Source organism: Dicentrarchus labrax, unplaced genomic scaffold, assembly GCF_905237075.1.
Source record: "Dicentrarchus labrax unplaced genomic scaffold, dlabrax2021, whole genome shotgun sequence".
Taxonomy (NCBI): Eukaryota; Metazoa; Chordata; class Actinopteri; family Moronidae; genus Dicentrarchus; species Dicentrarchus labrax.
The window spans coordinates 22,754,713-22,890,442 of NW_026136723.1; the positions used below are offsets into that span (position 1 = coordinate 22,754,713).

A 135,730-nucleotide genomic window follows, 5' to 3' on the forward strand; every position below is an offset into this window, starting at 1 on the left:
ATCAGTTTTATGAACAGAGAAGTGTTGAAGATGTAGGTTGTGGTGCTGTAAGCTGTATTGTGTTTACTTCAGTCTAAAATTAAGGACTCGCTAAAAAATGAATATGGATTTTTGTGTTAAATCTGCAACAGTTGTACTGCACATGTGCTGTGGCAGAATACAAAGCTTACAAACAACTACTGACAGTATATTTAATGGAGTCTGTGAAGTGAAGCCAAGCAGAAGTGTCCTACACATGCATTTTATGTAATGGCCAGCAGCGGGCAGATCCACTGGCTGCAAAAAATAAGACTGATTGTATTGAGTCTTATGGAGAAATGACCCAACTTCTAACTTGATTTATGAGCTCAGTAAACAGCTGTGATGAGTTTACAATCTCTTATGGTTCATTTTGTAATTTATGATCCAATTTAGAGTAAAACAGTGTGTGCTTTAGGGCGGGGCTACCTTGTGATTGACAGCTCATTCTCAGTGAGTCCATCCAGCTCAACGCACCAAACTCAGATCAAACAGTCAAACTACGCAGTGCTGATCAGATACGAACCAAGATTCTGTTATTGCGCTGACTATATCTTACTTTAAATTATTTCAGAAACATATTTTACTGTTTATCTGTAAAACGAGATCATGTGTGACTCGGCGAGCCGCCATTGTTTCCTGCTACGGACGAGTTGAAACTACGAATGAGAGCAGCTCACGCAGTGCGTTGCGACTGTTGGCTCCGATAAAACCAACATGGCAACGACCACAGTGCGAACTCAATACAATGGGTGACATCATGATAGGTTCACACTTGTTATACCAACAGCAACAAAGAGGGTGGGGCTTAGTGTACTGCCAATTAAGGGAGGTTTAAAAAAAAAAAAAAAGTGGGAACTGCAGCGCATTAAATGTGGACAATGTAAAATCAACTATTACAATTACAACGTGTTGAGAGTCTGCGTTGTTCTCATTGGACACATTTCCAGGACATTCATATTCAACATACTTGTATTGTGGTTTTTATGACATTAGTCAAGTCTTGCATAAGACACCTTTAAATCATTACCAAATTAATTGAGACTTGTTGCTGACAGCTGTCAACACAGCAGGGAAGTCCGTGGTTTTATTTCAAAGAATTGTAAAAAAGGTAGAGGTGTTTCCCATTCCAGTAAGAGTAAAGAATACAGAGACAATGCTGACATTTTTAGAGGAATCCTTGCTGTAAATAAACAGGGAAGGGAAGGGGATGAGAGGGGAGGAGGTGAGCTGTGCAGGGAGGGGGACTCTTTTATTGCAACAGTTGATTGTTCTCAGAGTCAAAACAACGCACGCTCAAACCACTGTAGACTGGCATTGTAATAACAAACAATCCTTATTTTCTGTCATTGAGGTTTATACAATCCGAATTGTCGAGCAGTGGAAAAGGCGAGATCTCGGCTTCAGCCAAAGTGGGTGCAAGTATCTGCCTGCACGACGCGGGATCGCAATAACAGGAACCACAGAGTGGCTCCTGCAGCGCTGCAGATAAGAGCCACGCTGAATGAGGACCTGAGGCTGTTCAAGCTGCCTCATAAAGAGTTCCAGTAATGAATAATGCCGATAATATTCAGCCGCACGACACAATATACGGCCAGGAATCTGGAGAACAAAGCCAAAAATTTTCAGAACATGACACATCAAATAAAAAAGGCCAACCTCTACCTCAGTCCTGAGTGCATCATGGAATTACTTCTTATTCTCTAGCAGACAATGTCAGGGCCTGATGATAATGACATGTTCATGGGACGCATTACTGGCTGACAGCGATTCTCTCTTTATGTCAAACAGCTCTGATGCAATGGAAAAAAAAGAAAAATGACAACAACTTCTGGAATGTTTTAAATCCTCTTCTTGCCTCAACTCCCTCGCAAACCATACATACATTCAACAGCGAGGCGTTGTGGACGTAAAGGTGAAAGAATCAAATGCACCGTGTTCATTTGGCCCCGTCTGCTGTGAGAGAATCCAGCCCGACTTCCAGAAAATGTCAAATGTCCTGGACGTTGGTCTGTCAGAGTAAAATATTATGAAAATACTAACCAGTATTTAAAAAACAAACACGCTTATCGACTTTTATCATCAGTGAGCAGAGGAAAGGGCCTTCCACTGGGTTATGTAATTCTAATAAAGACCCCTCTTTGCGGTAAAAGGAGGTCAGGGGTTGCATTTGTTTAACATCTTGTTTACCGTATAATACAAGCCGGTATGTGATGGGCGTCCTCCTGCGGACACACTGCAGGGGCCGAATCTAGACGCCCCACACTGTGATTACGAGAGGCAGAATGAAACTGTTCCTTCGGAGGATATACTTGTCATAAACAAACCTGTGGTTTGCACCGACTTGCGTTTCAAGGCCTCGTAATCATCACAAACTCAGATTAATCATTTTAAATATAGATATCGGCTCTTACATAAAAGCCCTCTCATGCTGCGCAAAAATAACACGACAGAAAAAAGAGGAGGATGCAGCATCTGTAAATGACTGAAATTGGAATGTAAACATCAATTAAAGTATCATTTCAGCTGAATTTGAGATTTATGGCCTAAAAGCTAAAATTGTGGCGTTATGGACTAAACAACCCAGTCTCCTAGAAATTACAGTATTATGCTACTAAACGGTTTTGCTAAATACATTTTGAATGTGATGTAATTGCTCCCTGGATTATGTTTCCTCCCAGCCAACATTTTTTCCAGTCTTCGCTCATCGTTGTGTTTTTGTACCACACAAACATCAGTCGTCCTGTTTTAGGTGCAAACAACTCCTGAGTTAACATTTATTACTCCATCAATTGATCCATTGTCCCCGTCTGTGCTGTTCACTGCAGCCTTTTTACAGTTATTGTATTCATTACACCAGAAAACAATGTATGAAAAGTCTATGAAATTGCCTCATAATCCACAAACTGAACGAGGATATAAAGAAAACACTGTTTTTGGTTACATATTGACAAAGGAGACATGTCTTGTGCTAAAGTTCAGTTTCAACCGGTTTAATCTTTAATGAACAATTTCCCTAACCTTACCCAACTCCCTCCAGTTGTCTAAAATGGAAAGGGTTTAATTTTTGGTTTTTATGTGGGTTTCTTTCTCATTGACATTTATTTTCATCTTTATATTTATTTTTTTAAGTCATTTTATTGTTTTATTGTATTCATGTTTAGCTTTGCATAATTGATCCTTGTTCATTTTGTTTTTATGTGTTTGTTTTTAGCTGCGTGTTTGTATGAAAGATGCTATATAAATACATTTGAGTTGAGTTTGGCATTTTTGTGTAACATGCAGTAGTTAATCCTGATTTATACTGAGAAATGTAACTACACGTCGCAGTGATGGTGTGCATCGTCTGAGAATGGGAAGCAACTCATGTAAAAACCCAGACCACTTAATAACGCCTTTTATGAACGCCTCTTCAGACAGTCACACACGTGTCCTCACATACACGCAGACAAACACGCTCCTGTCTGTCACCTCGTGTTCCCTCGTCCTTAAGTTTTACGGGCGGCTGGGTAAAAAAAAAAAAAAAAAATCTAAACGAGGTAAAGCCAACGTATAACTTTAAATCAGCCTTTAAATGAGCGAATTTTATACCACTCTCATGTCTGTAATTAAAACATAAATCTACAGCCAGACGGTAATGAGCTTAGCTTAGTATAAAGAGGGGGAAACAGCTAGCCATCCCTGTCTAAACTACTGTGGTTGTATCTCACTGATTTAATCCACCGCAGCCGGCTGCTGTTTACAGCGTGTGACTGCAGCCTGTCAGTTTTAAATTTCAATTTGTGTACAGATTAAACAAACAAGAGATAACATGTAGTGAGCTTCGGAGGTGTTGATGGGCAGGTTTCTGAACTTCGGGGAGAGTCACGCTACAGTAGCTGCTAACCGCCTCCTGGATTCGGCTACATACTGCTTCTTTATCTAGCTCAACAAAATGAGAGGGAATTCTTTTAATGTTACCATAAAATGTAAATCACGCTTTAGTTACAAACAGTTATTGGGGAAACAAATGAAATATGTGCAGATTTGTTCATACAAAAACGCTTCGATAAAAAAGATCTGAACGACGTTACGTTTCTCTAAAAAAACATATCTGCTGATGCAAATACAATACAAGTGGTTTCTAAGAAACAGGGACTACAATTACACAAAACTGTTAGAGCTCAATTACGTTTCTCACTCATTCTCATTCATGAGAAACGAGCAATGCCAGTCAACTATTGTGTTAATTCAATAAAATTCCAGATTGTTGTGGCCTAGATATTAAAATTGTGGAGATACACAAACACGTTACAGCTGTAATTTCAACTGTCCTTCAACAAGTTCCTCAGAAACATCTTTTTTAATCCCGAACAAAGCCAGTGAAGTATTCAGGTGGTTAGAATTCAATCTCTGAACTATGGATGCCCCGAGGACTTTGGCAAATGAGCCGGAGCCACATTCTCACCGCTCCTCGTGAGGAGTTCCCGGCCAATCGCAACAGCGACCATGCTTAGAGGAAGTAAGAGGAAGGAGGGCCGCAAATCGAGGGGCCTTCAAAGAATTTAGGTAAGAAATAAAAAAGGGAGTGAGGGTCCCAACAGCCCCGGTGACTCAGAGAAACACCAAGTTCTTTCTAACACTTTCAAACAATGAGCATTTCCAGCACCTTCCTGCTACCTCGCTCTCTGGCTCTGCTGCTGTTTTGCTGTTTGCTTGTTATTCAGGTTCAACTGGAACACGTGTTCCTCCTCATCGTGAACTGTGCAGCCAGGACAAGGAAGTGTGCCAGATTATTATGATTGGCGGACAGGTTCTGTTATGTTTGAGGTTGGTGGTTATAACGACTCTGATCTGCTACTGTATTTCTCACTTGGATTCAAAAAAAATGTTGCTATGGGCAAAAAGGCTTTCACAACAAAACACTCCCTTTAAATGTCGAAGCTGAGTCACTTAAGTTTCAACAACAAGTTCAGTCCGAGTCCTCCAACGTTTAAATCGAATGCAGCACAACTCAAATACAGCAAGTTGAGTCTTAAATCTGCAGCGCTTCAAGTTCAGGTGAGACGAAACGGCTGGTTCATCAGGTAAAAATCAACCTCAAGAGCAAGAACGTAGACTCGGCGGTGCACCCGACACAGATATCAGTGGTAATGTACGTTTAACCTTAATGACATTTTCCCAGGAAGATGATCACTACATTATCACCACATTTCACTGCAACCCTGCATGTGCTGCATGCCACAGCAGGCGCCCTGTCTATGCTTGTGAGTTTGTTTTACAGTAAATATTCAGACACTGTTGACAGAAACAAAAATATGTCATGTAGAGTGAAGAGGGTACAAGACGAGAAGACAATTACAAAATGTGGCTTATAATCACAGTTGGCTTTTTGGATTAGGTTTCCATTTTGGTCAAATACAGAATAATGAAACTCTTTCTGCCTATTTCTTTTTTATTAACAAATGTTAAATAGTTAAATTTAGTTAAATAGCAAATAAGTCGTCTATCTGCTACAACTTGTGTTTTAGTTCTCTAAAATGTTAAACTTGTGCTGTTTCATGTTATTGAAAAATAAAATTGATTTAATGAGAGAATACATTTTAATACAGCAGTTTAGATTTGATAAAGTGTATAAGGTTTAGTGGCATTTAGTGGTGTAGTTCCAGATTGCAACTCTCTCGCTTCACCCTCTCTTTCAAAGGCAGAAACAACTCGAGCCAGTGTTCAGTTTGTCCATTCTGGGCTTCTGTAGAAACACGGTGGCTTTTATGGAAGGTGACCTGCGATGTCTGTAGATAAAAATGTCTCATTGTAAGGCAATGATTCCTATATTCAGGTGATTATATTGAAATGAAAACATACCAATGAACATTTAATTTCTGCCTATAGAGCCTCCTGAATGTTTCACACTGCACCTTTAAACCCCAATCTTACTCAGAACAGTGAATATAACTGTTAAAATTAATGTTTATTAGTGTTAAGCTCTTAATGTCTGGTAATCACTGCAGTGGAAAACTACATTGTACTAAATATAGTTCATAATATTTAAGATGCCAACTTGTCTGGATGAGGAGTCCCTGTCTCCCTGCGATTTCAACCTCGATCAGTCCTTTGGTCTCGATCCAGCCTGTTTTCGACTTTCCCGTCCTCTTAGATTTGACCTTTTGCGTATTTTGGCACAAGTTTGACCTTCAGCACGTGCAGCTAATGTAAAATCCATCAAAACAAAGCTCACAATATGTGGTGGAGCCATCTTCATCAAGGTTATCACCTCATGAGTAGCTCTTATCAGATATCATCTCATACCCCTTGCACGTCCACATGTTGGCCTGTATTTGTTTACTCACCAGATGACCACATTTAAAAACACTGATAGCAGATGTTGTCACGTGTGAACTGCAGTGTGTGAGAATCTACATTTATACCTGTATAACTTTATTTAACTGCAATAAAACTCTCAAAAGAATATCTCAAATACAACAGCAAAGCTTCATCCAGCATAAACCTCCATGTTCCTTGAGTGAATATTGGATCTACATTCATCAGGTTAACAGAAACAAAGTGCTAACGTTTGCTCTGCTGGATACTGTATGTAAAAACAACCTTATATGCTAATATGTCAGTATTTCAGTATTCTGTTGCTTTATACTCTGCCCCCAAGTGGCCAAAAAAGTAAATTAATGCAGGTTTAATATCAGGTTTTTTCATCTGTTGTGTCTTAGATAAAAAGTAGGAGAAGGATGTTAAAGTATTGAGTTCATTCTGCACAAAAGTGTCATGCAAATCGTGATTATTTAACCCAAAAGCGAATGGTGCATCCAATCCAATATTAATCACAGTCACAATTTTGGCTCCCCACACTCTGTTCTGCAGCCACTAGAGATTTATTGATTGAGATGCATTGGTTTTACTTTTGTTGCTCTGTCATGTCGCTGCATGCACACCCTGCAGTCCAGATTAAGAGGAGCATTATTCAACAGACAGCAGACGGGCAAAGCAAAACATTTTAGGGCAAGTGATGTTAAGCAAGAATAAAATAAGTAAAGAGTGCATTACACTGTCTGCTCTGCAGTGCTGTTTAATTAAATGTGAAAGTGCCATAAAAAAGTGCTGAAAATCAATGAATAATCTTAATATTGATCAAAATAATTTTCATTTTGTCCATAATCATGCAGCCTTTACTCGTAGACATGATTGGCATGAATGAGGCTGCTGAAGAAGAGTAATATCTCACCAGAAGGTCCATTTAGTAGCTGTTATGGAGCTTTTAATTATATTACATGACCTTCATGAGCAGATGGACTTTTTACTCAGTTGAAAACTTGAAATTCAAAATCAATTCTTGACTTTGGAAACAGCAGCTGACAAAATAATCTCAAATAATAATACAAATGTGCTGATTGTGTAGTTGAAAGATCAGGTAACTAAACTAAACTAAACAGACCTCACAGTAAGACTATTTTGTTAACTTCTGTTTCCAGACTCAGGAATGAACTTTAAATCCCAACTTTACTTCAGTTTAAGACCACTTTAAAAGCAAAACAGCTGATTTATGGACACAAACACAAGCAACAAAACCATAAAAAACAACCTCAACACCCGACTGAGTGCAAGGAGTGAAGATTCCTTCCTGAGTTCTTACATACGTGTCTTAATCTGCACTAATCTCTACACACATCTGCACCGCTAATAAAATACCTGTGGGAGCTCAGATTAGACAAATCTGTTCCATGTCTGCTCCTCAAGCTGCAGACACACACACACACAGATACAGATACAGCGCTCACACATTGCTCTATTAATAACATCGCGTGCCGGCAGTTTGTCTTTCCCCGACTCTCACGCCATGACATCACAGGGTTTAACATATTCGTAGTGTTACAGAGCGGCTCGCGTTAAGTCGGACTGACAGCCGGTGACATTAAGCAGCATTCCTTACATGCTGCCCTGTTGGGGAAAGCAGTTAGAAGATCAAAACATATTTCAGTGAAGTTTGATGAGCGTGCAGAGCTGAGGGGAAGAGGCTTAAAGAGGATTTCGCCGATCGTGTTAGAGCCAATAAACGGTGTCGTTCAGTTCAGTTGAGAGTGGAGAACATTAAAAAAAAAAACACTGCAACATCGAAAACATTCAGAAATTTCATCTGTTTCAACATGTCAGAGGTGTTTTTGTTCTTTGTGTTCCTCTTGACATAATCCCGTCTAATTTTACAGCAGCTTGTGTCACGTCTAATTGCTGAAACTAAAAGAGGTATTTAAAGGCAATAATAAGACTTTTACTACAATGGATGCCTGCCAGAAATGTCTGTAAGAAACTGTTGTAAGACTGGTCCTGCACTTTGACTCATGAGTCAAAACACATTAAGTCGGACTTAGAAACTTTGCATAGTGAAGATAAAATGAACCTTCAGCAAAGTGACTCTTGAGTGTTGTGTAACAGGGATTACAATTATGTCCTCCCTCAAACACTGAATCAGCTCATAGTTGGCCTGCAGAGGTGATGTGTCACAGCTGCATCACGTCAATCACTGCAGAAACCCGCGCCATGTCATGACTGTATCGACATAATATTCATTATACGGAAGCATGCATGAGGAAAGCCAATGAGTTAAAGGAGGATGGAGGAACCATTTTAATATAATAAGTACTGCACATTTTATTTAATATAAATATGTTTAATGTAAATATTCCTGCTGAATCCACTATGTCATGAGCTTTTTTATGCTGTATACTTATAGTGTAGGTATTGGGACTCTTTGGTAGCTACCAACCGTTGATTTTCCCACTGATTAACAACTGTTTGGAAGATTAAACAGCTGTAGCTAGGCAGCTAACATTACCTCTATGTGCTGGTTGAAAATGCCATCTCCAGTTGACTTGTTTTAAATCAAGAATGTCGTTAAAGTTTTCTTAAATATGCAGACAGTGTAGTTCAGACTGATATTTAATTCTTACATAAACCTGCTCAGTTACTTACTTTCACTTTTTACAAGAGAAAAAGGCCTCTGATAGCATCCAGGATCCGCTTCCAAACAGTGGATGTGTTAGTCCTCAAAATAGTTAGTTCATGACGTGCTTTGTGGCATTGGAAGTGATGCTCAGTTACTTCCACAGGCAGTAAGCTCGTTGGCTGTGAATGCTAATTACTGCAGCTTATGTTGCAGCAGACAAAGACAATGTTTAATTAATTCCTTACACTTCTGCTCTTGTGCTTTTGGTCTTAAAAGGGTTTAAAAATGCGTCCAACAAAGCAGAGACCTAAACAATTTAGGCATGTTTATGCATGGCTGAAATAACGTCAGTCTTAGGATTTTTACTTTATTATGTGTAAGACAGGAATTGTACTTTGAGCGTCTTTATACACACCAACCCTGGACAGTCACAGTCAATATCAGAAGCAATGTCAAAAAGATTTAATCGCCGTCTGAGATAAGAGATCACCTCCAGTGATTGTCTACCTCCATAACTTCATTTGCAATGAGAAGAGAATTTGACACTGAGACATCACGGTGACGCACACTGAGAGAGGATAAAGTATTTGGTACGAGAAACCCTAAAAACATCATATCGGGCAAAAAAAACAGGCGTCCATACATTCCTCTTGCTGCAATAAAATGTTGTTTGTGTGTGTTTGGCAGCGGTTGTGTAGGGGCATTTCAGATAACAACCCGATCTCCAGAATATCCGAGCACAACTACGCCCTCGTCAAGACGCACGCATCCGGAATGCCATCTGATACGGCTAATCCAAAAAGGCGTGAAAACTCCTCAGCATGACCATATACGGGATGAATCATGAGGAAAAGTGTACAGTCACGAATACCCTCATTGTCGCCTTAATTTTACAGCTCTCACTCAAATTAATGCACAAAAAATACAACAGTGATATCCAAAGTCGGATACTGATTACAAACTGGACAGCTGACAGATTTTATTTTTATAGGATATGATATGCAGATGTCTTAACTTGTACACCATTGGCTCTTTCTGGATACAGGTTGTTCTTGTCAAATCTGTTTGGCTCAAATGTTGTGACATAATCAGTTAATTGGCTGATTTAGAGAAAGAAAAATAGTCCAAGTAATAAACATGGACTGTAAAAAGGAAAGGTTCAATCCCAGACGTAAACAGATTCTTAACATTCCTGCACTAATGCACTGCGAGCTGGTGTTAGCCGCCATGTTTACAGGCAGCAGGCGGAGGCGTTGGTGTTTAGACTGCTGGCGCACGGGTCGACCCCTGCCGGAGACGAGGCGAGGCGAGGCGGTATCACCCTTTTCGTGACGCATGATGTCATGGACCGCTAACCTATGTCTGCTATCCCTGTCCATTCCGCGTGACCGCTCATCCTCATCCCATCGGGGCATGAGGGCTCGTAACATCCCTTCTCTGCTTTCAAAGCCGGTGTTAAGTGACGGCATATTTGCAGGTGGGGTTCATGCGGAGTGACGGTTGAAAGATACGCCCCCCCAAAAAAATCATCTATATACAATAAATAACAAATTCTGAGGCACCCTGGTAGTAGTTAATGCAGCAACAATGGGTTTGACTGTGACTTGTGGCCCTTTGCTTTGACTCTACAGCTGTCACTATCAATAAAAAGGCAATACAAGTCCCCCAAAACAAACATTTTGTAAATATATATATACAGAATCTGGACAAATCCTTTGACCTGCTAAACATCTCTTTAAACGGGCCTGTTGCCAGTCTGATTTCCTCTGGCTTGCAAAGACGCAGCCTCGCAGGAAGCAGAATTGAATGCATCTCTCCAGGGTTAGTATATACCCAGGGGAGCCTGCTCGCCTTCCTTCTTTCTCTCCCTCTCTGACAAAGTGGGATTAAAAGTTTGGCCGAGAACCGCCGTGCTGGAAGCTGACAAACGAACGCCGGGCTGGCAGCTTAACAGCACTGATTAAAGCTGTTTATGTCTTCTGAGTTCAGTGTTTCCAGATATACAACACAACAAATATTTTGTTGGATGATGCAAACCGATTAGATTGTTCATTTCACAACCAAACACTGTGCAGACATACACAAGCACACTATATACATTATATATATATATACATACATACACACACACACACACAAAGGCACAACACACATATGCACTAAATAGGCCCACACACAATAACTACTTTTGATGGGTGATATATGGTTAGAAATAAATGCTATATTATCCATTTAAGACCACATTATGCCACTGATATAATACTGCAAGTACTCCCTTTCAAAGAGCAACAAAGTACTCTTTCCCAAAATGGGTTGACAAGTTTACACTCCCTTATTGCATGCAAAAACATGTCTGTTTCTGTCTGTCTGTCTCAACAAAGATTATTGATCAGCAGGCCCATCCTGTGGAGATTAGAATAGAGTAAAATAAAACCTATGTATTAACTTGTACTGAGTAAATATCCCTCTAGCCTCCTGGTATTTGATAGTGTTTTTAATCATTCCTCCTCACACACACCTTCTGCCAAATGATCCTGAGATATCTCCTAACTTGCCCTGTGTGCAATACGAGGTCATTCTAAAAACCCCATCACTGGATTATTACAAACTATTAATTCAGAAAATTCACACATTGGAACTGGAAAGTGAGAAAATGCTTCAAATGTATAGTTTTTTCTGTTCATTCTGCATAGAGAAAACACTCAGGCACTGAAACAAAGTCTTATAAAGGGAAAACGCTGCTGGTTATACAGCATAGGGTTATGTAAACACAAAGGGAAATATCGAGTTCAGCAAAATTGATTGAGATCATGTTGATATATCGTACGAGAAGTCGATAACTTATACAAAGTTTTGAATATCAGGCTCATTTCTAAACAGATGGAGACACCAGAGAGACAAATACAACAAAGTATGGACATATGTCACTTATATACTGTATTTCCCTACATCTACACAAACAACCTCGTTTATATACAAGTCATTTTAACTGAAATTATCATTTACATATGCACTGTACTTATACTGTAGATCAGTGCCTCCCAATCTGGGGGTCAGGGGTCCCCACTAGGGGTCGCCAAATCCTCATAGGGGGTCACAAGGCCTTCTTGATTTTAAGATGTGCTAGGAAACTTAAAAAATATCCACAGAAAGCCGATATCTCAGCATTTAGTTCACTTCTGTGAAGAAAAGTAAAATGTCTAATGGAACAATAATCAAGCGTCAGGGACAAGAAAACACTGAATGTGTCAGAAAAGAATCCTATTAAGTCTGTATGATTGTTAGAAATGATAAAACATTTAAAATACAGAGATTGTATAAAATCTTCCTTAAACAGGAAATATTCTACTCAAAATTCATCCAAATCACTTGTTTTACACATATTTCCTGCAGTTACTGAGCTCATTATTTGGGATAATTGTGCATTTTTTAATATAGAATATGAAATAGCCATTAAATATGTCACTTATGTTTACTAAAAGAATAGAAAAGGGGTTCCTTAGATGAGATCACACACCTCACGAGCCGGCTGCAAACTGATGCCAACATCTTTCCCTTTTATCCTTCCTAACGATCATCCGAGCGTTACCTGAGTACAGTGTTTTCCAGTTTCCATGGCAACGAGGAAGACTGATTGAGCCGCATGAGCAGGAAGTGCTGCGAGGACAACAGGATGTGCCCTGGCTCCGCCGTCGAGGGTCGAAGAATTCAAGGAAGTTATTGTACTTTGTGGAATGGGCTCAGGAATGCAAGATGTCTGCCATTTTATTTTTTACATTATCTTTTTTTTTTTTTTTTTTAGGTCTGAGTCGTATCACATGTTGGAGGCGACAGGCTTTGAAGATAACGTGACCCTGTGTGATACATGTGTGACACTGTACTGGCACACGGATGTTTGTGGTCACTCACCTCGACATTCTCCTCCGACAGCCTGAAGGTTTCACAGACGGGAATTAAACCCTTGGCAGTTATCGAGGCGATGGACAAACATTTTGGTCACGTCAGCGAAGGTAGATGGGAAACCTGTCACCTGGAGACACACATGACAAACGTGGACCTCATAACCTCAGTGGAAGGTTGTTATCAGCAAAGCAGTGATAAATTCAGTGAGCCATCAAAATCTGATGGATGCAGAGTTCCAGATAAAGTTTAAAAAGCAGGAACCTCGACCACTTGAACCTCCAACGTACCCCTGAGGTTTCCCCTTTACGTAGAGCTTAAACATTCTTTCCAAACTGGGAGACTTTGTTCTAGATATGTTGTTAAGTTTCCACCAAAAAAAAAAATACAGGAAAAAGTATCACCTTGTGTCGTGAGCTTGAATTAAACCTACTGCACTAAATGTACATTGCATTGTCCAGGATTTTGTACATTATTTTCCTTTTTTGGATTTGATCTTGATGCATAGTTGATCAATTGATTACACAATTACATGTTCATGCATCTCAAATGTGAACGTTTTCTGTGTTTCTCTGTTTTGTATGACTGTAAACTGAATGTTTGGGAATTTATAGATCAAACAATGAATCGATTAATTGTAAATCATCATCGGTTGGAGGTCTAAATTAATATGAGCTTTTCATCGCTCTACAATTGCATCAAATAATAACTTTAAATATTTTGTGAATGCTTTTATAAACTATATCCCCTGTTATTTGGATTACTTGGTCCCTTCAATAAGCTTGAGATGTTAGAATTTAGAACAGGATTTGAACAAGTCACTAATCAGGCAGAAATGTCAAATATTTGCTTGTTTCAGCTTCTCAAATGTCAGTGTTTGCTGCTTTTCTTGCTTTTATATCATCGCACTGAACTCAATATCTTTAGGTTTGCAAAATGATTAATCATAAAAAATAATCAACCAATTAAGTGACAGTGAAATGACCAAGCAAGATGTTGGTATGGACTCTGGAATTTCATCATTTTATTGATTGTAAGACTAACGATTATTTTCCAGATTGATTGCTTGGTTAAAAAAACATCAGTGAAAAATGCAACCCAGTTTTAACGAGACATCAACAAATGTCTTGTTCTGTCTGACAAACAGACCAAAACAAAAACATATTTAGTTCACAAATATATGAAAAGCAGCAAATCTTCACATTTGAGAGGCTAAAAACTGGAATTTGTTATTAAGTGAGATAAATCCAAAATCTATGTTTGTCATCAGTGCATACTTACAACTGCTGCCTATTACGTTGTTTTTAAGATTTTAACCTGTTTTAAAGTGAATTCAAGTCAGATTTTACTGTAAAAACAAGGAACTGCATCAATAGAAAAAAAGTCTAAATCTACAAATGAGCTTTTACAAATGTATATGTAGGCATTTTTGCTTTCGATAACACAGCAAGCTTCATCTCTTGCTCCAAGAAACCTTTAACAAAGCTCTTAATCCTGACTCCCCTCTCCATCCTGTGCCATCTATCCACACTTTTCCTGCAGACAGATTATGTTTCCGGTAGCCTGACACTCTCAACTTGCGCTGCGTTTTTTTTTATTTTTTTTTTTTATCCTTGGTTTAGCCACACCAACCCCAGTCGTCCCTTCCTCCCTGTGCTCTGGATGTTTCCGCTGTGACAGCCGTTCTCCCTGACGCGTGGATGGAGCTGTCGTCCCGTGGGTCAGAGGGCAGCGGGGTCATGGGTTAACACCACAGGCTGCTCTCCAACAACAAACAAGTTGTCCCCAAAATCCCAAAACAAGGGGGGCTGTCAGGCTTCACTTTCTGGTCCCATAAATCCCATCACACCTTAAATACACGTCTCAGTTTCACCACTATGAAAGTCTCTTTTGAAGCTGCTGTGTTGGGAATATGTCATCTTTCAGGAGATAAATCTTTTCTCCATGTTACCAGCAGCTCTGTACACCTTCAAATACGAGTAATGGAGTGAAACATGCCGGGGCTAATGGGGGGGGGGTTGAGGGTTAGTGGGCTGATCCGCCGACAGATCAAATGTTTGCTCGGTGTTGAAAGCTACGTTCTGCCTGTGGGAGCAGGGTGTCTGATTGTGCGCCTAAAGGTGTAGCGAGCTGCACATCGTCCCCCCCTCCTGATGATGTGTTCTTCAATGGAGAGGTTAACAGGTTTGACCTCGCAACCCCCCCCAAAAGGCATGATGGTCACAGACAGACAGGTTGGCCAACGCACAAACATACAGGAAGGGAGGAGGGAGGACGTGTCAAAACTTTAGATCCAGTTAAATCATTTACTGGTACAAGTTGGAGGACAACGTAAGCTCAGGGGTGTTTTTTGACTTAAGGACCTCCTATTAGTTCCATATTAGACTGAAGAACCCCATTTTATCTCCTTTTTGCATATAGTGTGTACACAGTTTTATTAAGTCAAAGATCACCCTAAAAACAACAAGCAATAACTTTCATAATTGGTTATTCTGTCAGTTAATCTTGGTTCATTTACCCAGAACACAAGGTGACATATTCACATTGTCACATTGTCTTTGTCTGATCATCAGGGATGGGAGATCTAGAACCGGTTCCAGTACTAAATTGTCCATCAGAACTGTTTAACTCTGAGCTTATCAATTCCCTTTAGGGAATTTAGATACCGCCGTGTTTTTGCAAAACTATAACATCAAACTCATGTGCACAGAAACTTGTATCAGGAATCAATAAGGAAATTGACAAAGAACCAGACAGATAAGTAGAACTAATATTGGTATTAATGAACTCTTATCAGTTCTGATCCGTACTCACCAACAGCCTCAAAACCCCAAAATATTACATTTACAATGACTTGAAATAGAATATCAACAAATTTTCTGACATTTTGGGAATTACGTATCCCAAATATATCTTTTTTTTCTGAGAGTTAGATGAGAAATACTCTCTTGTCTGTACGGTAAATATGAAACTACAACCAGTAGCTGATTAGCTTAGCTTAGCTTAGCTTATCTTAGCTTAGCATAAAGACTGGAAGCAGGGGGAAACCACTAGCCTGCCTACCATCACCTCTAAAGCTCAGTGATTGATATTATTTGTGTAATCCATAGCAATGTAAAAACAACGAGAGAAGCCACTTCCTTTTCCTAATAATCAATTAAGCAACTAATTGTTTCAGCTCTAATAGGATCTGATTATTTCCTCCATTAACTGAACTGATTCATTAACTGAATACTTTTGGCTTTAATACATCAGATTATGGTGATGATGTTCTTCTTTTCTGTTCCTCAGGACCCCAATGTGACATATTCATTCATATTTGTTCAGTATTTAGTTCAATAGTAAAGAGAAAGCTGCCAAATATTCTCATTTAATGGTTGAAATCATAGAAGTTTTGACATTTTTGTCTAAAAATAACAGAATTATTATCTGATTATGAAAATAGTTACAGATTATTTCCTGTCAGTCGACTAACGATCTGATAAATCTGACTTATTGTTCACATTACAGATGATGATAATGCAGACAAACATACGATTAGGGATCAATCCTTGTTAATCATTATGAGAATAAACTACTTATCATGTTCCTGATTAACCTTGAAAGCCCCCCAGAGGGTCCCTGGACTCTGGTTTAGTTCCCCTGCATTAGCATACCAATCACACTGGTCAATTATTCTCCAGGATTTGTGAGAGTGTGTATTTACTGTACATGGCCTCCTCTCTGGCTCATTCTGTAACGAACAACCAGCTCATCAGTGCGGCTGATAATAACCGGCCTACGATCAATAATGGGACAGTCAGTTGAGTTCTACCGCTGTTGCCGAGCCCCTGCGTGCTTCTATAAAGAGCATTTAGCACATTGTCAATATATAGGTTAGGTCCAAACTGGCACCGAAGCAATTAACATCAATCAATGTGCAAAGAAGCAAAGGCATGAAGCCAGAATACAACATCTGTGTGTATCTACTGCCCTCTACTGGAAACTACTGTCAACTACAACTATAAAGCTACCACCATCTACTGAATCTGCCAGATATAAAGCCAGGATTTCATTTTATTGAGTCAGTTAACTGCTCAATAAAACTACCTCCTTTGTTCGTTATAGTCTAAACATATTGGAATCAACCCGTAAAATATCCACTAAAGTGTTAGTTTTCAATTGTGGAATTAAATTAGCAACAGGTTGTTAAAACCCACAAATTCCAGGAAAAATACTGGGACATTTCCTCAGTGTAGGGCTGCAACTCACTGTTACTTTTATAATTGATTAATCTGGTGATCCTTTTGTCTATGAAACATCAGAAAACTGTGAGAAACATTACGAATATTCACTTATTCACTCGTCTACAAGGAAAAGCAGCAAATTCTGACATTTGAGAAGCTTGAACGATCAAATGTTTGAAAAATAATGCTGTGATTATTAGATTAATGCAATTGTTGCAGAGTTTATTAATCAATGAATGAACTAATCTTTGCAGCTCTACCTCAGGTAAGTAGTCTTCAATGGTAGCTTTGGCCCTGTCTCAGATATTCTATCATTTATCACTCATTGTACTGTGTAATGCAATGTTTGCACATCTGAAATTGGATCAATATCATCTCTAAACTCACATCTATGAATGCTGTGCACATTATATTTACTGTATTCTATTATATCCACCTAACGGCACAGAACTATTTATCTCAGCATCCTTTGCACTTTGAACGATTACATTATTATTGTCTATGTTGTTGAGCTTGTTGTCCTGTTAGTTATGTTTATTCTGTACAATAACAGCTAAAACTCTGGTCATAACAATACAGCATCCAAGCACCTTATATGTTTTTACATAATCTGTTCACTGCACCTTATATTTTTTACTTTGCACTACAATTATACCGCTTATTTATACATTTTTATAAATTTTTTATATTGCTTTTTTGATATGTCTAGGTTCTCTTTACTTCATTGTGTTGTTACTGTGTGTAATGCTGCTGCTACACTGCAATTTCCCATCTAGGGATCAATAAAGTATATCTATCTATCTATCTATCTATCTATCTATCTATCTGTGTATGTACATCGAGAGCAACTGGAGTCAAATTCCTTGTATGTGTTCACAAACTTAGACAATAAAAGTGATTCTGAATCCTCCAGCATCCAAACAATAGTTAGTTATATATATATATATATATATATATATATACACAACGCAAAGAGTGACATTTAATGCTGTAAAGGTACATTAAACATATAAAGATAGAAATAAATAAATAAATAACATATAACACTTTATGCTCAGCAGTAAATTGTTTCTCAGGAGTCATAACTGATAATAAAGTGGCAGGAAACAGCATCAAACTAGTGTCTGAACTATTGAGTGTAAACAAATGAATCCAGCAGCTGTTATCAATAAAGTTATCGAGTATTATTACCTGGATATCGATCCTCCGGCTGCAGGTGGACACTATCGATCACTTCGTTCAGTCTTACAGCTCTTTAAACTCTTCTGTCATTTGAGTTTCTTTAAGTAATCTCACCACAAAGGTTGTCAGTTCTCAATCCGTGCTGTTGGTGTTTGTTCACGGGCACGTTATTTAAAACAAAAAGGACGACACAGGCCACGCCCACTCCCACCTGGCTAAACAACCCGGGCGCCATCTGTAATTTTATAACAACGTTTTTCTCATTAAGGTCTCATCAAAATATCCGATATAGAATATAACAATAGTACATTTGTTACATGAAACATGAAAAACGTCTCAGAGATACATTTAGAGGAAACTGGTTTACTGATAACTTTAGTAACGTAAAAGTAAAGTTTTAAAATAAATAATAGAAAGAGTAAATTGTAGGTCTCTAACCTGATTTTTGCCTCTGAAATTTGTAGAAATAAGTAACAAAAAATACTATACTCATATACTCATAATAATGACTTTTATTAATACCTTTTATTTTAACTAGAAAAGATTATCAATGCTCGTCTTTGGCTTAAAGTGGATTATTTATTATATTAAGGTGTAAAAACACAAGATGTCTGAACATTTATTCAACAGAAACACAAATAAATGTTCCACAACTCAAATAAAACTTCTGTCCTGAATACAAACTCTGCATCTGAAGCAGAACCTCCCATTATAAACAACATGGACTTCAACGGTCCACTAGAGTGCAGTATCACCATGTGTAAGCAGGACAACGTTAGACCTTGTAGACTGTAAGCACTTTCATTCATTCAAACAGACTCAGCCAGACTCATGTCATTCATAAATTTGTGCTTGAAAATGAGTTTGGCACTTTTGTAAATGTGTATAATTATTTAAGTTAAATTAAACCTTTGAACTCTGTGTCAAAAAATCCATCAAATAGTGATCTCTGGACAAATCTACACGTTTTTAAATGAGTCGTCATCACTGCATTTGAGCTAAAAGACAAAACTGTGACAGCAGAAATTACAAATGTAAGTTTTCTGTGTTTAAATCAGAATTTTGTCCCCATCAAGTCTCAGGATTTGTACCATCGTCAGACACTGAAACACTGAGGCGAAGGTACTCAGATTCTTTATTTAAAGGACCTAGCGGTGAAGTTTCAGATTCCAACTAACTGAACACAGCTCGCGTCTGTATTTGACGTCCTGAGAATGAAGACAGGCTGTAAAATGTAAAGGAGAAACTAGAAACTCCTATCTGCAGCCAGTGTTTGGTTACTGTATAACTACTGGTGGTAAATAGAAGGAGACCAACAGCGTCTTAGATAAGCTCTTAGATATCTTAGATCTTAGATAGCTCATTTTAAAGGGAATGAAAACACAATGATTCCTATATTCAGGTTATTAAACACTAATGAAAACATACCTATGAATATTATATTCCATCTCTGCCTATAGAGCCTCCTTAATGTTTGACACTGGACCTTTAAGTAAAAACAAATTCTACAACATTGTGAAAATCCTCCATTACAGGTAAAAATCCTTCTTTTTAAAATGTTTAAGTATCAAAAAGTAAAAGAATTAAGTGTCTTTAGCGTGTTATGTTGTTATATATTGAATTTACCGTTTTAACTAATTTGGGTGAATCAAGTAGTGAAGGTTACATCTCTTAATTTGAAAGGGAACTGCAGCTGTTGAGGAGTAAACTGGGCCCTAACAGCACCTTGAGTAAGACCCTTCATATGGAGTTCGATGTTATAAGGGAGGCAATTAAAACACAGTTGGTTTTAAAGGGACCTCCGTCAGTTCAGCAGTGGACGATATAAAACAAATGATTAGATATTCAATAAAAGCCTGAAACTGGCCCGAAGCCTCATGTGATCCCACTGCATGTGTTGTCTTTGCCCCTCTGCGTCGTCTGCAGGTCTTTAAGAGGGAGATTAAAAGAGTCTGGGTGAGTCAGACCGACAGATGTGTCATCAGGTGAACTTGTCTGACTACGGCAGGAACCACAGCTGAGCTCCCCGTCCCTCTCTGCCCGTCTGTGCCCTCGTTCTGCAGCCCCCGCCATTGTCTCTTACCACTCTCGCTCTCCTTTTTTTCCTCGCCACTTCTCTCCTCCTCCTTGCTCTGTCTGTGTCCTCCTTTCCACGCCTTTCACTCCTTTTTTTCTGTGCTGTCTCTGCCCTGGTTTCCTCTCACTGCTGATGTCTCAAATCCTGTTTTCTTGTTCTCATTTAGATGCTTTTCTTTCTTTCTTTCTTTTTCTTTTTTTTGTTGTTGTTCATCATTTTTGTTTTGATGTTTCCTGAATAGAGCTGAATGGAATCCTTTGCAACCTGAAGTGCCCCCCCTGTTGTTGCTGCGCATGAACTGACTGAACCCAAATCGCCTGAGAGTCGACATTAAAAGATGCCAGATGAGGCTGCAGCAGTTGGGGCGAGCAGTCAGGATGTAAAGTTTTCAATTTAAGGCAGAAAAAGAACGACATATTAGAACAGCTACAGTGATCAGAAACAGAAGCATTGAGCCACAATTACACCAAGAGAAGAGTAAAAGAAAGATGGAGCAGAGGAAACAGTCGCTGCTACTGCTGCTGCTGCTGCAGAAAACTCATTTTAGGTTTCATTTCAGTGAATTCATGCTGCTCTGTCTTAAAGGAATAAAATAAGATCAGTGGGTGTGTGACAGAAAGGAAAGACAGATCCACTGTGCGTTTGGATCTGGATGAAAGTGTCTGTGATGAGAGCGGGGAAAAAAAAAAAAAAAAAAAAGAAAAATACAGCTGCTGGGCCTCATTTGTAACAGAAGCTCTGGTTTAAAAAAAAAAAACATTTGTTTTATCGACTGCAGCAGTCTCTTCTTCTCTAGCTGCAAAATGTGGGACATGACAGTATAAATCGTAATTACATAATGCAACTAGGTCAAACAACAGCAAATGATACCAAAAAAAGATTTCTGAACCAAAATTAGGATTTTAAAAGAGCTACAAACCAGGGAAACACTCTTTCTGAAATCTCACACACACCTTTAAGAGTCTTGGACACTTCTGAGTGTCTTTAATATGAGTTTATTCAGTGTAACAAACGCTGAAATATAGTTTTAATGGCATTTATTCACATTTAATCTCAGGATTTAAAAAATATATAAATGTCAAAATGGGGATTACGATGACACCGGCAGCATCACACACTGCTGTCTGTGCTCGTGTTTCCTGCCTCATGTCTGCTGCCGTAAAGTGGTGATGTGCATGTGTGTGTGTGTGTGTGTGTGTGTGTGTGTGTGTGTGTGTGTTTGCAGGGATGCGAGGGGGGGGGTGGGTCATCAGTGGACAACAACAGCTCTTTTCATAGCTGTCAGTGTATCCGGGTCAGCTGTGCAGGAGATGCTCAGAGTCCTGCAGCTGTTGGAGGGAAGAACAGCAGAGAAAATGAGGACGGAGAAGGAATAGTAGTGTGTGTGTGTGTGTGTGTGTGTGTGTGTGTGTGTGTGTGTGTGTGTGTGTGTGTGTTAAATGAGGAGATCTCCCCTATACAACTCGACCAGCCAATCAGCCAGCTCACACTGACATGAAAACCTAAACAAGAAAACAAAGATGGGTTTATGCCAGGAGAGGATCTCGTTGACTCAGGATGAAACTCGTCACTCTGTGTTTTATTTGGGTTTAAATGTATGGAAGCCCTTTCATGCCAGGAGAAGAAAAACTTGATGATAAGTTAGGGTGAATAATGTTTATATGGAGGCTCATTTCCGCCAAGAGGAAAAAAAATACAAAATTAAGAATGATAAAAATAAAAATACTGAGATATCAAGTCAACGCTGACTGTCTGAATTATACATTTTGACTCTATAAGTCGAACATATGCGGCATTAAGTTGTAAGTTTTAGATAGTAAATCAATATGTCAAAGGTCAGGGGGGGTCCTGGTGGTCTATGCAACCTTTTTTTATATCATTGAGTAAACTGACGACTGACCAACATGTTTATATGTGTATACGTGTTTAGCAGATTATTTCCTTTAAATGTTGAATTAGAGATGAGTTTATCTGAAGCAACTTCTGATATAATTCTCTGTATTCTGGAATATGTTTATATTTTTAACAAATATTTGACAAATTCTGTTTTTTCTTCTCCCTGACACTTGACCATTGTTCCATCAGCTTTTTGGTTGTTTTAACTTTTCTAATACAGGATACAGTTGTTTATCAGAGAGTGAAGACTCTATGAAGAAAGTTTATCTTCAGGTCTTCAGAGTTTATATCTTAAATAATAATCTACATTTTAAAAGTAACAATGTCATTTAGTTCTCGCCACAGAAAATGTTGAGTTTTCTTTCACCTCTTAAAATTAAGATGACCTTGCGACCCCCAGTGGGGGTCCTGACCCCCAGGTTGGGAACCAGTGAGCTCAGTGGGGTTAAATGAGAGCAAACATGTGATCACAACCAACACATATAACACCTGATGGGTCAATAATTTGCATCTCACAAGATTTAGAAGAACTTTCTGTCAGAGGAGCTCGACTGCAACACAATCCTCCTTTTCTCAAAGTTACATATGTAGGTTTAATGTTTATTTAATTGTTGACACATGTAATTTATTGTTTATTCTAATATTTCGTCTGTATGTTGCACTAGTTTTTGCTTTTTTCTTCATTAATACATTTTGATTTGATATGATTTTGTTATATTAAATGCTCTGTTTTGTCACCAGGCAGTTCACTCTTGTGTCTTGTTATTTGTGCAAATGAAGCAACTGAGACAGAAACAGAGCTGAAGCCTACAGTCTGTGAATTTTGCTATTTTTGGTGTGTCTGAGGAATCGATTAGTATCACGATACTGTGGCTTTAGCATCACTTACAGCTTGGAGGCATTTTTCTTCTCCACTAGAGAGATCTGAACAACCAGCTGCCTCCTCTTCACGACAATATCCGATTGTCTTAATTTAAGAAAATATAAACACTCCTTATCCTAAACGAACTAGAGAAGATGTCTCTCGAGTATTATTATTGTTAATATTTGTCTACATCAACTTGAGAACAGTGTAAAAACCACATTTTCAAGCTGTTACTTTTATTATTTTACTATATTTGTTAGATCTTTCATTTATTTGGTGGCCTTTCTTAAAGGAAGAGCTTGACATTTTGGGCAAAGCTGTTTTGTTTATAAAGATTCAAGGTGCCGTACAGTGCAATTAAAACAAGACAGCTCAAAGATAATTGTGGGAAACAAACGTATTTGTTTTCCTGCGTTAGATCAGATTTGCTTAAACTTGAGGAATTTCTGAGGAAAAGGCCGACGTCTGGTTCTTCAGAGAGATCAAGAACCTGTCTGATAATGAGATGATGAGCTGGTCTTCCCCTCTTCCGTCTGTCTCTGGGAGTTAGAAAGTGTCCTTGTGCACAGAGAAACAGTTCAGTAGGGGATGTTTACACCTTTACATGGATGATACAATTACATTTAAATTTACTGGAGTTGTTTATTTCGGGAGCACAGCGTGAAGAAAAGCCTCCTCTGATTAACTTGTTTCTTGGAAGACCAGAAGGAACCAGCTCCAGGGTCAGTTGACCTGCAGTTAGCATTGATTGGACTGCTTGCAGCTTCGCATTAAACTGGAATTTAATTAATTGAATTACTCTAATATGGTCAAGCACTGACTATTATTAGGGGGATTTTAAAATTCCTTCCTGTATCTTGCTGTTTATGCCTGCTTCTCGCCAACTCCTGCACACTACCACCCCTCTTATCTCATCTGCCCATAATCATTTGTTTAGTTTGTTTATTCTCTTTATCTGTCTCTACAGTTCCTCCTCGTTTCCCAGAAAGGTCTTTAGCTATCCGCTGATGTCAAAGAGGCTTTCGCATGGAAAATTCCACAATTAAATCTTTTTATTAATCAAACAATGATTAAGTATCACTCTCACTGACTCTTATAGTGTCTGTATTAAGTATTTATTTACAGCTTTTAATTCAGTGAAGGTTCTGAAATCTGACGCTGCTCATAACTGATCTATGAAGCACTTGTAAATTATTAATTAAACATTAATAAAGACAATAGTTACAACTTCTAAACCAACATCGGTTTCACAACACACTGACTCAATGACCAAAATAGCCCACGGTAATGATGTTTATTAAGTTCTCAGAAGGAGACAGACAGATCCAATGGATGGAAGGGGAGATTGCTTCATTGACACTTATCGTCCGTCCTTCCTAACAATGCGTCTGATCCTCTTACACTCCACAGCTCAGGCATCTCCCTGACCCATAATACAGCAAGGACTCATAAAGACAGTTGCATAATAAGAGCTGACCTGTCAACACGTGAGGGAGGCTTACACACCACAGTAAACCCTCACAGGAGTGAGTTACTCATTTCATCCTGATCTGATACTTACTTTTTAATTTCATTGGATTCCTGAAGCTTTATGTACTTTAATGTTCCTATAAATCAACATGAATATGAAATTAACGGGGATTATTTTACCTCCCTGCTGGACGCGTGTATTTCCAGGCTTCTGAAGGACTTTTGTACAACTTCTTTTAAGTCATTACACATTTATTGGCCTGCATACTTTCTGCTCCATCTGCAGTTTGTGTTGCTGAGAGTGTTTATTAGACAACCAGGTGAAGTGTTTGTGCAGAGCTGGCAAAAAGATTGGTGCACAATGAGTACTACGAGTACTACTGCTGCAGCTACACTACTAATACAACTAATACTATTACTAATACTACTACTACCGCTAATACTACTAATACTACTGCTGCAGCTGTACTACTACTACTTATATTACTTATACTAATACTACTACCGCTGCAGCTATACATCTACTACTACTACTAGTACTACTACTACTACTTAAACTACGACAACGACGACTACTACTACTAATAATAAAACTGTATTACTTATAAAACGGTAAAGTAACACTAACACTATTCATTTACAGTTTTATCTATTTATTACAATTTTCTCTTGTTTTCTTAAACTTGGAAACATCTGTTGAGAAAAACAATGACTGAATGGTCCATTTAGGTGTTCTGGAGCTTTCGCTCATATCACATGATGTTCATCAGCAGATGAGAGTTTGACAAGACATCAAAAGAACTGACAACTGGGCTGATGAAGATCATGTGATATGATCAAGAGCTCTGGAAGAGCTAGTAAATGATCAACTTTACTGTAGTCATTTTTTAGTTTCATATTAATTAGAGATATTAATTAGGGATGTCTTGTGTTTTATTATTTATTTAATAAAATAAATGTTGTTTAATAAGTTTGTTTTTTATAGGATTTTACACTTTTTTAAAATGTACTTTGCCTTTGTTCTAAATTTTATTTTATTTTCCGTAAAATTTAATATTATTTAACTTTTTTTTTTGCACCATCTTTTTGTAATAAATGTGCTATAAATAAAGTTTATCATGTGCTACTGTTGCTGTACCAATAATAATGTGTAAAATAATAATGAATTGTTGAAGATGATGAATGTAGATAATGTGTAATCTGTTGATTTTACTGCACTCATTGTTTATGTGTGTGTGTGTGTGTGTGTGTGTGTGTGTGTGTGTGTGTGTGTGTGTGTGTGTGTCAGACAGCAGCTGAGCCCAGTTAGGAGGAGTCTGTGTCTCTTGGAGGCGGTGTAACGAGCCGCTCTGTGCGCTCACTGGCTGCTGCGCTGCCTCACTGTGAGAGAAGCCCGTTCAGAGGTCGGACTGTCGGGACCGACCACCGGCCAGTAGACGACCGGAGCTCAAGAGTGCACAGCTGCACCGGCAACCAGGAACCGTGAACCGGGGAGAAGTCAGGGGACACTTTACGCTCGGATCTGAGAGATGGAATGCATTGAAAGGACTCAGACACTGTGAAAGTTTGACATGGAGACACAAGTGAAGAGACAGTTGATCGCAATAAAGTCGACCATCCTTCTCGACCGGGTCTGAGGTGCAGCGGAGGATGACACCTGCACCCCGCCTGGCGAGGACCGACGCGCTGTTCCACACTTTGGCATCTTTTTGAAGAGTAGGTCAGAAAGCTTCTGCGAGAGTGACTTTATTCTGCCTCTGACTGTGCAGACAGATCAGCATCCAGCCCGCTGCCATCCTGACTTATCGGCTGTGGCTGCAGAAACAGCGCATTTGTTGCGCCTTCCTTTATATGTTTGCATCGCGGACTGCGGCAACAACAACAACAACAACAACAACAACAACTGTACACACAGGTGAGCCTCAGAGAACCCAGGGATTGAGATGAAATGTTAAGATTAATGTGTGTTTGTGGTTGTTCAGTACAGTTTGAGATGGAAACTATATTATCTATTTAAGAGCTCGTTACAGAGGGAATAATGTGTTATGTGCGCCTTGTTCACCTATATTTAGTGCTTAAGAGAAAGATAAAGAGTCCTTTTAATAGTTTTAAATCCTGGAATCTTCACACGAACAGGGCTAATAGATTAAATCAGGCTAATAATTAACCCCTTAAAATCCAGTTTTACCCGAATATTCCTCCCTAAAGGTCGGAACAAATTGTGCTTGCTCCTCTCTGTCTGACAGCATCGCCCGTAGATCTGCTGGGTCCACCTCTTCAGTAATGTTTACACAGTGAAATATTCAAACTGCATGTTTTCATGGCTGCAAATATAGATTCTTTTTGCATCAGTATTCAGCTGTTTGGTATTTTGGGGAACTTTTATCTCTCTACAATTTAATGTAATTTTTTATATGATGCAGTTTAATGTAAACAAGGTGCATTTTGCAATATGTTGCTGATATGTATTTAAATTGTTCTTATTATGTGTATTACTGTGCATTCGTTTACATTTTCTTCCTGTGTGTTTTAATGTTGCAGGTCTCTGCAGCCACAGTCATTTAAACTGTGCCCTCACCTCGATACGTCTGCACCTTCTCGTCTCTTCTTGCTGTTTCACATCTGCTGGATATTAAGAATTAAAAGAGAGCTTTGCCTCAAACGCGTCCTCTCTCTACAACAACAGTACGGCAGTATAATCTCTGGAGCACTGACTCACCATGGGCACTGTACTGTCGCTGTCTCCCGGCTCTCGGAAATCAGGCTACTATGACAACCGGCCAGGCTCGCTCAGCCACTACCCGAGCCTCAGCAGCCGCTCTCTTAACAGCCAGAAAGACCGCGGGCTGAAGCGGGGCCAGTCCATCTTCCTCCCGGCGCTCACGTGGAAGCGACTTGTGGCCTCAACGAAGAAGAAGGGCACCTCTAAGAAAGGCCCTTGCGGTCCTGTGGCCCCCGGGGACCCTCTTAACAACAACAACAACATCAACATCTACCAGAAGGACCCCGTGTTGCACCTCAACCGCGAGAATGTGAAGAAGTCGCTGTCATGTGCCAACCTGTCCAGCTACGAGGGCCCAGCAGGACTGGGTCTGGGGCTTGGGTATGGCCTCGGGTTGGGACAGGGGTACGGGTGTAGCTACAGCAAGTCCCAACAGCTTTCCTCTGTGAAAAAAGTCCCCCAGGGGACAGTGACTTCGTCCCCAAAGCGTGTCATCGTACAGGCCTCCACCAGTGAGCTCTTGCGCTGCCTGGGGGAGTTCCTGTGCTGTCGCTGCTACCGTCTGAAGCATCTGTCTCCGGCCGACCCAGTGCTCTGGCTGCGGGCTGTGGACCGCTCGCTGCTGCTGCAGGGCTGGCAGGACCAGGCCTTCGTCACGCCGGCCAACGTGGTCTTTGTCTACATGCTGTGCCGAGACGTCGTGGACGGCGACCTGGTGGCGTCGGAGCACGAGCTGCAGGCCATCCTGCTCACCTGCCTCTACCTGTCCTACTCCTACATGGGCAACGAGATCTCGTACCCGCTCAAGCCCTTCCTGGTTGAGGCGGGTAAGGAGGCCTTCTGGGACCGCTGCCTCGCCATCATCGATGCCACCAGCTCCAAGATGCTGCGCATCAACGCAGACCCGCACTTTTTCACACAAGTATTCGCTGAACTCAAGAGTGAAGGCGGCTGTGGGACCCAGGACTATAGTCGGGTGCTGGATCGGTGAGAGCGCCCATCCTTGCTGACCGCATGCCTTTTTTGTACACTCATGCACACGTACGCTTGCACACAGACACACACACATTTGTCTCATACAGATTCCTTGCCCCTTTTTCCTCTTCTGCTGCCGTGCAGGAGCTATGAAGGCCTATGTTGACAGAGCTTTGTAGACATATTTAATCATTCCATCTGTGTTTGTTGCCATTGTCCCGTTCCATCCACAGATAGAAATAGGGAAGATTCTTCTCTGATAATTGGTTAACAGAGGCTAATAGATCATGTTTCTTCTCCTGGAATATCCACCTGAGTTTACTTGAATTGAGGAACCATTTGGTCCACCTGTCCTATCCGACCCCATGTGTTGCCCCGGCTGCCCCTCTGGATCCGCACAGCCAGGCGCCCCAGCATCCCCACCCTCCTCTCTGAATGTGATCAATCAGTCTGCACGGGCCGAGAAGATGCCATCATCACTCACAAAACACCATCAAGGAATTTTCACTGGTTATATTCTAAATGTCTGAGTGGATTCACAGACAATAAAATCCATCTAGGCCAAGTTACATATTTCCTGGACAATACAAGAAGACATCTTGACATCCGCTGCAGGCTAAGCCCCGTGTGCCAGCAGTGAAAAGTGACTCAGACTGATGGGAACAGCTGAGAGGTCCATGTAAGGTCCCGCTGGTCCTGCTGTGCGCTGTGTAATCACTAAAGCAAAACGAACAGGCAGTGTTTTGTGGAGCCTTTTGAGGGTCGTCTGGCCTGAGGGGACAGTTGCTATTTCTTTTTTTTTATCTCAAACCTGCCAATGAACTCCTCTGTGTTTCTATTTTATCTCATCTCAGGAGAGTTTTCTGGTGGAAGCAGCACAGAACATGCATTTAGATTTTAAGATTGTGTGAGTGCATGCCTGGTTATGTGTGTGTAGGCATTGTGCGGTGGACGGCAGCCAGGGTCATCAGCTGTTTACTCCATCCTTTGTTCCCTGCGTCTTGTTGACAGGGCACCCACAGCCGTGGTATTAATGAGATTAGCAGATTACTGCAGCCCCTCCTCTCTCTCAACCTCTGCCCCCTTCTTGTCCACTCGGCTGCCCTGCAGAGCTTCAGTGGCTAATCCAGGCCAGGCCGGACCAGTGCTGGACTGTAAACACACACATATGTACATAAACACACACACACACACACACACACACACACACACACACACACACACACACACAAACACTTTTAAATACCTTGTCGTGTGTGCTTCATTCTCCTCGGTGCATGAATAAAACGCACGTGTGCAGCTCAGGGTCCAGCGTAGTGGCAGTAAAGCTCTCTGAAAGATATACATGCAGCAGTGGGAGATGAAGCCTGTTGTGGTTGAAGGGGTTTGTTGTTGTTACTTCTGAATTTGTCCCAGTTTCTCATCAGTCACCTGCGCATCCTCATCTGCCATCGAGAGACTTCTCCCTCGTCCCTCCCTCAGCTCCTGTCTCTTGCTAAATTATTCCCTTGATTGAACCAAAATAGCTTTAATTTCTTTTTCCCATGTGTTTGTGCATGTCAGAGGTGGACACAGATGAGGCCAAGGTTCGTTGTTAGAACAAAAATATATGCGTTTTTCTCTTAAAAGCAGATTAAATATAGTTTCAGATGGATATTATGTCCTTATCCATCTGCATCTTCTTTAGATTCCTGCTGCAAGAATTCACTGATTACAAATTGAAGTTTACAGTCTTTAACTGCTGATAGCCTGGAAAAAGCTTCCAGTAGTAGAAAAAAGGTAGAAAAATAGGTGGAAACCACAAATTAACTGCTAATTATGCATCAAATTGGCTTTAAAAGACATTAAACAGTCAAACTACAAAGTGTATGCACTCCACTGGACCCTTTTTAACCCATTTTCTTTCATCAAAACTGATATATGACTTATAGAAATATCTAAAAATAGCGAGGCCTGTTATAGGACAGTGGTTGTCAACCTTTTTGGTTCCTGACCCCTTAAAATTAAACAAGGTCTTCTTGCGGTCTACAAGGTTAACACACCCCCTACTGTTGGTTGGATGTTTGCTAGTTACGAGTTTAACCTTGTTTCATGTGAACAATTTTTAGAGTCCCAAAAGAGTTAAGAATATCCTGTAATTTGCCAGAAAAGATTAGATTGCTTTCCTACTTTATTAATCAAATCACAACCACTGGTGTCCAGTAGGATGCTGCTGCTGCTTCAAACCTAAATACATGGATGCTTCACTTCCACCAAGATGTCTTCCTCACAGTAGCATGTGGCAAAAGCCTTAATCTTATTGTGTTCGGTCATCTGGAGGTTTAGGTGCTCCACGTCCCCCCCCCATGTGGCAGTCGCTCTTGCACACTTTGCTTTGACGCTGCAGTATATACCCCACCCACAAGGTCGTATGATAAGCGAGCATCCCTATAAGATCCGACCTTCACACACATGTGCAAACAAACTGGTTCACATCCTCTCCTTGGGTAATCCAGCCCTAATCCTCCCACCCAATCAAACAGAGAGAGGGAGCGAGGGATGAAATCATGAGGAAATAAGTAAACGGTTCAGAATCCGATGAGATTTGGTGTCACACTTCCCGTAGAGTCCTGGCCCTCGGCTCAGCCTTCAAATCTTGCTCCAACAAACTGGGGGCCTCAGAGACCCCGAAGCTCAGCCCCTGCTGCCTACTCCTGCTCAAACCGGGCTTATTGGCGTCAAGCCTGCCTCCCTGCCCGTCTGAGGGATCTCGCATGAGCTCACACCAGTCAACCAGAGAGGAGTGACGGCAGCGATTCACGCCCAGCGAGAGCAGAGCTCCGAGACAGCGCCGTCTCTCTTTCTGGGAGCTTTGACTGGCAGCCATTTTGGGCTTGTTGTTGCAGTCAGTGCAGCTCTCTCTCTCTCACTCTCTCTCTCTATGGCTTGGCCCCAGCTTTGACAAGGACACTTGTGTCTTGACTCAACCTCCCCCCCACTCCCTCCCTCCCTCTTCCTCCCCCCCCTTCTCCCTCCAACCCCATTTCCACACACACTCAGCTGTTGTTCCCAGCCTGTTTCATTAGATTTGACACCCCACACCCGCCAGCCATTGTCAGGACGAGGAAGGGCAGAATGGGACTGTTTGTTGGCATCGGGTCGGTTGTGTTTGTGTGTGAATGTGGGTCAGAGTTAAGGGCAACATCTGCTTCCACCATTCGTCTCCTGTAGACCTGGAACGTTAATTAAATCAGAAGATACAGTACAAGTTGTTCAAGTGGTGCTGATATTAACTCTTGCTCTGACATCAGTGACAAATGAGGAACAATCTGCTGCAGGTTTTCCTTCAGCAGCACGTTGTAACCTTTCCTTTAATGAAAAACAACTCAACGCTCATATTTGGCTCATTGATTGTGCTCATTAATAGCACAGACACAGAGGAACCGTAGCATTTAAGCCTGATTGGGCTTTAACGCAATTTGGCAAATGTGATGTAATTTTGTCTCGACCAAGAAGGCGACTGTCCCCTTTTTTAGGAACTCTGTCCGATCAGTCGGCGAGCTGGATCACGTAGCTGTTCCTCCAATAGCTTCACAGAGTGAGAGCGGCTTCCAAGCCAATTAACTCGCATCTCAGCCGGAGCTCTAGTTCTGTTTATCCAATCAAACTCCCTGGGCACGAGTCCCCACGCTCTTTGACTGACGGCGAAAGAGACACACGATGCCTGCGACGTCTCTGTGGATGATTTATGACACAACTGACTGACACTAGATATTTAAATAAGGTTAAACAGGACATTTAGTGCAAACTGGACCTTTGTGGATGGGACCTTCATTTGGGACTTCGACAACTCTGCTTTACAGAATAATTCAGATGGGCCTTAGACCGGCTCAGTTTTGAAAACATGGGTTTGTGTGAACAATGTGATAAAAGATTTAACGGATAAGTCTTTTGTTATTCTATATTTTTTCTTACAGTCAACGAGTATCATGCATTAGAGCGTTTCTTTTTGTACTTTAAAGTTTAGTTTGGTTCTTACAAAACACATAAATCTTCAAAACCAGACCATGAATGTTTTTTTTTTAAGCAAATTACTTTGCTTAAAGAAGTTGGCCACTGTAGATTTTGACAAATGTCACTCAAATCGGAGTAAAAACTGCATTTATTGGGGACTATTTTCAACTGCGGATGAATACACATTTGGTGCCCTGAGTATTTACAGCAGCAGGACGGTGTTTGTGCAACTAAAGTGCCCAAGTTCATCGTAGTGAAGAAGAATATGATACGTCAGGCACACTGACAATTTTCTTTTGTTGACAGTAAGAAAAATATAGTATTTGATGAGACTTTACCTTTAAGTCCTCACAGCTCTATGAGTTGTGTTAAGTTATTTCAGTATGCTGCTGCTGCTGTAGGTCGGTGTGAGACACCTTAAGACTGACGATGTAAATATGTGGGTGTGTAAAAAAATTAAATAAAAGAGCTGTGAAGAATGAAAAAAATGAACAAAAAGAAATAGTCTTGCTGTGTAGTAGCATGCATGCCAGCCAGGTAGTTTAGAAATATTTCTTTTTTTTTTTTACCTCTGCTTTTGTTTGATTTTTTATATGTGATGTTTTAAAATGAAAGATTACTTCTTTGGTAACTTAAAACTGGATCTCATTGGAGTGTTCCTGTATAGGAAACATGATGTCAGCAGTATTAAAGTCTGTTACGACTGCAGATGTATCATCATTACGGTGGTCTGTTCGTATTTAGAAAACAATAGACACAAAAGTAAATAATCGACTCTCATTATTTTCTCAAGCCTGAAATAGCAAAGCATGTGAATTCATATGAGCTACGACAGAATTATAACTTACTTTATTTCAAACTCAGCTGTTTTATAACGGCCTCATACCAGACTTCATTTGTCAATTTGCTAATTTAGATGTGGTCACGATGTATCATCTACTGCAACAAGAATCTCCCTGCTCCCTCGGAGTCACACAGGCTACAGTACACATAAAGAAACGATCAAGATAGTGGCTATCAATAGCTTTTTTCTTATCAATGCACCAGCTGGTGACACAAAGGCAGCCATTGTACGTGTAGCGTTTGTCGCAGGCAGCTCCAGCTCAGCCTGAGTCCTCACTGATTGTAGCTTTGCCTCTGATGCTTCGGCTTTTTTTCCACAAAAGCTTTCAAATTTCAAGAACTTCACATTCGTCTGTGTTGTGTCAACACTAGACAGATGTTAATACAGAGATAAATATATAACTGTCTAGCATCCATCTCCTCTTCCTCCTCCTCCTCCTCCTCCTCCTCCTCCTCTTCCTCTGCCCGGGTCCCCCTGGGTTACCTTCCTCAGCCATCATTGTAACTGTCACACCAAAATGAAGCAGCACCTCGAGTGACTTTTGTAAAGCCACTAAAGTGTGTGTGTGTGTGTGTGTGTGTGTGTGTGTGTGTGTGTGTGTGTGTGCGCAGCTAAAAGTGAAATACTGTTGACGAGGAAAACTTGAAGAAAAACAAATGTGACTGTTTCATTTTTCATGTTTTATTTTTGTTTTTTCCTTTTTCATGATGATGTTTACTATGTTGATTATTTAATAAAGTATTGAGCTGAAATCCAGATCCCGTATTTCTCTCTTTTTCATTCATCCATTCACACTTTTTACATCTGCGAGGCTCACACACTTAACTAAAAACTGCCTTTGTTCTCCCCTCACAGTACACATGATATACTCCTCCGCCTGCAATCCTGCTAACTTAAGACTGGCAGTTAATTCATGTGGGACATAAAATAGCTTAATGCACAACCTCACAATAGCTCGGTGCTGCAGATGGCCTTTTGGCTTCCTGTCTTAGGTGTGTGTGTGTGTGTGTGTGTGTGTGTGTGTGTGTGTGTGTGTGTGTGGAGAGGGTGCGGCTGTGCTCCATCTGAGCATGTCTCTGCCGTCAATCACCTCCCTCTCTGCTCCGACCACAGGTGGAAACGCTGTGATGCTGTGAACAGCCTCCCCTCGGTCTGCACGGCGTAGAAAACATAAAAAAGAAAGTTACATCTGCAGCATTCTGGGTGCTTTGTTCTGTGAGTTTAAAATTAAAAGCGTTAAAGGAGAAGAGAAGGTTTAGTAGTGGCGGTCAGCAGAGCGTCTGCCTCAGGCTGCCTTCCCCCTGTCACTGTGTGTTATCACTGATCTGCACTGTTCATACGGTTCATACACACAAACAACGTCCTCTATTTTATCCTGCATTCTTACATGTTTCCTCACTTTGATGGAGATCATTTTCTCACAGTTGAAGTATTTCCAGTGGTGGTTCATAACTATATAGTTGTTCTTTATTTGATTATTTCCATGTTATTCTAGTTTATTCTACTTCTTCAATAACTTAATAAAGGATTATAGTATTATCAGAGGTAAAGTACACACATTCTTTACTCGAGTACAAGTACAGATACTTGAACTTATTCAACTTCTTTACTCAAGTAAAAAGAAAAAATTCAGGATCTGAAATATATAAAGTATAAAAGTACTCTCTTGGTTTCTCTAAAGGACATTTCTACCGGCTGTTTCTGTGCAAAGCTGAAACAGAGTTGAGTCCTGTCTCTCACGTCTTTTATGTCGTTTATGCTCCAGTGTTAATGTTGGGAAGGTGAGCAATGATGCAAAATAGAAATAAAAATGGATAACACCCCTCAAATGCATCAAAATCTAAACAACAAGCCTGTTTTGAAACTGTAAGGAGCAGAAAAACAAATAAAGGGTAAAAGTAAAGAACAGATAACTGAGAAACTACTTAAGTGCAGGAGCAAAGTATTTGTACTTAGTTACTTCCCACCTCTGTGTATTAAAGGTTAAGCTATCCAGCAATATGTAATTAAAATTAGCTGCAACATTAATGACACTTACACATGAATGCGTCACTAATTATAACCCTCTTATATAAAGTGCTGGATATTAATTAGAAATGCCCCATTATGTATAATGAGTGCTTTACTTTTGAAGTATATTTTAAAGCTGATACTGAGTATTACATGCTGCGTTTACTTCCGAGTACAACAAGTTCTGTACGTCTTAAATCAAATGATCCAGCGTCCATTCATAACTGATTAAAAATGTTTTTTTCTAATTATCTTCTCTCAGACCGATGATTAGTTTACTGCATGTCGTCTCTAAAAGTAAACTCATCTCAATACAACTCTGACCTGGTGATAAACAGGCAGTTGGAGATCATTTGGTGTACATTAATACAAAATATTAAGGATTAAACAACATCAGACTGATTCCTGTCAACAAGCTCATTGTGTTAATTAAAGTCATAAAAATAAATAATAACAAATTAGTTTAATTCAGTTTCTAACATGTTTCATGTTTTGATATCGATACCAGGACAGTTCCTGTTTGTACAGGAACTATTCCTGCAAGCGATAATGTTTCATTTTAGAGGCATCGATTTATTTATTTATTTATTTAATTTTCATACAAACTAAACGTTCTGAGTGAATAATCGTCTTTTGCTGCACAAAATTAAGCCTCATGCTGCTTCGTATAAAATGTGGTGATTATGTTCTTTCTGTAAATGTGCTTAAGCAAATAAGAAACAAACCGGGCTCACACAGCTGCTAATATTCTTCACATGGATAGTCTGATAAAGCCGTAAAATACCACAATCAACCGAGAATAAAATCGCAGGGTATTTTCATTTATAGCAGATTCATTTAGCTTTTATCATATAACAGATGTCCGCCATAAAACTAAGACTCAAAAACGACTTTTCGGTCAAAGCAGCTTACTTGGCGAGGCGCGATGCGTCTGTCTGGCCTCTCTGTCTGATGGTATTGGAAAATGATTATTTAAATGCCATTTATAATCTGTTCACAATGCCGGAGCGAGAGGGCAGCCGGGTGAAAACCATATGGCGCTGGTCGGAGCTGGGGTCAGTGGCAGAGGCTGGGGACACCTCAGAGGGCAGAGAGGTGACGGAGGTGAGGGATGTGTTGGTAGAAAAGGGGACAGATGAGGTGAAATGAAGAGGCACGTCGCTGCAGATGGCTGAGTCCATTTCCAGCTTTCTCCTTCCCTCTGAGGACACAAATCACCCAGCTCTCTGCCTCCCAGTGTCACACTTCTATAGTGCGTTCCCAGTGGCTTTCTGAAAGCCTCGGCTGCTGTTCGCTGCCTTTTATCGGCCCTCTGGGATCTAACGTGGCCCCCCCCTCCCACCTCCTCTGTCAGTGCTTCCTATAGATGGTATCCAGAGACATTATCAACTGAAGCTGTGTTTTTAAAACTAGTAGCACTTTCCTGGTTTAGTCTCACCGCAAAATGGCTGCTTATGTCGGCTTTTAAATCAGTAATTTGCAACAATATTTGGCAGCCATTGTCCAAACAAAACACAAAGTGTAGAAAAGGCTTCAAGTCCATCTGGAAACTCTGCGAATGACTTCGGTATCATTGGAAATTGTACATTTTTTGGCACAAATTGTTAAATAAATGTACAATATGAAAAAGGCATTTTTTTTTTAATTTCATCTGGACTTTAAACTGTGTATCTACTCCAACATAAGCTGCAATTGTTGGCATGTCAAGCTAACTAGTTTGCTACCCACAGTAGTAACCAAGCAACCAAGGCCAAGGAGCATTTCCTGGTTTGTAGGGTTACAAGTTATCAATCAAAATAAACCCTTTTCAAGACATCCACTATGTCGTATTTGTGGAAACTGAGAGATGTGTTACAATATCAGAGCTGATGTTTATTGCATTCAGTAAAGTTTATACTCCAGCAGCTCCAACCAGCATCACCTGAGTTAATCTCAAGATCACTATTATCAACAAAATAATAGTCCCATTATGTATTTCCTTTATCATACTTACAACACTTGGACTACCTAACTTTACACTGCAACACAAACTGTGTCTTTATTATAATCTCTTATATTCTTCTTATATATAGTCTTATATTCGTCTGCTGGCCTGGACCTGTAGCCTCAGTCTTTTAGCACAATATTATAGACATCATGTGCATATTTAAATCCTCTTTTTTTTTTACAAGATTTTAAAACATTAAAAAGTCAGCCGGAGACAATGTTTTCAACCCACTCATGGAGCTAACGTTGGCTTAATTAGCTAGCTAACCACATCTGGTGAAACCTGCCAGCGACAGTTGTCAACGGTCCACAACTAGAAATCAATGTTCTGCTTTTGTCTCGGCCTGAAATCGAGGAGCCAAACTGCATAAGTGCCGTATGAGATTGGAAAGATGGACAGACGTAGCAACAGTAACTAAGGGGAGTGGAGCTTACAGCAAACAGACCGGGATCCTGTGCATGTTCGAAATATAAATTCACTTAATCTGTGAGTCTGGCACAGTTGCAACCATCAGATTTAAGAATAAAAGATTTCCCCTGACCGCAGTGGGAGAAATAAAGGTCCTGTGCTGCAGCTGAGCTTTAAAAAGGAATAATATCATTTGATATCGGGGTCAGTCTCCACTGTGAGATTCTTTACAGATCATGAGTACAGTTTGGGACCTTGGAGAGCAGTAGCCTGCTGGCACATCCTGGCTGAGTGAACAGATGGTTCACTCAGCCATGCACCCATAAGTAGTTGGCGAAGGACACCGCCGGAGGGGACCACAGAAGACTCTGCGGGGATGTCGAATTCTGTGAAGAGCAATCAGAGGTTTCATTAAAGCTTCACGAGGTGTTAAAAAGAATATACTCAGGCTAACAGTGGTACTGCAGCAGGTTAGTAATGAAGCAAAAGTTCAGTCAGGAACACTTTTGTTTTGCATATGGACCTGTTTCCATCCTGCATTCAGTCCTCTCAAACATTGTTTACTTGCTGTTGATTATATATCAGCTGGTCTCATGTATCCAATGACAACCTGCTGCTGTTTTACTGCACTGGGATGTTATTTTAACTCAAAGAAATTGCTGAAACGAATTACATCGAAAATTTTAAGTAACACAAACTCAATTTTGTAAGTTAAAAAATATTCTTGATTAAGCAGCTTTTGCTAGTAATTTAAAGTGACACTAACTTTCCTGATTAAGTACATTTTAACAGTACAAATAAAAAATTAACTCAGTGTCACTTAAGATTAAAGCTACTTGAAGGTTTTTTAACTTGCAAAATTAAGTTAGTTTAACTTAAAATGTTCAATGTAATCAGTTTCAACAATCAAACTTACCTGGTTTTACAGTTCTGGTCTCAAGTCTTTGCAGATTCATCAGGTTCATTATTTAATCAGCAGAGTCATCAACCACCATCAGTGTCTGTTGCTGCTGCAGACACAGAAATCTCCCTGTACAGTCTAAGTGCCAAAGACTTAATAATCACATATAATGTTATAATAGACTATTATCTTTACTACTGCACTCAAGTCAACCATTAAGGGAACTTGTACCTTACTTGAGTATTTCCATTTTATGCAGCTTGTACATTTCAGATGGAAATAATTTACTTTTTAACATATAACAAGTAAAACACGACGCTTTGTTACAGATTTAAGAACCCAGGGAATTTAAATTAGCTCCAGCTACAACATTAAAGTACAACGTCAGCTTTCAAAGTACTAGTTAGTTTACTACTAGTAGTTTACTGTTGGGCATTTAATGTGAATGGAGGTTACAAGGTAAACACTGATATAGAGAGATGTAGCTTAGCTTAGCACAAACACTGGTGAACAGCAAGCTATAAAACCACCATGTGTTGTTTTCACACTTCACTTATAAATAATGCAAGCTTAAGAAGTGCTCATAGGCTAATTTTGTTAGCTTTGGACAGGCTAGCTGTTTCCCTCTGTTTCCAGTCTTTATGCTAAGCTAGGTTAGCTTGCTGCAGGCCCTAGCTTCGTATTAAACAATACAAACATGAGAGGTATCAAACTTCTCATTTAACTCTCTGCAAGAAAGTGAATATGTGTATTTTACAAAATGTTGAACTATTCATTTTTACTCACAGTGGTTTGAATACCTGCAGCCAACTAACTACACAATATAAAATATGCATCAATCTTCATGCTGGAAAGTGGTTTCACATGCTGTAGTTAAAAACATTTTTTAAAATCAAGTGTGAGTGTGTGTCTGGTTTCTCAAATATTTCCTGATTAGTAAGACTTCAGACTGATGGCATGTTGATTCAGAGCGAGCCAAAGTAAAAACCAATCTCCCCCCTCATGTTACTGTAATCTCCAGCATGTGACCTCCCCTCGGGCTGATGACGGAGAGATGCTGGAAAACCTGCAGCGCTCCACCAAACCAGTGGCCGGTCTGCCCTGAGAGGATTTAGAGGGAAAAACACAGCAGCTCTGGGACACATATTATATTCCCACTGGTAAATCCTCTCCAACTCATTACCAAATCCTCGCTGCAGGGCTGCTAATCTCTAAAGAGAGACCGACCAGGTGCCAGTCTTTTTGTAATGGAATTGCACGGCGCTTTAAGTGATTGCATCAACAATCGCCAGCCCTGATAAATTAGATTAGAAGTAGAAGAATCCCATTTGTAGAGCACGGCAAGAAGGAACCAAGAAACTTCACCGTAACACAAAACAAACATCGGATGACAACCTGTTAGGATTGATTTACATGCGTCTGCATTCAGACCTTTTGATTGATTGCGATATTGTGTTTATGTCTACCAGACTGTCTGCAAGTGTGTTTTTTATCCGCGGGCCTTTCACAGCGAGGAGGGGTGTGATTGGAGCTGTCAGAGGAGAAAATGATTGGAAAAATTATGTGGAGAAGAAAAAGCCTGGCAGCGTGCAGCGGCTGTGAATGTGATGAGGAAACAATTGGGGAAATAATTGTTGTACTTGTGCGGAAGGAAAAAGCTGCCATCAAACTAAAACCTATCACAGTTTGTCGCAGAAAAACAACATGCTGAATAAATCTTGTGTGTCTGTGAAAAAGATTCTGCTTTGGTGAATCCAAATGTCCTCGTTTGAGCTGATGATTAACTGTGCGTCAGTTTAGAAAATGAGTGTATAAAACACACACACAAACACACACACACACACACACACACACACACACACACAAAATGCTTTTAATAATCAGTGACGAGAGCTTGAATTTGCATTTTCAAAGACTGATCTGACACTTAATTTATAAATCATGGCTTTTACATCAATGATTAAAGGATTACGCACAGACAAATTCAACGTTTAGGCTATAATCTCTTTCTGATTGAATATGAGGGGCGAACATGCAGGATGTGATTGGTGGAGCTGTAACTGGGAGAAGAGCTGCGGTGTCCAGTTTATCATCCAGCAGAGGAGAGACAACAGATTTGAACAAAACTGGAGACCTTCACTTGGCGCAGAAACACAGAGCCTCCACAGTAACAGATGCGAGGATGAGACGTTGTTTGTGGCATTTCAATAAACAAATCTCTGCCGTTTGCTTGAGCACGAGTTCGCTCTGCAGCTGTAGTGAACATTCAGATTTTCTTATTTATGAGAAGCTGACTCAGTTGTGCCAGGGAGCTGTGAGCTCTCTAACCAAATCAGACCTTAAATTAGATTCACAATTAACTTTGTTTTGCCACCAAACACAATTTAATGTCAAAATAGGTCAAGAGAGCAAGGGGCTGAGATGTGTGGAGGACGGTTATTTCTGCCGGATGTTTACTTCCACTTTACCCTGACTAATGAGATCTCAAAATAACTAAGCACACCAGAAGTGCTGGAGAGCAAATGTGTTGCTGCACAGCTGCTAGGTCACCTAGTTACCAGAACCTGAAGGCAAAGACAGGAGCGGATGTAGAGAAATATTCATGGGTTCGCCGGAGGGTGGCATATAAGTGTGGTCTATTGGAAACAAAAGCAGCTGGACTCAAATGCACAAGACAAGACGGGATCTTGATACGAAACATACAAAGTGTTTACAAAGGATGGGTTCAATACACAGAAGGTCAGTTCACACAAGCAGATAAATCCATGTGGGAAAAGGCAGAGTCAAAAAACAGTAATCCAGAAACAAGGGCAATACACGACAAGATGGGAAAAAAGGCTGGAACGATTGACCGCGGAGGAACAAAGACGAACTAGAACAGAATAAAAGACACATGAACAAGAAGCTTGTTTGTGATGCATAGAATCGCTCACCGTTGATCGACGCACAATGCACGCCGCAGTCTTTGGAGCCAGACGCTGCAGATGCTTGCATGATGGGAAACATTCACACTGCAGGGCTTAATGCTCAGCTTCCGATTTTTTCGAGATCAGATTTTTTTTGCGTGGTTGTTCACATTATAATATAAATGCCACCGCCATAAGACTCCATGTGACGTCACACACAAGTACGCTGTGTTTACGGAAGTAAAAATGGATGCTACACATGTCAGCATTTGTGTATTAATTTTGAAATTGTTCGGGGCAAAAATTAGAATTTTCGGTGAGTTAGCCTGACAAAATATTCAAGTTGCCTGAATTGGATTTTAAAATATCAGATTTGAGTTGTTCAGACTGTCATAAAAAAATCAGATATGGTCAAAAAGTCGGATTTGTGCCACTTTCTCTTGCAGTGTGAACGTAGCACCTGTCGCCTGATCAAAGAGCTGATTGGCTCTTTTGACAACAAACACCACGTTTTCCTAATTTTCTGTATGATTTTAATATTTAACTCTTGACTATAGCTGTTCTGTGTCTCATGTTGTGCACTGAAGGTTTAATCTGTTACCAAACTGATCTTGTGTGGTTGATGACAATAATAAAGTTTATTAATGTATCTGAACGTGGTCTGCAAACAGGTAGCCTGAAGATGATAAATTTAGTGACTTCCTGTTTATACTTGTAAGGCTGCTGGTAACTGCAGCTTTTAATCACCTCCTCCTCCTCCTCCTCCTCCTCCTGCTGCTGCTGCTGCTGCTGCTGCTGATGCCTGAACTCGTCCACTTTCCAGGCGAGGCGCAGTTCATCTTGGACGAGCGTGATATATAATCTAATAAAGGGACTAATTAGACACAGGTGAACACAATCAAGGCCGAGCAAACCATCAGAATCAACACGAGGGCAGGAAGTGAAGTTAATAAAAGAAGAGTAAAAATACTGAATAAAACAGCAAATAACCAACAAAACCTAAAACCACATTATTATTATATCATAAGTATATTTTGTATACTGTATTTCTGTGTAATATGTTTTTTGATGTACTTTCACCTTTGAAAGTACATCATAACTAGCGTGTGTTTCAAAATAGATGAAACACACGCTAGTTATGATCAGGTTCCTATATTCTAAAGTTTTGAACTCTCTTATCCTTAAAAATGATTGTTTATTGCAATAAACTTCCAACCTTTTGTTACTAGTTTCCCCAATATTGTCGCTCACTGATGAAAATTAAATTGAGGTTCATGCGATTAGGATTATTTTGTTAATTTCTGGCTTCCAAATGAAGTATGAAAGGAAACATTTGGCCACTGCTGCTTCAGAGGATCAAGAACCAAAGTAATCTGCATTTACTGTTTTATTCTGGATCTGTTGGCTGATCGGGACAATCAGGCATTTTAACTTCCTCTGGGGTCGTTCACACATCGACGTCATGTGTGGGTCACTGAGGTCACATTGCAGTCATGTGAGAATTGTTCAGAGTTACAAGAATAAAAGGTGTGAATTGGTGTCATAGCGCCTGAGGACGAATGTTTCAGGACGGCTTTGTAAGTGCTGCCTCAGGACGCGATCTGGATGACACTCACACGACAAATCGAGTGCATCATTGTGCTTCCTCTGCTTCAAAGGGAAGGAGGGCGAAGCTGTGTTTGAATTTCCGATTCAACTCACGGTTAGGTTGTATTCGTTAAGTGTTAAATTTGGAGCATGAAGCAAGTATTGATGCTGTAACTGCAGCTGCACAGTACATTATAACCACTTGGTACAGAAAGCACATGGCCAAGACACAATATGTATGCAAACACAAGACCAGAGCACGGCAGCAAAGACAGATCTATATTCACTGACCGTGCTCTAATAACACAATGTGCATTAGTTTTTTTGCAGTTGCAGTTATTTTAAGTTGCATAGTGTTGATTGAAGAGATGCAGGGCTGTTGAGAAGTGTTGAAATGACTCTCATAGGTGCGAATGTACTCGACATAAACACGCCGCAGTGTCACTTCGTTTTTTTAAAAAGTCGCACAGTTAAATGAACGCAGAACATTTTCTGCTGAGTGCGGAGGAAATTATACAGAAACAACACAATACATTCTGTTTCCACATTATGCAAATCCGACTCATCAAACATAAATACACAAACATCACACATCTGCGCAGACGCTGGCAGAGAATTATCGAGCAGTGAGACTTTTAGGGGGTAAACACAGCGGGGAGTGTGTCAGAGAGCAGCGAGAGCCGGGTCACAGCAAGGGCGGCCCGTCTCTAAGTCGCACTAACAGGTCGCTGTGGAGAGACGGGGGATGAAAACTGGCAGCCGACGACAGAATTAAGCTCTCGGACCGAACTGTTCACAGAGATATGAAGAGAGTTTAAGTCCAGACTGAAATATACACCATGTGAAAATTAAATGCAGGCAGCAGTAAGAATAAATAAAGCTTTTTAATAGAACTATTAATTAAAGACTCTTGTTTAACGTATGCACTGTGCATACGTGAGAAAAGAGTGTTTTTGGCTCCAGAATAAAATTAGTAAAATCTGATAAACTGCCTCAGATGATGTCACTGGAGTCAGCGTCTGAGAGTTTGAAAATGAAAAACAAAATGACATTGTGGATTTCAAGAGAAGAGAGCTTATCCCACGTCTGCCCGTGCAAAGCTACATTAGCCGCTACTAGCACAACACACCCGAACTTAAGCAGGCAATTATTGTATTATAATATATAATATAAAATTATTCGCTCCAGTGCAGTTCATTATGTAATATGTTTGATCTTTTTTATTGTTAGTACTTATTTTTTACCATGTCTTTTATTCGTCTACGTCACTTCTATATGAATTAACTTCTCTGACTTTATTTTTGTTTTATTGCCTCCTGAAATGTTTAAAATCCTGGTTCCAGCCACGTGGGGCACTTTGTAACTTTGTTTTGTATATAAATAAAGTTTATTATTATTATTATTATTATTATTTGTGGAAAAGTTTATACTCCAGCAGAGGAGAGTTGTGGTCTTGTCTGAGATTTTATCCTCTGTTGTATCCGGGTGGAGGCTGAAATGATACCACAATAGATAAGTAAGTAAATATGTTGTTTTTTTGTAACAGACCTTTTTCACAGCAGCCATTTTGACACGAGATAGTAGGGAAAACACAGGTGTTACGAATAACACTAATTAAATTGTACCTTTCCTAGTGAGTCAACATGCACAATGGCAGCATCCTGACTCTGTTTGACCTGAATGGAACGGAGCCTTAATTAGTATCACCGACAACACCTGTGTTTACCCGACTAATCTCATGATAAAACAGCTGCTGTGACAATTTCTTTGACATTCTGTTTAGTTGTTGTATGAAAGTGAGGTGTTTTGAAGTTCAGTCTCTCAGAAATCTTGTAAAATTTAGTCCAAAGCATCTGTGTGTGTGTGTGTGTGTGTGTGTGTGTGTGTGTGTGTGTGTGTGTGTGTGTGTTTATCAACCCAGCTGATCTGATCCAGAGGACACCAAAGGGACGAGAGAGGAAATATCTCCTGCGTCACTCCAGTTCCAGTTTTCTCTGTCGGTACAAACACCAAAGCTTTAACTGATACTGTAAATCGACTCGACAGGAAATTCTTCTCAACCACTGAACACTGAAAGACTCCCGACTTCTTTCAGTTATGTTTCTACTTCTTTAGTTTTCCTTCAAAGCTCCCAAAAGCACATTTGAGAACAAATATTTTAATCACTGTATAATGAAGAATACAGCCACAGTGCAGCATGCGGTCTGTTCATGTGGTGATAAATTAACACACAGAGAACTCACAAAGTAAATCTTGAATAATTTATTTCTTCCACAGTCTTGTTTCTCCCTTTTTCATTACTTCTGACCGTTTTTTTATTTTAAGGCAACAGCAAAAAAAAATAGCTGTCATTTCATCACAAGTCGACGCAATATACAAAAATATATCTGGAATGTTTTGTCTTAATTGTCTTTTATGTGATGTAACAAAAAGTGCATTAATTCATGTTTTGTTAACTTTAAAAAGGCACATCTTCAAATATTTTATCCAACAGCAAAAGCAAAAACAGTATCGTACATGTTTGTATGGCGTCCTGAGTCTCTTCAACATAAACAATAACTAATCCTAATTTCTCAAAGTTTCCTCTAAAACGATTCTGTAATTGTCTGGTGTCCTTCCTGCAGCTCAGGATTAAGAAAGCAGATTGCCAGCATCTCTTTAAAACCTCTATAATCTTTTAAAAAGGCATTTCAAGGCAAAGTCCTGACAGTCACGTATTTACATCCCTGTCTTTGTTGTAACCTCACTGATGTTTTGTCCAGCTCAGACAATCGACGCAGTCCTGAGGTTAAACAGTTGTTGGCGGTTCAGTGGGACGGACTGTTAGTTAGCGGGGACGAGCAGGACGAAACCATCTCGGCTCTTCTTGAAATCCGCGTGGGCCTGGCCGGGTTTGGTTTCTACTGTGATGTTCTTTGGTTTTCCTCGCATGTGTAGCTGCACGGCCGAACAGCAAACCTTCACGGGAAGCTGGACTTTCCTTATGCTGTAAGAGATAAACACAAACACATTTTTGTATTATTATACTTTCCATTCCTCTTAAACCTTAATCGTCACTTTATTTCCTGATCCCAAACTAAACACGATATGTCTGAAATATTACACGTTTGTCAATGAGATCAATACACTGATGGATGATGATGGCAGTTCTTGAAAATAGTGACCTGTTTTCTACTGCCAAAACAAATTTTCTTCAAGAATATTTCGCTATTTAAATGTTTTGTTGATTCTGGCGCCCCCTGTGGACAGAAGCTGTAGTGTTTCACTGCCTCGTTTCATCGATTTCAAGAGGAATCCGACCCGGTGGCAGCCATTAAGAACAACTACATAGAAACAGCCAATCTCCTTCCTGGTTGTCTTGTTTGTTTATGCAGGTCATTGATCGTTCCATCCGTCACCCAGCCACCGGATGATTTCCACTGATCACATCCAGAGATGCAGGTGCTTTGGTGTCACACACACACACACACACACACAGTTAATCCCTCTGCTGACAGCTGGGACAGAAGAAAGTGTGGCTCTGCTTGCTTCGACAGCGCGGTTGCTGCGCTGTCAGCTGAAGATGATCCACTGTGAAGTCGCTGCTTCCTCTCGGCCCTCGGGAATCCTGCAGCCTCAGCCCGGCCGCAGCGACCCCACCGCTGCACCAAACACAAGCTGGCCCGGCACATGGCTCAGCCTCTGCAGTGTGCATACAAAGAGCCTTATATTGTATCCACCTACGTCACATCCTGGGGCCCAGGGGACGACCAGTTCACCGTTGATATTCCTGCTTGTGAGGATAATTCTCTTGTGAATGTATTCAGATTGGTTTGTTGTTCAGTGCTGGCACTTTGCTTGAAGGCTTTAAAAAGCAGATGCAGAACAATATTTGCCAAACGGCTATTTGTGGACGCCTTTGAATGTTGATAATGTGACTGATAAGCAGGGTTGGCTCACGCATTTAGGCCGACTTCCAACTCTCTGCCTACTTTGGCAAGAACGACCTAATGTAACTGCTCGCGTTCCTATTCTCCCTCTTCAAAAACATGGCTGAAAATCACGACAGATGAAGTCCCACTTTTGAAAGGTGAACTTTAATTTATCCAGATTATGTAATATTTTAGATGTTATGCAACAGTGCTGGCAATCTGGTTGAGCGCAGTAGATAAAGAACAGGTGAGAGAATGAGGCAAACTAAACTGAGAATACAGAAAGGACAAACAGTCTAAACTCTAAATATGTATTAAACATATACTGAACAATGAAAGTGCTCATTAATAAAGTTATTATTAGTGAAAGTCGTGTGGTAATGTCATCTTATAGGAGAGCCACTCCTTTTCTAACATCATATTTAATAAATAAAATGCAAACAGCAGTTTCTATACATTCTTATATTATATAATTTAATACTTTTTTGATGATGATCATGTCACCGGTCAGGAAGAGGTAGGATGCAGGGCCGGAAAAGACCCCTTGAGACCCCTGACCTAAAGCATCCATTGGTACCAACCTGGCTTGTTGGGAAAGCTGCTAAAAAACCACTCCAAAATACTAGTGATGGAAAAACTGTCACAGCTATTTTCAAAAGAGATACCTTGACCTCTGACCTCTAGATATCTGAATGGAAATGGGTTCTATGGGTACCCACAAGCCCCTCCTTTACAAACATGTCCACTTTATGCTAATCCAGTGCAGTTTGTGTATGCAGTATTGTTATTGTCGCCTAGTGCACTTGAATATTTCTGCATACTGGCGTCTATAAACAGTGTTGGAACTGCATAATAGGATATGACTGGAAAGCTGAGACTCAATGAGCCCAAATCGTATTCATGTGTGATGACAGTAGCCATTTTTGAAACTTGACCTCACTGTATAAAACGACCTATTGTGACCTCAATGATAATCACAGCCTCATAAAACTGGACAACCTCAAAGTGAGAGCACCCAGAGGATGGAGAGCACTGATTGCATGAAAGCGAGGCACTGCATCACAGACACATGTAGTAAAAACTGTATATACACAACTGTACCACTGTGGCACTGGTAAAAAACCAGCTTATTGATGTTAATAAGCAGAAGTTTGGCTCCTTATTTAAGCATCAATCCATTTTTAAACTGGCAACTATGTGTGTCTTAAAGTCAAATTATTACTACTTTCCAGTCACAACCTGTTAAAAGACACGTTCTTTTGTTGGACTGGATGCAAAGAGATAAAACTGATGTTTAACTGTCTAACTCCTGTAAGAGCAAATAAACCCCAGGCCTGGACCAAATCTGTCACTAGACTAGAGATCTGCACACGCCTTTAAGTGAGGCCTGAACTTAACGTAACCCGTCATCTTCCTACTGGGCATTGTGTATCTACATGCAACACATGACCAACATTGCAGCAAACAACTGGCATATTCAGAGAGAGGAAGAGAGAAATGTAACCAAAAATAACCAAACCAGAAACACACGCTTCAAGACCACCGACTGCTCCCTGATACTTTATCTGGACCTGGTGGGTTCAGGTCAAAACAACAGAGGCTCAAGCTGCAAATCAATGGGGGTGAAAAACTTTAAAAAGACTAGTTTGTGTAGGAAGCTGATGTATTTCCACCCTTAAAATTATTGGCTTCAGTGTTAAAAGAATTTGAACTCACTGCACATTTCTAAAAACCTTGTCACTGTTCATCATAAGTCACTCCAACAGGTGCGGCCTTGCTCTCTTTTTACCAAAGTCCCACATGGCCCCTCGCCAACCTCAAACCCCGCCTTGCTGAACCCCTTAAACCAGCTGTCCTGCCCTTTCTGGGGCGGTGACAAAAAACCTGACACAAAAAACCCACTGACCTCCACAGCGTTCTGATTTGTGTGTGTGATACTGATCTCATCATGCCGGCTACCACAAGTGAAGCCCAACACCAGCAGAGCGTGTTTAGGGAAGCCTCTGGCTGTGCCTCAAGGCCTGTGGAGCAGCAATGTGCAGCTTTCGGCTGCTAGCTGAAGACTGCGGAGGCAGAGCAACAATTAAATACAGGCGGCTGAATATGGCTGTCACTCTTCATGTGAGTGCGTCTGTTCCGACACAGCTGAGTGATAAACAACAAGCCATTATAGTGTCACAAAGTATAATCACTGCATAATAATGTGCTCAACGTACAACAGCTATGGCTGCCCCCTAAAAGTCGATGAATTGAATCATCAGTGGAGAAGTATTTTGTCAGTCAAATCTCTTTCCTTAATTATCTGTGTCATTGTACACAGAGTATCAGCAGGGTAGGCTGTAAACTTTATAAACCGAGTCTCAAAATTACCACAAACCACAAAACTTGGAAGTGGAGAGAGTGATTAACGGCGGGCAGCCTGACTCCGGACAGCAGGGCAGCAGCTGCTCAGACGCTCTCTGCCCTGGTAATGACTGTCAGTGAAGTCGGCTGAACCAGACGTTGGGGCAACCTCCTCTACTGCCCTAAACTGTGATTGACTCTTGGGCTGACAGAGCTGTCAACAGCCCGACTGCAAAGACACTCCGTGTTGGCTTTGGGATTTTATAACCAAACTATGAGCAGGATGCACACTTTTACTTTATCTGTGTGGAAATATGATGTTTCAACACAGTTTCAAGACATTAATGTAGCCATGTTATCTGCTGATATAAGAGTTTAGTGTGGCTTTGAACTAAACAAAAAAAGGAACAAATAGTTGATTCTTTGTATTGAACATCCAAAATCCGATATAGTTGGTTGCAGCCCTAAGAACAACCATCATAAAGCAACAACATCTGTCATTTCTCCAAAGCGACCCAAGTAATTGTGTGAACGTCAGAGCCAAAAGGTGGAAGCAGTGGAAGAGTTGGAAGGAGGTTGGGGAGGATGGTTGGGTGTACAATTTGTCTGTGTTTGACCACAGACACTGTGGTTTGCGTCGTCCACCCAACAAACAACATGGTTTCTTTTAACCGAGACCATGAAATGGAGCATCTGGACATGCTGCACTGAACACCGACTACCTCGCTTTAAAGGAAATGGTCAGTATGTGAAAGGTTTCCTTTGGTTTTACTTTGCACGTTTGGTTGCTGTGAACGGTGATAAAGCATTTTCTCAGGCCACCAGTCACCGTTGCTGGAAACTGTGAGCATAGTTACAGGTGTTGTTCTCCGCAATGTGCAGTGCTGTTTTCTCACACTGTCTCAACATGACTAATGTGTCACAACACAACATATTCTCCTTTCAAACAAAAAGATGTACTACTTTAAATTTTTGCAAAAGTAAAATGTTTGATTTCACAGCAGCTTCTCTAGAAAATTGCGATGCATGTTGCGTTTTTTGGGGAAACTTGTTCCAGTGAGATTAAAATCGCACTGTTTGGAGGGCTCAGGAATACACATGTCTGCATGGTCTGCTTCGTCACAACTAGAAAAACAAATAAGTCTTTATGCTAAGCTAGGTTAAACTAAGAAGGGAGAGATATCACTTTACCCACTGACCTCTCGTTCCTATAAACAAAAAGGAAGACGTCTCACACTCACCTGTAGCTTTTCACAATCCACCTTTCTAACATCTCACCTACCTTCTCCACCAAACTCCACACACACACACACACACACACACCCCAACACAAGGCTGCAATTTCCCCTTGCAATCTTAATTAGCACTTCCCCAGCTGCCTGGCAACCATCGCTGGGGCAACAGCAGCATCCACGGCCCCAGCAGCGGGGGCAACGTGGGCCGAGGCCACTCTAGTCATCGGGTGTGAGGTGGCTGGACAGGCGGGGAGTGGACCAACCCGCAGTGTTCGCTTTGGCGTCATAGCGTTAATCATCACCGATCTCATCCATTATAATTACCATCACCGTCATCAGAAACAGTGGGCCTATCTCAACCAGCTGCACCCTGTGTCTTGAGTCTCCTCAGGGGGCATTCTGGGAAAAAAAAATGAGTCATACTGTAACAACAGCAGAGCTAATGCATGTAGAGTGATTTCTATAAATGCTGCAAATCTGGTTTAAGCTGCAAAACCAACTCTGTGGTCTCCAATCGTAAATGTGCGTCATCACGTGTGATGTATTTTAATCGGGCTGGCCTCGATAATGTCCATACTGCTGATTAATTTTCAGGACCACCGACTTGTTTCTGAGATAAGAGCAAATCAGGTTAACAGTGAGTGGTGAGGGAGCACACAGTGGAAGAGCCGGGGCGTCTCATCAAATTGATTATCAGTGAGGAGAAGACGATCGAATGCTATCAGGGTTTTTTATGCAGCAGGAGCATTTGTTCCACCTCGGTGGGGGGGGCGGTGTTTCTACAAGCAGTTGTTAGTGATGGCTGTTATTGAACTCATCATATCAGCTGAGTGACAACACCGAAAAACAGCCACACATGTGCTCGTTGAGAAGAACTATTCATGTTTTTTGACCATAGTAGTCGACGCTACAGTGAGACCATTGTTGAATCCATTTGTTGCGCTCGGAGGTCGATTTAGACGCTGCACGTGTGCGTCGCTTGAATCCACAAAGAGGCCTTTTGATGCTGGTGCAGTTTTTAAGGTCAGTGTCAGAGTGAGTGCGCCCAGGAGGGCTTAGAGACGCTCGAGAAGACGATTCCCCAACATTTACCAACCGAGCAGGAGGCACAGTCGGGATGTCTTTATAAAAAATCTACTCCTCCGCAGCCTCTTTGATGTAAACGTGTGGGAATGAGCTCATCAGGAAAATATGATGTAGCACTCACTGGCTCCGAGTCTTTCACTACACGCTTGATGTTTCCCTACCATCCCATCACACTGTTAAATCCGTCTTCTACATCATATCACCTCTTCTGCACCAGATATGTCTGCCGCCTGTGAAATATGTTTCACCTGGGAAGTGGTTTCTATTTCATGAGCATCAACGTAATGAATCAACACAACTCTCACAGTGTCAGAAATTTACTATTTTGCTCTGCTTTCCATGGTTGGTTTAACATAAAATGCTGATAATCGTGTTCTCTGGCATATTTAATATGTTTTTTAATGGAAAAATATCATCCTAGCTGTCTTAAATTATAAAGAAATGTTAGGGATTTCAGTTTATTTCATGACTGCATTCTTGAGCTCTCTTGAGATGGATTTTGTTCTCTCGGAGAGGTGAGGTGATTTCAACATTACCTGCTATTGGTGGTCACATCCCAGCAATAATTACAGCCTTTATCACCTCTTGTGTTCCACTTAACTCACTGGTCCTCCTGTAATTTAAGTCCTAACAAGAGGGACACTTTGCATATAAAAGTGTATCTTTGAATCTTTTTACATAGAGCTGCGTTTGAGCTGATAGATGACTTGTTGATAAACTTTATCAGTACATGTATTGCAGATATCAGTTCGTTTTACTGTACAAGCCTAATCAACATTCAGAAAGACATATTTGAGTTGTTTTTTAAATGTCTGTGTTGATGCAGCGACTGAAACTACTAATAATAAATACATTATTAGAGTCAGTAATGAAGGTCACATGGTTTTCTAGTAATTTGCCAGCGGCCAAAATGCCACCGGAAGGATGACTTTTATTAGGAGGGAGGAGAAGTTATTTACTACCCGTTTCTTGTAATAGTAATCCTGTGTGAATGGGTCTTTTGTTAGTTACTTACATATCGCAGGCAGCGGTGCGGCAGTAAGGATGCATAAAGATCGAACATTGAGATTGAAGATAATGTTAGAGACAGTATGTGGACACATTTGATTGGACAATATGCCGAACATGTGACCATAAAGCAACTGTTGTGCCCGTCTGAAATGATACAAGGGTCTGTTTGTCTGTTTTCTTGTTCATTTCAACAAAATGTAGTAGAAGCAGCAGTAATTTCACTTCCTCCCCACCCCAGGACTCCTCATGTAGAATTTTTATTTAATTTATTTGATTTATAATACTTGTTCATGTTTATTAAATACTACTGCAACTGTTATCACCTTGTCTACCTCAGTATGTATAGATGTATGTAAGTGGTGGGGTTCGCCTATGAAACGTTTCGTATTCAATTATTTTTCTTGTCTTTTTTATTTTTAAACTCAGTTTCTACTATATTTTAATGTAATAATTGACAGCACCAAGTGGAAACATAACAAATTAAGGTTAATTCCATTGCATTGATTACTTGTTTATCTTCTGCATATGACAATAAAGCCTTTGAATGTGTCTCTGTGTAAACCTTGGTCTTATTTATTCCACAGCGTCAGATGAGTAGAGTAACGCTATCAAACTACAGTGTTTGTTGTTATCGCTGTAACAGTTAAAACCTCAACACAAGAGTTCTCACTGAACTGAACTGATCTACAAACTTTGAATCTTTGAACCCAGTTGTCTACAAATCAGGACCAAAACACTCTTTAATACTTTGTTTGACGGCCAGTGTGGCCCTTCTTTGACAAAAGGGTTGTATAACAGAAATCCCTACTAAGTGAGAGGTGAGATTTGAAAACGTATAGGTTGATGTAGTTCAAATCTTCAAATCTGAATTGCACAGCTGATATGTGACACTATTTACATAATGAGAATTCTGCTTACGGCTCCGGAAACAAATAGACACAGAAAAGATCGACTGACATGGGACCTGGAATCATCCTACAAACCGTTTAGTTTCACACAACATACGCACCCAGGTTTACTTAGGTGATCTAGGCAAGGAGCTAAAACACACATTTTCCAGGACAACATAAATTATTTCCAGGATTTTCGGTAATTGTAATCAAATTCCAGGTGCAAAAATATATAAGCTTCTTAAATATGTCAGCCCTTACTGTGTGACCTAAATATTATTCATTAAAGCATGAAAACTGTGAATCACAGTTCTTCATCTGTTCAGTCAACAGTTCATCTTAATATGAGCGTTTGGTCATCACATGATAAACTGACACAGAAAACACTGAATTGCTGCCAGCTTTACTTATAAATACTGAACTATAATATCTAATATCTCTGGCACAGAGAGTTGAAGTATTCACACGTGCTGATGGCAGCCAGTCACACGCTGCAGATGATAACAAGCCAAGTTTCATACAGATTGGATGTAATCAACAGGACTTTGTGGATAAATGTTGCTAAATCACTGAACCACATGACCTGCCGGCTCTATGGGAACTGAGAAGGAAATGGGTCAGTGTTAATATAAACTATTTACGTCCACCTGGGTTAAAAGCTGTTGCCATGGTTACTCTCCCATATGATGGGGGGGGGGACTGCTCTGATCCTGTGCCATGTGTCAAAACCAAAACTAGAACCAGATCAGACGGCCGCAGAGAGGAAAAACCAATAAAAAAAAGAGACACGAAGCGAGGGACTCGAAGTGCGCAGAAGGGAACGAGCTGACCGAAGAGAGTTCAGAGCGCCAAGCTGCCCCTTCCTGTTGCACCGGACCAGCAGGACGGACTGAGAGACGAATACATTGAGGACAGCCACTGAGGGAGAGGGGAGAGGGAGACAGTGGAGGCTATTTCAGGCTGAGGATGACGCCTTTCACGACCTAAAAAGTGAATTTAGAATAGAGAGGGCCGGTTTCGCCCAACGCCTACGCTACCTGACAAACTGTTGACGACCAACGAGGTCAAACTAGAAAGTCAACAAGTCCTTCGACATCAGCTCACTGTGCGTCTCTGGACATTAAAGCCACCATCACAAGACCACTCACATATGCTTTGAGGTTAATGAAAGCACTTTTCTTTTTTTTCCCCCTTTGCTACACTGGGAAGGGAGGGGTGACCCAGAAGATTGCTATTAATGCAACACCGTCCCAGGTCTTTCCATATTCATAAGTGAAAGTGCTGATTTAGAAGAGCGGAGAAAGTGCTGGAGAAAGAGAGAGGCTGCGAGGAAGAGACGGAGTAAATGAAAACAAATAAAAGCCAGAGGAGGGGAGTACAGATGGGGGGGGAGTGAGAATTACTGAACTATGGTGAGTCTGGTTTTAAGAAATTTCAGCATAGTGCATAATGTTATATACCAACCAACAAACTGTGATACAATGTTCTGACCCCTTTCTATCAGAACCAGCATTAACTTTTTCAGCAGTTTGAGCTACAGTAGCTCGTCTGTTGGATCGGACCACACAGGCCAGCCTTCACTCCCCACGTGCATCAATGAACCTTGGCCACCCCATGACCCTGTCTCGGGTTCACTGCTTTTCCTTCCTTGGACCACCCTTGATAGGTGCCGACCTCTACAGACCAGGAACACCCCACAAGAGCTGCAGTTCTGGAGATGCTCTGACCCAGTCGTCTAACCATTACAATCTGTCCCTTGTCAAAGTTGCTCAAATCCTCACACTGCCCATTTTTCCTGCTTCTAACACATCAAGTTTGAGGACAAAATGTTCACTTGCTGCCTGATATATCCCACCCATTGACAGGAGCCATGATAACCAGATAATCAGTGTTATTCACTTCACCTGTCAGTGGTCATAATGTTATGGCTGATCGGTGTATTTGATAATCTTAACTGCAACTGGTTCTTGAGTCCTAATGTGGGTCACATTGAATTATGTTTGTTTGAATTCACTGAGACTTAAAAGACTCAAAAACAGGCTTTGTTGTCTTGTTTGTTTTTTTGCATATATTTGACTTGCAAAACAATTCATGTCGGGACACAGGATAAGAAGTTGAATTTTTCATCTCAGTCGGTCTTTAAGTAAATTATACAAACTAAACTGCTGCAGTATCACAGCTGGTACAGAAACATTTCTATTCTGAAAAGAGTCTCTGGCAGTGATCAATAAAAGTATAAAATCCCCAAATTGCCTTTTAAGTAAAGAATCCTCCTCGATCTTTTAAGGCCGGGGCAGATCATACCCTAAATCCTGCCTTTAGCCCGCTCATACTCCCCCAGCTGTCCCAGCAGATGGTCCATGAGTCCAACCTCCCCCCAACACACACACACACACACACACACACTACTTTTCTCTCAGTAAACATACCGACACACACATACATACATATACACACACACGCCTCATTCATGCTGACAGCTCAGACCCAGGTGACAGGAAGAGAGAGCAGGAGAGAGACAGGGATGAGAGGATGAGGAGGGAGGGGGGGTTTCGTACAGGAAAGAGCGACGGATGAGGAGGAGAGAGCGAAGGAACGCGCTCCGCCGAGGGAACGAGAGACGGATGTGACATGACAGAAAACCAGACAGCTTGTCTTCGCCGTCCTCACCGACAACGCGGAGCGGCTTTGAAGTCAGATTTTACCTTGTGCCTCTAACGCTGCCTTCGCTGACCCAGTTTTGTACAACTCACTGAGCCACCCCACACTCTCTCAACTGTAAACACTCACAGATCCACTCTGTCATGTTTGAACTGGAGAGATGAGAGAGAGGGAGGGAAAAAAAACAACCCCAGCAGCAGTCACAATCACTCCATTGACTGCTTCCTCCCCTGACCATTCTCCAAACCTCATAAACTAAAATGACGTGCGCGTGACTCTTGTAGTCTGGGATCTCGCTTCCTGACAGAAGGAAGCACAAGAGGAGCGTGTTTGTGCGTTGTCATCCTCCCTCCTCTCTCCCACCTCCTTGCACATGCTCACACACTTACACAGCTCACCCCTGACTTTGTCTCATAAGTCTTTTGATGAGTAGCCTGGTAGAGGTCACGACCCCCACCATTCACCGCAGATGGTGGCACAAAGAAAGGCGGAGGGGCTGAAACTGACTCCCGATGGTTCGACTTCTCCTCTGCAACGCACCCCAAACCAGAGCCCCGCAGCTGCTGCAGGGACCCCGGTGATGCAGATAACCTCCCTTCCCTCCCCCCCCAAAAAATAAAACCCAGACCAAAAGTCTTAAGGCTCGTAAAACACACAAAAGCCCTCACCAGGGATCTGGGATCAGCTAGCTGAACATACACACAGATAGACTCATAAAAAAGTGGGAACACACACCCTGGTGCGGCTGTCGTCTGCTGCCTGTCGTCAGCTGAGCAAAAACAAAACAAGTGACTGAACATGAGAAGCAACGCCACATTGATACGAGTGAGCTGACAGTTCATTTGAAGTTTTATCTTCTCCTCAAGACACCAGAAATCATATAAAAAACATAAAACTGGCTGTCGACTGTGAAAAAGGCTCATTTTCTTTCCTTATTTTCACTGTTTTAAAACACACAAGATCAGTTTATATCCACTGGTATGAGTGAAGCTGAATGAACACTATCTTATTATAACCCATTAGAACTCAATAGAAACACAAAAATACTTCTTAGATCCTCATAAATTACCATGGAGTTGCTTTAAAACACTTTGCTCTGTAACACTGTAAACATGATACAGGGCTGTTGTATTAGTAGTATTTAGTGTGTGACTTTGAATGGTTATATATAATTCTGTCTGTGTATTTCTGAAGATGTTTTTAGTGTGATGTTAATATTGACTCTTGGGAGACTTGGGTATCTTTTAGCCTTGAGCTAAATCCAAATGCAGATGGTCTAGTTTGCTATCATGTGACCTAAGCGTGTAACTTTGTATCATAATCAGCGGCTGAAAGCTTCAGAAACACCAAGTAAACAGACCGAAACTCTAAAGACACCAAATATTGGGTGGATTTTGGCATAAATACAATTAATTTCCAACAGGGACAAACTGTGTTTGTTTAGTGTTGTTTTTTTCCCCTCTTTTTACGTCACTCAGTGTTGTCCTGGCAGGATTTGGAGGATTAATACTTTAGGAGACCAATCACAGCAGACTGGGTGCTGTCTCAGCGGGCCGTACTTACAACAACACACCTACACTTGAACACACACACACACACTTACACACACACACTAACACAACCAAAACAGTCTGCTGTGTGTGAAAACGTGCGGGTTTGTGCCATTCAAATGAAGTCTGGCAGAGACGAATGTGGGTGGATCTGAATCAGATTTATAAACAGCGACGACAAATCAGGTTTCCGAGTGATAAATGTGATAAATGTCAGCGTGACTGATTCATTTCACGGCGGTTATTCAGAGCGGGGCGCCGACACCGACAACTATGACAGTGATAAATGCCAAGAATATGATTTGCGTAATTGTTGTGCTGCATTAATAGAGTTGGTTTTTGCCGAGGTCTTTGACCAGTAACAATGAGTCTGATGCTAGGCTGTTTATTCATGTGACACCGAGACCCCGAAAAGGCTGCACGATGTCCTTCCAAAACAATCACTAATTAATTTCTCCTCTCGGCTGAAAGTTTTCTAATGAGTGAAATCAGCTGCTGTAGTGGTTTGTTCTCGTGAAAACCTGTCTCATCTCATAACAAACAAACAGATAAATGATCAGCACGAGCAAAACGTTATAAACTGATTTATGTTTTTTTTTAGTTGTTTTCTCTTAATATCAAAAAAGTTGAGAGAAATGATTCATGGTCTGATTCCCACTGAGCTTTGAGACTTCAGTATTAGTATTCAGCTTTAGTGTTGGTTGTATCTCCAGGTCACATAATCACAGACGGGGGAAGGTGGGGAAGCAGTGACTGTGTTGACTCTGAGATTTGTCTTTATGAACAGAAATCCTTCCCAGAGGTCTTAAATCAAAGATCTCATGCTGACCGTTTGAAAGACTCGCGTTGCAAACAGAGAAGGAAGCCACAGGATGCAGTTAGCGAGGTTTCGCCTGGTGAGAAAACAGCGTCTGCTCAGGGAACTGACCGTGTGAAGTGGTCCACCAACGATCCCACCAGCTCGCCCACTCGATCCTGGTTGGGGCACAGTTCCCCTCGCTGCAGACACAGCAGGACGTCATCCTGGGAGGACGTGTGCAGCGCCACCATCTGGTCAACCCCGCTGGTCACACTCAGTCCAGTAAACTGTGGGAAGAAACAAAACAACACACAAACACAAAGTCAGACACATACCATTTTGTTGTTAGTTTTTGTGTCTCAGCACTGAAGATCGGTTTCATCAGATATTGTTGGTGACGGTTTAAAATGTTTTGTGCAAACAACTCAGTTTCTCTTCATTTTGTAATAAAAAAACTAACTTTTCTAGCTGTTTCCAATAACTCAAAACATTATTGCCTCCTGTACAACAGCGGTGGAACATAACTCAGTTTACTGTCCTGTATTTAAGTACAATTTTAAATTATTTGACTGCATCTGTTTTCTGTTACGTTATATCTCTTACTTTCACTAAAAACAATTATTTGTCAGTTGTAGTTACTAGTTACTTTGCTGATTACAATAGTGATCAAATATTACATATTAAACATATATAAAGTGGTTAAAATTAGCTCTAGCTTTACCAGGTGCAACAATAAGATGCTGTTTACACATTAGTGCGTCAGTAACAATCATACATACACACAATCATGGTGTCTGCATAACAAACACTTTTACTTTTGATACCTCTTGAACATTTTACTAATAATACTTCTGTACTTATACTTGTAATGGAGTATTGTTTATTCTTGCATCAAAATGAATGAATACTTCTACCACTACTGTAAGTCCTGACAACAGGCTGAAGGACTGTGATGTTCAGTGGGACATTTGAAAGCCCTGGAATTTCATTTGTAGAAAAAATATCCAGGGATTATCACGTCAATGTATAATACCTGTGAATTTAATACAGTACAGCACAGTATATCCCGGATCAAAAATCACGGCACGGAGGAAGTCAGTGGATTATTTCTGCTCAGAGTATGTAGGGTGAGAGAAACTCTGCCCGCGGTGCACGTGTGGAGGTGCAGTGAAGGGAAAGTCATGAGGTGTGACCCAGTTAGATTAGTGTACAGATTTACTACGACCAGTCGGAGAACAGGCATGCAGATATTTTACATGAGTAAAAGTGCAAACAGTACAGTGTGGAAAAATGATTTCTTATACCTATAATTCTTAAACCTACTACAACTACGATTCAGTTGGATTCCCATTGAGATCAATGAAACACGGCGGAAGAAACACTACCGCTTTTGTCCACAGGTGTCGCCAGAATCAACAAAGGAATTAAAGTTCCTTGTTGCTGTAAAAGCATTAGCATAAAAATATAATTGCCTAAAGTAAAAGTCATAAACCCATTTCATAATCACATAAATTACATCATTGGATTCTAATTATTGATGCATTAATTTATACCTCACTTTAATGTTGCAGCTGGTAACGATGGAGCTAAATTTCATTATATACTGCTGGGTAGCTTAACCTATAATAATATATTCTATTTTTTATACATTTTGTATGAATCTGCAAAGTAACAAATGCCATCAAATAAATGTAGTAGACTAAGAGTAGAAGTATAACTCAAACTTGTTCTTACAGAGTAAACATACAACAGTGTTTATGGGACTAGGAGACAGAGAAAGTGAGGTGAATCACAGATGACTTTAGAGCGGGAATGGGAGACAGAGTGGATTAAGCCTCTTACAGCCCCCAGCACACGCAGGTTAATCCAGCAGGGACGACAGTGTGCAACACCCTCAAGGCCAGATTCTGGTACAGCCTGTCCCTCCATTGATGGGAACACTGCAGAGGTTATTCAGCAGACTTCAATCACTGATTGCGTTTCCAAAAAATGTGAGGAGACAGACAGATTTCTTGATTTCAAGTACTGTTTTTTCTGTTAAAATGAATGAGGATAACTTTATGAAAAAGGTGTTTCAAAACCTTTCTGAAGGTTTTAGAGCAATTACTGATTATTTTCATTATTAATTCATCTTTTTCTACAATAATTGTTTCGTTTAGGCCATAAAATGTTAAAAAAAATAGCAACAACAAACAACTACAGTTTAATTGATAAATGAATACAAATCACTATGTGATTAAAATGTGTCAATCAACTGAATACTTCAGCAGCAGCAGTTGTGTCAGTATTTGGTTTTTAAAGATGTTCTTCAGTTGTTTTGTTTGACTTTATTTTGAAGCTTGGGTTGAACACGAGTCTCAGTTGACTCAAACGAGTCCGATCGATTCAAGAAAAACACTGAAGAACCGTCACAATCACAGACAACGCTGTTGTTCTGTCACACAGTTCGATCAGTCTGTGATGTTGCTCTGTGTCCTGTGTGACCCTTCAGCCTTTTTTAAACCTGATGTGTCAAAGAAACTCTTTTTACAATGTGAGGACAGAGCTGCACTGCCTCTTTCACGCTCTATTCTCTGTTTCTGACCTGGATAAGACTCATTCCCCTCAGTCTGAGCAGCAGAGCTTAATGGCATCAGCTATCTTTAGCCACTCCGCTGCTGCATAATGATGGTTTTTAACCCTCTGGCATGTTTTAAGCTCCCCCCCCCCGTCTCTCTCTCTAAAACGACTGCTGGACATCCAGCTGTGCTGACTCATTACGTGATATGTAGGTGTTCACCTTCAGAGAAATTGTACATACAGTAGAGAACAGAGCTAGACCAGCAAGCATGTGATTACTGTTTTGCTTCGTCAGTCGATGATAGATTCTGACACCAAAATGGCATAAAACAGATATTTCAATATGACCGAAATTGCAACAAATGACATGGAAATGACTTATAGGTCTGCTGTGTAGGATGTAGTGGCATCTAGTGGTGCAGTTGCTGATTACAACTCCCTTGTTTCACCCTCCCTGTTCAAGCGCAAATGGAGAAAGTACAGTGGCTGTAGAAACATGACCGACTCCATGGACGGCATTCTGAGGAAATTAAAACGCAATGATTCTTAGTTATTATGAATATTATGTTCCATTTCTGCCAATAGATCCTCCTAAATGTTACACACTTAACCTTTAAAGTGGACAATTACATTTTACGGTCCATAAAAGTCCATAAAAAAGTCCCCCAAAATTCCCCGCCATCATAATAAACACAGTTCTCTGTGTTTAACAGTTGAATCTCTCATCCTTTAAATTAAATTGTATCTCTGTAGAGAAGAAAGATGGTTTTATTTTGTATCTGTCAGATAAATCAGTAAACTGAACTGAATCCAGCTTCTGTGAGAAATACTTCAAATGTCAACTGACTGTCGGTAAAATGCCTTCCCTGAACAACGATCGTCCAATTAGAGCAAAGCAACTGTAATGAGGTGCGGTAGATCTGTCAGCATGTTAAAGCAGAGCGCATGGGGCTGTGGTCAAAGCAAAAACTCAAGAGAAAAACTGCAAGGAATGAATCAGACACTGTTTGTTTGCTCTAATGCGAGCTACCAACATTAACATGCTTAGCTAACTAGATATCAACGAGATATCATCAGCTAACTGTGTCTTTTGTGGGGTTACAGGTTAAAACAGGCCCTCCAAGGGAAAAGGTGTGCAGCTCTGTGCAGCTCATTATTTGGTTTGTTTCATGTTTATTTGATGACAGGATGCAGACTTTTTTTGCAACATGTAGCTTTAGCCTCAGTCTTTTAGCACACTATAGATTATGTAACTAACGTATTTTTTATGTTTTGCAAACTTTTATAGGGTTCTCATTACTAAGCGAATCACCTGCAAACAATAAATAGTCAGATATATTCAGAGTTTTCAACCAGCTCATTGGTTTAGTGTCAGGTATTAAGATAATGCTGGCAAGCTATAACTGGGAAAATCTGTTCCAGGCATACTGTAAGTCTTTTTAAAATTCCTCCTACTTTGTGTTAAACTAAAGTCTCCACTTTCTGCAGGTCTCTGCACAACATCCTGTTTCATTCAGAAACACATCAAACTGCGGAAAGAAAACCATGATCTCAAAGCTGTTTCAGGGGACCTTGTAGCATTAGATTAAATAAAGCTGTCATCTACAGTCTCCCCACAAACCACAACACCCAACACACACACACACACACACACACACACACACACACAGACACACACAGACACACACACAGACTGATCAACACACACTCTCAAATTATTGTGCTCCAAAACAGGTCAAAAGCCCTTTGAGCCAAAAGGAGCAGGTCGTTCTCTCACTGTGAGTCCTTTTATTGCTCTTGTACTTTCTTCACTTATTGATGGATGGCAGCGACCAAGGTCAAACATGATGGAAGAAATGTGTATGTGTGTGTGTGTGTGTGTGTGTGTGTGTGTGTGTGTGTGTGTGTTGTGTGTGTGTGTGTACGTGTGTACGTGTGTGTGTGTGTGAGAGAGAGAGAATAGAAGAAGTGCACCGTGGAGAGGACAGAGTAAGAAATAAAGGACAGCTGGGATAAAGTACAAGGGGTCTGACCCACATTGCTGGTAGCTATTAGGAAGTGGAGCAGCAACCTGGTGCTGCACAGCCTGTGTCAGTGTCTTTGTTTATGTTTTAGTTTCAGGTTTGTCAGTTTATTTAAGGGTTAAGACTTAAGGTTTTAGGGTTTTGTTTAAAGAGGTATATCAAGATTAGCTTACTGGTCATAGAGGATATGACTCTTATACGACTATTTAATTAAGTTTAAATGAACTAAACTAGGAAGGAGAAGAACTGTGAAGATTAGGCAAATTAGACGGATTAAAAAACGTCAGCGGCGTTTCGGTGCAACATAAGGAAACAACATTGGTTCTGTTGTTCTCTGTATTTACTGCTGCGTCACATATTTAATGAATGAATGAATAAAAAGGAAACTGCCTGCTGATGTATTCATTAATCTTAGCTATAGAACGTATTCGCCACAAAACTATAACATCAAAGCAAATAAAGTTTTATTTCTCTCACTTTATTTTCTTCCTCCCTTTCATTCACTCTCTAGTTTTTGAGCATGGCTCTCTTTCTCTCTTTAAAGTCTTAGTTTCAACATTAATAAACAGTAATAAAATGTCCAACCGTCATCCTCATATACTTACTTACTTTCTAAGTACTTCCTTATTTTGTGAATGAAGCGACACACAAGTTGCAACATTTGACCAAACAGGAACTTTTAGCCCTGCTAACCCTTAAAGTTCCTCAACTAAATTACTACCCTCTGGTGCAGGAAACTTTTTTTTGCCACCTGAAACTATCTTACAGGAACTAGATTTAGTTTCTCAAGTAAAATGGCAAGTTTAGTTGTTGAGTTCCTCAAAGTTCTTGGTCTCTTGGGAAAATTCATGCTGTGGAAACAACTATAAAACCCCAGTAGAGTTTGAGAGATGTGGTTGTTTATAAGGCAGGAAAACAACCACAAAAGCAAAAAGCTATGAAAGAAATGTAAGATCCAGTGTTTTTGGGGGGTGGGGTGTGTGACCTACATTAGGGACTAAGAGTGAGTTACATCTCGGCCTTTGTGGTTTCATTTGTTCATGTATTCTTTTAAGATTAGTGTAATGAGTATACATCACTTCCTAACTTATCTTTTGCTATTATAAGAAACCAAAACAGGCGTAGTGTAACATGCTGTGTATGCCCAATGGATCTGGGGCCAGTGTATTTGCAAAATCTGAAGACATCAATGACCACAGTTGGAGATGAGACTCCTGGTCGTGCTCAAACATAGATTGTATAATTAAAAATGGATGTAGTTTCTGTGACGTCACCCACAGGTTTCTGAAGAGCCACTGTGAAGCTCTGTGTGATCACTCAAAGGCATGGCATTAATTATGTATAACTTTAAGCCTTAATATAATTTAAACAGGTGAGTTATACACAAATTCACTCCCAGTACAGTTGTCAGGAATGGGGAAATTAACTATAGAGACCAAAACTGTTTTTGTACCAGGCTGTAAACATGCTTATTTCTGCTGTAAAGTTGGGCCTTATGGAGATTGACTCACGTCTGGAGCCAGCCTCAAGTGGCCGTTTAAGGAACTGCACTTGTTGTTACTTCCGTGTTGGCTTCAATCGCCTGCCCCCTGTGCCCATAGTGATAAAGGAAAATAACACTTCTAATACACAGTATGGGTCTTATACTGTATGTGTGCAGCTCTATAGCTTTAGATTAAGGTTCAGGTTGTAGTGTGGTGGTGTGACTGTGCATGAGTGGTTTCCCATGTGAGTACTTACAACGTCTAAAGGAAGCTTCTTCAAAACCTTGTTCTGTTTCTTTGGATCTAATTTGTAGATGTACTTGTCTGTGATGAGCAGGCCTCGGTCTGTGCTTTTGTTGAATCTATTCACCTGAGAGAGCAGAGGTGGGAAAGAGAGAAGAAGAAAAGGATAAAGCTTCACATTTGTACATTTTTTCTATTTTCTGTTAAGAGTCTTTTTTTTGTAGGAGCTTTTGGGTTATCACTACTCTCCGTTTAAAAACGGGTTTTCCTTGAGGAGCTGCAACACACACGAAATAAAGCAAAAATTCAGACAGGGAAGGCTGAGAGGATCTAGTGGGTTTGAGGTCTGAGGTTGTTTTATTTCCCTTTATCAAAGCCCACATAACTTCAAATACACGGCTAAAGCTGCAACCAGAATTTAGTGGAATCCCTCTCGCTACAATCCCTGATAAGGAAAATACGGCTACCATTATCCACAGGGAGGTGATAAGAGAAGTTCAGTGTGAGGTTAAATAATAATCTTCTTAAAGGTTAAGAAAATTGTAGGAGTGAATTCATAGTTCAATTCCTTCATGATTAATCCTCTGATTATATATTTTTTTATCTCCTTTCTTTATATTACTGTCAGAGAGAGAAGTGTTCACCACTGGAACATTAAGTCTTGAAAGACGAGCTGATACAAAAGGGAGAAAAGCATGAGGGGGTGGAACGGAGAACACAGCAAGTGAGAAAAATATCCCAAAGCTAAAAAGGAAGCAACAAAAGAAAGAAACTCCTCGTACAAAAGAGACATTTTCTTTCATTTCACTGTGTGTGTACTGTACCTTCCTACAGAAGCTAGAGAAGAGGACCTGACTGTACTCGTCTTTGTTCCTCAGCTCCTTGGAAACACGGATGAAGCCGGAGCTGGTCTGAGGGCAGTCTCGCACCTGCAGAAATGAAACACTCGTGTTATTACAAGGAGCCGGCTTGATGCCACCAGCTACAGCGCAGGCGCTACAGGAATGTATCTCGTTGTGAGTCGTAAAACTCTGAGTGACCTTGCTCAGCCCCCTTTTCAAGCCTTTTTTATCGCTTTAATTCCATAAGCAGCAGATCAAAGCTAGGGGGCCTCGAGCTGCTGTTACCAGACACGGCGTTTAGAGAAGGAGCAGAGAGGCTGATACTGGAGCTAAACTGCCTGATGAGAAATACAGTCGGGGGCAGCTAAGAAGGAAATCTGAAACCGTGTCACAGTTTCTCCTATAGAGAAAAGACATCTTAATAACGTCTTTCCTTTTATGTCACCATTCCTCCTAAGAACTATTTTGCATTAGTCAAATGTGTATAGGGGGAAACGCCAAGCAGTTCTGAACATGTTTTAAATTTGAATCAACCAGAGCATGTGGCCAAAAGTATGTGGACATTTTGGCACACTGGTGTTTGATGGTTTGAGCAAGACCGTTTAGTAACAGCGAGGCACAATCTTAATGTTTTTAATGTGCAACAGTTTCAACACGACAATGCCTCGGTGCACAAAGCCAGCTCAACAAAGAAATTGTTTTCAGAGTTTCGTGTGGAAGGACTCGACTGGCCCGAATGTGAAACCCTCAAACACCTCTGGCATGAACACGATCGAGCCAGGCCTTATCTCCCAACATCAGTGGCCGACCTCATGAATGCATTTGTGGTTGCCTGCAGCCAGGTTCAACATCTTGTCCGAAGTCTGTGCCAAAGGAGAGTGGAGGATGTTATAATAGAGTATGAATGGGTTTTTGGAAGAAGCTGTTTCACAATTTCACCACATATAATTTATGTCACTGGTTCTCAAACTATGGGACATGTACCACTGGTGGTACTGCAAGCTGCCTCTAGTGGTGGCTAATCTCATCTTTTATTAAATAAATTTACTTTAAAAACATATAATACTGTCAAAATACATCAAAAGTTTGAATGAAAATGGTTTCAATACCAGCCGGCTCTGTAGTCACGTTCATGCACGTAGCGGATGCATACATCTATGATTAGTTACAAGATAAAATGTGATGGTAAGATAGTAACCGGAGGTCAAATTAGTAGTTCAAAGACACTGCAATTGTGGCTTCAAACAGGACCTATTAGGAAGAGAAGTGTCGACCACGAGTACCCTTTTTCACCAAATTAGCTCTGGTTCTTGAATGGGTTCAGGATTCAACAACAGTCAACAATAAACCTGCCTCCTGCGTGAACTGTCTGCAGCTGAATAGGGTCGGTCATTATGGTGTTTCCTGACGTGGTACTCGAGTAAAATGTTTGAGAAACAGATTTATTTATAGTTATTAGTTATCCATATTAATTTAGGGCCATCTTCCTCACACTTCCTCAAGCCAGGTGACTTTGTGTTGGCTAAAAACAAAAAATGAAGAGGATACAATTATTTAATTTTAGGGCTCCTCGAGAGTCAGACAACAACGAGTCAGAAAAACATATTCACGGTTTTATGGGAGCCGGTCCTTTTGTATGTGAGGGTAATTCATAGGAGGCTGGCTGTTATAATTTAAGTTAGATTAGAACAAAATGCATTGTTGATCCTGATGATCTGGGAGGAAGGACTAACTCACACAAAGAGATGTCCCAATCTTAAAGTGAACTTTGAGGTCATCCTTTCTCACTTCTAGCCTCTTTTCCTGATGAGCTCGGACTCCAGCAACATCCCTGCTTTAAATTCTGAACGACGCAGCTAAACTCGTTGAATCTTGTGATGTTGAAGGTTTCTGAGAATACGTGACATACGCTAATTGGTCTAACGGTCTAAGCGTTCCTACTTTTTCTCGAACTGAAGCAATGTCAGTCACATCCAGGCTGACTGCATGCCACATTACATGCACTTAACTATAGGTCTTTGTGGAATTAACAACAATCACGTGAAGCTGCTGGAAGGACCCTGAAGGAGGGCAGCGGGTCACGGGCCGTCTGACAAACTACTGAGGGGAGTGACTCGGGACTCTGCGGCGGTCATGCTCACGCTCCCTGAAGGCGTCTTTCAAGCCTCAGGCCACAAAAACACGCTCAGATTAGCTAGTAAATGAGCCGACTGTGGGATTCATTAAAGAACGGCAGTGTTCACGAGCACCATCCTCCTTGAGTCATGCTGTTTACTGTGAGGCTCGTCACATGTGCCACATATACATTCACAACAAGAGATGATTTTCTGTTTTCCTACACACAGCTGGTCGTTCAAGTCTTGTTTACTGTCATAAAGTCAAGTGGAAACATTTTTATGGGATTTTCCCAGTTATTTTGTATGAAAGAAATAAGCATGTTGTTGTGTTACAGTGAACTGTTTATAGTCAACATGATGGTAAATATGAAAACACAAGACTTAACTTAAAAATAGAAGGTTAAACAACAAAGTGTTTGCATTTCTTGTAAAGGGTTTCACCAGTTTTTGAATAGTCTTATTAAGTACATAAATTCAATCTAAATGAAACCTTAACAATACCTTGTTATCTGGTTAAAGGTATGTTTGTGTTTTGCACTTGAAAATGAGGACAGACATTTGGTCAATATGGCCAAAAGTGGCAGAATTAACAAAAACAGCAAATAAAACATTTAATTTTGATTAAAAAATTAACGTATCAACACCTTAAAGTGCTTGGAACTGATTAAACGTAATCTGATGAATGGGAGCTTGATGTGATGATTAACTGGAATCGTGGTAAAGCATTTTAAAATCAAGGATCACTTATTAGCTTTTAAAGAGACTGCGACCGTATCCGACAACAGCTTCATCAAACAGTAAACAGTAAGTATTATTCACTGAAGAAGGCCAAAAGCTTCTGTTTACTAGATTTGTTTGTTTATTTACATTATTAGTTGTTTTGACCTAAATTTTAAAACCTAACCTGAGAGCGTTATACTTATTAACAATATCTGTACGGTCTCAGATTTAGATAAAGTAACAGCTAAATAAATCAGAGATTATACAATCAGACGGTCGCCAGAAAATAAACTAATCCTGGTAATTAATTAGCCGTTAATTGACAATTTTAAACAAAATAATCACTTGTATCAGCTTCTCAAATGTGACTATTTGCTGGTTTTCTAAATCTTTTATGATTGTAACCTGAATACTATTGGACAGTTGTTTTAAATATGGTACTTGGGGTTAAGGGAAGTGTATTGGGAATATTTCACTGTAATCTGACATTTTATAGACCAACTTATTAATCGATAAATCAAGAAAATAATCATCAGAATAACTCAATGAAAATGACTATAGTCTTAGCAATAAAATAAATAAATAAATAAATAAATATATGTAAAGAGGATGAAGAACAGAATATCTTTTAACATAGTGTATGGTAGATCATAGATGAAACATAAGAGCAGAGTCCACTTTGTTTCTTGCTTTTGTTCCCGTGTGTTTCTTACATTGGCCAGATAGTCCCTCTCCCAGGCTCTGCGGACTCCCCAGTCCTTCCTCTCTCCGCTCAGAGCAGTCAAAGCCGCCACTTTGGCCCGAACCTCCAGCATGTTAGACGGAGGGAGTTTCTTCACGATCTGCCTCGCCCACCACCTGACAACAAGGGATGAGAACAAGACAGCATGTCATGTGGGTGGAGTAATACATCAAAGGTGCAACAGAAAACAATACAGTAGGAGGACAGATTAGATCTGTGAGGGATAAAAATAGGCTTCATCAGCAGTGCCAAAGCCAAAAGTCACTCTGACCCCAGATAAGTGGAATTATTCTGCAGTTACTGACAATTTATAAAACTGGAAACATATTATGAGGGAACTATTTAACTGCAAAAAACACTGAATAAAGTAGTTTCACCTTAAAAATCTGTGTTTCTTCAATGGTGTTCAGCAGACAAAAGCTCAGCTTGTTTCCCTGCTAACTTAAGATCCAGATGTCTGATGACTAAAATCCTTCATCTGGTTAACATATATACACCGATCAGCCATAAAATTATGACTACCTGTGCACCCTTGCTGTTCTGCAGCTATGGGACCAGCATGAACTTTTTCAGCAGTTTGAGCTACAGTAGCTCGTCTGTTGGATCGGACCACACGGGCCAGCCTTCACTCCCCACGTGCATCAGTGAGCACGTTGTCTCCAGTTCACCTCTTTTCCTTCCTTGGACCACTTTTGATAGATACTGACCTCTGCAGACCAGGAGCACCCAACAAGAGCTGCAGTTCTGGAAAAGCTCTGACCGTCGTCTAACCATCACAATTTGGTCCTTGTCAAAGTCGCTCAAATCTTCACGCTGCCCATTTTTCCTGCTTCTAACACATCAACTTTGAGGACAAAATGTTCACTTGCTGCCTGATATATCCCACCCACTGACAGGAGCCGTGATAACCAGATAATCAGTGATATTCACTTCAGCTGTCAGTGCTCATAATGTTATGGCTGATCGGTGTAGTTAGAAAACGATCAAGATCAAAAAAGTGTATTGCAAAAATGTGGCTTAAACCTGGATGAAAAGTCAGTGTATGACAGCTTCTGGCAGATGACCACAATGCTGAAGCATGCACAAAGGGGATATCATGGCATTGACAGGTGACCGGTGAAACACACAGTTACCTGAATAAAATGACAGATTTCTCTGAGTTTGAACATTGTTGGAAACATTGTTGGAATCATTGTTGGAATAATACAGTATAAAAGTGCACCTCAACAAAATATAGAACCTAGTTTTAGTGTTAATAGACATTTTAATATGAAAATGTTACATATTATATCTTTAGGTGTCATTTTATTTCTTTACTCAAAACTATTCTTTTGATACAAATCGATTCTTGTAATTTATCTACATCTGCTGACAGTTTATTCAAAGTAAAATATGGCTAAATATTTCACATAAATTGTTATTTTTATGGTGTTTGAGTTTCATTTTGTGGGATCTGACCTGCGATGCAGCATGACTGTGATGTTGTGAAACTGGGACAGAGCTGCAGGCGGGGACGGCCACTCCACGGTCTTTCCATAGTCGGCCATGGTTCGCACATTAGCAAACCTCCTCTCCACCTCCCAGAAGTGGGCTTTCACCTTGTAGCGCTTATAGCAGCCCATGATGGCGTAGATGGCCCTCATCCGACGGCACCTCAGACGAGCCAAAGCCCCACGCCAAACCTGCGAGTTTTACGGAAAGAGGGACGCGTCAAAGACAGAAAGCGGGAGAGGGGAAATGAGAGAGCTGAAGACAGACTCGTGCTCCAGTTAAAGAACCAGACTTCTCTGTGGAGTCATCAAAGTAGGTCAGGAAAAAGAGAAAGTGTATTTCATTGAGCAAGTGAGGTAATTGACTTTAATGTAACTGTGCTCTGGATCTCATTAATTATCCCAATTATTGTTACAGGAAATTAGGATTCAAGCTGGCAGATGAATTTCACTCAAACATAACCAGGAGCCACATATTCATGAGGCTGAGGCAAACTGCAATCTCCCCTTTGAAACCCAGAGGCCTGCGTCTGAAGAGATAATGTCACGGGTGATTAACTGTAATCACATGATCCTTGCTGCCCATGACATTACATTAGGTCTCTGTGTCAATTAATTGGACTGTTTGGATCGATACTTCCTTATCAAATACCGGCACGGCTTCACGGTCATAGACACCTGACATTTTAAATTTCAAATCATGTTGAGGCTGCGGATGAATACTAAAAGCGACGATGATAACAAATAATGTAGTAAAGCTAATGTGTGGCTGACCTTCTGCAGGAAAAGCACCAGGATGGGGATGAGGGCGGCTCTCTCCTGCTCCAGAGTGAAGAGGGACCGCGGCGTTCGGACAAACAGCTTGGTGTGTCCGTACGCCACGTCGTCCTGGAAACCGTGCTGGGTGACGATGGCCTCCACAGCTTCTCTGTCAGAGGCCATCAGGTGGTTCGGCCAGGTGTACTCGCACGTCATTTTATACCTGCAGAATAGTCATAGTCAATAGTAAAAGAATTGTATGATGTCTGTGGGTCTGGAGAAGCTTTGTTAAGTCTAAGACAATTATGATTATATAAGAAAAGACACCATCCGGGCCCTCTGCAGATAAAAACCTCTCAATCTAAGCTAACAAATACACAGGGATTCCTTTTTTTTAGGTGATTATACACTAATAAAAACATATGTATGAATAAGAGTTGCCTCCTAATAGTCGACTAAACCTTAACCGATGAGAAGAGTCTTAGTCAGCCCACTTTTCATTTGTATTAGTATCAGGGGATTGTTGCAACACGGACCTTTTCTCCTGTAACACAGCACTGCTGCTTGTGCTAACTGTACTAGCTACGTAGCGGTCCTCTTAGCTGACTCTACTTGGACTGGGAGCTCGAAGGACAGGGGGAGGTTTATTTACGCTACTAACGTAAGGAGAATAAGCACCAGAACTGGAGCCCTAAGAGCAGGTTCACAGTGTCCGAGACCAACAGAGGCCAGGTGATCTACAGCGGCTCCAAACAAGACTCTGACCCCTAACAACTACTAGTCGACTAGGAAAATCTTTATTCGAGGGCAGCTCTAACATTAATATTATAGTCCATTCCTGCTCTCTTTGTCTCTTGGAGTTTAGTGGAATAAAATCCCATCTAACATGGTTCCTGACTATTAAATGTAACTTCGTAACATCAACTCATTTTAAGTAAGATAATGTTAACTTTAGTTTTAAGTAAAATCTAGTAAGTGTTTTTGAGTACTTGGGATAGTTTGGTACATTTTTACACCCTGGTGTTACACTGAACTGCTGAAGTAGTACAAAAAGACTCCCGTTCTCTTACCGCTGCAAGAAGCGAGCGTAGGGCTGCCTGTAGGCAAAGCCCGCCCTGCGCACCATCACATTCTCCATCAGGCCGAGGTAGGCCACCTGGTGCTCGCAGCGTGCGTCGTCAAACAACACCGGAGACTTCACCTCGTTGGGCTTTATGCATCGCACATAGTACGGCTCCTGTAACACAAGAAAGGACATGCAGAACTGAGAGAGAGATCATCATTACTGTAACTTGCCTTTGCATCAATTTACAAAGATATGTGGTAATACTGTAAGTAAGGATTCAATGAAACACTTCAAATATAATAAAAGTCCCACCACAGCACCCACACAGCGTTACGTACTTCCAACAGTTTGACTGATTCAGTGTTTGTATGATGGAGGCGGTATTTCTTCATAACATTCTTGTTTTATCACCTGTACAAACTTATTATTTGTGCGTGTTTTTTAATCACAGTTTTCATCACTGCTGCGTTCATCGCTGTGCAAGTAAATAAACTAAACCACTAAACTATGACACGACCACAGCCAACTGAGTTCACTGACCTTAAATCAGACTTTCAACAGACGCTACAGTGAGCAGCTGAGCCTCACAACACATCTAGCACATCTATTTATTAACAGCACATTTAACTGCACGTTACAACTTTGAGGGCGACGGAGCCTCCTGTGTGGAGTCATGGCCCCCGCGCCTGCACCTTGACAGGGGTCTCTGCGGGATACGATATCCTGTCACAGAACAGAGGCTGCTGTGTTTTTCCGCTGTCTCTCACTCGCTGTCCATAAAAGATGAACCCTGCGGAACAAAGTGAGCACTTTCTGAACGCTCCCTGACACCATCATCCATCATATCAATGACGCAACTTCAACTTCTGCAGAGGTTTGAGAAAAAAAAGACGTCAGTTAATGGGAGGTTGGGAGCAAGTAAGGTGGGCAGACTGGGCGAAGGTGCTTCGGTAGAGCGGTTGAAGAAAACATCCGCTCTTTCAACGTGACCTGAAGGGGAATATAAATAAAAAAACAGTTGCCAGGGGAGTTTCCTTTCATTTTACCTCAGCCACACCGAGATGAGATGCTACAACAGCCCGACAGCAGGCCATCCCAAAATAACAGCAGGAAATGTCAGACTTCAGTCAGTGAGATGAGGCCAGGAGAGGTGAGCAGCACATTTTGTGGTCCACCACCACCTCCACCTCCCTCCTTCCTTCAACACCCTCCCAACTCCACACAGTCAGACAGGATGAGGACAAGCGACCTACAAAAACTGTTCCTCTCTGACACCAAAAAGAGCACATAGCTATGTATACATGTTCCTGCCAGACAGCCGCACGCTGCTTCCCGCTCTATATCTTATCATGCATGGTGATGAACCTCCTGAAAGAGATGTCGCACAGACACATTGGGCTGCCCTCAGAATAGCCTGTGACTCATACAGGCTTTACAGGGACCAGGACAGCCCAAACTGGTGCACAACATCCTCCTGATGATGACAGCAAAGTAAACTGGGGTGGGGGGAATCTATGTTAGCGCTAAATACTGACTCCAACATGAGAATATGACCACATAATCAAGCCTCCAGTGACTTTGGTTGGACATAGGTTCTACCCTACAAACCCCAAACTCAGTAACTACATAGTCAAAATTGAGTTCTGACTTTCTGACATCTGTGTTGTACCATATAAAACATATAATGCCCTTGAAATGTACATTTTTAAACAAACAAAACTTTGAACAACTACAAAACAGAGTAGTTATTTCTCATAAAGAGGCATCAGACTCCTGTGAAGCTAACTAGCCTCTCAGCTAACATGGCAATGCTACCTTTAAATCACATATATATTTAAATGTATATATTATTAATTGATACAATATAAATATTAAGTAAGTGGACAGACAGTTACCTATCAAAACAAAGTTATATTTAATTTCTACGAACTACAAAATGATTAAAACAAAGTTTATTTTCTTAAATAAACTATTGTACCAGTGTGTGTGCAGTGTAGTGACAGATTGCAACTCTAAATAACATAATTATGAATATTATATTACATTTTTGCCAATATATCCTCCTAAATGTCCCACACTGGACCTTTAAATGGACCCAATAGCAGAAAGAAAACATTCTGTTGGTAGATACTGCATTTTCCCCTTTTAGTGCACAAATTTATGATTATTTATTTGATTATCTAAACACAGAGTTGATCTCCATATGTGAGGTGTTATAAAAATTCTATAGTAATGATATTTTTGATGGTAAGATGATCTAAAAACAGCACAAAATGAAGGCCTTACATGTTACACGGAAAGAAAACCTTTTCTCTTTCTTTCAGCTTCACAGCTTTTATATTAACTGCTCTCTGCCTTTGTGGGGCAGAGTTGCTCAGCTTTACTTTACACTTGCCGGAATTAGCTATCTTTAATCAGTCTAAAAACTATGCCATCCAAAACTTTCCCGGGGGGGGTTAAAGGGAAATGAACAGGAAGTCAATCTTAAGCTGAAATTACTGACCTTGCAGGCCAGTTTATCCACCAAGGCCACAATGGAGTTCTTGAAGAGGGTGGCTGCGGTCAGAGGTCGCTTGGTGACCTCTGTGATGCTCAGATGACCATCTGGCCACATCTCCTTCAGGACTGGGTTGGCACTACGAGATAAAAAGGGGGCAAAGGGCAAAGAAAGGGGAGTCATTAACTAGACTAGCAGAGGAGTGATGTGCAAACATGGTGAAGAAGAAACTCATTTATACTCTTAACCCAGTTACTGAACTGTCAAGAGCATCATGATGTTGCAAGTGATTGGCAGTGAAGACCGTGTTTTGGCACCTGTTGTACATGAGGCGCTTGAAATCCTGGTAAAGCATGTCCTTGTTTTTGTCCAAAAACCCCTCGACGGAATATCTGCAACGGATGTAGAGGGAGAAAATGAGCGTAATCAAGAGTAATTAGCCAAAAAGTAGTTCAAGAGGGAGGGAGGGCCGACTGAAGAGCACTGGGAGTGAAGTGACAGAAAAAGAGTCAAGACGGTAAAATTACAAGTAAGTCAGACAGAAAGCAGCAGAGTTGAAACAGACACTAAAGGGGGGTCGCTATCGTTACCCGTTAACAGACTCCAGCCTCTGCTACGAATGATTCACAGTCCTCAGGCTGGAGGATTAGAACAACAGTCATGCCGCTTAGACGATTTACAAATTAGGAACATGGTCAAATTCCCCCCACGGCTCACGTTTTGGAGACTAAAAAAAAAAAAAAAAACGGAACTGTCTACTAACTGATCTGTCTGCCTTTTTTTTTTACCCAAACCGCTCTGTCGGTTTTTGGTGAGGCATCAGTGGGAGGTCACAGGCGCACTGTAAGGCACAGTTACATAAGCCGTCCAGCCCCGGGGGTAAGAGCCTGCTGTAGTGTAAGTGTTGCCTCAAATAAACCTCTCCCTCACTTTTCTCACTCGCAGTGCAACTTGCACAGCACTTCGCTTAAAATTTTTATTTAAAATCTTACTTTGTTTGGAATTATTAAAAGTAATCCACAGAAAAATGGCTCCTGTTTGTTGTTTTGCTTGTTATTTAAGTTCCCCATTAGCTTCTGCAACCTGTGAATTATCTATTATTACCTCCAGCAAGGAGGTTATGTTTTTGTTGCCATTTTAGAGTTTGTTTGTTTGTGGGTGTTTTGCCACACCCTTAGGTCGCCCTTCAGGGCAAACAACACTTCACCACTGACCCAAAACAACCAAATCCATTGGATTTATTAATGTAAAGAAACACAAACAACCAAGACACAAAGTAACACCGGCTGTAACACCAGCAGTCCCCTCTCCAAAAGCCTCTCGCTCCTGATGCTGGCACGCTGCTTTTGAGCATTTAATCGCAGGTCAGGTGAACCTCATTTAGTAATCAGCACATCTGAAATTCTAAGCACATGCGTGAACCCGTCGTAGTCGAAGTGAATGGTGTTTAAACATACAACAAAACAGCCACCACAAACGTCAACGTAGAAACAAACGCTGCAGGTATGTAAGAGCAATATTTGTTACAATAACAGCGCACTTGTTAAAGCAGCAACAAGGAACTTTTAATACAATTCTGTCTGTCTTATGTAGTTGTTGTTTTGTAAACAATGATACACCCTTAAAAATCAAGAGGCCCTTGTAACCCCCTGTAAATCTTTGGCGACCCCAACAGGCTGGGAACCACCAGTCTAACTGCTTATAGATGCCAACCCCTCTCTACTTATACAGTCTGTGCTGTCTAGCGGCGGTACCTACAGCAGTGAATCACAACAGCAGCAGAGGGACAGAGGACCTTGGCGGAGGTCTGCACTTTCTGAGTGCCCTTCTAGTTGTATATTACATTATTAGGGTACAGCACACTAAATCAACATTGGCTAATATATTCGCCTCCACCTTCCATTTGATGAAAGCAATCGGGCGAATAAAACCTTTGCTTTCTGCACGTCTACTTCATGTGGAGTTCAACATTGGTGAACCAGCGAAGTAGCAGCCTCAACCAGTAGCCAATAGCACATATGTGTTTGTGTGGTTGATGCCTAAAATTAACTACAAACCAGCAAATTGGTGTGCGGCAGATTCTCATCTCAGCAGCCGATGGTGACTCACCTGCTTTCACATACAGTATGTGACTTTAGCTATAAATACTGATGCAAAAATGTAATGTAAATGTATACATTCATCATAGACCCTCATATTTGATACTTCCACCTATTGTACTTCTGTGTTTGTAGTACTGTATTTCTTCAGTGCATCAAGATATTCACATTCTCTTTTTCAGACATGTACAGGAACCCCCTGCCCACTTCCAGACTAAATTTGGGATCAATCAGAGCTTGCATCGCAAAATGACATGTGTTAAGGTGCAGTGTCTCCCATTCCATTAGTACAAGTTTCCAAACTAGGGGTCAGGCCTCTACCAGAGTGACAGCTACATTTTGGGGGTCGTGAGGTGATGAATGGGAGAGGAGAGATGAAAGTTCTCCTGCTCAAATTTGTATAAATTTTTTGGGACTTTACTCTGATCTTTGCTTTGTTGTTACCTATTTAGATCTCAAACTGTTATTTAAATCAAACCACATGATCGAATCAGAGGGGAAATCACACGTTGATGGAACTGCTGACAGCTAACTAATCTGTAAAGTAACTAAGGTATAATACAATTAAAATACTCAAGAATAATAAAAGTACCTCAAAACTGTTCTTTAACTTCCCTGCCTCAAACAAGACCACAAACACACAGCACGTCACATGTCATCTGCATGGCCCTGTTTGCAACTGTGTCCTAGGCTGTCACATCTGGAGGCAAAGAAGCCGAGGCTGGCTATGACAGATGTGTCCCTTTGGCTCATCGGGGCCCGAAAAACCACCTGACCAGATATCCCAGGAAGCTCGAGACAGAGTGTGAAAGGAAAAGAGAGAGAGAGCAGTCAGAACACACAATAACAAGCCACAACAGTCACTGACAAGGACAGGACAGGAAAAGGACAGACAGGAGAGGACATGCAGAGATAAAGGCTCTCCAGAGGCAGGAGGATGATTTAGAGCAAAGTATATTTAAGTATGAAGGTTAAGGCTTGTGCGAGGAGAGGGCTGTGTTTTACAAGGTTAGAGGGAGCTGAGAGAGCAGGGCGACAAAGATGTGTGATTTCATGCAATATAAAGTTGTGCAGAATGAGAATATGATACATCTTATGGCTGCTCAAAGTGCTGCATGTGCAGGCTGAAATACTGCGGGGAATTAAAACGTAGATGGCAAAGACATCCAGGTGAGAGTTGCAACGCAGAAGGAGGAGAAAAAAGAAAAACAGGAGGAAAGAGAAGTCGTAGGAGGAGGAGGGAGCGAAGTAGGTCAAAGCCTGCGATAGTGGTGGTTCGGTGGGAGCGGAGGGGGAGGAGGGGAGGGCCAGCGGGTGACGAGGGTATATTTAGCCAGAGTGAGGATAGACTGGATAGATGGGTTTGGATGTGACAGGGGATGATGGGGGGCCAGCGCCACCAGGAAGCAATAGACGAGGGGTGACAGCTCAGCTGGGTCGACCCCGACGTGGCTCTGAGACGAGCTGAGGCAGGGTGACGGGGACACGCAGGGACAGGGACGGACATCTGTCATTACCACTGCAGGTCTGTCTCACATGCTCTTATCCAGCCCGCCATGTTAACGCTGGCAGCGGTGGGATGTAACTAAGTGCATTTACTAAAAGCCCCGGAAAACTTTCAAAATGTCGTGTTTTCTGTATAATATTAAATATGTGTCACTCAATGAGCAACAATGGAATAAGACTATTAAACCCCCACTATGTAATGTTCCTATCTTAAAATAACAGTTTTTTAAATAAAATAGTAACATTTCGACACTCTGGGCCCTGTACACTTGTTCTTGTTGTTTGACCTTTGGGCTGCACATCGGGACCCAGCTGCTCCGCCTCAACTGATGGACAGTAAAGTAACTGCTGCCAAATGTAGCTGCTGTTAGCTAGTTAGCTTGGCCAGTGGACAACGGCAACGTCCAACCGGGTTCAGCAGCTTCTATGGATGCAGCTAATGGCGGTGGTACTGCAACTGGGGACGCCAAATCACACAAATACCAATTCGTACATTATGTTGCTTTGATGTATTGATCAAGAATAAAAACAGCTCTATGTAAACTAGTTACAAATGCTGCTTACACATTAATACATCAGTAATAACAATGTAATGATAATAGTGTTTTTATCTTGTAATGGAGATATTCTACCAGTGTGGTGTTTGTATTTTTACTTAAATGTACTACAGGGAGTCTCAATTTAATATTGATGCCTCTATCTGACCTAAATAAACAAGACTGAGAGAAGATCAGATTCCCCTTGACAATCAATCCTTCAATCAAACGAGGCGATCGAAACACTTTTGTCCACAGCGGCCGCCAGAGTCAACACAAAATCAAAGTTCCTTGTAGGTGCTTTAAGTGAGGGATTTGAATACAGTGATTGTCTGCGAGAGCGATCCTGAGCTTCAGAGATGGATGAAATTGCTGTGTGTTCGACATCGTGTCAGCCTGGATTTCCCCGAGTCAAAGAACCTCAATAAACCCTACTCCAGTTCTCCTTGATTACTGCTGCTGCTACATCTCGTAGAGCCAAAATTGTCTCATCAGCTGGCTGAACCCTCCCTGCCCCCGCCCCCTCCTCCTTTCGTGTTCCCTTGACATATTAATGTCCTTCCCCTCTCCAGATTGAGGGCAGTACACGTGAGCGGTGGGGATCTTCTGGAACCAAAGCCATGACGGGTAACTGCTGGCCAGGGGCCTCATCTGGCCGCTGTGACGTTTAAATCCAGTGAACACATTATGGAAGTGGAGCAGCAATGGAAAACTGAACTGATTGTTTGATCCCTAGTCTGTGAATCACGAACAAAACAACCACTAACAGCTTTATCTCTATATACATATATCCATTTTATAGTATTATTATTATATGATCAAATTAATTCCTGAAATTCTGTTCTAGTGGCTCAGAAAACCTCACCAAACACACATGTTCACAAATTTCAATCCCAAGAGGAGACAAAACCACCTGTTCCTACAACCTATCCTTCATTTGAACTCACACTGACATCCCAGATCAGATCTTTCATGTAATAACAAGCCATTTTTCCCTCGACTATACGCTCTCCTTGGGCTTTTATTTTAACAGTCACACAAGTTAATTCCATTTGTTGCAAGTCGTGCATGTCAAATATCCAGATAACTTAATTTCCTTGACACCTGTTGGAAAATACTGCAACCAAATGACTCAAGGTGTCACCAGCCGTCACGCAGAGGGAAAGAGGAAAACAAAGCGTGAGTCATAAAATGTGGCAAATCAAAGCAGCAATATGGTACGTTTTGAACATTTGTGACCACCGACTCTGTGAAACATTATGTCTTTACAGGCAATAACTGTGACGCATTTCATCCTGCTGCCTCCACACTGCCACGTGTGTTGTACACGGTTGTGTCTGTACGCCTGGCTGTGTGGAGTTTTTGTCACATCCCATCCATTCGGCAGCTACTTTTTCTGTTTGTATATTAAACAATATGAACAGAAACCCACACTTGGTTAATATTATAGTTTAAATTTTGTGTGTGATCAGGGTGCAAAATTAACACCCACCAAATGGTTCAAGGTACATTTTGAGTTTGGCCGGGAAATAAACTGGGATCACGGTGTAGGGCCGGGTTTACGTCACTATGTTTTTATCCAGCTGAGACTAATGTGACCCCCGCTGTTCACCATCCCTATTGTCAGTGAATCAAATCGAAGCAGCTTACTACCATTTGGCACTTACTGCACAATGCCTGCCTATGTTTTTGCCCGAAGAAACATCTGTGTTACATGTTATTAGAGACATGGTGATGATGGATCCCTGAAACCCTGGCTAAGATATGAATCTCAAGAACATGAGGCAGTTTTATGGCTGGTAAATCTTTTCATTTTGGTGGTGCATTTAAGTTGTGTAGTGCAAATTTGTCCTGTAAATGTAGTACTAAATTCTGTATATCTGATATTTGCAATCTGATTTTATAAGATCATCTGCTTATAAAACACTTAATGAATAGTTGTTATACATTATATGTTACTTAGGATGTGATGAACATTAACCATGATTTAGAATAACGTCTGATCACTAAACTGGAATTCACCCACTGCTGCCAATGTCATAAACTGGCCTCTCTTAATAGGATTATATGGCTTATACTTATGAACTCTGCAACATCCTGTCACTTTTCAGCCACAGTCTGGCCCAGGCCGAAGCAGAGAACAGTTGACAAAGTGTGTCAATGTGTAAACGACTCACGTGACGTCTCCTGCATAGTGGCGAATGCGGAAGTCTTTCTGAAAGTCCATGGTTTTGTCCGCGGGGCTGAGCTGGAAATGAAGGGAGTTGAATATAATTAAGTATTTATACTTTGTTACTTTGCACTTCTAGATGTCAGATTTAAGAGGGAGGAAATGATGGCTGCATTTAAGGATCCCCTGTTGTTGGAAAAAGCATCTTATGAAGGCAAAACATTGGAGAAACTCTGCCCTCTAGTGACTGCAATGCAAAGCTGCACCTGTTTTATGATCAGTTCTAAGGTATAGAGTGACTGTTTGTTCATGCTTGTCAATTTTAGGTCAAAAATCAAACCAAAACACACTTTTTGAGAATAAATGCTAAAATTTTACATCTTTTTGACCAGCTAATCTCATTATTTGCTGTATGTTAGTGGTCAATACCAACATGTAAAAACCTCACAGATCTTTAAACAGCTGTTTTTTTCAGGATCAACACATCCTGTAACAACTTCCAAAAAAGCACACAAGACAAACCCTGAAAAATGCCTTTTCTGTTTCCAGTTGTGTCTGAATTCATGACAGCTCATTCAACATTATGTATGAACAATTTCTCAGGAAATTGCTTCACCAGCTAGAGCTCATGTGCAATGAGCCTCATTGGTTTTCTGCCTGTGTGTTTTCTTGACTCAACCTGCCCACAATTAGAAGAGTTAAACATCTCATCCTTGAGATTTTAAGCAGTTACTGAGTTGCTTAAATTCATTCACTCTGACATTTCTATCCTGCAAGAGTAACTCCAGTTTGGGCTGAAAATAAGATTAATTATTAAGGTTTTTCAGAGGGAAGTCTGACAACAAATAACCACTTCCTACAAACTAAATGAAGTTATAACCACATTTTCAGAGATCCCTTTTAAAACGTAAAAAAACACCATTTTCAGTTTCATGTTAAGCAGCAGTTTTATAATGTGTGCGTTTTAAATAAAGGTCTCATGACAGCTGGTAAAGTTTTTGTTCATATGATTTACAGAAGTCAGGCAGAGAGTCATATGAGAAGGAGAAGCCTCACGGATGTTGTTGTGATCTGCTCTCACCTTGCGGGAGGTGTAGTGGGGGTGCTGGGCCAGTTTGGTGTCCATGCTGTCCAGGCAGACCGTGTCAGTGACTTTACCCACAGTGAGACAAGCTTCGTCCAAAATGGAGATGATGCCTTTGTGGGACTGCTCCACGAGGTCCACAATGATCTGGTTGTTGAAGTAATCGATCTGTGTACAAACATTAGTATGATTGTTAAGTTTGAGGGAAGTGTTGTGTTCATGAATCATGTTACTGCAGGTAAGAGTGTTGTGCTCTTTTTGGTAGATTATAATCTGGCTCATTTTTCTTCCAACTATTTTCTTTAGAAAAATGCATTCATTGTTACACCTCCCTTGTGTTTTGTGTCTCCTCTTTACTCTCTCAGGTGCTCCTCATTGGGGATGATTGCCTGGTGGTTCTGCCCTAGAGAGGCAGGAGCTCTCTCTGACAGACAAAGCAGGCTCATCTCATCAGTGATTATTGTGTTTTATTCTTTGAGGATGGAGGTGGTCTAGTTCACGGATCGACGGATAGCCGATATCAAAACAAAGAAAAGTCTATAATACCATTATTTCATGCACATCATAATCTAATATACATTGTTTTCTTAGCCAGTAACATGTTGTTTTAGATGTAACTTTAACATTAATTAATGAAACAAAAAAATACATTTGTTTATGCTGTAGATGTCAGAACGTGACACATTTAAGTGAGAGCGGGTACAGTATGTCAGAATCTACTGCATTATTATAACACAGCATATATTTAATGCTTGCCAGAGACGGCGTTCGATTAGATTCGCTGTCATTTAGGATGTGAGAGTGTTAACATTTAGAAAAGAGAATGGAGACTGAGGAACTTCAGGCGTTTAAACGTTTACAGCAGGATGCATTAGTTACAGTACAGGGCTGGAAACCTTTTCACCACCTCCCCAAAACTCATGAAGGGGAGCACTGACATCGTTCCACAGCAGCCACTCTGACAAGGCTGCCTGCATATGCCTGCTTATCGGTGTTGTGAGTGCAGGCATTGGACACTGCTGATTATCTCAAAACGCCAGATCGACTATCTCTAGTTTACAGTTCTTTGTTTCGTAGCTTCGTTGCAATGTTTTATATAGTTTAGGTGGAGACCCAGACTTCCTCCATCCTTTTGTTCTTTTTGGGCAGACCTCCAGACTCCCATACTTTCTGTTAATTACTAGCATTAATTGTAAATAAAATCATTAAAAAATAATTATCAGGTTATGGTGTCTGCTTTATATGTTGCAGGTCACAGCTGGTTGAGCCAACATGTTAATTTTGTTGCTGTTATATCATATTTTGTCTTTCTGAAAGTGTCTCTGTCAACTAAAAACACTTGAATAATGTTAGGGAAAACTCCATACCTCCACACCCTTATTTATCACTTATATGAACATCAGACCGTTTCCTGCACAGCTGCTGAACGTCAGTTGCAAATGCAGAACAACTTAATACCAATTGGTCTGCAAATGTGTGTTTCTCTGTATGACACGACACCTCTGCCGTGCTCTGTGTGTGTCATTGTTTGTGTGGCTTTCTCACGTGTTGCCAGGTGATGCCTTCTCTCTGGTATTCGCCTTGTTCCTGTCTGAGGATCAGCTCGATGAAGAGCTGCTGCAGCTTCTCGTTGCAGTAGTTGATGCAGAACTGTTCAAAACTGCCCGACAACAGAGGAACAACAAACGCTTGAGCAACATCATAAACAATGACTCACTCCTTCCATTTAAGAAAGAAAGAGAGACTTCACAACATCCCGAAGACACCAACCTGTTGTTGTCAAAGATCTCAAAGCCGTAGATATCCAGCACGCCAATGACTGTGTTTTTCCCATGAAGCACTGGGTTGTAGTCTTTAACTTCAATGACACTGTTGATGCGGCTTACAATCCATCCGAAAAGTCTCTCATATAGAGCCTACAGTTGGAAATAAGAGAGGGTGTTCTTAATGTTGAAAGCAGTGAAAGGATTCATCTGTATAAAGCAGAAATCCTGAAAAGCTGTTTTATCATACAAGAAAAGGGCTATACATGAAGCACGTAAACACCTTGGCAAAAGCGTCCCGTCCAAAGCAGGCCTCCTGCTCTGTGTGTCCCTTCTCGATGACCTCGCCACCCCCGGTGGCCACAGTGCGGTACAGGAGGGTCTTACTGACGCTGTCTGGCTCTGTGTCCGTGAGCTCCGAGATCTGGTTGACGGCTTCGAGTCCCTGAATCTGAACGCTCTCGCCGTCACTCTCAAACTGCATATTACCCTGAAAAATTAAACCACAGTTCATTATAGAACCAGGATCTCATTACATTGATCTAAGATAGACACTGCTGATGAATACTTTTATTTTAATCCTAGAAAATATGCAATAACTTACCAACAGAAGAATGGAGGCCAGGATCTGATAAATCGAGTTAATCTCCTCTTTTGTGAAGCCAATCACTTCCAGGGCGCTCATCACCGCTTTGTGGCTCGATCGATCATTGTTGGAGGTCTTAAGGAAAACAAGGTCTTTGTATTAGACAAAGTTTTGCCAATTGATCAGTCAAAAAAAAACATCAAACAGCTGAACATCATCATTATGTTTCTGAAATGCAGAGAAACTGCAGAAACCAGGAAGTAACATTATTTTGTCTTTGTGCTAAAGCTGACAAACTCACTGCAGTTGCAGCTCCCTCTTTCGTGTAAGTATAAACAGCAGGATCATTCACTAGATGAAATGACGCCAGCATGTCCTGTGATCCTCCCCGCAGTAACTGTCAGACACACATCAAACACGAGAGAAGTTCAGATCCAATGTGATTATATCTTATTATAATATATACGTAGAAACAACTGGAGTGGAGTTTACCTGGTAAAATGAGTGGAAGTTCCTCTCCCCCTCCTGCTGGTGGACCACCCTGGACTTGAACAGGAGAACAGATTATAGTAGTGAACCAAACCTCCATCCTCAGACACTCTTTCGCTGCCATTATAATTATTCTGTGTTGTTTCTAGGAGTTCCTTTTTAAAGTTAAGTGTTGTTTGTTCAGTTTTTCATAATCAACATAATTTCAACTACTTAATAAAAGTTAGCTTGTCTCAAACCTCACTGGGTTCTTGAGGTAAAGCAAATAATTTAACTAACTAAATTTATATTATTGCTAAATAGCAGCATTTCTCAGAGAGGTCAGCATTTAAGGTGTGTGAGTTTCTGAGGTAGGATTGTGCTTCACAAACAATATAATACATATATAAACAAAGGGAAGGAGATCCATGAAGAGGTTTTCAGGAGCCGCTTAAAACAGTCCAAAGCACAAAGAGGGCCAACAAGAGCAGAATATGTTCACATCTAACTGAATTAAGTGGTGAGTTTTATTATGTTTCAGGCAATCATAGCGTTAAGTCTTAGTTCGGTCAAAGAGAGAAACTTGAATTAAGTGGGTGTACCGATATATTTTTCTGTTTAATAAAGAAAAAGGGGGTACGAATATTTTCTTAATTTGTTTATTACAGCTAAAAGACACCGACACCGACAATCGCCGGCTGTGGGGTCAACAGTGGCCGGTTGGAAAAACTTGAACATACTGGCCGACACTATTCTGGGCGTACAAAAGACAAACAGAGCTCGAAAAAAGGTCTAAGCAAGTTTTCTAGTCCAAAAGGAAAAGGAAAAGTAACACTCTGAAGTGTAACGTGTCGTGTGGCCACCCTGGAGTCAACTGTCACTTTCATGTGTCAGAGATAGATTTTTCCCTGGACGGTTGCTGAACTCTGGTAAAAAAAAACATGTAAAAAGAAGGTCTTTGCTCTTTGATTTTGATGGATTGACACCAAAACTATGTAGAGTGCTGGTGTAAGAGGCGTCACATCTCCAGTAGAGCTGCACTCAAAATGTCTAAAAGCAACACCCTGTGGTCAAAGATGGACCTTTAAGTTTTCAGAAGAAATAAGAAAAATCTATGACCAGACAAGAAAATCACCACCAGCTGTTTTTCTAATGTTTGTCTTGATGAAAAAAAAAACCCAAAATACAATAATTAAACCCTCAAACCAAACTGATAACCAATTGTGTGACTACAGCAGTTCACTGCTGATGAGAAAACAGGACGTCTGAGGAACAGCGTTGGTTAATTCTGCCCTCTGAAAATGAATCATGGCACCATCATTCACACCAGCTCTGAGTGCCAGACGGGTTGTTTAACAGAGCGGATAAATACAGCAGCATCAAGTACCCCCCAGGTGAGCCATTCATTAACAACACCAGCTTCACAGACACATCTATTCACGGATGTTCCCTCACACCTCTTTGTCATCGCCTCATGAAACATTCATGTTCATGGAGAAAAAAAAATGTAATTTAAAAACTAAATGAGCAGAACTTTTCTTGTAGAGGTGGGCTCAACGTGTCTCAGAGGAGCATATAACTCCTTTGTTTTTCTGCGGTCGGTCTCCTGTCTGCAGTCGAAGGCCCTCCATCATCCTGCCCACTCCCCTCCTCACCTTCTCCAGCAGGTAGTTGTTGATGTGTCCTCCGGTGGGATCGCCGTTGAAGTTGAAGTTGATGTCCATGTACTTGCCAAAGCGGCTGGAGTTGTCGTTGCGATTTGTCTTGGCGTTCCCGAAGGCCTCCAGCACGCAGTTGGATTTGAGCAGCACATTCTTCACGCTGGATTTATTTCCCATCACGGTGACCATCGATAGGAGAAACATGTGAGAGAAGAGGGGCCATCAGGGAGGTGGGAAATTAGAGTTAGAGGAAAGAGAAGAAGAGATGATTTATGGCCACATCAAATTCTCATGATCCAATTATTTATTTCTGTTGGATTTGAGAGTAAAAACCCATCTGGATTTACTGCTGTAAAGCTCCACTCACCTCTCAACCTCCTTCCTCTGGCTTGGGTTTGTGATGGCTGCAATGTACTGCATGATGTATTTACTAGCTTCTGTTTTACCTGCACCACTTTCACCTGAAACATAAAACACACACGATGATGAACACGTCAGTATAGACACATATGTTAGTATTTGGTCTCTTTGCTCTTTTTATTTCTTGTATAAATACTGTTGAGTGCTGTAAGTACCTGAATTCAATTAACATAAAGATTCAATGCACAATGAATGAGGACGCAGACATGCATATATTGTACTTGAAATGATAAAGAAAATAAGCATCAGTTGCAGCCCTAGACAGTCTGTCAATGTAGAGCAGAGCCGAACAAGCTGAGATGTGGTAAATATTCAGAGAACAGAGGATGAACTCTTTTGATTTGGTTAATAACATCACATCTCACATCTGGTGCCACACACAGGTCAAACCTCATGATTAAGAGCAGAAAAAGTTTTCTCACCATTTTTTTCAGCATTAATTCAAACCAATAATTTGATGCAACAGGGAGTCTTTCAACAAAACTGCAGAGAATCAAGAATTTGATGTTTGTAATCCAATTTTAATTTGTGGAAAGTCACCTGTAGTTAAAGCTGTCAGCCTCCTCAGGCCAGACACAGCAGAAAGTGAGAGAGTTCACACTTTGCAGGACTCGTGATGTTTAGTGTGAAGACACAAACCTGATATGACGATGCAGGTGTCTTTGGCCCGTCTCTTCATGGCCTTATAGGCAGCATCGGACACTGCATACAAGTGAGGGGGGTTCTCATACAGCTCCCGGCCGCGGTACGCATCAATGGTTTCTTTTCCATAGATGTCCATCTGTTGGTACGGGTTAACAGAGACGACCACTTCTCCGATGTAGGTGTAGATACGGCCCTTCTCAAACCTGCCCAAACACATGTGCAGGTGTCATTCATATGTGTAGACATAGAGACATATATCTGCGTATTTGCATGTTGGTAGAATTCTTAATTTAATGGTTGCAAATAGCTGTTTAGCTTAGGAACATCTGATTCTGAAATATCTGATTGGTCCCTTAAGTGCACCTGTTCTGTCCTTTAGGTAGTTGTAGAGAAATCTAGAGGAAAGAAAAGAAAGATCCAGTCTTGGTTTCACAGCGTTTTCCCATGACATATTCACACCACCCATAAAAAACCCATAGAGTTAAAAATTCCATAAGCGATCATGCTTTATGTCATATGTAGGTGACAGGAAGTGACACAAGTGTGTGTGTGTACAAGCAGGAAATGAAACTTGTGGTTCAAAGGGCGTCACAGTTTTGTGAAACCTTTTGTGGGTTTTCTTGAGCTGGGAGGGGCAAAATCGGCATGTCATGACGGTTAATGAAGCTAAATAATTACCTTTTTGTTGCACATATAGTTTTATTGAAAGTGTTGTCAAGAGAGTTGGTGATATATGGTCAACATGTTCATCATAATGATTTCAAATGCCAATCTTATTCCTGAGTTTATAGGACATACAGGCATTATACTAGTCTATTGTTTTCTGGATCGTTCGTGTGGTTCTTGTCAACACATAAAGTCCGGAAATGTAATGTGACCACAGGAGCATTAAACAGGTGTTCGGGACATCACTGATAATAGGTCAATAATGATATATATGATAAAAGCCAGGCATAAAAGTATGAGTAATAAATGATCAAAGGTGGAAACTAATGTATTAACTTCACTTAAGTACAACTGTATTACTGTTACTTTAAGTTACTTTGGAGACAAAGATTGTACACATACAATATGAATCAAAAGACCCCTGCACACTGTCTTCTTCACTTTCAGCAGGTTTCGATACACAGACCTGATTTATTTATAAACTGATGATGGTCTGTGTACGTGTAACGTGTGGGAGAGTCTCTTGTTCTATATTGATGACTTGTGGTCGTCAAGGTGTGCAAAGGTTGTGTTATTGTCACACATGAAATATACAAACGTAGAATGAGCTGTACCAATGCTCTAACTACCGTACAGCATCTAAAGTAGTTGGAGTCACTTGGACCCGCTGTTTATATGTTAAGGGACCATTATGTAGGATTTAGTGGCATCTAGTGGTGTGGTTGCTGGTTGCAACACCCTCGCCTCAACCTCTCGTTTCAAGCGTGAAGGAGAAACTGATGCAAAAAAACTGTAGTTTCTCAAGAGCCAGTGTTTCATTTGCCTCTGCTGGGCTACTGTAGAAACAAGGCGGACTCCGCCATGGCACAAGGGAAACAGCTTTAAGGTAACGAAAAGCACAGCGATTTTTATTTAAAATTTTCCTGTGAATATTATATTGAATTGGGCAGGAGGATGAACTGACACACAGCTACAGAGGATGATGGCTGAGTCACTGAACAGGTTGTTTATATAAAACATTTTTGGGTTAAATTATCACAGACAGCAGGGAATGGTCTAGCAGTGGGGTCAGAGTTGGGTTTGGTGTTAAAAAAAAAATAGAGAAGTCACCCCAGTCTCCTTCCTGGTAATATACTGACCAATCAGGCAACAGGAGGCAACAGTAACATGTGAGGCTATGTGGGATAAGGAGCACAAATCCTGTATTGTCTGCTGTGACTGTTACATTAAATGCATCAGCTCGACCACTGATGTCTTATTAATGAAAACATATTCAAGTCCTGATCTCTGGTAGTTTAAAAGTGTAATTCTTCTTTTAATAAAGAAGAGGACCAAGACCTCTTTGTCCACCAACCTTCATTTATATGCTGACAGAGAACCCAACATACTCATCTCTGTACCAATAGTGATCTATAGACCAGTCTATAAATGTGAACAGGTAAAGGAAAACAGTGCAAATGCAAACACCTGAACTCACACATAGATATGGGGAAAAAAACTGCAGCAAATCATTAAAGTTGGCACATATCAGCACAAACTTTACAACCAGCTTATGCTTCTCCAGCAGACAAGTCCGATCAAGCTGTGTGATGAAACTCTACATACATTATTTGCCAACCAATAATGACAGACAGACGCTAAGCCAGGGTAACTATGTGAAAAATGTTAAGTGTGAGCTCTAAATCCAGAGCTTATTTTGACATTGTTTGACATTTTGCTGCCTCTGCTGATCCTCAGATGACTGACTGTGCTGAACTGTGATTTTCTCACAGTTTGAACCGAGGACACGTTGCGTCCCGCAAAAAGATACGGAGGAAGTGATAAAGTGATCGAGAAACAAAAGTCTGGACTCTGGAAGCGTTACGCATCTTAAGAGCAGAAAAGGTCACAAAACAAGACAAAAGAAGTCACGTTTACATATTTAAGTTAGACAGGTTTGGTGAGACTATGTTGTATTTGTGCCATGTGCTTCTATTGGCTCACATGACAGCTCGTGTTCAGTGTGGTGGCGATCGTATAAACCACAGGTATATAATGTGAACCCCGAGGGTGAGCGGGAAAGCCAAAGCATTAGCGACTCATGCTTGTTTCTCTACATCTACCGTTATGTTTCATCTTTTCATCTCTTCTTACTTGAGAGAAGTCATCAAGATATTGTCAATTTGGGTGATTTAGAACAGTTAAGTTTACCTTAATCTTACTTATTTTACTCTCATTTTTTACATATTTCACAGGATAAGACTTGAAGAAACATGCCGTTTCCTTCATATATCTTTTATGTATGAAGCGTTACTCTCTGCATCTCTGACACACAGCTGCTTCCCCCCTCTTCCCCTCCCTTCCTCTTCTCTGACAGTATCACAGGCCTTACCTCAGCTTCAGATTCTCCATAAACTGCTCCATCGTCACCTCATCCAGGAGCACAAAGTCTGACTTCCCAAACTCCAGGCCCTCCAGCTCCGCCATTCCCCCTGTCTGTATTTCACCAAACACAAACAAACAAAAATAAAAAAAAAATACGAACAAGACACAGAGGAACAGAAAGCAGCTCAAGGAAGAAGAAGAAACAGAAGTATGGTCGACTTCTGGGCCCCGGTAGTGTAGACAGTCTGCTGTGGGCGTGGTGAACTGGATGATTTCTAGGGTGTGCTTAGTCAAGTCACACACAGAGAGCTGTGGTCTACAAGCTACAGCACGTCATCCTGTCAGTCAGCCCATGCCCTCACGCAGAGCTATATAAATAGCAGGAGGCTATCTTTGAGAGCTCATACCACTTCTGCATCCTCCTCCGTCTCTCTCTTCCTGCCACAAGGCTTCCAAATTTCAAAACTGTCACTAAACAGTGTGACTCTCACTGCAAGGTATTGCTTTTCTTCAAGCATGGTTTTGTGTGTGTGTGTGTGTGTGTGTTTTTTTTTTCTTCCCAGGAACAGGAACCCACATCTGACATGCTGCCAGGCAAGAGCAGTTAACCTTGCAAATTTGGGGGTAGAAAATGGTCTTTATCTCCTGGGAAGGATCGTGGCATTTCCTTTCTAAACTTGGCACTGGCAGCACAACGTGTCCCTTAGGGTTTGCTCTAATCCAGAGGTTCCCATCTCGCAGCAGGGCCAAGCTGCAACTTGAGAAACTCTTGGTTTTTTGGATGCTGGAGCCAAAAAAGGTTTAGCAGTGTTGTTTGTCATGTGAGACAAATGTAAGTGTGTAGGTGTGTGTGCGATTAAGTTCGAGTAAGTGTGTGTGGGAAAGCTGACTAAGGCAGAGACAGTTGATTTCTAAATCCCCTTTGACACCACTTTTCTGTAAATTGGGAACCTTTTCAAGAACCTTTCGAGGTCTTTTTCCACCCGAGGTTCAAACTTAAAAGAAGTCAATTAAAGAAGGGAAACAAAGGAAGAGAAATCTAACTAATAAACAACAAAGACCAAAGCTTCCTGTGTCGCTGTTCATGCCACTGCAAAACAAAACCAAGAGGTGGGAAGTGACAATGTGCAAGTACTTTGTTATTTAAATGAACAGTGTGTAGGATTTAGTGGCATTTAGTGGCAGATTGCAACTAACTGAACACTGCTCGCTTCTGTATTTGACAACCTGGGAACCAACATCAAGTCATGACATACGTAACAAGATGAAAACAACTAAAGAGACACACACACACACACACATCAACTACAACACACTTCCTACAATCTCTGACAAACACACAAAGTTTTTGTTTTATGATATTTTCTTGATTGGCTGCTCGAATATTACAGTTTTTTTTTTGTATACTTTCTCAATGCTTTGGCAAAGTTGTCTTTGTTACACTCATCATCATCATTGAACAATTTAAATTCAGTTCAGAGCCTGAACTTGTTCACGTTGAGTGAAGAATGTGAGTACATTTGACACCTCTGCTAAAACACTTAACATCCTCTGACACATCCTCCTAACTGTAACTGATCTTGTGAATGAACTACAGAGTCAGTGACTACTTTGAACTCTCTGTACTATCTGTAGATCTGCACACTGCTTCAGCGGAGAGTGAAGGTCAAGATACACTGAAGTGATGATCTTGACGTTTTGTGCCTCATCGACAGCTGCAGGCCAATCTCCAACATGTTTGAGCAGTCTGTGTTTATCTTTCTGAGCGCAGGCAGAGTGACACAGCTCAGTTCATGACTCAGATGGGTGGTTTTTTTTTCCATGATGAGCAAAATCCATGACTGCCTTGATGTATTATTGTTTCATGAATAGAGTTTGTGATAAGGAAAAAAACAACTTTTAAAAAGTGTACACACAAGAAGGCAGAATGTAATTTTGATATGATATTTCTTGTTTATGTCAGTCTTTTCACTTAGAATTTAAAGGTTCAGTTCACCCAAAAACAAACAAAACCATATTTTCTCTCTTACTTCTAGTTTTGGTTTTATTTGTCCAGGTTTTGAAATCAGTACCTTCTTAAAACCCATTTTTATAGACTCGCTTTTAATAATATTATTGCTTTTATTCTCTCTCAGTTCTGTATTCATTTATATTTAATTTAATTTTTTAATGGCTACCGCTTTTACTGTCCTTATCTTACCATACCCTACCATGTTTGTTTTTTCTTCTTCTTGTTCTTTATTTCTGTTCTGCCTGTTCTTTGGTTCTCTGTTGTTGTATTGTCCTGTTCTTTCTTTGTCTATTAAAGCACATTGTAAACTCTGTTTTTAAAGATCCTTCAAAGAGTTATTATTATAAATATGTTTGAAAAACCTGCATTTTATCTATTTGTGCATTTATTTATCTTATTTTGGTAAATTAAGATTTTCATTGCTGGACAAAACGTCCCAACTCGTTCAAACAGCACAGAGAGTTGAAAGCTCTGGATAAGCTGCTTAATGGACCTTAACTTCAAACAGTTCTGTGATCATGATCAAGGTTAAGATCTGTGATGCTCAATTAACTTTATTAATACTTTTTTTTCAATTAAAAGTTTCAAGTAAGCATGGACAAGAAGTCCTAACAGTTCTAGGGATGAAATCATAACTAGTGAGGTTGCACGTCTCCATGACAACAGAGCAACCTCCATCCAGTGATGAAGAAGATGTGATACAGCTGAAAGAACCTGTGAAGAAAAAAAAAGGTAATTGGACCCTGAGTTGGGATTGTTTTGTCAATCCACAATTTCTAGTCAAGATTGGGACTGTTTTAGTAATTTGGGTGAAGGTCAATGGGTCAATAAACTATAAATTGAGTCAAAATTCATTGTCAGACTCACCCAGTAGATTATCCTGATTATGTGTAAACCTTGAATTTATTTATACCTATTTTTCCTACTGTTTTCAATTGTCCTTTTGGTTTAGCTGTGCTCTGTGTGCCTTGACCGCCTGTCCTAGGCTGTTTTAATTATCTGGTTTCTTTATTTCTGACATCTGAAACTCACAAGAGAAACTATACTATAACCTCCCATCAGGGGCTGGTAGTCATTAAAGTCTCTTCGCTTGTACTCTTCTCTGTTGCAAGCAAAAGGATCGTCATTCTTAGTCTTAACACCAATGTCTTATTACACAACAATTTCTTGGAAGCAATGTGTGTCACATGTCTTCAACTGAACATCAAACTGTTAAGGCTACTGAATGTATGACCCTGTTATTTTAGGTTTACAAATGCAGCACCACAAATAAGAGGAAAAAAAGCAGAGATGAGAGAAGAGATAGAAGACTTGTAGAAGGAACCCCGCCTCAATAAGCTATAAGCATTTACAAAAGTTATGCAATCTACAACCACAATCAAAAGGCATACATACAAAGGAATATTAATCAAGCACAAAAACATACATAGAGAGATTATGTGTGTTTGCACGCATGTACAGAAGAGAGGGTCAATTATAGTCACATATGATCAGTTCGGGAAGTGAATATAACTGTTTCATCCTCCCCTTGCCCTTTATGAAAAGTAAAATAAATATTTAATATTTACACATATTGTCAGACTTCCAAACAACCATCTGTCCATCAGACGTCACGTTGCCCCTGGCAACAGATAAAAAACAAACAGGGGGAAACCACAGCACTAAACATGAGAGATTTCTCATCAGACTGATTTGTCTTTTGGTTATTACTGTAAGAAAAGACCTCTGAGTCATATGAGTGCAGCCCTGTTTGAACAGTCTCATAAGTTCATATTTAATACAAACATTGATTGGAAGAATCATGAGTAAAGGGACTTTACCATAAGTCTGAAACATTTAACACCTACCTACTGTAGAGCATTCATCAGTGTGTGGACAGCCTGTTCTTTTTTTAGTCCTTAGATGAATCTAAAAGTCTTTACACTATATATGGTAACATTGTCCAGTCGAGCATCCAGTTATCGTTCCTGTAACTACTTTCCTGTTAGATCCTCTCCAGCCATAAGTACTTCCTCTCAGTGTACCGTCAGACTGTTTCACTTCCTCTCACGTCTGTTTCTGTCTCCCTCTAGATGTTGCATTCAGGTGTTACACTAACAACATCAACAGTTTGCACACTCACAGTAGCCCCAGATGCCCAATGTAATTATGACAGAGCACAAACACATAGAGATGAAAGAGGCATAAATCTCATTATCACATTTCCTTCAAATCACCCAAATGGCCATTTGTGTAATTAATTGTCATATTTATTCTTCTGTTTTTTTCCCCCCTTTTGCATAAATTATATTTTAGCCGTTCAGCTGATTCTCTTATCCAGTGTACAGATGTAGAATCAGATCCAGATCACCGACATTTACAGTGCAAAGAAAACAGTAAATTATAAATGTGTGAGAAATGTTAACGGCTGTAAACAGTATAAAGTTATTCTTGTGCACAGGTTATTAGTGTTACAGTGTGATAAGAAATTTATCATGAGACAGTATCAGGCTCATAAAATCATTGCACCGCCTAACAACATTCATCAATCTGAGTGATTCAGTTTAAATTTTACACTTCAAACAGTAGCTGTAGTCAAGACCCGCTCTGTTGAGTCCAAAAGTCCAAGAAGAGGATTAGCAGAGACCGAAGTTGTTGTGATGTTCGGACTCCAGTAGCACTGACTTAAACAATAATCAATTAAAATGTTCTAAGCTGCTGACAGTAACTACAGATTTACTGTACAGACACGTGTCTCACATATCAGAATCACTACGGGCCTCAAAGATCCAGTATTCAGTATTCAGTATTGAAACCTGTTACTCAGTAAGACAAATAACAGGTACTTCATTTTAGTGCTGTTCATTTTCTCTTCATATTTTTCCATGGAAGCTGTAAGAACCCAATGAAACCTTTCTTGGGTGATTTAGTAGATTTAGTGATTCTGTTTTCCGTGTCTTCCACGTTGTCGTTGACCCTTCCCGCTCTGCTTTTTTGGCGGGACTCAGAGTGGCTTCTTCTCCTGAAAGATGAGAACCATTTAGAAACTCTGCCCTTTTGCTCACGACCTTCCCGTTTATCATCTGGGTACTTTGACGGAGTGTAACCTGCAGCTCCAGCAGGAGGCGGATTGGCGACAGCACCGTTATCTCCACCTGTGTTTTTTCGACTGATTGGTGGTAGAGAGCTGCTCCTGCCTCTGGGGGTTTTGTCCATTGTCCTTCCTGTACGTCCTGACCGGTCAACCGGCCTCCCCAACAGCCTCTGCTTTAACTCGTAGCTCTCACCAGACGGTCCTATGAGCTGGAGTTTGTCATTCTTCTCACATACGAACACTGAATAATGAGTGTTTCCGCCTCTCTTGATCCTCCCTAGAAGAGCTCGGCCGTCACGATCCATGTCCTTAAGAGGAACTTCCTGCGTGCGTAGTGATTTGTTGAGATTGTTCAGGAGACTCTGTAGTTCACCGACAGCGTTCCCTGCGTTCTTTCCGACTAAAGTGAGATTGAAGCTATCGCCAACCGGCTGCACTCCCATTGTGACTTCATGGCTGTTCAGAATACCCTCGATTTCTTTTCTCCTGAGCCGGTCTGCGTAAGTAAACACATCCCCATCAACGATAAAGCACTCTCCTTCAGGTCTGACTGAGCTCCGCTGGTCCGGTCTCGGAGAAAAAGAAGCTCTGTGCTCTGGAGAGGTTTGGTGGTTGTTCGGAGAGCCGGACGCCCAAGGTGAGGAGGTCTTGGGTGAAGATTGAGAAGCATGCGGAGGCTTGTTTCGGGATCCTGACCGGCTTCTGTAACCATCTGAGCTGCTGCTGGGGTGGTGTTTGGGAACGGCTCCAGAGGAAACCGTTGGGACCAGTGAGGATGAGGACGGCGTGATGTCTGTCTTGGTTTGTGAGTTAATAAGTGGCTCCAGAACGGCTTTTGCAGCTTTAAGTCTCAGAAATGACCCCTTGACAAGCACTCGATCGCTGCCCAGATCTGTCAACGTAAAGCCGTACGCTCTGAGGATTTCTCGCGCTACTGTCTCATTGTGGCACATACCCAAATGCACCTTCGCCTCCACTGGGAAATCCATCTGAGAATAAGATGTAGAGAAAAAAAACACTCACAAAGAGCTCGTAGACAATCCTGAATAAGTGAATAAATAAGATTAATCTATAAATGTGCTGCAATGTTCAGTTACCTCAAAGTGTTCGGCTGCTTTCACGTTTATATTGTATAAATTATATTGTTGATGCAACAGGAGAGAGATCTTTTACAAGACTCGAGCAGCAACTGTGGGAAGAAATAAACGACTTCACTTACTGACTGATTGATTGATGTAACGTCACATAGTAGTATCAAACTTTATTTACTCTGCCTCAAAGAACAGAAATGAAATGAATGTATCTGCCAGGAGGCTGACACGAGTTCAAATACATATCTGTATTATATAGAAGTCATGTATGGAGGGCAAAGGCCGTATTTTGAGGTCAAAAACAAATTTTTCTACCATTTAAAATGTAATAATGTGAACCTTACTATCAGATATATGAGAGAAATGACATAAAAAACAAAATGTCAAATAAATATTATAAAATATATAATGAAAATAGTGGTCACTGATGCTGCTGTGTAACAAAAAGTCTCTTATTTTGAAAAAAAGAATCACACTTGACTTCCTTTTATCTACTTGCTGAAGATATTTGAATTTTATCTCATGATTTCATATGAAGCTCTTAGTTGTAGTCTAGTGTGACCTTTGTTATTGTAGGGAATTGTAAAAAAGTAAAGTATAAATGGATTAAATTATATATATTTAGTGAGTATACCATGATGGACAACATGTGCTTTTAAGCCCTGTAGCAGCCATTTTGTAAAAGGCATTACCGTCTGGTGTTACCGTCACTTTCCTGTGTGTCCTTATGTGTTTTTATGGGTTCTTATATGTGACGACAGTGAAGATCAGTCTTATTTTTGTTTTTACTGTGTTTTGTCTTTCATATTAAATAAAATCTAAAATAACTTTACATCCATTGCATTTAGCTACATGTAAGAGTTAAGATTTAAAGGTCATTACTTGTTCATAAGTAATAATAATAAGAGTCATAAACATAATTGAATCACACTGTTAACAAACCTGGTTTAAACCTGTAAAAGAAATGTGTTGCACTGCCATAAATCTTCTGTGACACTGACTACATGTGCTGAAGAGATTGAGAAATAATATGTAATACAATCCTTTAATAAAATAATAAGGTGACAAAAAGACGGCCAATGTTCAAATGCACAAAAAAAACCATTTATGTATATTTATAAACTCAAAGAGTTATTTAATAATGTGGTTTAAGTTTAAATGTTGGAAAAATAAAAGTGTACATTTCTGTAGAACAACACAAATACTTCTCAGCTATCTTTAGAGGTAGTATAATATATATTAGTGGTAGTATAATAAAGGTCTATTATTGGTAGTGATCACTGCAATATATTTCATTCATTGAAGCAGAAACAAGGAAGTTACATTGTTCTGTAGACTGTGGCGCCCCCTGTGGACAAAGAGCGGTAGTGCTTCCACCACCTTATTGGTGTTGTGTGCTTATGTAGGTCATAGAGAGACATCAGCATTAATTAGTTTCATAACCAGTTTAAAACTCCTGGTAGGGTTGAGAATAAGATTTATTATCAAGACAGAAAATTAATGAATGTTCCCAAACTTTTTCCATAAGGGACCTTTTCTTTCTTACTGGGAAGACCTCTGACTGAGGGACATATCTTATAGATATTTCAGAAAGTTTGTATAAAAACAGCAATTTGGCTGAATTTTGAGCAGATTATTTCCTGTAAATATTGATGAAAAATCAGTTTTCTTGATATTTTTAGGAACTTTTAATAAAATGTTCTGCCTGTATTGTGTTTTCTTTTAATTAAAAATCATACATAACAGACAAATTAAGTGTTTTCTTCTCATTGTTCAATCGGCTCTTTGGTTGTTAGAACTTTTCTAAAGCAGGTCGAGGCTGTTTACCAGAGAGAGAAAGCTCTGTGGATATATCTTGTGTTCAGGTCTTCAAATTTTAGATCCTAAATACAGGATTTATTTGTTTTTAAAGCCACACAGGCGCAGGCAGCCCTGTACATCTCAGAGCTGTTTTTAACTGTTCCACTCCAAAGCTTTCATTAAAACCCCTCCCTTAACAAATTTAAGGGAAAACTCAAGACATGTTGTTCATTGTTCTTAGTGGGTTTTAGTTTTTTAATCTTTTTCTTCTTCATAAAGTTCTTACAAGTCTCTGTTTTTACATATTTGTTATTGCCTTATATTTATATATATATATAAATATAGTGTCTGTTATTGGCATTAATTGGCGATATGTGCACTTTAATTTGTACAGCACTTTGGTAAACAGCTTTTAATCGCCTATATAAATAAACCTGATTTAATTTGAATGATTAAATAGTTTATCATGTTAAGTTATAGGACGACTGTGTGTATTTTTTTACTCCTTATACCAGAAGCTCTGGCGACCTCCAGTGAGGGCCCCGAGCCCCAGGTTGAGAACCCCTGCTTTACGGGACACTGACTCACCCTCTGGCTCCTTCACATATGATGACAGCCTGTCAGGGTTAATAACAGAGATACAGCACCTTCAGCACCTCCCCTCCTCCTCCTCCTCCTCCTCCTCTGTGTTTTGACTGTGAGGGAAATAAAACATAAACATCAGGCACACCCAAAACCTCAATCATACTTCCTCTTTTTTTATGTTCCCCTCCATCTTTAAGTGCTGGACACACAGAAAGTGAGCTGTCTTTATACTTTATATTGTGCAGTTTGACTGTGTAGAATAACTAACATTTTAATATTTAAATTAAAGAGGTTTAATCGAAAGTGAAAGTAAATCTGTTGGAGGAAAGTTGAGACTCGATGTTGTTTTAAATTAAAGTTTATGTGGTTTCTATTCGATTAAAGTGTTAGAAATAAGAAGCACAATCTTTGGTAAAGCGACAACTTGTGTTTTCTGATTAGAAATATACACTAACTTACTTATATATATATTTATTTTTAAATAAATAAATACTACGACAACTTATGAGTCCACAATTAGTTCATTCGCTTTTTGTTCTGAATGCAAACTTAAAGAAATGCAAACTGGAAGTAGTCACTGAGTTAGTTTAACTTACTTCATCGTTCAATCTCTGTTTAACATCGGGACGTGACTTTGTTTTTATCGGGTCGGGTGCAACCGAAAGTGACGTCACATCCGCTCCAGATTAACTCCTCCACAATAAAATAACAAAATAAAATCCCACTTTCTTGATATTCTTTGAGTAAGGAAAAGTAGAAATATACCTTAACCCTGTGAAGCCTGAACCATGAAATAATTAAAGTGTTTATTGAACCTTCTGACAAATAAAAAAAAAGAAAGAAATAAAATATAAATTTCCATATATGGGTTTTAATTTGTATAATTTTTGCTACATCCGGTATTTTTGTGCAATTTATTGCTCAGTTTGTTTATCTTAAACATAAAACACAACATTATTAACCGATTGAACTGTGAGTTTCCTCTAAAATTACTAACTAATTTCAAACATACAGAATAACTTTTTTTCCACATTGCACAACAACGTCAAACATATTCTGTATCTGTATGTGTCTCATTGTATACATCAGAAAGATATATCACACTGATGATGTAGAGGTCTCACAAATATCAAATATGATACATTTGGGGTTACAGGGATAAAATAACTAATAATAATAATATGAATATTATTAATAACTCAGCCTGAGGGAAGATTCCTTTTATCAAGAGGGCAAAAAATAAAGATCCCCTCCTGACATCTGTTAAGACTTATAAACAAATAATCAGCTTTAAACAATAATGTGTGTCTGATATGAAAAAAGAAGTATAATTTCCACATTACAATCTTTAAAAAATGCGTCTACTCCTTCTGCCCTATTACATAATGAATATGACCATTAAAAATTAAATTCTTACATTTTCCTGTTGGACACAAAGATGTCTCCTACTTCACTGTAAAGTTCATTCTCAGTGTTTGAGGCTTCAAGTTTCTACATCACACTTTATAATTCAAACTGGATCAAGATTCATCGTCTGCTTTAATATAAACTGCCTGTAGCTGGACTTTGACACCATATCTAAGAACCAGAATTAGGTTTATTGCCACGTTGTTGGTGCATAACAGTAAAAAATATGTAAACGTAAAACACAAATTCACTTTAAGAATATGTAAAATATGTATATACTGTATATTCTGAGGTGAAAAGAGATGTAAGCACCTCTTTGTAAGGATTCAAGAGGTTTTCATGTCATATGCACAGTAAGAAACAGTGGTTTATACGTACAATGAAAATCTTACTTTGCCTGACTCCCTTTACACAACACACAAATAGAAGAGTAAAGTTAAAATATAACTTAAAGTGCAGAACAGTGTAAACAAAGAAACCTGAGATGAGGTGCTTTATTGCTGCTGTAGAACAGGTGGAACTGATGATGTGAATCTGTGATCTACTACCATAATCCACAGATTTCTTTCAGTATAAATATTTATCTCATGATCAACTATCAGCAACAAACTGATCAGATCTCAGTTAACCAAATGGTTGATGTATGGAATAAATTGATTAACTGCGTGAGAGTTCCTTTCTTATTCAGGGGAAAGTTTGTTCGGCTCTGAGGAAAACGTCTGTTGGATCACAGTAAAAACATCTGGAGGGTTTTTTTTTTTCTTCAAATTGGTGTTAATGGAGAATGAAAAACTGTAGGTGGAAATAAACCTCTGATGTGATGCAATATCACCCTCACGTGGATCTGGAACAGTATTACACACAAGCCACAAAATAAATAAAATTAAGGAAAACAATTCCCATCCTCAACTTTTTAAACTAACGAGAAGTCGGTTTGTAAGACTGCCCACAGATAAACTATAAAATAAAATCAATTTCAGGAGATAACTAATCTGTTCTTCAGTGGGTCAAAATCCAAATACTGTTGCTGAAAAGCAGAACGATCAATAATCTCGTGATAACTGAATTTCTGGTTCTATGATGATCCAATAAAACCAATACAATGATACTGTTTCTACAAGCTGGAAAATATATTTTTCACCCAGGAATATAAAAGACACAACCACAGCAAGTGTGTTTATTTTTAGGTTTTAAGTTTATTTATACAAATGAGATTATAAAACTCTGGATAAATTTCCACCCGACTACAGTGTCATCTGAAGGTCAGCAGATGAACTGGTTCTCCAACTCTGGATGAAATCTGCAGATAAAAAAAAAAAAAAAAAAAAAAAAAAAAAAAACCAAAAAACATTTTAATTAATTCTTTGTGAAACATGAAGATCAGACTGACTTTAGAGGATTACTGCATCCTCACCTGCATCAAAGTCTCCTCATACTGGTTGAACCCTGACTGATGTTTGGGGCGCACTCTGGTTGGTTTCAACGAGAGCCACAATATCGATCCCCATCATAACCGGTCGACTCTTCTCATTGAGGCCAGCAGGAACCTGTGAAACAATAAAAACAGTATTTCTCAGATGATTTATTCACTTTATACATTTGTTCATACAAGGAGACTTGAATGAAACTGGATTCTGACAATCCAGGTTTGATTAAATGTTCTTTGTACTAGTTCAGGTAAACGTACCACTTATTCGCCTTCGAGACCTTTGACAAGAGAGACTTCTGCACTCAGCAGCCTCTGAAAGATTTCCACTCCTGTAAAGCAACAGAGTTTGCAGTTAATAGACACTCGAGCAGTACAACAAACATTTCATCTGACTAGAAACCTAAAAAGATGTCGGAGGTTTACCTATAACCCTGCTGCGAGGAGTCACAGCAGGGCCTCAAACAACCTCACGTCTCTCTAGCAGACACTACAGGAAAGAACAGAGCCACTGTAGGCTGAGTCTCGCTGGTGAGGTCTGCACAAGTCTTACAGGTTCAACAAGGTGGCGTCTCATTAGGGGTGTCACAGTGAATTAGGGTGGCTGAACAGCGGGGTATTATCACCATTTGTAGGAGCTACTGCAGGACAATGTTTAACCTCAGTACCTGCTGGTACCAAACCCCCTGCACTCTCCCTCCTCGGTCTGTGACTGTTAACTGACCGTCGCTAGTTAACAGGGTCTGAAACACTGGTGAGCTGTAGGACGCGCCGCAGCTGTTGTGAACCGGGATAAACGGGTGTTTTCTACTATGAGACTGCAGGTGTTTGCAAAGAGAGTCTGCATCTGGCTTCTTAATAGCACAGGATTTCACTATTGCGGTCATTAAGTAATATTAAGATCCGGCAGTCTGAGGTACATTTTTATTATCAACACACTTTAGGTTTCACTAACATGTTGATCAAAACATTCAGCCTATAAAGCAATGAGCAAAAAAAAAAAAAAGGCTTATTCAGATTAGATATAACAATTAATTTTCTATAAATCTACAGTCAACATCTGGCCCTAAATACGACACCATTATTTTCTATCGTTTTATATCTTTAAATGTCTTAACGTGTTGAGAAAGGGGGTTTACTTATCAAATACAGTACTTATTCAACACTAAGGTCATTATAGTTGTATTAAAATGATAAGCCATTTTCAGGCCATGTGTCATCTTTACATTACAAAAACTAACCTGAAGTCATTGAGCATCAGATGTCAGTCAGGAGGTCCGAGCAGAGCGGGGTCTGGGTTCATCTCTGTAGTCCTGTAAAAGAGTATTTTACATTAAGTACTGGACATTTAACAAAAATCAGGCTTTCTGAATTGACTACAGTTCCCTCCAACAAACAGCACAGACTAAAGTACAATATAATGTATGACTTTCAGGATACTTGGTCATTTTAATCAACTTCCAGATGTTTCCATGACTGGAAAACTAGTCTCTAAATGTCCTAGTTTTCCAGGACACATGTGAACTAAAGATTCAGACACACAATGTACCATGAAGGTGAAAGAGTTTAAGTAAGGTCTCACTCTTTACTGCCAACTCTTAAAACAATAGTGTAGTTGGTGTATAAAGTAGAAACCAGTTACATGTTAGTTGTCTACCACAGAGATAACGAAATGTCACAATATCTGGTGTCTGTTATAAAACACACACCAATGTGCCAGCAGCACATTTAAATACTGATTAAATGTATTATGATGATCAGAGAACTGCTCTACCAGAGAGTACCGACAGGCTGAACGCTGTAGTTTGAGTGTTTGCATGCTAAAAACAGATAGTGGAACATAATGAGTAAAACAAAAATAATGTTTGCTGTATAATCTTACATTTATTCTATTCCTAGAAACTATAAACAGTTAAAATCCACTGATTTAGTAGTTAGCAGGAGTGAAAACCTGCACTCTCATCCCTTCATGCCACATGGTCTCCTGCTGTGGTTCAAGGACATTCACTTCAAGGTGAACATGAATTATTAAAACAGCACCCAGACGGTTGTTCAGGCTCATTTTGTGCCAATAATAAAACAATAAATTAACACTTTCCACAGTAATTGTCGGAGGTTTACCTATAACCCTGCCGTGAAGAGTCACAGCAGGGCCTCAAACAACCTCACATCTCTCTAGCAGACACTACAGGAAAGGATAGAGCCACTGCAGGCTGGGCCTCGCTGGAAAGGTCTGCACAATAAACTCTTTAATCCTCCAACAAGTTTACAATCAGCGTGTCAGCGTGTCTTTCCTGTGCTAACACGCTAACACAAGGTTTCTCTCAGTCCAATAAAACAACACACACACACAAACACAAGTTGTTAAAAATAAATAATAAGAAGCAGTCTTACCTCTCCATCTTAATGCTGGATGTCGCACACGTGTATTCAGTCTGTAAACAACAGAAAATAAATAATATTTAAACGTGTTCGCTAGCAGGGGACCGACGCATTTCACAGACTTTAACCGTTTAAAACAACACTTCCTCAACAAAACCGCCATTTTATCACAACCGATCCCCTCTAATAACATTCAACGTCGTCAGAAACTTTATAAATCATTTAATTTACAGCGGATGGAGGCGGATTGTTCACACAAACCTTCAGCTCTCATTCCCGCCGTGCGATCAACTGGACTATCCGTCCGGATGTGACGTACATTTATACACGGGGTCTTCTTCTACTACTTTTTTTTTTGAAGTTGAGTTTAACGACGCACGGGTTCGCCCAGCAGGGGGCGGTGAAACACCAAAGATGAAAGTCCAATTAACTAGTTTTAATACAACTTAAATTACAATAATTAAAGCTTAAGAAAGATCGTATAAAGCGACTAAAGACGAATACTGTAGCAATCGAGTAATATTTATGGAAAAACAAGGTAAAATACTGAATTACTAATACATATTTACTCATTTTAAGGTTATAAAGTGAAGAATAGCTGAATAAACTGAATAATCGGTGAATAAATGAGTATGACAATGAATACGAGTTGAACTGAATTACGAGAATTGGGTTGAAAGAGAATAAAGAAATAAACTGAAGCAGTAAACCCATCCAAAACAAACCAGAATGTAAGTTTATTATAAGGTATTTTAGAGACGATATTGGGAAATAAATTCAAATTAGTTTGACTCACTTCCTCATGCTGAAAATGTCACAATGAGAGCAAATGTGAAAAACAAATCTCTAAACGCCCTTAACACATAAAAAAGGGGAAATTAATGAAACTATGATCACATCATTAAGAAATGACTTTGCATTTTCCCATAAACTGAATAGAGGAAAGTTACCGGTAGGCACATTACAGTAAACATTAAAAAGATATTTACATATAAAATATTCTTACTATTGTACTTTTAAAATCTTTTGTGACAAGTTTTATTTAGCATCATTTTCCCCCAAATTATGTTATACAGGATTTTCAAAATAAAACCAAGCACATATAAAGTGATTTTTTTTAGGCACAACAGACCATCTCTATGTAGGAGGGCTCTTTATAAGCCAGTGGACAGCCGTTGCTGGTGGGTGTCCACGAGGAGGACGCTCGTGGTGGATGACTCAGACTGCATTTGCCCAAACACAAACAATACAGGCCATAGAGGAGCAGACTTCTCTCTTTGGCCGTCTGTTGTGGCCTGCACCATCAGCAGACATCCAGGGATGAATTTCAGCTTTGTTTTCCTGCAGTGATGCTGACCACTCGCCCATCTGACGTGGTTCGCATACCGGACGAAGAGCCAAAACCTGACAATCTGAATCTGTGTTTAGACAAAAAACACGGGGCTGTTTTAGCCGCTCTTCTTGTTTATCTGTGTGAGACTTTAGAGGAAGTTCTGTTGAAGCTATAAATAAGAAAAGGCGGCATTATCTTGTACCCACTGTCTCTGAAGTCGCCACCAAACAATACTGTCGATTTATCGTAATTTGATCTCTTTGTATAATCCTATTTTTCTCAGGATTAAAACCTGACAGAGTCTGTTTTTGCTGCATGAACATGTCTGTACAATACCGACAACAAGAAGTGAAGCTTGAAATCATTTACCAGACTTTAACAATCACATAATCAGATTTCAGAAACTTAAAATAGCTCAGTGACCAAAATGCTTTTCCAAAAGTTTATTTTTATCTTTTATAGGAGTTGTTGTTTTATACTTTTAAATTCTGAGTACAGTGAGGTCATGTCCTGACTTTTTGGGGGGATTTGAGACCAAGACTGAAACTGTGACGTTCACACATTATGGAATATAAAAAAAGCTATTTCTACATAATAAATATAGTTAAATATATTGTTTCAGTAACTTGTGTCACTTCATTGACTCACTCGAGTCCACTGTGGCGGTTCAGTTAGTTGCTCCCTACACTTATATCTGAATAAAATAAGTAATTATTCTCTTAGTCACTGGTTTTGTTACAGTTCTGACAATCTCACTACAGGGATAGAGTTTATTTGAAGTAAAAAGATACAAATAAAAATAGAAGATCAAACAAAGTATTTAAATATTTACAAGTTCAAACTAATTATTTACATATAAGATATAGAAACACCTTAATCCTGAGAACAGGAGGTCAAACCTGCCACACCTACTGCACACGTCCCAAGAGGAGAGGGAGAGACCTCTATCTCGTCTAACTTCCCAGAAATTGTCAACAGGACAACAGGACATCCTTAATGTCAAGCACTGTCACATGGTCTTCATCGAGATGACTGCGTCTGGGTCACATGATGACATATGAGACATCCCCATAGTAAGTGAGGAACACCATCCTCTGAAGAAGACCATGATTCACAGTTAAAAGCCTCTAAATAGTGCTAATAAATGGACATTGTGTTCAAATTATTGGCTTGAACTAAAGAAAATCCTCGACAGAATGTTACAAAGAAGGCTTTAAAACTGCATTCAAACTTTAATTTTGAGGGGGTGGATTTGTAATCCTGACCGTGACCACACAATAAAGGTTTGTGTCTGATCTGGAATCAAAGTCAGTGGTAACAACTAGAGGCATTGCTAAGGGGCGACAGAGACCTTGTATATTTAAATGAAGCTGAACGGCCCTGAGAGGACAGACTAGGACAGGATCCATTCACTCACCAAACAAGAGCTGTAATCCACCTAAAGGCCTTTTGGCGAGCAGTACAGCACAGTGAGCGCTGCTCCGAGTGTCGTCACCGCTCTCTGATTTGTTTCGAAGGTGACACTCCGAGGATCACCAACCACCTGAGGGAGTTTACTCATAACAACTCAAACCCTCTAAGAGCCTTTTCTCAGGATCACTCTGAGGGTGTCTTTCCTTCCAGCTGTAGAGTCACTGCAGTTGTTTCACAGCACACATACAGCGTACTGCGCGTGGGTTGCAGGGTTGGTTTTTCTGTTTAAGATTTAAGTGAGAGTTATGTAAGAGGCATTAGATCACACTGAGTCGGCATGTGAATATTGCCTTTTTTGTGTGAGTGTGTTGGATCGTCTTCAGCTGACAAACATGACTGAGCTCCAGGAGATGCAACCTTGTCTGAGAGGGACGGCTGCAGTTAATCGTTAATATGAGCTGCAACTAATATTTTTTTCACATTACTAATTATCCATTTACTCTAACATAAGAAACTTCCCAAACACAAAGATGATGTCTTCAAATAGGTTTGTTTTTGTCCAACTAAAAGCCCAAAACACAAAAATATTAAATTTACAATATAGAAAAAAAGGGAAGTGGTGTAATTAATAGCGAATAAAGCTGCAACTAATAGTTTTTCTCATTACTGATTAACTATTTAGTCTATACAATGTCTGAAAATAGTGAAAAATGCCAATCATAAGTTCCCAAACACCAAGATTATGTCTGCAGACAGGATTGTTTTTGTCAGACTGACAGTCCAAAACACAAAAATAATACACCTGCAACAAAGAAAACAAGAAATCCTCACATTTTATAAAGCTGAAACCTGTAAATGTTTAATATTTGTGATCGATAAATGACTTAAAACATCAAACATACTTTAAGTTTGTGTTTACATGTCATTAAAATATGTATTTGATCAACTCAGGAAGCAAATTTGTTTAAGAATTCAAACATTTTAAAACAATCTGGTACGAAAAGTTGGACTTTCCCCTTAAACAATAAGAATAAACTGATCTAATAATCAGCTCTGTGTCTGTTTGGACTTTACAGACTCTAATGTTAACTGGCAGGGCCCCTTCTGTTGAAGCCTGAGAGTTAGGGGACACTCACATCACAGTTGATCTGGATGCTGCATCAATGACAGAAACACAAGGAGAGCTGTGGTGCAGCTGAGGCTCCAGCTGATCCCCCTGCACCCCCCCAAACGCCATACAGTAGCACCACTCTTACAAAACAACACAGCGACCTGAGAGGCTTTGTGAGGTCGCAGTTTGAGGATAATTGAAGTTTCATTCAGACTTTGGGCTTTAATGAGCACATAATCCTTTTCACCTGATCCCTGCCGGCCGAAATGAGGTGAAATACTTTGTTCCACATGGTCGAGAAGACAGGCTGCGTGGAGCCATAATGTCATTATGATCCTCTCTTCTTTTGCTGTTTTATCTGGTTAGTAAATATCAGTGGTGGAATATAACTAAGTACATGTACTCAAGAACAGTTTTTAGGTACTTTACACTCCAAATACTGTACACCACAACATCTGTCTTACAGCTTTAACTTGAAGATTCATATTATTACTGTAATATAAATATAGATCAACTAAAACATTATGATATATTGAAGTAGATTAAGCTGTATAAAGTCTTTAAAATGAACATTAAAGTGACGCTTACACCTGAATGCATCACTAATTATTATCCAATAATATAAATTATACATGTGACTCTGAAATGGGCCATTCTGAATAATGACTACTTTTGGTACTTTAAGTAAGATTTTGAATGCAGGACTTTTACTTGTAATAGATTACTTTTACACTGTGGTATTGTGCTACTTTTACTTAAGTAAACTAACTGAATATTTTTCATATATTATATATATTCAATATATTTCTGTAGTTAGTCAGAGTTTTGACACTTAAATGTCATCCACAAATTAATTCTTATAGAGGAAATATCAAAGAATATTTTATTAGTTTAGTTTATTGTCTAAACTTGGGGTGGATTTTGTAGTTAAACAACAATCTCAAATGACCATGAACACTTCACCGCTCTTGCTAGCAGAGCTTGCAGGCACGTTCTGCTGAGGGTAATTACCCAGGATTCATTGCAATATGGACATAATAAAGTTTTTTCAACTGCTGAGAAAAAAAACAAAAAACAGACAGAACTTATTATAAATGTGTAAAACGATGACTTTATTCAAACTTTACTTGAATTAATTCAGGTCAGAAATAATATTTTAACCACATCATTGACTTGAGGCCTCAGATCCAGTTTCACACCCGTCACAAACTTCACGTGACGACGGCGAATACGTCACAGTATGTACGACTGAGGGTGGATATTTGGATCCAGTCTCTCTCTTGGGACACTTGAACCGAGTGCAGCCGGTTCATTTGCGTGTGCAGTTGTAATTCAGTAGATGGATCATACACTAAGAAGTTTTCCGGTACATCATTTTCCCACCATGCAGACTGAGTCAGCCTCTTAACGCTGCACAGCACCCAGTGCAGGATGTTCTCTCTTTGTGACTCTGAGTCAGCTTCTCAGCTTTTTCTTAATGTCTGCCACCCCGCCTCCCTCCAGCTTCCTCCTGCGTGCCGCCCCATCCATGCCCTCTTCTTCCAACACCTAACCGGACTTTTCCTGTCCCTTTTTACGCTCAGTGGCACCACGGAAGGCTTAAATCCAGGTTATTTAAGGAGGCCAGATCCTTCACTAATAGCCTTATCACATGACACACTGTCCCGGCTTCATGACTCTGTAGATACTCTCACACAAGCTCCCCTCCCGGCGTCATATCTGTCCATTAGTTCAGGGAACACATGAGAGAGTGACATGCAACCAGTGTCCTTTTGTAGTAGTCAGGATGCTTAAATAACTCTTATCTTAGACTAACGTGTCCTGAGCAGAATTACTCAGCAGGACATCTCCCACTGGCTCCTGCACGCTGGGTTTGGATTGCACAACCTACAGTGCTGGGAAAAATTGTTACTCATTACTGTTTACAGTACAAGTGGATCAAAATGTTTTGTTCTTAACAAAACAAGAACATGTTGCACACAAAAGGTATTTCACAAGGTAAAGCGCTGGCATTAGAGATAAGGGTATTTTTATGATCCGCAACAGATTTTATATTGTAGACTACTCAAACATGTTTCGCAATCATTCAACAGATTTATTCCCCTAAAATGGGAGGTGACGATTGCCTTGGTGTCACAATTCTATTGTGATTCCGGTTTCCGTGTTGAAATACAGCTCATAAAAATACCAGGGACACACATCAGAGTATTTACAATGAGTGACAGAGTGCGTACTCAGGTTTGTTTTTTTCCACTTTTCATTCGGTGGGGTAAATAAGTTTTATGGGGATTTTTTTTCCTGTCATATGTCACCAATTTTCTCATGTGGAAACATCCTGCGGTTCTTTTATCCTCCTGCCGTTGACACACATAACCTGATCCATCTCGTGTCCTCACACTCGGGCTCAGTTGATGGAAAAACACTCAGATACACGCTGGAAAAGAGCCTTTTCTCTCCCTTGTAGTGAATCCATTTCACACGAAACTTTACTTTTAAAAACATATTTTTGTAAAAAAGATGCAAATTATTATTATTATTATTATTATTACTCTGTCTTTGTTTGGATTAAGGGGGAACAAAATGTCAATGTGGTTTGTTATGTATTAATGAACATATAAAAAAATAAATAAACTGAATGTAAAATTGAACTGAAACACACTTCTCTTTGACATTTTACTAATATACTTGATATAAGGGCTTGAATGACTTACAAACATGAGAGTATTTCAACTTTTACTTAAATAAAAGACCTGAGGACTTCTTGTACCACTCAAAAGTCTCCAAACTGCCACCGTACGGGTCTGTCTACATGTAGTCTGGCCAACAAGTGCTCTTGTTGCCGGACGTGAACTCTGGACTGTGGACAGTCCTGCACTTTGTATGTTGTCACCACAACAAAAATGATATAACCAATTTAATAATAAACAAAACTTAAAAAGTAAGACACAGGGTTGGACATTTGGAAAAATGTTCTCTTTGTTATTGTGTGTTCTGTCATTTGGTGCAAGCATTTCTTCATCAAAGCTCATACAACGTAGATATGTTGGGTTTTAGTGTGCTTCTCCCATAGGCTTCAATAGAACAGGCACCAAAGAGCACAAAATGTTGGTGTTATGTGTAATGAACCTTCCTACTGCTTTAGTTTCCTTGTGTGACAGTGCAGCAGGGGGAGGAAAAGCCCACTGGCGAGCCGCGGTCTGCACTTTTAACATCTCGTGTCTGGCTTTTGACCACACGCCCCTCCTCAGAGCCGCAGCAGCCTGGCAGATACTGCAGAGCCACGGCGGAAACACGGGAGTGGATCTGAAGCCTGATTTGATTGCCGCAGTGATTATCACTCCATCAGACAGGCTGTAATTGTGAAGTAGATGTGAGGAGGCAGACGGAGGCGGGGGGCTGAGCACGAGCAGCTTGACAGCAGGCCAGGTTAGAGGGAGGAGGTCCGGGACAGAACATGCTGATCTGCAGCTCATAATTGGTCGTTTGTTTCCCTGGCCTACCTGTGGGTGTTCAAACTGAAGCCACACAGTGTCCCCGTGTCAGGAGTCAAGCTATCTGGGGTTTAATTATTTTTAATTATTTATTTTAAATCAACACAGGGGATCCACTGGGAAAATCAATTAACAGTGGCTAATGGCAACAGATATTTTTTCCACTGATGGATTTAATCCTTTTACACACGTTTCAGGGACAGTTAGGGAGGGTGGATGTTTTCACCAACTCTCCACATGGCTGAATGCATCAATGACTTTATCAGATTATCTGAGTTTCTGCCTCTCTACCTAAAAAATGTCCTGATAGAAGCTCGGTGCATCGTGTGTCACATTTTTGAGATATTGTAAGAAGTGCCAACTGTAAGTGCCTGGTCATGTCTGCAGCTGGTTTTGGCTGTTTTATTTCTAGAAAAATGCATATTAAAAGCTTTATTGCTGCCTCTCATCCAGCAGAGCAGAACTACAAAAGACTGAAAGTATCCTGCAGAGGTGGGACCAAGTCATTGTTTTGTTAGTAAAGCTGTTAGTTTGATGGGACGAGTCTTTAAACAAGTCATAATGCCATCTTAACCAAATGTAATATCATTTTAACAAAATAATAATAATATGTTAAAGCTTTACATGCCTTAAAGGTCCAGTGTGTAACATTTAGGAGGCTCTACCGGTAGAAATGGAATATGATATTCATAGGTGTGTTTTTATTAGTGTATAATCACCTGAATATATACTGTTGTGTTTTTGTTACCTTAAAATGAGCCATTTTTATCGAACCAACCACTTCCCCTATGTGTTCCCAAACTTTTTCCCAGAATGGATAGACAAGTTTAGATTCCCAACCGGCTTGTAAAAACGTTCCTGTTTCAGTTTCATTTCCAACATAGATTATCGGTCAGTGAGCCCATCCTGTGGAATATAGAAGGAGTAACTGTGACATTTCTATGGAGAGAAGATACTTTTCTCTGTGTTTGGAGGACTAACAGGTAGGTAACATTTCACAAATGTATTTAGCTTGAACCTGTGACATTTAACTGGCCAACGACTGAGTGTCTTTTTATTGTCAGTGAGTCAATCCTGTTACCCTTTTAGCCAAAGTGCAGGTTATTCTTGACTTCTAACCAAAGGGGACAAAAACCAGTGTGAGACCGAGGCCAGGTGAGCAGCTCATAACCATGGTAACATGTTTGTCAGGAGCTGACATTTTATGGCCTCGCCTCCTACTGTGATCATGTGCAGCACCCACGAACAAGATCCCACTGCCACAAACGCACACATTTTACAATTAACACAGATGGATTTTGAGCCACTGGAGGTCGTCGTAAATTAGTTTAGAGTTATAAAATATTTAATGTTTGATATAACCTAATAAAAAAATCATGATTTGGAACATTGCATTTTTGACTCACTGGTGGAAAATAGCCATCGTTCATCATAAGGTAAATTTAATATATGATTTTAAGTGTTTCATGTGATGTTGAGCGTTGACCACACGCCAGTGATTGTACAAGTTATATCTCAAACTGCTCCGGGTGGAATTTTCCACCGCAGACTAATCAGCTGACAACAGCCGATCAATGCGACCATCACGGTCCAGCGTGCTCACAGACTCTGATCCTGTGGCAAGTTTCCACATCAGCAGGCTCCGTGATTACAGCTCTCACTGAGAAAAGAGGGACAAGGCTGCAGGGATCTGTCTTTAAGGCTATTATCTGCAGCCTAAATCCCACAGGATCCCCTGCTAGTCCCAGCTGAACCGTATCCGCTTTCGTCATCCATCCCCTGCTACAAGCGTGAGATGCTGCTTTATTTGCAAAGTAGGAACAACATGGGAAACTATTTTATTTTTATTTTTTTCATGCATTTTTTGTTTGTCTTTGCCTCCTCTAATGGCTCTGATCCACTCACCTCTCTGTTGTTTACATATACGGCTGCTTTTGATCTCATAATTTAAGCTTATTCTGCTGTTTTACTCTTTGCAATTAGCTCCAGATCATCTGCAAGCATCAGCTAAATGTTGTAAATCTAAATTTCAAAATATACTTCATACTTTCTTTGCAAACTTTCATGACCCAGGAACCTAGTTTTCAGTTTGTACCTTTACAAATCACACTAAAATGAATGATTATTGTTGATTAATGTGTTGATTACAACACTAATGGCTCAAGGATGGCAATGACTGTCAGTCCACCACTACAGACTGAAATATCTCAGCAACCATTAAATGGATTATCATGAAATTTTGTTCAGATATTCATGATCCCCAGATGGTGATCCTCTGAATCTGTGTATGTTGTGTTTTTTTTGTGAAACGTCTCAACAACTATTGATATTCCCATCATTCTCTGTTGAATTTTGTGCAAATTAGCAAATGTTAGCATGCTAACACGCTGCTAAATTACCTGCTTAACATCAGAATGTGAATATTGTCATTGCCAGTATGTTAGCATGCTGAGCTCAAAGCACCGCTGTGCATCACAGAGCTTTCAGGATGGCTGTAGACTCAATTAATCCATTTAATTTATAAAATGTCTGAAAACACTGAAGAATGCCCATCACACTGTTTGCAGGTGTCTTCAAATTGTATGTTTTGTCAGACCAATAGTCCAAAATGCAATATTAAGTTGTGATAGTAAATGTGTGTTAATATAAAAGTAAAAGATAAAAAAAAAAAAAATACAAGCAAACAAGCAATTTGAGGACGTCACACCAGGCTCTAGGAAATAATTATGGACATATTTTCTGAAAATCAAGAAAAAGGAAACAACAAGGAATCCCCATCATAATGGAGCCCGAGGTAAAGTCTTCAAATTGCACATTTAGTCCGAACTGTGATCCAAAATGCAGTGATATTAAATTTCTGATAATACAAAACAGCAAAAAATCATCATACAATATATTTGCCATTTTTGTTTGGTACATTACTTAAAGGAGCTCTGCAGAGATTTAGTGTTGCACTTCCATAAAGTTGGAGGGATCACAACATTTCACAGATTAGATCAAAATCAAAGCAGCACAGGTTCAACTGTATGTGTAACATCAGTGGAGCGTTCCTTTAATCGACTGATCAATTCTGAAAAAGTTGTCAATTCATTTTCACTCAACTACACTTTAAGACTTTTCACTGTAAATGTACTTCAAAGATTTGCCGCGTACTAATGCCACAACACACAACTGACCCCTAAAACTGTTCACAGCTTGGAGATAAAACGTTTTTCATCTGGCAGCAATATATTGAGCGTGAGTTATGTGACCTTCTGCTGCGTTACGAGCAAAAGAAACAGCAGAGAACACAGATTAAATAACAAAAACAAGATGTTGTCTTTTAGTGAACTTTGTTCGGCAGGAGCCCGTCAGAAACGGAGGAGTAACACATGCACAAAACACCAGATGTCTGCGGCCATCCTGGGTGGTGGGCTGCTATAATTAGCCAGACACACTTGAGCCAGAGCCAAAGAAAGAGCACATCTACAGGAGGGAAAGACCAAATCATCCACAGTGCTGCTGGGAACCTCTCTGCTCACTTCGGATGTCTCTGCAGGAAACACTCGTGAGATAAAAATACTGGCTGGGACCCCGAGGCTCCGTCACCCACTGTTAAAAAACACACACAGGCCCTGAGGTCTCCTCCAAAGACAGCTCTGTTTTAGAGATAACCTACAGGGTGGCTCTTTTTTTCTTCATTAAGCCTTTCTGTGCCGCGAAGAGATCAGCTTAAAAATTCAGCACTATCAGTACAGACTGTGTCAGTTCGCTCAGTACAGTTTGTACAAATCTGTGCTTTAATCTCTCAAAGTTTGGTATGTCTGAGTCTCTTTTTTTTTGTTTGTGTCCCCGCTCCTCCAGCTGTTGTTGAGATCTGGTGACGGACAAACACGCAGCAGTAGAGTTCATCCAGTTGTCCATAGAGACAAACACCTGATGTGGATGAGTGGGAGTGAGTCCAAGAAGGTGTCATTATTAGGGGTTGAGATCATTAGTGAGATAAAACTAGAGGATTATTTCACAGACAATGACTAAGAGTGAAGCTCCTGTTGCTGAATTTAGTCTCTCTTAAAGGCCTAAAATTATTATTCTTCAGTATCTCTGGATGAGAATATATGAGAATAAAGAAAGACACAAGACAACAAGAATACAGATGCTTCAGTTAATGGAGAGAAGTTGCCTTTGACCCTATCAATGAGATGTATAAGGGTAGCTGAGGTGTAAGCCACAGACTGGGAAAGAATAGTTCAACATTTTAAGAAATACATTTATTTGCTTCCTTGCTGAGAGAAGATTGATACCACTCTCATGTCTGTACGCTAAAGATGAGCAGCTAAACAGCAAGACAGTTAGCTTAGCTTAGACACATGCTTGAAACAGGGGGAAACATATAGCCTGGTTCTGTCCAAAGAACCCAAATCTTCTTAATCACAGATGTTTGATGTTTACCTCTGCACTGTGTACGCTCCAATAAAGGCAGAACATTTCTAAAATGTCTTCTTTTTTTTTTAATAATAAAAGAGAACTTGCAGCTGGGACTTGAACCCCGATTATATAAGTTATATAGAGCCGCGTTATTTTAATGGTGATAAACGTATTTCCCTTTTTTGTCTTACAGTGTATTAGATATTGGAATATATTTGAAGATATCGTGCTCATTTCAACACATTATCCACCTTGTGCTTACATCCTCAACTCTCTCTGTTCGTCTGTCTTTTTAATTTATTTAGAACATTATTTCTCTTTTTGCTTCATCACTTACTATGCCATCTGTTCTGCATTAAAGATCTCTGAAGGGTCCTTTTGTGTATGAAATGTGTGTCTTACCTTCACAAAATATCTGGAGGTCATTTTCTGCTGCAAGAGAAGAATAAAAATTATTTCTACGTGTGTCACCGATGCGCCTGCTGAATAATGGTTCCTGTCATTCAAAGCGTGCTAACCTAATAAACTATTTTCCATTTTCCTGTACCTGTCAGGAACACTGGATGTTATTATAATGACATACACACCCTGAGAATAAACCCGCTGACTCCTCCTGTCCATCCCCCACTTCATCCCTTTCACTCATTCATAAAGTCATATTAAGTGCACACGCCAGCTGTCAAATCCCTCGTGCACTATTCCCATCAATCCCCTTCATGCCTGCACACTACATTTGCTATCTAAGCCTTGTGGTCGGAGGCCGTTTGCAGCGCTTATTTTTTTCTGAATGATCGTTTTTGTACAGAGATTATTGTGCAGAATCACGGAGGCTCAGATAATCCCAATTACGCACACAGACGATGTATAATCCAACCAACACCCACTCCCAGCTGTTGAGAGAGAAGCGTGTTATCAGCAGGTCATCCAACTCTGATAGGTTGAGATTTTCCATCCCTGACAACAGTTACATAACATCAAGAAAGTGTACAATGAAATGTGTTTTTCCATTTAGAAATGTCGCCTACAGAGCTGCTATTCCTAAATAAATGTTTAGTCACAGAGACAAGGACAAAACATATTTAAAATACTGAAGATTTGTTATTGTTCAACATGCAAAAGGTCAAACTGCAAGATAATCAATATTATTGACTAAAAGTCACCTTGTTCTGAAAATAACAGCCTTAAAAAACCTTTATCAGTTGGTAATTAATCTGCACGACTTCAATCAGCCAATTACACATTTATTTTATATTTGTCGGATATTGCACTTTGTTACAAAAATGTTATTTGTTTTGCAGGTTGGTCTCATGTCTGAATAAGCCTCAGTCACTTCGTTGTTAAAGAAAGTGTCACACTTAGATGCACTATTGGATCAAAAGATCTGGATCTGTTTGGACTCATTGATGCTTCCCACACATTAGCAAAGCGATCATCCCGCATGTAAAAGCTTGGTGCTTGATTAAAAAGTCAGAGGATCACCAAAGTAATTAAAAATCATCCTGAAGGGGACATGAAATTCCAATCAATCATGCAGATGTGAGGTATTAAGATATATATAAGATATTTGACAAAATAAGTGACAGCTTTGACCTGCTGGTGGCACTATAATGAAAGTCAGGAAACCACCGAAGGACCTTTATGGCATTTCATCCAGATACCTAAAAGTTGTTTTTCTAAAAGTCACCTACCACTGCTTTAAAGATGAAGCAATGTTATAGATACAGAGTCTAAAAAAAGGACTTATACAGCATTTGTTATCACTCATTTAATCCTGAATTTGCCTTTTAAAATTTTTATGTAACCATAATATATTTGAAGCCTGACGCACTTAATATAATATATTAATGTGATGTTGCAGGACAAAAATTATATCATATCACATAAAAATACAAATTAAATCTGTTAAAGATCCACGTCTGTAATCTTCTGAATACAGACAGTATTTGTCCATAATATCCAAACCTATCACTACCTTCGATACTATCATATTTTTGTGCTCTCAGGTCAAAAGTCTCCTCAGCAGCAGGGAATTGAAAGGAAGCCTTGCTGACCGACATGCAGCCCTGCGTCCAAAGTTCAACAAACAAAGCTTTAAATAACATCATGTAATGTGGTGTAATCCAGTGAGTTCCCCTTTAAAAACAACACATTACCACATTTATTTATACAGTAGAACCTGCTTGTCACAAAACTTTCCTTTCAGTCGCCTTAGTGGTCCCAGGGGTCTGCAGTACAGTAAATAAAGCAAGAACAGGTTACAGGCCTGTAGAATAAACGCAGTATTACATAACTCTCTCATCGGATATTAGTCTAATTCCACTCATGTGGCTCCGCGCAGGAATGCAATTGCTAAATCGTTTCTCATGAGCAGAAAAAGTGCGTATACAGAAGATATACAGAGAGGAAAGAGGGATAAAGCGAGGTCAGGAATGCAGAAAGTGAAAATGTAAACCTCTCCTGACATCTATCATATGATACATAAAGGAGCTGATACGGTTCGAGTCTGCAGTCTGCACCGGTGATCAGCCTCTGGTTCCCATGATTCAGCTCAGTGACACCCCCCCCCCCACTCTCATGATCACAGTGTGCACAGGCCGGCTTCAGGCACGCGGACGCCAGAGATCATTCACTCGTGTTTTAGGCTGAATATTTCATCACAAGGTGTGATGAGTTCAGAGCGAGGGTTAAGAGATTCATCTTTTGTCTGACTGGTGTCCTGCTGCGTTCACGTTCACACTATAAGGACCGTAAAGACGAGCAGCCCAGCGGTGAAAGAGTGCTCACGTCATCCTCACGGTTATGATTGAGAGCTGGAGATATGACAGCTACAGTAACAAATACAGAGGTGGACATCTAAATAAAATCCTATATTAACAGTAAGACAATTAATAATAGGCTGTATGCTGTTTGAATTTTAACCACTGATTTGTTGGTTAATAGATAAGTTGATGTCATTTAACATTCTTTTTTCTTTGTTATATAATCAAAGCTTTGTATTAAAGTAATTATAATGTTTTAAAGGTTTAGCTTAGGTTTTGCTGGTGTTTGCAGATTGGAGAGATTGAACACAGAGACTTTGTCAAATTGGAGTTATTCAGTCACGAAGCAGCAGTTTGTTCTTTTATTATGATTTCCCTTAGTTTGTCACATGTTGTTACAATGTTAGATGTTGATATTAAACAAAGTGTCCAGTAAAGAAGTAAACATATGTAAAAGTAAATTCTCATTCAGACTGAAGTGAATGCATTTTTTTTGTCTGAGTTGAATGTTGTTATATCACTGTGTGCAACACCTGACACCCATCAGGAAATAATCCCTCATAAAACATGTTGCCCTTTAAACTTCAGTCAGTGGAACATAATGTTCTCCTGGGATATGCATGTACTCCGACCGTTATCAACCTTTATTATTCTGTAAAATGTGTTTATTTTGCTTGTGTGGAAATGAAATCTCTCCAACAGACCTGAATATTAAGAACTACAGCAGACATGAATCTGCTCTAATTATTCCAGCGTACAGAGTCCCAGTAAACATTTCACATGTGCTCACAGACTCAGCGATAAATTAATGTGTGTACACTTTGAAGTTCAGTAGCAGGTGCCCGCAGCGCGCTGTGCCCTCGCTGCGGTATTTCACACTGTTCACATCGCCGGATAATTTGTTGCCTGCAGAAGTTGAGCTATGTTTGGAGTCTCCTCGGATATAGGACAGTTACATGAGCCTATCAACTCATCTTCCTCTTTTACATAAACACACTCCGGCCTGCTCCATCCTGTTGTCTCAGGCTGCGACCGGGACATTCAGCAGTGATGTTTCACACTGTAAAAACCGAGCTGGGAGACACTGTAAAAAGATGCGACACGCTCTTATATCCCGAACCGAGGCTGCACACAGCAAAACTTCAAAGGCTGTGGAGCATCAGTCGGAGAAAGCAGAGGCCCGCGCTGCATCCTTTGATCTCTGATCTGGTTAAATGAACCAGCTGCTTTCTGTGGAGCTACAAGAAGACGCCGCTTGCATCTTCACTTCCTCCCTTCGATTAGAATTAAGTTTTATTTTCGGGGTCAGGGAGGCAGGGGAGGGTAAGACGCTCACTTTGAAAAGTATATCAGTGTCACAGTAAGAGGAACGATCGTGTTAATCAGTGACTGCCTGTTGAGTTTATTAAGTTTAAGGTTTTTGTCACAGCGCAGTTTGATATTAATGAGTCATATTAGCTCAGTTCCTTCACTTTTTTATTCTTAATCCCAAACACAAGATTAAATGTCTCATTATGACTCTAACAGTACTCCACAGATTTAGCATTTCGCTCCTGTAACACTGTCAGCTGTTTAATTTCACACATTCATCTTCATCGTCAGAATACAATACAATAGATTACCCACAATGCAACGCAACCACCAACAGTTTCGGATTTGGGGCGTGTTATGCTAGTAGCAGCTAATGTAGCTTCAAGCTGCCACCCTCGAGCAGAGATGAGAAGGTTTTTCTCACACTTAAATACACCCAACACACACTGACTCAAGTGACATCACTTGAGGTTAAAATAACAGAACAGAATGGGGATCAACCGCAAAGTATTTTTTTCCGTCAATGTCAAATCCTGCCTTCACTTTCCCTTCCTCTTTGTTGTCTGAACTAAACTAGATTTTCTCAGATTTACCAACAGCAGAATTTCCTCCCTGATCCACTACAATCGCTTTTGTCCACAAACACAGAATTCAACATTGCTGCTATTGTTTTTTGCAGGAAGTTCCAGCGTGGGTCGCGTTGCAGCTGGAGAAAGATTACTGTGGAGTCATTCATTCAGCTCAGGTCAGGCCTGCAGATAAATTTAGACAGGCTGAGGAAACAGTTAAAAGGATTAGGCCTGTGGTGGTGTGATGTGGTGTCACTTGTAAAACACTTCCTTTAGTTTAGAAACAGCATTACAGAATGTTCTCTATGCAGATACTTTTAATTTATGCATAAAGCGTGGAGTCATGTCTTTCAGAAAGTGAAAACACCCCTCTCTACTCTCTCCCACACGCTTTGCTTTGTCCACAGAGCAGCATCAATGCCAGCTGGGCGAGGCAGATGATCGACTTGTTGCGTCAAAGTGGTGACACGGTGCTATTTTTAAATTGGCATTGACAGGCCATGATCACTCTAAATGAGATGGTGGAGGAATGCACAGTTAAATTAAGCATGACTTTTGTTAATCCCAGCATGGCACTGGCATACAATGATTTGACGTCAAAGAAAGAAACAAACTTTTGCTCTGAGACTCTTGACAGCAGCATTGTGTCTCTGTGTTTATGCAAATCTATGCTGTCATGTCAGCACCGCGGGGCAATGACACAAATTAGATGCATGCAGATAAATCTGTGCACCATCTTGGCCTAAATACAACAACACTTGCTGTAGTCACTCTGCAGTCAAACGCTGAACGAGCAAAAACAAATCCACCTCTCGCAGATTAAAATCCTCTCGCAGATGCATCAATATTTTTTCGATAAAAACACTGTCACACGCACTGCAGTGACCCACTTCCACCTGTGTCTATAAAACAAGATGAGAAGAAAGCTGCTCTCTCCGGGGAAGGCACGGAGTGGAAAATTCCTCCTTCAGTGGCCAAACAAACAGCAGGGGGCCCAGAAGACGTCTGGACAAACTTGGCATTGTTCAGAAGAATAACTGCCTTATCTGAGGAATCCCTGGGCTTTGGGGGATGCAGACGGAGTTGCAACAGCACTTATCAGCACAGAAACAAGGGCATTCCTCTGTGAGAAAGAATGAGAACATTTGAGATAAGAGGAGATTTGTTGGGACATGAAGCAAGGTGTCCGAAAAAATCAATAATAAGACGTCTGTAAACTTTCCCCAATTGTCTCTCCTGCAAATACGACCCAGTGGCCTTTGTAAATGTTTAACAGGACAAACGAGAAGCAGTTGCATAATAGTGTTTGCATGTTGGCCGCTATGATTAAGCCCTTCACACACACACACAAAGCCGGTGGCAATTTAATTTCCCTTCATCCTTGACCTTGTGAGTGAATCTCCAAATGATCCCCATTAAACAATCTGAAGGTCATTCCCAGGCTTATAACCTCCATATTTCATCCTGTTTCCACTCAGTGTGCTGTTTATGGCTGTCTACGCGGTCAAGCACTTTAACTGTTTCACAAACATAATAACCCTTTTGATTTAGTATTCTAGACTTCTTGAACAGTCGGTGTTTGATGTACGAGAAGCACCTTCATGTTCCTAAAGCTTATTAAGAAATTATTTTATTGTATAGGTGAGCTTAAGCATTTTGATAGAAGACAGAACAAGACTTTGAAAGACTTAGAAAGCAGCCACTTTAAAGGACCAGTGTGTAGGATTTAGTGGCATCTAGCATATGATATCGCAGATTACAGCCAACTGGAAACCCCCTTACTCAACCAAACGCCCTCCATTTTGGACTACTATAGAAAAGAACCAGCTCCTTCTGTAAACTTTAATTTGATGTCCTGCAGGGATGCCTTTCAAAAAGTAATAAAAATTTGGATGATTGGCCATTTAATTTGGCCTAACTTCAATAATTACAGGCTGGACATATTTCTGCAGCCACAACAGTAAAAACTTTTCAGTTCAGCCGAAGAGGGCAAATGGGCTGTTGTCAAGGCAACTTTAGCTTGGCCTTGTGTACCCTTGGATCATATCAACTTATCTTAAGTTGTGTGTACATAAAAAATACTATTGGCTGATATATTATTGTTGTATTTTTTAAACTCCCAAATAATTATATTGATATCAGCCAATATTTGTCAGGTTATATTGGGCTTTCTTGCAGAGATTTGCTTTTTCTGAAGTCAAGCTGGTTTTATTTATGTGGCACAAAATTACAGATTTTTCTCACAGGGCATTACAGACTGTAGACGACACTCTCTGTCCTAAGAGTGGGAAATAAAAGAGGAGCGATCTCTCTTGGTTGCAATAGAGGTTGCATATACAGACTAGACAGAAAAAAAGTTATTACATTAGCCACCAAATCTTGTTCTTCAGATGATTTTAATAATAGTTTTATAGTGAAAATTAAATTTGTGATGCAAAAATAAGAAAAGGTGAAATCAGTGTCCAGTGAGAACGTAAAATGGTCTCCAACCATGAGGGAAACTGCGCCTTCTCCACTGCTTGTGTTTAAAACCACTGACACACTGAGTGACCTTGTAAGGGAATATTCTTGACTTGCCGTCACCATTCAGCGCTCATTGTAAACCGATTGTGGGGGGATGTAACGTTTGTTCAAGCACCTCTCATAGAATAATCAGTCGTACATCAATAAGAGACAGTGGTTACGGAAAGACGACCCAACACTTAGCAGACACTTAGCACCGGGAATCATGTCAAAGCTTTTGGCCCACGATATCGTACAGTACACAGATGATTCAATTACTCCGTTGGGACTGTTACATAAGAAGGAACATGAGCGGCAGTGGAGACAGGACTGAGAAGCCGAGCAGTCCCTCCAGAGCGGCTCTCTCTCCAGCGTTTCACTTATAGGACGAATTAAACCCAGAGAAGATTTAATCAAGTAATTCTGCAGCATGTGCGATCTTTGAGTCTCTGCATCTGGAGTGTGTCACAGTGGCACCAGCTGGGCCACGAACAGCAGACACAGGAGAACCAAGAGGGACCGGGAACTATAAGATAAAACCTGGGGCCAAGATTAAACAATCTACAGGAATAATAAAAAAAATGCCATCTTGAATTTCTGAAACTGACCATCATATCAGAAATGGCTTCATTTAACAGTGCCGTCATGTTATTTCCTCAGTTTTTCTCTCTTGCGGTCCACAATGTAGTTTTGTGTAACGGGTACGTGAGATTGTATCTGACACAGAACGGCATAACTGTAGTGGCCTTAGGATGATGTGCCCTCTTTCATAACACTTTATGTGTGTTCTTAATCCCCCATCAGACTAAGCCCTCGCCAAGTTTCGCCTCCCTTACACCGGCCCTATCTCGCTTGAGTTGAGCCCCTCACTCTGTATCTAGGTCTGACCACAACACTGCCGGCTAAAATACTTAAAAGCCACAGTGGTTCTGTTTCTTCATCTTTCCTCTCTGTGTCTCTGCATTGCCGTCCTGCAGAATGACACCATTTGCTGTCTGAATAAGGAAGAACTTTGGTTTTAACTTATTATTATCATTCTTGTGTTTGAGGGACGTTCTGGCCTCGCTCTCTTAGACAAATCGCTGTTTCCATCTTTCTCTCTGTATAAACGACACCCTTCCAAAAGTTATAAATCTTAAACCATAACATTTAGTGTCAACGATTCATGACAATAAAACCATTTCAGGCCTGTTTATCTTCCACTTCATGGTTGTCATTGAAAACCAGCTTTAATTATGCCCCCACCTCACACTTGACTGGTCACGTTTCTCTCGGCACATCACTGTCACACGAACGCTAAGAAATGTTCTTATCCATCAGCTGTCCTGAGGAAGTGAATCACATCTCTCAGGGTTCAGCCAGACTGCAGCTCGCAGGCGCTGCCGACACCTCCCACAAGCGACCGACTGTAGCCGGATCCATCGGCTCGTCATAACACACTTTACTGCTCATTTCCATGGCTGAGGCACGGCTGGAAAAGGTCAACGCAGGACGCTGGACTGGAGCTTTATTTAAGCAGAACTGTAAAAGGATGTGATTTATATTTACTTTAAATAAATACACAATGCACTTAGTAACTTCCTACTTACTAATAAACAGTACAGAGAGGAGCAGTAATCTTGTCATACAGGTGAGTCTTGGCCCAATTTAAACACTGGAAATGATCTTTTGCCAACAGATGGACGGAAACTGAAAGATTTATGTGGGCTGTACTGTATAACAAACATAAGATAAGATACTTTTCTTGGTCTCAGCATCAATAAAATTAATTTAAAAAGGTCAAACTTTCAATCAAACCTATATGACTGACTGTAAAACCAGTAAAAGACACATGATGTTCAGGAATTATAAGACATTCTTGCACAGTTTGGTAAATGAGGAGGGATTACACAACCTACATGAATAATACAGATGCCATCTTACATTTCTGCAGCTGATCTGCAGTGGATTTCTGTTCTCTTTAAAAGGATCAGTGTGGAGAATTTAGTGGCATCTAGTAGCAGCGGATTGCAACTAACTGAACACTGCTCGCGTCTGTATTTGACTAGTATCAAAACTAAAGGTCCAAAGTTGATGTCATGTCAAGAATCTCTCACGTTCTCAGATGGAAACTGCTTGTGTGTCTTCAATAGTCTGTGACAGAAAATATAGAGGTAAAGATTCAGCCGAGACATATCCAATCATATCTGAAAATCAATACAGAAAATCAATAATTATGTTTTAATTCTCTCTTTTGTTTGCCAAATAATGTGCTCAAAGGAACGTAGTTCTGCTTTTAAGAGCTGAAACAATTAGTCAGATTATTCATTAGCAATCAACAGCAACTTTAATACAACTATAATGATATTTGATTGATTTTTAAAGACAATTATTAAGCAAATCTGCCAAAAATCAATTGGTTACAGCTTCTGAAATGTAACTATTTGCTACTTTTCTAAAGTTTAATATGATAATAAATTTAATATATTTGGGTATTGTGCTGGTTTTTTGGACAAAAGAAGAACTCTTACTGTCACTTTGGGCTTACAATGAGCAGTTTCTAACATTTCTCACAATTAATTGATGAATTCATAATTAATAATCATGTCTATAAAATTAAAGAATGCAACAATCTTTGCTTCCTGCATGTGATAAAGTCTGCAGGTCTTCTTTTTATTATTTTAGTTTTCCATCTGGCTTTTTATGACGTCTGTAAAAACTCTAAAAATCTACTCAAAATCCAGCAACAAGCTGCAGAGAGACTTTAATCTCCGAGTAGAAACCTCCATTAAAAGACCCCCTGTGGGATTAAGACGGGGAGAGTGATGTGCGGAGAGGACTGAGGCTGGGAACAAATCACAGTATTTAAGATTTCATCCACATAACACTTTAAACAAGATGCCAAATATAGAGTCACTCTGTTTATTCACTGTATTCTGATGCTGTTTTCCATTTGGCTCCTTTATTTTGCTCTCAGTCTGACCTTCACATCACACAGAGAAAGAAACCCACATTGGTTTCTTTTCCAGCCAATTACATGCTGTCAATATGTGCATCAGCCCACACCAGCGCTTTGAGCTAATATCCCATTAGAGCAGCAGCAGGCACTCAGATCCACTGACCTTCATTATTATCAGATTATTAGGAAACATAGTGCACTTTAAGGATAAAATAACATGATAAAACATTTTATTTCACTATTTCGTGGGTGCACATGTAAATTAATTAATGCATATACTGTTATATATGACAGCAAACTTTCATTTTGTTGCACATCCTTGTGTTGTATAATGATAAATATGTTTCCTTGATGTTGTTTAGACTAAACTAACTAACTAACTAAACAAATCAGAGACTGCAGATGCAACGAACAAAGCAAACTTGTCTACGACGATTTAATTTACTGAAAATAAAGGACTTTATATATTAAACAAGCAGTTTCTAAAATGGCAACATTGATAAGAATCAGTCATTAACTTGACATGTGGCCTTAAAGTCATCAAGATAATGGAAATTAAATCTGTAGTAACAATTAGTTCTGGTTATTTTCTCACTTAGTCAATTACTTGTCTCGTTCAGTCCAGTATAAATTCTCAGAGCCGAACGTGGTGTCTTTAAATTTCTTCTTCTATCCGACCAACAGTCTAAAACCCAAAAATATAGATTTTCACTATATGACACAGAAAGTGGATGGATGTTGAAACGATTGATTGATTATTACAATAATTACATATTAAAGCTAGGGTAGGTAACTAACAAGAGACTAGGGATGGGACGATAAAACCATTTTATAGAAATACAAAATATTTCCAGTATCATGATAATCGTGAATATCCTCTGGCTTGTCTTGAAAACGTTCCCCCTCATACACAATGAGTGCTGGGCCAGAGTTTCTTTCAGTGCGAATTAAACGATGTAGCGCCTGCCACAGATTTATTTTAAATGTTTTATTCAGAACGTTGGGTTTACTGATTTCTGTCGGGAAATGAATAGAATTTCAACAAATTTAACAAAAAACCCACTCCTGAAATACATTACCTACCCTAGCTTTTCATGTATCTGCCTATGGACTAACTGGTTCATGGTCTAACTGTGTCAGTTCTACTAAAATATAAACCAAAGTGAAAGAGGTAAAAACTTAACATGACAGGCAGGTTTCAGCACACATTTCTGGTAGATTTCTTTGGAACGTGGAAGCTGCACTGATGATGAAATAGCTACTGACTCCAGAACTGTAAAATCCTGTCTGTGAGTGTTACAAAGCATTGTGTTATGGTTTTACCGCCTGATGAGCTTTTAAACGCATTAGCTCTAATTAATCTTCTTGGATTGTATTTGATTCTCTCTTTCTTAAACAACACACCTCCACTAACATGTTATGTTCCCCCTGTGGTCTGAATCTGCCAAAAAGCCATGAAAATGATCTTTTATGTTGAAGAACGAGCGAGAGGAAAAACATCCGTAGGGCCAGAATATTTTTACATTAACTGCAGTGAATAAGGGGTTTATTTCAACTGGTTTGATGACAGAGAATACAGTGATTCGAGGTGATTCACAAAGGCTCCAACCAGGACTCTGAGGACACGGTGGGGACAGGAGAGGTGTGATGGTTTAACTATGTCTATGAATGTGTTTTAAGATTTAAGATTGCTTAACAAGGCAATTAAGTTGGTTTTAGTTCAGTAAAATGTTACACCCTCCATGTTATCAGACATTAGCCTGTTCAGGGTTCCAACTCTTTTTAAGAAATCAATTTCCTGGATATTTTCCCAGAGAATTTGTCTGGACTTATACAGGACACTAACAATGGTGGTCAGTGTTTATGGGACACTCAGCGTTAGCTCACTTTTTGCCCACCACAGACAATTTGCACACTGCGGCCTCAGTAGAGCATAAATAACAGTCCAAATGAAGTAAAATGTATTTTATTTTACAGAAAATTCATCTTCTAACCTACTGGTCTATTGAAATTAGAGGTAGAAAGTAAGTGTAGTAAGTAAGTATGAGTGTAAATAACAATTATCATCCACAACTAATTAATAATAGGCTGTATGCATGTAGATGTGACCGTCTACAGCATTTGATTAAGAGGTGTGAACAGATCTTGACTGACATGGGAGCAGAAATGTAAAAGGAGTATCTTTCCGATCTGCTTTCCGTATGTGCAGTTTATCCTACCAAAAGTTAAACTTCAAACAAAATACGCACCTAGGTTTATAGTAAACTGAGTGAGGGGCTAAAATACAATTAAACATTTTCCAGGAAAACATCGTTCATTTCCAGGATATTTGGTCATTTTTATGAATTTCCTGGGCTGGAAAACTAGTCTCTAACTTTGCAGGTTTTCCAGATTTTCCAGGATGTGTGGAAACTCTGCTGTTCAGCCGTCTCTGTGACCAACAATCCAAAACCTGAAGACCTTCAATTAAGATATAAAACATAAAAAAGCAGCATTTGTGTAGCTGGAATTGGAAAAAAGAAAATAATAAATGACTTAAACGATTAACAAATCCAGACAGTTCTCAGTTAATTTTATGTTCATCAGTCAAGTGACTACTTTCATTAAAAATGTGTGTTTTAATGTTCAGTCAACATTAAAATCAGTGGAAGACTTGCTGTTATGAGATCAGATCTGTGATGTTCTTGCTGTGTCTCCTCTCTCCTGATCGGCTGTATGAACTTGCACTGTTCCTTCAGTCGAGCTGCAGTAGCATTAACCCAGATACAGACCAGCGCAATTTGGTTGAGAGAAAGAAAAAAAAAAAAAAGCTTGCCTCTTATGCAACCCCATCATCTGAGTGAGGCCGCATCACCTGCGGTCTGATCCTCAGAGTCAGAAAGGAATGAAAAGAATGAAAAGAATGAAAAGACACGAACATCACAGAGATGTAAAGAAAACAAAAATCCCCCTGGAGGTTATGAAGAAGTAAAAAAGCCATCGAATTCATTGACTGTGGTTCCTCGGGCCGACTGGCGGCTGCGTCTGAGGTCGAGTGTGCAGGCAGCCGTGCATCGACTCAATTGAAAGAAGCCAAAGAAGCTTTCGTCCTTTCATAAGGATCCGACTGCTGAACTGGCCTTCGTGGTTTATGTAAGAGAAAGCCGGATGACGTCTTTGGGCAGATGAAGAGAAGACAGAGGGGCAAATTAAAGAACAAAAAGTAATCGTCAGACTCAGACAAAGTCTGGCTTAATAGGTTAAGATGATTGAACTGTCATATAACTACTTACATTTCTTTGTATTTTGGACTGTGGTAAATGAAGTTAATGGTTAAGATACAGTTTTACATAATTCAGTGAGTCTCTTTCACAACAACCAGCTGTTCATAGCATCAGCAAATTACAATGTATGTGGGTTTTTTTCACAGGGTTATGAACGCTCTTCCACAAATAGCTGAAACTTTACTGAGCTCAGCAGCAGCAGCAGCAACATTTCTTCCACTGACGCAGCAGATTCGCAGTTAATCGTAAACTCAGAATAAAAGTGTGCAGGAGGCATTAAACTAAAGTTATTTATTAATATGTGAACTGGAAACATAACTCAGAGGGTGTTTTCTCATTACGCGGAGAAAGGAAATCGTACTCGTCCAGATTCTCCAGATAAATCACCCTTCAGCCCTTGACAACCGCCCGATGAATTTCCCCTCCCACAGCTGTATTTTTGGACAGACGCTCCACATTACAGCATTAATAATCTCTAGTTAACATATCTGTGTGTTACATATCTGCCACAGCTGGCTGATCCAGACCTGCTGGCAGAGCACACACACCCCCCTCGCATTATGCAACTTGGGTACATCGATTTTATGTTACATCTGCTTCTGTGCAGATATTGTACTCGTACGACTCCACTACAGTAATTTGGCAGCTAAAGTCACTTTTCAGTTTAAGATTTTAAATAAAAGATATGATAAGTTTATAAAGTACAACATATAACACGCTTGTGACCCCTTTAAACATGTTTTTTATAAGTGGGTCGCAGTTCCACCAAAGAAAAACTTCCCCTCTGAGTTCGTCTGAATCCACATGTACGAATAAATCGTCCGGCCACCCGTTTAGAGACCCGCACCCACGTAGATATTTCCCTCCACCTCTACATGTAGGATATATTTTGCCTTTTAAATGATGTCAAGCATTGCAAGTTTATTCTGTGTTGATCTATAAGTGTTTACTTTAATGATTGGAGAGGCAGCTCTCTGTAATTTTAAATGTTTCCATGCACACAGTAATGTCACTGCAATACATATTGTTAATGTTTAAGCAGCAAAACTGTAGTTATGAACTTGGCAGGGCAGAGGAAACTTAATTAATATCCCGTTGGCATGTTGTGAGATTTAAATAATCAATGAAGACAGTTGTGCCTCGTGCGTAAATGTGCACAACATCTATAAATGGAGCCTCACCCTTTATTAACCACCCGCAACTCATCCGCTATAAATCAGATAAATCAGGTAACATTCAATAAACTGATTATATTTGGACCCTTTGTGACATTTATAAACATTTTGGGAAACAGTGATCAGCATTTTTCACTATTTTCTTTTTGACTTTTGTAGATTTAAGTGTACAGTATATTTCCTTCATTGCACATCTGTGAAGTTTACAGTCAGTCACATACAATATATCTTAATGGTGTAAGGTACGATACTCTGCACAGTTTAAAGTAGTTAATAAACCTGCTCACAGAATGTAAGTTTAACTCTTAAATGTAAATGTCAGAAGTACCAGAGCTACACGGTGTAATGTGAAAAACCTCGTGTAAAAGGATTTAAAATCTAAAGCAGCTTAAACCTCTGGTACAAAGGTTGGGTCAGACCAGGCTGAATGCTGATCAGAAGCTTTTGTTAACCACAGAACAGGTCAGGCCTGTCAGGACTTTGATATTCAGGTTATCAAAGACACATGAGACACTAACGGCACTTCAAAGAGCTCGAACCACCTGCGTCCGACATGCAGGTACGCCGGTGGAAAAATGGCAAAATGATAAACCAAACATGCCGTTTTTACAGTATCTCATACTGTAACGCTGTAAATGACGTATTTATACAGCTTCTGACCATTCAAAGCTCTACAACACTGTCACATTCACTCAGTCATACACTGATGGTAGAGACTGCCGTGCAAACTGCTCATGAGGACGGATACAGCTCTTTCCAAAGGGCTCACAATGATACTAAGCTCACACATACATACACAGTTGCACACCGACGGCATAGCCATTGGGACACTGCAACCGGACTGGAGGAGCCGGGAATCAAACCAGCGACCCTCCAAACAATTGTTTTGCTGTGAATTGAGTTTTTTAGATTTAAATTATGTAAGTATAATATTTTTCCACTCAAACATACTGGAAATAAAAGAGATTATCCCTCATGGTTTCATCAACATTCATTAGTGTGTGCAAGGTGCCTGGTTATTAATAAAAGTTTACTTGACTCATCAACTAAAAGAGGTTGTCTGTATGTAACTACTGTTCCTACAGTGGCGAGTTTACATACATTAGTCAACTAAAAACTAACCGCACAATCTATTATGCTCGGCTATGAAAATTGTAGCTACGCAAGCTTTCGATTCCTGCAGCACAAGCTGGTGAAGTTTAACAGGCTGGTTTTGTGGTGTTTCTCTTTCACAAATAAACCGTCAGTAGAGTGAGTGGATGATTAATTAAAGGCTTTGAATTTTGCTGCCTTTTCATTAACGTTAACTAGAGAATCATTTAATTCACTACCAGCAACTTTTAAGGTGAAATGTTACTCAGTGCGTGAGTTGACATTGTGAATCAACACACCTTAAATGTCAATATGACATTATATTTATTATAGTTATTTAAGACCACAACTCTTAAAGAAGTGCACTAATTATGCAAAAGAAAAATAGTCCTCCAAATGATCAAAATAAGACGAGTAGTTTAGTCATTTTTGCATGTATCTTATGTTCATATTTGTATATATTTCCTAGGGTTTCTAAGTTAAATAAATTTAAGTTGAAAGTAGTGTTTGATGGATTTGTACGACAGATAGATGCAGCCTTATCCACTGTCCACCACCAGTCACACAACTTTTCCTGTTCATAGATATTCAAATGAATCTCGTCCGTCAGCTTCTCACAAATAGCTCTGTGTGTGTTTCTGCTGCTGAGAATCTACAGTGAGTCACGCTCTAAATGTTCCTGGTATCTGTTTTACATACTTTCTGGTTAACCTGGTTTGTTTGTTGATACTACATCCAGCGACTGCTTTAACACTTACATCTCTGCTCATTTCCCTGAAAAGCCATAGATGCTTTAAACTTCCTGAATATTTACTGAAAAGCTCTGTGTTTCCCTTTAGGTACTGAGTGTCTCCTGAACCTGTGATCAGACATTTTAAAGCCATGACTTTACTCAGGAGGCCTTTACATTCTGTCATGGGATTTAAATGGTGGTAGATGGCAAACAAAAGGCCCATTCTGCAGCCTTGTACACTGTTAGCAGCAAGAATGTGCAACTCCTCCATCATCTCAACTGTGGATTAGCAATGTCGGTGCACATGCTGTCTTTATAGCACCACATGAGACGAGTCGTGTGGTTTCACGTGCGCTCAGAAGACGAACTGAGAGTGTTTGAGTGTGCGGCGGGAGGAAGGTGGGAGGAGGGAGGTCAGAGACACTGATACGGTCAGTGTCAGATCCAGGCCGCTGAGCAGTTTTCCCCTCGTGAATAATGAAAGTGCTTCATGTGGTTTATCTTGAGGGATTGTTGTCACACTATGACATTTACACACACACACACACACACACATGCACACACACACACGCACACACACACATACGCAATGTACTTTTACTCAAAGTACAGTTTTGTGGTTCTTTAGTGTTTCATTTGATGCTACTTCATATTTGCTACATTTATTTAACAGTTTTAGTTAAAGCATGTTTTACCTTCCATTATGTTTTAAATTACATTGTGTTTTATGTCATTGAATAGGCTAATGCTTTCTTTTTGGGCTGATTTCAATCTAAAGTAACAAAACCACAACAATTCCTATATTCAGGTGATTATACACCAATGAATCTATGAATATTATCTTACATTTCTGCCAATAGATCCTCATACTGGACCTTTAACTCCAGTTTCATCTTCTTTTTTTCATGTTGCAGGGTTCATGATGAAGTATCTCAGGTTCTTTACATGTAAGTAGTCAATGTTTACAGGACACTCCGCATTAGCTCGCTTTCGTAATACACTTGGCTGTTCTCACTACAGGCGATTGTTATGCTGGGGTTTCAGTGGAGCTGCAGTTTGTAGCAAATTGACTACAGTTTATTGTAGTTTTCCCCAAATGTACCATTAATTTGCTGCCCAGATGTAACAAAAAAGAGGTAGAGAGTGAAAGTAGTACGATTACCATTGCTGTGGATGTATTTATCAACCACAACAACAAATGTAAAATTGATCATTAATAGGCCGTATGCGAGTTCTGTTCCGTTACATGTCTAGTGGTCGACCGATACAGGTTTTTCAATGGTTGGTGCCGATATTTAGAGAGCAGGGCTGCCGATGGCCGATATATAATACTGATATCAAAACACAGAAAAGTCATGTATGATTCTATTCTACAGGAAATTCATGTATGTATGTATGTATGTATGTTTACAGCAGGATGCATGAGAGTTATAGTACAAAGCTCAAAATCAACTTTTTCACCACCTTTCCAAAACTCACAATGAGGAGCGCTAACATCGTCTCACAGCCTCATGAGCACAGACATCAGACGATGCCGATTATCTCAAAATGCCAAATAATCGGCTAGATTAATCGGTCTATAAATATTACCAACAGTTTCAGACTAAATACACACCCAGATTTACGTCAGAGAGCTGAGTGAACAGCTAAAATACAATTAAAATTTTCCAGGACAACATAAATTTCCTGGTGTTACCTTGACTGGAAAACTAGTCTCTAAATTTCCTGGTTTCCAGGATGCGAGGAAACCCTGTCACTGTACACTCTGATTGTATATTTACATGTTTTGAACACCCACACTTTCACTCTGTCTGTCAACACACAATAAACCACTACCCAATATTAACACTAGCAACAGCCACCATAACAGTAAGAGTTGATGTTTGTCAGACAGCTGTACATTCTAAAACTTTTATTTATGGATGTATTCAGTTATACAGTATTTTATTTATTTTTTTACAACATTTCGTCAGTTTCCATATTAAATTGCCATCTTTCATTAAAAAGCCTCCACTTCTCCAGTACGCACTTCAAAAAGAACATGATCGTGGTGACTAATTCATGAGCCCAGATTTTTTTAATTGTTGCTGCTCCCGAACATCCTTTCAAAAGCAAATCATGCACTTGTTTATATAAGCCTTTTAATATGTCAAGTGCTCTTAAATCTTTGATCAGTTCGTGCAGGCTCGACTGCTTTTATCAGAGCGCCGAAACCGTAAGGCAGAGCAGATTTTAGCCATGCATAATTTTATAAATGTACTCTGATGGCAGAAAGTATTTATTAGTCGGACTAAATCTTAAAGGAATAGTTCGTCTTTTTGCTTTCTTGCCGAGAGTTAGATGAGAAGATGGATCCACTCTCAGTTCTCTAAATATGAAGCTTATTTAGGGAAGAAGTGATTCACAGATGGATTTATTTTAATATTATCTATATTAAACATTGAAAGAGAACAAATTGTGATTTTTTTCAACTGTTTTCTTGGCGCCAACAAAGCGTAGTCACAACAAACCACTTCCTTCATTCAGTCACTGCTCTTGTTATACAACTGTATAAGGGCGGCCTGTGTATCCAAGGTTTACATGTAATAATTTATATATAACAGAATTCTCCCCACCAGTGTTGAGAGCAAACTGGGTAAGCTATTAGTCCATGTGCAGCATAATCATTTGAATTTACATCTATTGTTTGAAACTGGTGCTTTAAAGGCCTTTTTTTCATCAAATTTAAGGTAAATAAGTGAAATGAGAGATATTTTTGATGCTACTGGAACAGCCAAAATTGTGAAATGTGTGTGCATAGACAGTGCCCAGGTCGTCTCGAGTTAGTTGAGCAGCAGTTCCACTGTTTCTTGAAGCAAACTTTAGCTTTAACCAAGATACACAGACCCAAACATTTAAGCCAACTGTTAATCTGAGGGGTCATTCAATGATTAAAGGTTCAATAAAGATAATACAAATATTT

At 40.1% G+C, this 135,730-nt stretch overlaps 3 protein-coding genes, 3 long non-coding RNA genes and 2 other non-coding genes across 9 annotated transcripts; 3 read left to right on the top strand and 5 right to left on the bottom strand.

The window, feature by feature from the left end:
* Positions 1-4,887: 4,887 nt before the first annotated feature.
* LOC127358196 (uncharacterized) lies at positions 4,888-14,342 on the top strand. Its single transcript, XR_007882393.1, has 2 exons — positions 4,888-5,152; positions 12,753-14,342. It is a non-coding gene; the product is annotated as an uncharacterized LOC127358196 (long non-coding RNA).
* Positions 14,343-25,900: 11,558 nt separating this feature from the next.
* Positions 25,901-33,856, top strand: si:dkeyp-92c9.2 (uncharacterized protein LOC571482 homolog). Its single transcript, XM_051391109.1, has 2 exons — positions 25,901-26,481; positions 27,108-33,856. Exon 2 carries the CDS (start codon positions 27,287-27,289, stop codon positions 28,277-28,279), a length of 993 nt encoding a protein of 330 aa, XP_051247069.1. The 5' UTR covers positions 25,901-26,481; positions 27,108-27,286; the 3' UTR covers positions 28,280-33,856.
* An 11,290-nt stretch (positions 33,857-45,146) lies between these two features.
* Positions 45,147-91,143, bottom strand: myo1g (myosin IG). The gene is made up of 22 exons (XM_051391096.1): positions 90,904-91,143; positions 87,861-88,069; positions 87,169-87,262; positions 86,796-86,961; positions 85,165-85,218; positions 84,974-85,069; positions 84,691-84,807; positions 84,370-84,576; positions 84,094-84,239; positions 83,869-83,983; positions 82,321-82,491; positions 81,247-81,317; positions 75,246-75,320; positions 74,935-75,067; positions 72,436-72,602; positions 71,381-71,588; positions 70,575-70,798; positions 69,088-69,232; positions 65,520-65,624; positions 64,709-64,822; positions 58,515-58,672; positions 45,147-45,885 (listed from the first exon to the last, which is right to left on the bottom strand). Exons 1-22 carry the CDS (start codon positions 90,996-90,998, stop codon positions 45,723-45,725), a joined length of 3,033 nt encoding a protein of 1,010 aa, XP_051247056.1. The 5' UTR covers positions 90,999-91,143; the 3' UTR covers positions 45,147-45,722.
* Positions 91,144-91,151: 8 nt separating this feature from the next.
* Positions 91,152-93,220, top strand: LOC127358197 (uncharacterized). Its single transcript, XR_007882394.1, has 2 exons — positions 91,152-91,393; positions 92,532-93,220. It is a non-coding gene; the product is annotated as an uncharacterized LOC127358197 (long non-coding RNA).
* A 215-nt stretch (positions 93,221-93,435) lies between these two features.
* LOC127358188 (uncharacterized) lies at positions 93,436-99,582 on the bottom strand. Of its 2 annotated transcripts, XM_051391106.1 has the most exons (3): positions 99,460-99,582; positions 97,078-97,169; positions 93,436-96,969 (listed from the first exon to the last, which is right to left on the bottom strand). In XM_051391106.1, exon 3 carries the CDS (start codon positions 96,967-96,969, stop codon positions 95,749-95,751), a length of 1,221 nt encoding a protein of 406 aa, XP_051247066.1. In that variant the 5' UTR covers positions 97,078-97,169; positions 99,460-99,582; the 3' UTR covers positions 93,436-95,748. The 2 variants fall into 2 exon arrangements, with proteins under 2 accessions (XP_051247066.1, XP_051247067.1); XM_051391107.1 differs by lacking the exon at positions 97,078-97,169 and having other exon boundaries at positions 99,460-99,577.
* Positions 99,583-102,039: 2,457 nt separating this feature from the next.
* On the bottom strand, positions 102,040-105,019 carry LOC127358195 (uncharacterized). The gene is made up of 6 exons (XR_007882392.1): positions 104,933-105,019; positions 104,684-104,724; positions 103,531-103,602; positions 102,551-102,621; positions 102,278-102,410; positions 102,040-102,163 (listed from the first exon to the last, which is right to left on the bottom strand). It is a non-coding gene; the product is annotated as an uncharacterized LOC127358195 (long non-coding RNA).
* Positions 102,699-102,833, bottom strand: LOC127358519 (small nucleolar RNA SNORA9). Its single transcript, XR_007882453.1, has one exon. It is a non-coding gene; the product is annotated as a small nucleolar RNA SNORA9 (small nucleolar RNA).
* On the bottom strand, positions 104,394-104,528 carry LOC127358518 (small nucleolar RNA SNORA9). Its single transcript, XR_007882452.1, has one exon. It is a non-coding gene; the product is annotated as a small nucleolar RNA SNORA9 (small nucleolar RNA).
* Positions 105,020-135,730: the final 30,711 nt, after the last annotated feature.

What these genes read in the sequence shown, in the direction of transcription:
- si:dkeyp-92c9.2 (XM_051391109.1), top strand. Translation starts at nt 27,287, where the DNA reads ATGGGCACTGTACTGTCGCTGTCTCCCGGCTCTCGGAAATCAGGCTAC.
- LOC127358188 (XM_051391106.1), bottom strand. Translation starts at nt 96,969, where the DNA reads ATGGATTTCCCAGTGGAGGCGAAGGTGCATTTGGGTATGTGCCACAAT.
- myo1g (XM_051391096.1), bottom strand. Translation starts at nt 90,998, where the DNA reads ATGGCGGAGCTGGAGGGCCTGGAGTTTGGGAAGTCAGACTTTGTGCTC. An exon ending in TGGCCTCCATTCTTCTGTTG is followed by an intron (nt 84,577 to 84,690) that starts GTAAGTTATTGC and finishes TTAATTTTTCAG; the next exon opens with GGTAATATGCAGTTTGAGAG. An exon ending in TGGTGCTTTTCCTGCAGAAG is followed by an intron (nt 70,799 to 71,380) that starts GTCAGCCACACA and finishes TAAAACTCGCAG; the next exon opens with GTTTGGCGTGGGGCTTTGGC.